Genomic DNA, 144,179 nt, shown 5'->3' on the forward strand with positions numbered 1-144,179 from the left:
TCTTGAAGGATCCCAGGGTGTCAGCTTCAACAACATTACTGGGGAGTTGATTCCAGACCCTCACAATTCTCTGTGTAAAAAAGTGTCTCCTATTTTCTGTTCTGAATGCCCCTTTTTCTAAACTCCATTTGTGACCCCTGGTCCTTGTTTCTTTTTTCAGGCTGAAAAAGTCCCTTGCGTCGACACTGTCAATACCTTTTAGAATTTTGAATGCTTGAATTAGGTCGCCACGTAGTCTTTCTTTGTTCAAGACTGAACAGATTCAATTTTTTTAGCCTGTCTGCATATGACATGCCTTTTAAGCCCGGAATAATTCTGGTCGCTCTTCTTTGCACTCTTTCTAGAGCAGCAATATCTTTTTTTATAGCGAGGTGACCAGAACTGAACACAATATTCAAGATGAGGTCTTACTAGTGCATTGTACAGTTTTAACATTACTTCCCTTGATTTAAATTCAACACTTTTCACAATGTATCCGAGTATCTTGTTAGCCTTTTTTATAGCTTCCCCACATTGCCTAGATGAAGACATTTCTGAGTCAACAAAAACTCCTAGGTCTTTTTCATAGATTCCTTCTCCAATTTCAATATCTCCCATATGATATTTATAATGTACATTTTTATTTCCTGCGTGCAGTACCTTACACTTTTCTCTATTAAATGTCATTTGCCATGTGTCTGCCCAGTTCTGAATCTTGTCTAGATCATTTTGAATGACCTTTGCTGCTGCAACAGTGTTTGCCACTCCTCCTACTTTTGTGTCGTCTGCAAATTTAACAAGTTTGCTTACTATACCAGAATCTAAATCATTAATGTAGATTAGGAATAGCAGAGGACCTAATACTGATCCCTGTGGTACACCGCTGGTTACCACACTCCATTCTGAGGTTTTTCCTCTAATCAGTACTTTCTGTTTTCTACATGTTAACCACTCCCTAATCCATGTACATGTGTTTCCTTGAATCCCAACTGCGTTCAGTTTGAGAATTAATCTTTTGTGCGGGACTTTGTCAAAAGCTTTCTGGAAATCTAAATAAACCATGTCATATGCTTTGCAATTATCCATTATCGATGTTGCATCCTCAAAAAAAATCAAGCAAGTTAGATTTAGACACGATCTCCCTTTCCTAAAACCATGTTGACTGTCTCCCAGGACCCTGTTACCATATAGGTAATTTTCCATTTTGGATCTTATTATAGTTTCCATAAGTTTGCATATAATAGAAGTCAGGCTTACTGGTCTGTAGTTACCTGGTTCAGTTTTGTTTCCCTTTTTGTGGATTGGTATTACGTTTGCAATTTTCCAGTCTGTCGGTACCACCCCTGTGTCAAGAGACTGCTGCATGATCTTGGTTAGCGGTTTGTAAATTACTTCTTTCATTTCTTTGAGTACTACTGGGAGGATCTCATCCGGCCCAGGGGATTTGTTTATTTTAAGAGCTCCTAGTCCCTTTAACACTTCTGCCTCAGTTATGCTAAAGTTATTTAAAACTGGATAGGAACTGGATGACATGTGGGGCATGTTGTCAGTATCTTCCTTTGTAAAAACTTGTGAAAAGTAATCATTTAACATATTTGCTATTTTTTTTTCTTCCTCTACGATTTTGCCATTTGTATCTCTTAAACATTTAATCTCCTCTTTGAATGTTCTCTTGCTGTTGTAATATTGGAAAAACATTTTGGAATTGGTTTTAGCTCCCTTAGCAATGTTCATTTCTATTTCTCTCTTGGCCTTTCTAACTTCCTTTTTGACTTGCATTTGCAGTTCTGTGTACTCTTTCTGTGTACTTTCTTTTTGGTCCTTTTTTAATGCTCTGTAAAGTGCCTTTTTTCGCTGAATATTTTTTTTTTTAATTGATCTATTAAACCATTTTGGCAATTTAGTTTTACATTTAGATTTGTCTACTTTAGGGATATAATTGTTTTGCGCCTCTAGTACTACGTTTTTGAAGAACAACCATCCTTCTTCTGTGGGTTGGTATGTTACTATCCGAGAAGGGATACATTTGTTTTGACATTGCACGTCAGTTGTAATACAATACTCGTGTGGTCACTTGCATCGCAGTTCGTATGATAAGTTCCACAACATTAAAATATATGTCTGATGAAATGTTGTCCTCCGACACGATGATGTAAACATACAGTGACTTGCCCAAGATTTTGATATGGTACTTTCCTAATCAGTACTATACACATGTTGACTTGCACCGCAGTTGGTGTGGTACCCTCCACCTCAATACAATACACGTGTGGCAACTTGCACGAGAGTTGGTATTATAACCTACAACTCAGGACAGTACACCTGCAGAGAACCGCACCAGTATTAGCTTCATAACCTAAGCCTCAGTGCTGTACACGTGAAATGACTTACACAAGCGTTGGTATGTTATCCTCCGAGAACGGATACATTTGTTTTGACATTGTACGTCAGTTGTAATGGCACCCTCCACATCAGTAGTACACCCTTGCGTTAGTTGCAAGTGTACCCTCACAAAAATACTGTGCACTTTCTATGACTACTAACAGATTTAGTTTGTTAACATTAGATTCCGTAGAATACTCGTGTGGTCACTTGCATCGCAGTTCGTATGATTAGTTCCACAACAATAAAATACATATCTGATGAAATGTTGTCCTCCGACACGGTGATGTAACCAGACAGTGACTTGCCCAAGATTTTGTAATGGTACTTTCCTAATCAGTACTATACACATGTGTTGACTTGCACCCCAGTTGCGGTGGTACCCTCCTCCTCAATACGATACACGTGTAGTCACTAACACCAGAGTTGGTATGATAACCTTCAACACAGGACTGTACACCTGCAGCGAACCGCACCAGTATTAGCTGCATAAGCTAAGCCTCAGTGCTGTACACGTGCAATGACTTACACAAGCGTTGGTATGTTACCTTCCGAGAAGGGATACATTTGTTTTGACATTGCACGTCAGTTGTAATACAATACTCGTGTGGTCACTTGCATCGCAGTTCGTATGATAAGTTCCACAACATTAAAATATATGTCTGATGAAATGTTGTCCTCCGACACGATGATGTAAACATACAGTGACTTGCCCAAGATTTCGATATGGTACTTTCCTAATCAGTACTATACACATGTTGACTTGCACCGCAGTTGGTGTGGTACCCTCCTCCTCAATACGATACACGTGTGGTAACTTGCACGAGAGTTGATATTATAAACTTCAACTCAGGACAGTACACCTGCAGAGAACCGCACCAGTATTAGCTTCATAACGTCAGCCTCAGTTCTGTAAACGTGCAATGACTTACACAAGCGTTGGTATGTTACCTTCCGAGAAGGGATACATTTGTTTTGACATTGCACGTCAGTTGTAATACAATACTCGTGTGGTCACTTGCATCGCAGTTCGTATGATAAGTTCCACAACATTAAAATACATATCTGATGAAATGTTGTCCTCCGACACGATGATGTAAACATACAGTGACTTGCCCAAGATTTTGATATGGTACTTTCCTAATCAGTACTATACACATGTTGACTTGCACCGCAGTTGGTGTGGTACCCTCCTCCTCAATACGATACACGTGTGGTAACTTGCACGAGAGTTGGTATTATAACCTTCAACACAGGACAGTACACCTGCAGAGAACCGCACCAGTATTAGCTTCATAACCTAAGCCTCAGTGCTGTACACGTGAAATGACTTACACAAGCGTTGGTATGTTACCTTCCGAGAAGGGATACATTTGTTTTGACATTGCACGTCAGTTGTAATACAATACTCGTGTGGTCACTTGCATCGCAGTTCGTATGATAAGTTCCACAACATTAAAATATATGTCTGATGAAATGTTGTCCTCCGATACGATGATGTAAACATACAGTGACTTGCCCAAGATTTCGATATGGTACTTTCCTAATCAGTACTATACACATGTTGACTTGCACCGCAGTTGGTGTGGAACCCTCCTCCTCAATACGATACACGTGTGGTAACTTGCACGAGAGTTGATATTATAAACTTCAACTCAGGACAGTACACCTGCAGAGAACCGCACCAGTATTAGCTTTAGAACCTAAGCCTCAGTGCTGTACACGTGAAATGACTTACACAAGCGTTGGTATGTTATCCTCCGAGAACGGATACATTTGTTTTGACATTGTACGTCAGTTGTAATACAATACTCGTGTGGTCACTTGCATCGCAGTTCGTATGATAAGTTCCACAACATTAAAATATATGTCTGATGAAATGTTGTCCTCCGACACGATGATGTAAACATACAGTGACTTGCCCAAGATTTGGATATGGTACTTTCCTAATCAGTACTATACACATGTTGACTTGCACCGCAGTTGGTGTGGTACCCTCCTCCTCAATACGATACACGTGTGGTAACTTGCACGAGAGTTGGTATTATAACCTTCAACTCAGGACAGTACACCTGCAGAGAACCGCACCAGTATTAGCTTCATAACCTAAGCCTCAGTGCTGTACACGTGAAATGACTTACACAAGCGTTGGTATGTTATCCTCCGAGAACGGATACATTTGTTTTGACATTGTACGTCAGTTGTAATGGCACCCTCCACATCAGTAGTACACCCTTGCGTTAGTTGCAAGTGTACCCTCACAAAAATACTGTGCACTTTCTATGACTACTAACAGATTTAGTTTGTTAACATTAGATTCCGTAGAATACTCGTGTGGTCACTTGCATCGCAGTTCGTATGATAAGTTCCACAACATTAAAATATATGTCTGATGAAATGTTGTCCTCCGACACGATGATGTAAACATACAGTGACTTGCCCAAGATTTTGATATGGTACTTTCCTAATCAGTACTATACACATGTTGACTTGCACCGCAGTTGGTGTGGAACCCTCCACCTCAATACGATACACGTGTGGTAACTTGCACGAGAGTTGGTATTATAACCTTCAACTCAGCTGCATAAGCGTAAGCCTCAGTGCTGTACACGTGCAATGACTTACACAAGCGTTGGTATTTTACCTTCCGACAGTTGTAATACAATACTCGTGTGGTCACTTGCATCGCAACCGATAAGTTCCACAACAATAAAATACATATCTGATGAAATGTTGTCCTCCGACACGATGATGTAAACATACAGTGACTTGCCCAAGATTTTGATATGGTACTTTCCTAATCAGTACTATACACATGTTGACTTGCACCGCAGTTGGTGTGGTACCCTCCTCCTCAATACGATACACGTGTGGTAACTTGCACGAGAGTTGATATTATAAACTTCAACTCAGGACAGTACACCTGCAGAGAACCGCACCAGTATTAGCTTCATAACCTAAGCCTCAGTGCTGTACACGTGAAATGACTTACACAAGCGTTGGTATGTTATCCTCCGAGAACGGATACATTTGTTTTGACATTGCACGTCAGTTGTAATACAATACTCGTGTGGTCACTTGCATCGCAGTTCGTATGATAAGTTCCACAACATTAAAATATATGTCTGATGAAATGTTGTCCTCCGACACGATGATGTAAACATACAGTGACTTGCCCAAGATTTTGATATGGTACTTTCCTAATCAGTACTATACACATGTTGACTTGCACCGCAGTTGGTGTGGTACCCTCCTCCTCAATACGATACACGTGTGGTAACTTGCACGAGAGTTGGTATTATAACCTTCAACTCAGGACAGTACACCTGCAGAGAACCGCACCAGTATTAGCTTCATAACCTAAGCCTCAGTGCTGTACACGTGAAATGACTTACACAAGCGTTGGTATGTTATCCTCCGAGAACGGATACATTTGTTTTGACATTGTACGTCAGTTGTAATGGCACCCTCCACATCAGTAGTACACCCTTGCGGTAGTTGCAAGTGTACCCTCACAAAAATACTGTGCACTTTCTATGACTACTAACAGATTTAGTTTGTTAACATTAGATTCCGTAGAATACTCGTGTGGTCACTTGCATCGCAGTTCGTATGATAAGTTCCACAACAATAAAATATATGTCTGATGAAATGTTGTCCTCCGACACGATGATGTAAACATACAGTGACTTGCCCAAGATTTTGATATGGTACTTTCCTAATCAGTACTATACACATGTTGACTTGCACCGCAGTTGGTGTGGTACCCTCCACCTCAATACCATACACGTGTGGTAACTTGCACGAGAGTTGGTATTATAACCTTCAACTCAGGACAGTACACCTGCAGAGAACCGCACCAGTATTAGCTTCATAACCTAAGCCTCAGTGCTGTACACGTGAAATGACTTACACAAGCGTTGGTATGTTACCTTCCGAGAAGGGATACATTTGTTTTGACATTGCACGTCAGTTGTAATACAATACTCGTGTGGTCACTTGCATCGCAGTTCGTATGATAAGTTCCACAACATTAAAATATATGTCTGATGAAATGTTGTCCTCCGACACGATGATGTAAACATACAGTGACTTGCCCAAGATTTTGATATGGTACTTTCCTAATCAGTACTATACACATGTTGACTTGCACCGCAGTTGGTGTGGTACCCTCCTCCTCAATACGATACACGTGTGGTAACTTGCACGAGAGTTGGTATTATAACCTTCAACTCAGGACAGTACACCTGCAGAGAACCGCACCAGTATTAGCTTCATAACCTAAGCCTCAGTGCTGTACACGTGAAATGACTTACACAAGCGTTGGTATGTTATCCTCCGAGAACGGATACATTTGTTTTGACATTGTACGTCAGTTGTAATGGCACCCTCCACATCAGTAGTACACCCTTGCGTTAGTTGCAAGTGTACCCTCACAAAAATACTGTGCACTTTCTATGACTACTAACAGATTTAGTTTGTTAACATTAGATTCTGTAGAATACTCGTGTGGTCACTTGCATCGCAGTTCGTATGATAAGTTCCACAACATTAAAATATATGTCTGATGAAATGTTGTCCTCCGACACGATGATGTAAACATACAGTGACTTGCCCAAGATTTTGATATGGTACTTTCCTAATCAGTACTATACACATGTTGACTTGCACCGCAGTTGGTGTGGAACCCTCCTCCTCAATACGATACACGTGTGGTAACTTGCACGAGAGTTGGTATTATAACCTTCAACTCAGGACAGTACACCTGCAGAGAACCGCACCAGTATTAGCTTCATAACCTAAGCCTCAGTGCTGTACACGTGAAATGACTTACACAAGCGTTGGTATGTTATCCTCCGAGAACGGATACATTTGTTTTGACATTGTACGTCAGTTGTAATGGCACAACCTTAAAATATAAGTCTGATGAAATGTTGTCCTCCACATCTTGCGTACTTTCCTAATCAGCACTGTACACATGTTAGTTGCCGTTGGTGTGGTACCCTCCTCCTCAGTACACGTGTGGTAACTTGCACGAGAGTTGGTATTATAAACTTCAACTACCCTCACAAAAAATGACTTACACAAGCGTTGGTATGTTACTTCCGAGAAGATTTACATTTGTTTTGACATTGCACGTCAGTTGTAATACAATACTCGTGTGGTCACTTGCATCGCAGTTCGTATGATAAGTTCCACAACATTAAAATATATGTCTGATGAAATGTTGTCCTCCGACACGATGATGTAAACATACAGTGACTTGCCCAAGATTTTGATATGGTACTTTCCTAATCAGTACTATACACATGTTGACTTGCACCGCAGTTGGTGTGGTACCCTCCTCCTCAATACGATACACGTGTGGTAACTTGCACGAGAGTTGGTATTATAACCTTCAACTCAGGACAGTACACCTGCAGAGAACCGCACCAGTATTAGCTTCATAACCTAAGCCTCAGTGCTGTACACGTGAAATGACTTACACAAGCGTTGGTATGTTACCTTCCGAGAAGGGATACATTTGTTTTGACATTGCACGTCAGTTGTAATACAATACTCGTGTGGTCACTTGCATCGCAGTTCGTATGATAAGTTCCACAACATTAAAATATATGTCTGATGAAATGTTGTCCTCCGACACGATGATGTAAACATACAGTGACTTGCCCAAGATTTCGATATGGTACTTTCCTAATCAGTACTATACACATGTTGACTTGCACCGCAGTTGGTGTGGTACCCTCCTCCTCAATACGATACACGTGTGGTAACTTGCACGAGAGTTGGTATTATAACCTTCAACTCAGGACAGTACACCTGCAGAGAACCGCACCAGTATTAGCTTCATAACCTAAGCCTCAGTGCTGTACACGTGAAATGACTTACACAAGCGTTGGTATGTTATCCTCCGAGAACGGATACATTTGTTTTGACATTGTACGTCAGTTGTAATGGCACCCTCCACATCAGTAGTACACCCTTGCGTTAGTTGCAAGTGTACCCTCACAAAAATACTGTGCACTTTCTATGACTACTAACAGATTTAGTTTGTTAACATTAGATTCCGTAGAATACTCGTGTGGTCACTTGCATCGCAGTTCGTATGATAAGTTCCACAACATTAAAATATATGTCTGATGAAATGTTGTCCTCCGACACGATGATGTAAACATACAGTGACTTGCCCAAGATTTTGATATGGTACTTTCCTAATCAGTACTATACACATGTTGACTTGCACCGCAGTTGGTGTGGTACCCTCCTCCTCAATACGATACACGTGTGGTAACTTGCACGAGAGTTGGTATTATAACCTTCAACTCAGGACAGTACACCTGCAGAGAACCGCACCAGTATTAGCTTCATAACCTAAGCCTCAGTGCTGTACACGTGCAATGACTTACACAAGCGTTGGTATGTTACCTTCCGAGAAGGGATACATTTGTTTTGACATTGCACGTCAGTTGTAATACAATACTCGTGTGGTCACTTGCATCGCAGTTCGTATGATAAGTTCCACAACATTAAAATATATGTCTGATGAAATGTTGTCCTCCGACACGATGATGTAAACATACAGTGACTTGCCCAAGATTTCGATATGGTACTTTCCTAATCAGTACTATACACATGTTGACTTGCACCGCAGTTGGTGTGGTACCCTCCTCCTCAATACGATACACGTGTGGTAACTTGCACGAGAGTTGGTATTATAACCTTCAACTCAGGACAGTACACCTGCAGAGAACCGCACCAGTATTAGCTTCATAACCTAAGCCTCAGTGCTGTACACGTGCAATGACTTACACAAGCGTTGGTATGTTACCTTCCGAGAAGGGATACATTTGTTTTGACATTGCACGTCAGTTGTAATACAATACTCGTGTGGTCACTTGCATCGCAGTTCGTATGATAGTTCCACAACAATAAAATACATATCTGATGAAATGTTGTCCTCCGACACGATGATGTAAACATACAGTGACTTGCCCAAGATTTCGATACGGTACTTTCCTAATCAGTACTATACAATGTTGATACTTGGTGTGGAACCCTCCTCCTCAATACGATTGTTTTGACATTAACACGTACAACTGCAGCTAACCGCACCATTATTAGTTGTAACAATGACTTACACAAGCGTTGGTATGTTATCCTCCGAGAACGGATACATTTGTTTTTACATACTCAGTGTGGTCACATTGCATTGCAGTTCGTATGATAAGTTCCACAACCTTAAAATACATGTCTGATGAAATGTTGTCCTCCGACACGATGATGTAAACATACAGTGACTTGCCCAAGATTTCGATATGGTAATTTCCTAATCAGTACTATACACATGTTTGACTTGCACCGCAGTTGGTGTGGTACCCTCCTCCTCAATACTACACGTGTGGTAACTTGCACGAGAGTTGGTATTATAACCTTCAACTCAGGACAGTACACCTGCAGAGAACCGCACCATTATTAGCTTCATAACCTAAGCCTCAGTGCTGTACACAAATGACTTACACAAGCGTTGGTATTTAATCCTCCGAGAACGGATACATTTGTTTTGACATTGTACGTCAGTTGTAATGGCACCCTCCACATCAGTAGTACACCCTTGCGTTAGTTGCAAGTGTACCCTCACAAAAATACTGTGCACTTTCTATGACTACTAACAGATTTAGTTTGTTAACATTAGATTGTTTGAGTACTCGTTGGGGTCCACTTGCATCGCAGTTGGTATGATTAGTTCCACAACATTAAAATATATATCTGATGAAATGTTGTCCTCCGACACGATGATGTAAACATACAGTGACTTGCCCAAGATTTCGATATGGTACTTTCCTAATCAGTACTATACACATGTTGACTTGCACCGCAGTTGGTGTGGAACCCTCCTCCTCAATACGATACACGTGTGGTAACTTGCACGAGAGTTGGTATTATAACCTTCAACTCAGGACAGTACACCTGCAGAGAACCGCACCAGTATTAGCTTCATAACCTAAGCCTCAGTGCTGTACACGTGAAATGACTTACACAAGCGTTGGTATGTTATCCTCCGAGAACGGATACATTTGTTTTGACATTGTACGTCAGTGGTAATGGCACCCTCCACATCAGTAGTACACACTTGCGTTTTGACACAAAAATGCACGTCAGTTGTTTGTTAACATTAGATTCCGTAAATACTCGTGTGGTCACTTGCATCGCAATTCGTATGATAAGTTCCACAACAATAAAATACATATCTCATGAAATGTTGTCCTCCGACACGATGATGTAAACATACAGTGAATTGCACAAGATTTTAATATGGTACTTTCCTAATCAGTACTATACACATGTTGATTTGCACCGCAGTTGGTGTGGTACCCTCCTCCTCAATACGATACAAGTGTGATAACTTGCACGAGAGTTGATATTATAACCTTCAACACAGGACTCTACACCTGCAGAGAACCGCACCAGTATTAGCTGCATAAGCTAAGCCTCAGTGCTGTACACGTGCAATGACTTACACAAGCGTTGGTATGTTACCTTCCGAGAAGGGATACATTTGTTTTGACATTGCACGTCAGTTGTAATACAATACTCGTGTGGTCACTTGCATCGCAGTTCATATGATAAGTTCCACAACATTAGAATATAAGTTTGATGAAATGTTGTCCTCCGTAGTTCCACAACATTAAAATATATGTCTGATGAAATGTTGTCCTCCGACACGATGATGTAAACATACAGTGACTTGCCCAAGATTTTGATACGGTACTTTCCTAATCAGTACTATACACATGTTGACTTGCACCGCAGTTGGTGTGGTACCCTCCTCCTCAATACGATACACGTGTGGTAACTTGCACGAGAGTTGGTATTATAACCTTCAACTCAGGACAGTACACCTGCAGAGAACCGCACCAGTATTAGCTTCATAACCTAAGCCTCAGTGCTGTACACGTGAAATGACTTACACAAGCGTTGGTATGTTATCCTCCGAGAACGGATACATTTGTTTTGACATTGTACGTCAGTTGTAATGGCACCCTCCACATCAGTAGTACACCCTTGCGTTAGTTGCAAGTGTACCCTCACAAAAATACTGTGCACTTTCTATGACTACTAACAGATTTAGTTTGTTAACATTAGATTCCGTAGAATACTCGTGTGGTCACTTGCATCGCAGTTCGTATGATTAGTTCCACAACAATAAAATATATGTCTGATGAAATGTTGTCCTCCGACACGATGATGTAAACATACAGTGACTTGCCCAAGATTTTGATATGGTACTTTCCTAATCAGTACTATACACATGTTGACTTGCACCGCAGTTGGTGTGGTACCCTCCTCCTCAATACGATACACGTGTGGTAACTTGCACGAGAGTTGATATTATAAACTTCAACTCAGGACAGTACACCTGCAGAGAACCGCACCAGTATTAGCTTCATAACGTCAGCCTCAGTGCTGTACACGTGAAATGACTTACACAAGCGTTGGTATGTTACCTTCCGAGAAGGGATACATTTGTTTTGACATTGCACGTCAGTTGTAATACAATACTCGTGTGGTCACTTGCATCGCAGTTCGTATGATAAGTTCCACAACATTAAAATATATGTCTGATGAAATGTTGTCCTCCGACACGATGATGTAAACATACAGTGACTTGCCCAAGATTTCGATATGGTACTTTCCTAATCAGTACTATACACATGTTGACTTGCACCGCAGTTGGTGTGGTACCCTCCTCCTCAATACGATACACGTGTGGTAACTTGCACGAGAGTTGGTATTATAACCTTCAACTCAGGACAGTACACCTGCAGAGAACCGCACCAGTATTAGCTTCATAACCTAAGCCTCAGTGCTGTACACGTGAAATGACTTACACAAGCGTTGGTATGTTATCCTCCGAGAACGGATACATTTGTTTTGACATTGTACGTCAGTTGTAATGGCACCCTCCACATCAGTAGTACACCCTTGCGTTAGTTGCAAGTGTACCCTCACAAAAATACTGTGCACTTTCTATGACTACTAACAGATTTAGTTTGTTAACATTAGATTCCGTAGAATACTCGTGTGGTCACTTGCATCGCAGTTGGTATGATTAGTTCCACAACAATAAAATACATATCTGATGAAATGTTGTCCTCCGACACGGTGATGTAACCAGACAGTGACTTGCCCAAGATTTTGTAATGGTACTTTCCTAATCAGTACTATACACATGTGTTGACTTGCACCCCAGTTGCGGTGGTACCCTCCTCCTCAATACGATACACGTGTAGTCACTAACACCAGAGTTGGTATGATAACCTTCAACACAGGACTGTACACCTGCAGCGAACCGCACCAGTATTAGCTGCATAAGCTAAGCCTCAGTGCTGTACACGTGCAATGACTTACACAAGCGTTGGTATGTTACCTTCCGAGAAGGGATACATTTGTTTTGACATTGCACGTCAGTTGTAATACAATACTCGTGTGGTCACTTGCATCGCAGTTCGTATGATAAGTTCCACAACATTAAAATATATGTCTGATGAAATGTTGTCCTCCGACACGATGATGTAAACATACAGTGACTTGCCCAAGATTTCGATATGGTACTTTCCTAATCAGTACTATACACATGTTGACTTGCACCGCAGTTGGTGTGGTACCCTCCTCCTCAATACGATACACGTGTGGTAACTTGCACGAGAGTTGGTATTATAACCTTCAACTCAGGACAGTACACCTGCAGAGAACCGCACCAGTATTAGCTTCATAACCTAAGCCTCAGTGCTGTACACGTGAAATGACTTACACAAGCGTTGGTATGTTACCTTCCGAGAAGGGATACATTTGTTTTGACATTGCACGTCAGTTGTAATACAATACTCGTGTGGTCACTTGCATCGCAGTTCGTATGATAAGTTCCACAACATTAAAATATATGTCTGATGAAATGTTGTCCTCCGACACGATGATGTAAACATACAGTGACTTGCCCAAGATTTCGATATGGTACTTTCCTAATCAGTACTATACACATGTTGACTTGCACCGCAGTTGGTGTGGTACCCTCCTCCTCAATACGATACACGTGTGGTAACTTGCACGAGAGTTGGTATTATAACCTTCAACTCAGGACAGTACACCTGCAGAGAACCGCACCAGTATTAGCTTCATAACCTAAGCCTCAGTGCTGTACACGTGAAATGACTTACACAAGCGTTGGTATGTTATCCTCCGAGAACGGATACATTTGTTTTGACATTGTACGTCAGTTGTAATGGCACCCTCCACATCAGTAGTACACCCTTGCGTTAGTTGCAAGTGTACCCTCACAAAAATACTGTGCACTTTCTATGACTACTAACAGATTTAGTTTGTTAACATTAGATTCCGTAGAATACTCGTGTGGTCACTTGCATCGCAGTTCGTATGATAAGTTCCACAACATTAAAATATATGTCTGATGAAATGTTGTCCTCCGACACGATGATGTAAACATACAGTGACTTGCCCAAGATTTTGATATGGTACTTTCCTAATCAGTACTATACACATGTTGACTTGCACCGCAGTTGGTGTGGTACCCTCCTCCTCAATACGATACACGTGTGGTAACTTGCACGAGAGTTGGTATTATAACCTTCAACTCAGGACAGTACACCTGCAGAGAACCGCACCAGTATTAGCTTCATAACCTAAGCCTCAGTGCTGTACACGTGAAATGACTTACACAAGCGTTGGTATGTTACCTTCCGAGAAGGGATACATTTGTTTTGACATTGCACGTCAGTTGTAATACAATACTCGTGTGGTCACTTGCATCGCAGTTCGTATGATAAGTTCCACAACATTAAAATATATGTCTGATGAAATGTTGTCCTCCGACACGATGATGTAAACATACAGTGACTTGCCCAAGATTTTGATATGGTACTTTCCTAATCAGTACTATACACATGTTGACTTGCACCGCAGTTGGTGTGGTACCCTCCTCCTCAATACGATACACGTGTGGTAACTTGCACGAGAGTTGGTATTATAACCTTCAACTCAGGACAGTACACCTGCAGAGAACCGCACCAGTATTAGCTTCATAACCTAAGCCTCAGTGCTGTACACGTGAAATGACTTACACAAGCGTTGGTATGTTACCTTCCGAGAAGGGATACATACATTGTTACCCTCCTCCGAGAAGGGATACATTGACTTTTTTGACATTGCACGTCAGTTGTAATACAATACTCGTGTGGTCACTTGCATCGCAGTTCGTATGATAAGTTCCACAACATTAAAATATATGTCTGATGAAATGTTGTCCTCCGACACGATGATGTAAACATACAGTGACTTGCCCAAGATTTTGATATGGTACTTTCCTAATCAGTACTATACACATGTTGACTTGCACCGCAGTTGGTGTGGTACCCTCCTCCTCAATACGATACACGTGTGGTAACTTGCACGAGAGTTGGTATTATAACCTTCAACTCAGGACAGTACACCTGCAGAGAACCGCACCAGTATTAGCTTCATAACCTAAGCCTCAGTGCTGTACACGTGCAATGACTTACACAAGCGTTGGTATGTTACCTTCCGAGAAGGGATACATTTGTTTTGACATTGCACGTCAGTTGTAATACAATACTCGTGTGGTCACTTGCATCGCAGTTCGTATGATAAGTTCCACAACATTAAAATATATGTCTGATGAAATGTTGTCCTCCGACACGATGATGTAAACATACAGTGACTTGCCCAAGATTTTGATATGGTACTTTCCTAATCAGTACTATACACATGTTGACTTGCACCGCAGTTGGTGTGGTACCCTCCTCCTCAATACGATACACGTGTGGTAACTTGCACGAGAGTTGGTATTATAACCTTCAACTCAGGACAGTACACCTGCAGAGAACCGCACCAGTATTAGCTTCATAACCTAAGCCTCAGTGCTGTACACGTGAAATGACTTACACAAGCGTTGGTATGTTATCCTCCGAGAACGGATACATTTGTTTTGACATTGTACGTCAGTTGTAATGGCACCCTCCACATCAGTAGTACACCCTTGCGTTAGTTGCAAGTGTACCCTCACAAAAATACTGTGCACTTTCTATGACTACTAACAGATTTAGTTTGTTAACATTAGATTCCGTAGAATACTCGTGTGGTCACTTGCATCGCAGTTCGTATGATAAGTTCCACAACATTAAAATATATGTCTGATGAAATGTTGTCCTCCGACACGATGATGTAAACATACAGTGACTTGCCCAAGATTTTGATATGGTACTTTCCTAATCAGTACTATACACATGTTGACTTGCACCGCAGTTGGTGTGGTACCCTCCTCCTCAATACGATACACGTGTGGTAACTTGCACGAGAGTTGGTATTATAACCTTCAACTCAGGACAGTACACCTGCAGAGAACCGCACCAGTATTAGCTTCATAACCTAAGCCTCAGTGCTGTACACGTGAAATGACTTACACAAGCGTTGGTATGTTACCTTCCGAGAAGGGATACATTTGTTTTGACATTGCACGTCAGTTGTAATACAATACTCGTGTGGTCACTTGCATCGCAGTTCGTATGATAAGTTCCACAACATTAAAATATATGTCTGATGAAATGTTGTCCTCCGACACGATGATGTAAACATACAGTGACTTGCCCAAGATTTCGATATGGTACTTTCCTAATCAGTACTATACACATGTTGACTTGCACCGCAGTTGGTGTGGTACCCTCCTCCTCAATACGATACACGTGTGGTAACTTGCACGAGAGTTGGTATTATAACCTTCAACTCAGGACAGTACACCTGCAGAGAACCGCACCAGTATTAGCTTCATAACCTAAGCCTCAGTGCTGTACACGTGAAATGACTTACACAAGCGTTGGTATGTTATCCTCCGAGAACGGATACATTTGTTTTGACATTGTACGTCAGTTGTAATGGCACCCTCCACATCAGTAGTACACCCTTGCGTTAGTTGCAAGTGTACCCTCACAAAAATACTGTGCACTTTCTATGACTACTAACAGATTTAGTTTGTTAACATTAGATTCCGTAGAATACTCGTGTGGTCACTTGCATCGCAGTTCGTATGATAAGTTCCACAACATTAAAATATATGTCTGATGAAATGTTGTCCTCCGACACGATGATGTAAACATACAGTGACTTGCCCAAGATTTCGATATGGTACTTTCCTAATCAGTACTATACACATGTTGACTTGCACCGCAGTTGGTGTGGTACCCTCCTCCTCAATACGATACACGTGTGGTAACTTGCACGAGAGTTAGTATGATATCCTTCAACTCAGGACAGTACACCTGCAGAGAACCGCACCAGTATTAGCTTCATAACCTAAGCCTCAGTGCTGTACACGTGAAATGACTTACACAAGCGTTGGTATGTTATCCTCCGAGAACGGATACATTTGTTTTGACATTGTACGTCAGTTGTAATGGCACCCTCCACATCAGTAGTACACCCTTGCGTTAGTTGCAAGTGTACCCTCACAAAAATACTGTGCACTTTCTATGACTACTAACAGATTTAGTTTGTTAACATTAGATTCCGTAGAATACTCGTGTGGTCACTTGCATCGCAGTTCGTATAAGTTCCACAACATTAAAATACATGTCTGATTAAATGTTCTCCTCCGACTCGCTGCTGTAAACATACAGTGACTTACCCAAGATTTTGATATGGTACCTTCCTAATCATTACTATACACATGTGTTGACTTGCACCCCAGTTGGTGGGTTACTTCCTCCTCAATACAATACACGTGTGGTCACTAGCACGAGATTTGGTATGATAACCTCCAAATCAGGACTGTACACCTGCAGAGAACCGCACCAGTATTAGCTTCATAACCTCAGGCTCAGTGCGGTACACGAGCAATAACTCACACAACAGTTGTTGTTTTACCCTCCGAGAAGGGACTATATTTGTTTTGACATTGCACGTCAGTTGTAATACAATACTCGTGTGGTCACTTGCATCGCAGTTGGTACGATAAGTTCCTCAACAATAAAATATATGTCTGATGAAATTTTGTACTCCGACTCGGTTCGGTAAACATACAGTTACATACACTTGCCCAAGATTTTGATATGGTACTTTCCTAATCAGTACTCTACACATGTGTTGACTTTCACCGGAGTTGTTGTGGTACCCTTCTCCTCAATACTATACATGTGTGGTCACTAGCTATGGGAAGATGCTGTGGATGAGGCATACGAGAGGAAGAAACTTCGGTATGCTCAATTAGCTACTGAAGCCGAACAGTTAGGATGGAGAGTCCGAGTTTACCCAGTGGAGGTGGTTTGTCGAGGATTTGTGGCACACTACAACCTGGATTCTCAGAGACGTCAGGTTCAGTGGCCAAGAGTTGTGTCTCACATTGAAGAACTTATCTGAAGCAGCAGAAAGGAGCAGCAACTGCCTGTGGTTGAGACGGAAATATTCTGGATGCGGATCTCAAGCACAATAGAAAGAAAGCAAATGCTGATGTACAGGTAAGTAGGCTGGGCTGAGCTGAGTGGGGGATGGAGGGGGGTGATGTTAGGACGCCAGAATCACTGTTGAGCCCTCTTGAGGTGTTGTGGGCTAGACAACTAAACACTGAGGATGGAATGTGCCCACTTGAAGACCCCAGAGATGTACCCTACTTAGCTCAATCCAAACGGTTGTCATACTGGTGCACTGGGGAGACTGCACTGGGTTGTGTGGTGGGAAAATTACATCTTATGCAATTTATGTACTAACCTCTGAGTTGTTTGTTCATGTGTTTGTTTAGCCTGTGTGACTTAAAAAGGGATTATACCAATGTAATAAGTTTGAAGTTTATTTCTATTAAGTTTGAGAATTGAGTTATATAGTCTTTAGCAGTCTAGACATTTCTCTTCCCCTTATAGCCTCCACCTGCATGATGTTATTGCTAAGTGAAGAGGGTCTAAGGTGGACCGGAGATGTCCATATATAGTCATGCTTTGAAGATACCGCAAGAAAGCCTACGTGACAAGACAGAGATTGTCATGGTGCCAGGAGAAACAAAACTGCTTGCTGAAAGTTAATTGTAAGTAGTTATGACATTAGTTATATGATGTGTGTTATTGTATAATTTGATAAGACACTCTAATGTTGCTACTGCCATGACTGTTTAGGGTTTCCGTGCTCAGGTTTATAAGATTTAGGTAATAATGTGTTATTATCGGTATTTGTGAAGATACATCCTCTTTCTTTCTGAAGTACAGGTGGCCCTTATAAGGAATGGAAAAGTACTGACATTTAGCTAGAAAGAGGAAGTTCTATTTCTTAGCAACCGCAAGCTGCTTTCGTGGCATTTCACAGAAATGTCACCGATTTACTTTTATTTTAGGGGGTTGCAATTTAAATAAGTTGTTATGATTGGTCTCATCTTAATCTTCCAAGTTGTTGTTATCCGCTTCTGTGATTGTCTCACAATAATTATAGGTTACAAGGTATATATTATGCTTACTGGCTTTGCGTAGCTCAGAACATTATTCGGTTTCCTAACGCCTGCGTGTGTTGAGAGTGTTCTCAGGTTTGCAAACTAGCTAACTAACTATTAAACTTATTTTCTCAATTTTGTTTGTTCTACTGAGTCTCTGTCTTACAGGAGATTAAAGTATAAACTTCCACCACAGTTGATCCCCAGAGCCAGCATCACAGCCGTTGTGTGTGCTGATGAGCTGGGGAGGCAAAATGAGCTGATCCCTGGAGCCAGCATTACACTTCAGCAATCAACACCAGACAGAAGGGTATCTACATCATCTGATGGAAAACAGTGCAAATGGATGGAGATGCAGATAGATCACATTAGTTTACTGCAAAGCTACGTCTTAGTTGGTGCTTATCTTGGCGAGAGCTGAGTTCAAATCAGCATGAAGTTCAACATCTACTCTCATGTAATGGAAATATTAACTAGCTGTGGATTGCTCCTCTGTTCCAAAAGTTTAGACTCCGCCTCTTAAACCCCTCATCGTAGCTCAGTTATCTATGAGAATTCTGACTACCCTAGTCCATGGTAGCCCAGCAGTCCTGAAGATGCTGCAGATGTCTTGATTAGATAAACAACTGTGACAATATTCTGTTATTTCAGCAATCATAACATTCTGCTATTTCAACAAATCATATTCTGTTTCTTCAACAAATCATATTCTGATATTTCAACAAATCACATTCTGTTATTTCAGCATATCATAATCTGTTATTCCAGCAAATCATAATATTCTGTTATTTATATCATAATATTTTGTTTTGTGAAGCTAGATGATCGGTTATTATCTTTTTTTTAAATCAAAGAAACAATCTTGAATATTATTGTCTTTCATGGAAAAGTTGGTTGCTTCATTATTATTATTTATTTATTATCCAGGGAGACTTACAATTGGTACAAAGTATCACATTACAAAATATTGCATTACAGAATATCACATTACAAATAAGAGCAGTTATAAATTACATTAAAATCGTATTCTGAGATGATGCAAGTGCATCTAGGAGGAAATGGCTGAGAGGCAGGTAGATATATGGGAGGAAATGTCGGGAAGGGGGGAAAGGAGAGGAAGATCTGGGCATCATCTGCATAGAAATGATATGAAAAACCATGACAGGAGATGAGGGCACCCAGGGAACGGGTATAGAGAGAAAACAGGAGGGGTCCCATGTCGAAAGAGAGCAAAAGGCAGAGGGTGAGCCATGCCAGGACACCTGATATGTACAATCGGAGAACCAGACAATAGCAGTGCCAGAGGCAAGGAGGACCGAAGAATAGACTGGTCAATTTAGCAAATCTCTTTGCACAACTGCAAACGCCATTTGGTTTTCTCATCGCTATAGGTATGTGGCACCTCCATTATTAGCACTTCAACACCATAACATATGCACATGTACGTCAAATGAAAACCCACTTACGTGCCTACGTAAAGTTTCCCATTCTATTCTATGATTGGTTTCTCAGTTTAGTGTTTCAGGTTTCATTCTCTAAGGCAGTGTTAGTATTGTGGAATGTGCAATGAAAGTCGGGGGAGGGTCAGGTGACATTTGTATCCAATTGCGTGTCATGTAGCAATTCCAATTAGTTTTACTTGTTTAGTTGTAGTCTATATAATTTTTAGTGAAAGCTAAACATGGCAACGTATGAGGTCTTTCTATAATGAGCAACGGGAGTGAAGTTGGTTCGGAGGGTTTCAATACCAGCAACAGTGATGCTGACTTATCACTCAGCGATGATGATGAAGAGGATGTAGAGCCAAGAACAGTACAAAGTGTACAAACAAAAGAGCATGCAGCTACTTTACAGGTAAGCCAGCTGCAAACGGGAAGCTGTTTGGTTTGAAATGGCACTGCTGTGACGAAATACTATCAAAACACAGTACTGGGTACAAGACAATAAAGCAGGTGTCTGTGGCAGCCAGAACCATCACAATGCCTGTGCAAAGTAGCTGTGTACATGCATTTGTGACTATCCCTCCAACCCAAGGGAAGCAGAGACCGTAAAAAGGATGCAGGGTCTGCTACAAAAATGAAAACAAAATAAAAGACACAAGAAAAATGTGCAGTGGTTGCCCCGGGTTCTGTTGTATTGAACATTTCAATAAATAATGGCACATGTTTTGATGTCGTTTGATTTTTATTTGATTACTGTTTACTGATTAATATTGTTATTAGTGTTATTAGCAGCGTTTTAGTTTTCATTGTTTAAAAACAACAATGTGTTTTTATCTCTCTATATTAACATGTACCCATGTAGACACAAAGGGTTAATGAGACAAACATTTAGGTAGCTATTGTCTCTAAAAGTGATAATAATATAATACTGAATAGTAATGAAAATGAAGTTCGCCACTTAGTGGCGCATTATAAAAGTACAAATAAAATGGTTTAACACACCCCTTTTTCACAATTCCCCCCAAATTCTAAGATGGAAAATCATCTATAGGTGGAAAACTCCCACCCATAAGTAAATTACATAAATAAATATCTGGTAACATTTCCAGAAAAACTGTCATTGAAAGACATGTAAAATTGACATATGTTTTAATGTATGTGTACAGCATACACTGTCCTTATGTCTTAGAGCTGGATTGGCAAAAATTGTTGGGCATGAGCTGGAGGCAGATGATTGCTCACTGACACTACAGAGTTAAAAAGCCTTAATTATAGGACAGGAGCAGAGAAACTGCTAGGCTCCTGTAAATACTAGCTTGAAACAAGTGATATGAATCCAAGAAGAGATTCTCTTGGGCTGAATGCTTGGTATTACAGCAGACACCTATTTCAAATGAATTAATTCAGTTTTGGGGAGAGGCAGGGGGAGGTTGGAGGCTTGGTTCTAACAGGGCAGGGAAGGCTTCTGTACTGCATTCACACCCAACCAATAGCAGCGCTGATCCATTTTACAGCTACTGCCTGTGTCATCGCAGGCTGGAAGCAGCACTGACCTCAAGCAAGGCATTTCCAGCATCCCTCCAGACAGACACACAGGTACGTCTGCACACATTGCCATCTGTTTTATTTTTAATGATTGCAATGGTTAGTCTTTGCTTAGTTTAGCTCAAGAAAGAAACAGGGAAATCTATTCCTTATGGGAAAGAAAAGCTCTATCCTTGCTGAATGCACCCTGTTTTATGTCCTGTACTCTACAATATAGATCAGTAGCTTGCTTTACTGTATAAAAAATGTTGTTCTTTAAATTGTATGTGTTTACAGTCTACTTTATGCCTTGTCATCTTACAATCTTATGATGCTTTACTCTAACGGTTAGGTCATTTTTAATTCACTGTTTATTAAAATTCAGAAACATAAAAATCAAAAAAAGCACATGGCTATAAAAATGTAAAATATTTCAATTTAACATTTGAAATGCAAAAAAAAAGAGAAACTGTTTAACATAGCTCCTTCTGCAAATTGACCCAGGCAGGAGGAAATTAGAACAGAGAGCAAAAAGAAAAAAAACACATTATTTGTTACCCTTAAAGCTGTACACGATAATGTTTTTTTTTATATATACTGACAATTTTTATCTTTTTTAGATACAATTTAGCAAATTGTTGGGTTACCATCCATTAATAAAGATTACTGTATGTGTACTAAAATTCAATGATTGCATTGGCAGATGGAAAGAAATGGCCTTCCTTGGCCTAATTTGCTTTAAAACCTTGTCCACCTTTGTTTTGTTTTTTGGGTTTGTTAACTCAAATTCCAGATCCAAAGTTAATATTAACCATATACTGTAGCTCACGAACATGACCAACTGATTGATGCAAGGGGAATGTACTTGTGTAAGCCACAGTACACAAGTATCAAGCTCAGGTGTCTGTTTGGAATAATTGATTAAAGGGGAGCAGATGTCCAACCCTTTTTTGTGTGCTGGTTGTAGACTGTTAGCCAAAATAAATGTTCTTGTACAGCACATAAAGGAGGATCTTTGTGATAATATACATGTAAAAGAGCATCTGAATTAGTAACTTTTTTTTTTTTTTTGTTGGTCTAACTTGTTTCTGTGGTGAAAGTTTATATGATAGGCTGGTAGGGTATGTTAACCTTCAACAGAATAATTACAAAAAAAAATGTCCTTGTGAAGGTTAAGGCCAATTGTTCCTGGAAAGTTTTATATAGTAAGTCACATATTTTTTTACTGTTTATACTTTCATTATTTAACTGCCTGTAGAATTGTTTGTCAGACTGAAGGAACTTTCCTGTCTCTAGTTCTTCATTGATAAAAAACTAAACAAAACCAAATACTGTGGTAACTTTGAGTCAGCCTCATCTCTCACCACTACATTTATAAGATACAGGCACACAAATGGATTTCAGTTATGTTAAGCATATGTTACCATAAAAAATGGCATTTTATGTATGTTAAGTATTTAAGTCATCTAACAGAAAGAGGAAACAGAAAGATAATTTAATACAGATTAAATTATTTTTCTGTTTCCTCCAAAAACATATCTGAGGGATTACATTTCTTTCTGGTTCTCTAGATCAGTACTTCCTATCCAGGTCAGTATTTAGTTGCTATTTCTTCTAAAAAAGGCAATAATTACAAATGATAAAAACAGACAGAGAGAATTGCATTTTTGTTTTACATTTTTGATTATGACATTCAAACCTTTGTGATTCTCTAAAATTAACACAAGAAGCAAAAACACAATCTGTTTTCTTATCTTCTTAAAAATCAATTTCTGAGTTTCAATACCAAATACAGTGATACAGGCTATGAAACAGGAAAAATATGCAGAAAAGTAGTAAACAGGGTGAGAACATTATACCATTATGAGCCATTGGAATCAGGGAGACACATCAGTTTATGATTCCACACAACAGTAATTCAATCTCACTGTTTTTTTTACTTCATTGGTTTGTTGTAGGCTTGAAGCATGTGCAGGGTGTGTGTGTGTGTATTAAGGTTGGGAGTTAGAGGCACCCCTTTGGGAATGCAAAATGTTAGGTTACTTACCGTAATCCTGGTTCCCTGAAAGGGAAGATGACCACCAACATACTTATGGGATATGCCTGCCTTAGGTAGGTATTCACTGAGCTCTTTATATCACAGCTGCCGACATGTAGCTGCCGACCGCCTACTGAGCGATTAGCCTTTTGCAGTCCATTTATTCAGCGCTTGTCAGGCGTGTCAGGTCCAATTTATTTTTACATGCGCTGTTTATTTTACACATGCTGTTTAAAGTTATTTTTTTCGAGTAAAACAGATTTAAAGGGCATTGCAATGCCAAACGACATCAGTACTGCACCTCCAGCCAAGCTCCACTTCGTGTTCGCTGTATTTTTCACATACCTCTTTATAGATATGCATACTGATAAATCCTCTCCTGATCACTCGTTTTATCACCAAACTCCTCAATAATGCGATCCAAGTCATTATTTTATTACTATAACATCACAAAAAGTTCTGAAAATATCTCCACTTGAAGGCGTATAACAACCTAATGGAACCTGCTAGCATTCTACCACTTGCCCATGACCCGAGGCAGAGCTGCAGAACACAAGCGAGACACTGTCAGCCAATGGTGTCTGTCGTACTTCGGACGTAAGTGGAACACATTGAGCCACGCTTGCAGAGGGCGCATGCGGAGTATGCCCAGCTCGATGGCTGATATGGCTGCGGCCATCAGACCCAATAATTTCTGACGCAACCACAAAGTAACCTCCGATCCATGTCGGAACAGGGAGAGGCAACCTCGAATAGCTTCTCACCTGACAGGTATGCGCACATCGTACTGGAGTCCAGCCGGAGCCCCAAGTACACTGTGCTCTGCATCGGTGTAAGCCGGCTCTTTGCATCACTGATGGTGAGGCCCAGCTCTGTCACAATCGCCATGTGGGCCACTGCTCCCTTTCGTTACTGGGAACAAATCAACCAGTTGTCGAAGTAGTTCAGTACTCAGATCCCTTGCAACCGCAACAGGGCCAGGATAGCGTCCACACAGGCTAGGGAGAGGCTGGACGTCAGCACAGAAAATTCATAAACGCTCCCCTGAAAGGCAAAGCAGAGGTACTTCCTGCACGTAATTCCACGGAGGTAAACCAGTCACCTGGCCAGAAGGACTGGAGAATATGACAGTGCGTCAGCATTTGGAACTTCCTTTCCTTCAAAAACTTGTTGAGGAGTCTCAGGTCTAGAGAGCCGCTGCCTTCTTTTGTACCAGGAATTATCTCGGGTAGAACCCCTTTCTGTGGGAGATGGGGTCTAGAAGATGAATGGCTCACTTGCACAGCAAAGCAGACACTTTCTGCTGAAGTACTGAGACCTGGAGAGGGTCTGTCACAGATGTATTCATGACACCTCGCCATGAGGAACTGTAGCATGTAACGAGTGTACATGGTGGAGTTTACCTAGATGTCCGAGCCAATATTTCAGCTGGCATGATGAAAAAAGGATGGGTCTGAAGCTGCAAGCCTTCAGGCCCCTGTTGGGCTACTGAGGTTGGGGCGGAGCATGCTGAGGTGACTGCCTAGAATACTGCTATGTGGACGTACCACACCCTGCATTCCCCCTGCCTTGAGAGAGGGTCCAGTTGTCTGCTGCCACAGTGGCCTGTAGGCATTGCTTCAAGTCACGTAGAAAATTCGTGGGGACTGGAAACATTCTTGTAATGGTGCATACCTGTGGAGGTTGCCAATGGCTCAACCTGCCATGCACCTCACGTTCTCAGTGGCAGTGCTGCATGATCACCTCCACAGATGGCCCAAAGGTTATGCCCCTGGGAATCATGCCTGTGACAGCCATAGCTGTCTGCGAGCTACCATCAGGCTTGCCAGCGTGCCTAAAAGGAGGCGTAATTCGGAAGCCACTGGCTCTGGGAGCAGGGCTTCCCTTAGTATGCCATCCATGTAGACAGTCAGTATACCCGTCGTGTTTGCAAGGCGGGTCACCTGTGCCTCCGCTACATACCCCCTTAGGTGTGTCTCCGTGACCCTGTACTGCGTGTTTGGGCACAAACGATCTTTGGGTAATCCCCCCACTGGGCTGCAATAGTGGAGTCAACTGGGAGAAAAGCTGTGAGGCTTGCTTCAGCACAATTGATGCCAAGGTTGGACGATCCCAAGAGGAGCGCAATTCCTCCATGAAATCAGGGAATGCTAGGAAGGGCTGTGGGCAGGGAGCCATGTTCTGCATAGGGAACATAGACCGGCATGGCTTGGCCGCTGTCATCCAGGAGACCTGCAAAAAGGTTGCAGCACATCCCATCAGGTTAAAACACAGCCCCGGTGGAGAAATTACATGGCTGAGTGACTGTTGTTGTCTGCTTTTTTTAAACTGCACTGTATAAATTTCACAGCATAATGCAGCCAAAGCGGGGTTATGTGACCGGGTCAACACACAGGTGGACAACAGTACATAAAATATATTTTTTTTTATATATTTTGCCCAACTGCACAGACGGCAGCCGGTGGAATCACTCACCGGCAGGGGTACAGCAAAGCCTAGCCCCGGCGAAGAAACTGCATTCTCCCCAAGAGTGCAGGCTTCAAAAGACACACATGTACGCCTTTAAATCAATACTGCACAGGCAGTCACACACATATGACAGACAGTAATAGAGACAGTCTGCAATGAGGTAGGCTGTCAAAGAAAGGATAAAAAAGAAGCAAGGTTTTAGAGCCGCTGATTCCTCAAAAGCGGCAAGCCAGCTTTCAGCACGAATGCAGTTTAGTAACACAGAGGTCTTACCTTATCATCGGTGAGAGGCAGCTCTAATATAAAAAGCTCATTGAATTCCTACCTAAGGCATGCATATCCCATAAGAATAAAAGAACATAAGAAAGTTTACAAACGAGAGAAGGCCATTCGGCCCATCTTGCTCATTTGGTTGTTAGTAGCTTATTGATCCCAGAATCTCATCAAGCAGCAAGGATCCCAGGGTGTCAGCTTCAACAACATTACTGGGGAGTTGATTCCAGACCCTCACAATTCTCTATGTAAAAAAGTGCCTCCTATTTTCTGTTCTGAATGCCCCTTTGTCTAATCTCCATTTGTGACCCCTGGTCCTTGTTTCTTTTTTCAGGTCAAAAAAGTCCCTTGGGTCGACACTGTCATTACCTTTTCGAATTTTGAATGCTTGAATTAGGTCTCCGCGTAGTCTTCTTTGTTCAAGACAGAACAGATTCAATTCTTTTAGCCTGTCTGCATATGACATGCCTTTTAAGCCCGGAATAATTCTGGTCGCTCTTCTTTGCACTCTTTCTAGAGCAGCAATATCTTTTTTATAGCGAGGTGACCAGAACTGCACACAATATTCAAGATGAGGTCTTACTAGTGCATTGTACAGTTTTAACATTACTTCCCTTGATTTAAATTCAACACTTTTCACAATGTATCTGAGCATCTTGTTAGCCTTTTTTATAGCTTCCCCACATTGTCTAGATGAAGACATTTCTGAGTCAACAAAAACTCCTAGGTCTTTTTCATAGATTCCTTCTCCAATTTCAGTATCTCCCATATGATATTTATAATGTACATTTTTATTTCCTGCGTGCAGTACCTTACACTTTTCTCTATTAAATGTCATTTGCCATGTGTCTGCCCGGTTCTGAATCTTGTCTAGATCATTTTGAATGACCTTTGCTGCTGCAACAGTGTTTGCCACTCCTCCTATTTTTGTGTCCTCTGCAGACTTAACAAGTTTGCTTACTATACCAGAATCTAAATCATTAATGTAGATTAGGAATAGCAGAGGACCTAACACTGATCCCTGTGGTACACCGCTGGTTACCACACTCCATTTTGAGGTTTTTCCTCTAATCAGTACTTGCGTTTGCAGTTCCATGTACTCTTTTTCTGCGTACTTTCTTTTTGGTCCTTTTTTAATGCTCTTAAAGTGCCTTTTTTCGCTGAATATTTTTTTTAATTGATCTATTAAACCATTTTGGCAATTTAGTTTTACATTTAGATTTGTCTACTTTAGGGATGTAATTGTTTTGCGCCTCTGTCATTTCCACCATTTCTATTTTATCCTTCGTGCTACCCACCGGGTTTTCCCATTTTATTTGGGGGAAGTTGAAATCCCCCATTAGTATGGCTTCTCCTTTGCTACATGCATTTCTAATGTCATTGTATAACAGATTATTTTGCTCACTGTCTGAATCTGGCGGTCTATAGCATGCTCCTATTATTATGCCATTTGAATTTTTGTCCGTTATTCTGATCCATATTGATTCGGCTTTATTTTCTTTATCCAGGTTTAACACCTGGGCTTCAAGACTGTTTCGTATGTATAGCGCTTCCCCTCCTCCTCTTCTGTCCTGCCTGTCTTTCCTATACAGTGTATACCCACAAATATTATATTCGTCCCCATCACTCTCAGACAACCAAGTTTCTGTAACACCTATCACATCATAGTTACCTGTTCAGTGCAGTAGCTTCAAGTTCTAGAATTTTGTTTCTGATACTTCTAGCATTTAGGTAAATACATTTAATGGTTGTCTTACCTGAGTTGTTGTTCTTATTTTTATGCGGTCTCCCTTCTGTTTTTTTGTTGATTTCTTCCCCCTTCCTTTCTAATTTAAATGCTTCTGAACCTGCTCGAGGATCTTATCTCCAAGTAGACTGGTTCCCTTGTTATTTAAGTGCAGTCCGTCCCGTCTATACAGATAGTCCTTGTTGTAGAATGTGGTCCAATGATCAAGATAGGTGAAGCCTTCCCGTGTGCACCTTATCTTCAGCCATGCGTTTTGATTAATTATTTCCAGCTGTCCATATGGTCCTTTGCAAGGTGCCGGTAGTATACCAGAAAATACCACAGTTTTGGTTTTTTTTTTTAATTTTCTTTCCTAGCTCTCTGAATTTGTTTTGCAGGGATTTTGGTCTGTCTCTTCCAATGTTGTTTGTACCGATGTGGACGACTACTACCGGGTCGTCTCCTGTTCGTTCTAGGAGCCTGTCCACGTTCTCAGTGATATCTGAGAGTGATGGGGACGAATATAATATTTGTGGGTATACACTGTATAGGAAAGACAGGCAGGACAGAAGAGGAGGAGGGGAAGCGCTATACATACGAAACAGTCTTGAAGCCCAGGTGTTAAACCTGGATAAAGAAAATAAAGCCGAATCAATATGGATCAGAATAACGGACAAAAATTCAAATGGCATAATAATAGGAGCATGCTATAGACCGCCAGATTCAGACAGTGAGCAAAATAATCTGTTATACAATGACATTAGAAATGCATGTAGCAAAGGAGAAGCCATACTAATGGGGGATTTCAACTTCCCCCAAATAAAATGGGAAAACCCGGTGGGTAGCGCGAAGGATGAAATAGAAATGGTGGAAATGACAAATGACTGCTTCCTAACACAATTTGTGAAGGCACCCACTAGAGGGGAGGCATGCCTTGATTTAGTCTTTTCAAATAACGAAGATAGAATAACTAAAACAGAGGTCAGAGAACCACTGGCAAACTCAGACCACAACATGGTCTCATTTGAAGTGTTTTTTAAATCCCCAAAAGTAAAGACTAAAGTTAAGGTTTACAATTTTAGAAAAGCAAACTATGAAGGCATGAAACAGAGACTAACAGAAGTAGATTGGAGTAAAATAGAGAAAACACCCACAGAAGAAGGATGGTTGTTCTTCAAAAATGTAGTACTAGAGGCGCAAAACAATTATATCCCTAAAGTAGACAAATGTAAAACTAAATTGCCAAAATGGTTTAATAGATCAATTTAAAAAAATATTCACTTTACAGAGCATTAAAAAAGGACCAAAAAGAAAGTACGCAGAAAGAGTACACAGAACTGCAAACGCAAGTCAAAAAGGAAGTTAGAAAGGCCAAGAGAGAAATAGAAATGAACATTGCTAAGGGAGCTAAAACCAATTCCAAAATGTTTTTCCAATATTACAACAGCAAGAGAACATTCAAAGAGGAGATTAAATGTTTAAGAGATACAAATGGCAAAATCGTAGAGGAAGAAAAAAAAATAGCAAATATGTTAAATGATTACTTTTCACAAGTTTTTACAAAGGAAGATACTGACAACATGCCCCACATGTCATCCAGTTCCTATCCAGTTTTAAATAACTTTAGCATAACTGAGGCAGAAGTGTTAAAGGGACTAGGAGCTCTTAAAATAAACAAATCCCCTGGGCCGGATGAGATCCTCCCAGTAGTACTCAAAGAAATGAAAGAAGTAATTTACAAACCGCTAACCAAGATCATGCAGCAGTCTCTTGACACAGGGGTGGTACCGACAGACTGGAAAATTGCAAACGTAATACCGATCCACAAAAAGGGAAACAAAACTGAACCAGGTAACTACAGACCAGTAAGCCTGACTTCTATTATATGCAAACTTATGGAAACTATAATAAGATCCAAAATGGAAAATTACCTATATGGTAACAGGGTACTGGGAGACAGTCAACATGGTTTTAGGAAAGGGAGATCGTGCCTAACTAACTTGCTTGATTTTTTTGAGGATGCAACATCGATAATGGATAATTGCAAAGCATATGACATGGTTTATTTAGATTTCCAGAAAGCTTTTGACAAAGTCCCGCACAAAAGATTAATTCTCAAACTGAACGCAGTTGGGATTCAAGGAAACACATGTACATGGATTAGGGAGTGGTTAACATGTAGAAAACAGAAAGTACTGATTAGAGGAAAAAACCTCAGAATGGAGTGTGGTAACCAGCGGTGTACCACAGGGATCAGTATTAGGTCCTCTGCTATTCCTAATCTACATTAATGATTTAGATTCTGGTATAGTAAGCAAACTTGTTAAATTTGCAGACGACACAAAAGTAGGAGGAGTGGCAAACACTGTTGCAGCAGCAAAGGTCATTCAAAATGATCTAGACAAGATTCAGAACTGGGCAGACACATGGCAAATGACATTTAATAGAGAAAAGTGTAAGGTACTGCACGCAGGAAATAAAAATGTACATTATAAATATCATATGGGAGATATTGAAATTGGAGAAGGAATCTATGAAAAAGACCTAGGAGTTTTTGTTGACTCAGAAATGTCTTCATCTAGGCAATGTGGGGAAGCTATAAAAAAGGCTAACAAGATGCTCGGATACATTGTGAAAAGTGTTGAATTTAAATCAAGGGAAGTAATGTTAAAACTGTACAATGCACTTGTAAGACCTCATCTTGAATATTGTGTTCAGTTCTGGTCACCTCGCTATAAAAAAGATATTGCTGCTCTAGAAAGAGTGCAAAGAAGAGCGACCAGAATTATTCCGGGCTTAAAAGGCATGTCATATGCAGGCAGGCTAAAAGAATTGAATCTGTTCAGTCTTGAACAAAGAAGACTACGTGGCGACCTAATTCAAGCATTCAAAATTCTAAAAGGTATTGACAGTGTCGACCCAAGGGACTTTTTCAGCCTGAAAAAAGAAACAAGGACCAGGGGTCACAAATGGAGTTTAGAAAAAGGGGCATTCAGAACAGAAAATAGGAGACACTTTTTTACACAGAGAATTGTGAGGGTCTGGAATCAACTCCCCAGTAATGTTGTTGAAGCTGACACCCTGGGATCCTTCAAGAAGCTGCTTGATGAGATTTTGGGATCAATAAGCTACTAACAACCAAACGAGCAAGATGGGCCGAATGGCCTCCTCTCGTTTGTAAACTTTCTTATGTTCTTATGTTCTTATGTGCTTGACCGAGGCTCCCGGAAGGCAGCACACTGTTGTAGAAGGGGGTCCAAACTGCGAATTGAACTTGCTGTGTTTCTCAATATGGAGTCCCCAACAATCATGACCTCCCTTCTTTTTGTTGTCTGGTCACCACTGTCAATGGGGTCCTGGATGTTGTTCCTTTCATTCTCTTGTTGTTGGTTCTGCTCATCAAAATTCTGAGGTGACTCAAATTTGTTGGTTGTTTTGATTTCTGGTGATTGTGTTTGACGAAGTTTCTTTTTTTCCCCGCTTCTGCCTACCTGAACCCAGCTGTTCTGACCTTCTATCTCCCTGGTGGCTTTCAGTCTGTTAGGGGTGATGCAGACTTCCATGAATTGTGGGTGTGCCTGTTCCTCAAGATCTGTTGCTGTCTCACTTCTTCCAGCTCCATTTCTAGCATATTTACTAGTTTATGCAAGTCCTGGATCGCGCGGCACTTTACGCACACTTGGTTTAGCTCCCTGGGTTTTCTCGGATTTCCCACATCAAGCAGGTGTCACAGATTATTGGCTTGAAGACCATGTTGAGGTTTTTTTTTTTTTTTTTTTTTGAAGTTTAGTTTCTTCTGCAGCCGTCAACCTGCTTTCAAACTGCTTCGAAACTGCTCTGTACTTTTCCACGCCTGTACGTCTCCCACGCTGTCGCTGGGAAGACTGCCTCGTTTAACTGTGTTGTCCTGCTGTGCTGTTGGCTCCTTCCCTCGCCCGTGTCTCAGAACGGCGCTGAATTTGAATCAGCTGCTCCGAGTTTCAGCTTGTTTGTTATCAGAAAAACACACGCGGCTGTTTGACTTTGAGCTGCTGCTGTGTTCCCCCAAAATCCTGTTTTCTGATTAAAGTAATTCAAGATGCAATTTCTCCTTACTGCTTCTAAACTGCTCTGTACTTTTCCAGGCCTGTTCTTCTCCCACTTGCTGTTGCTGGGAGGACTCGTAAGTATGTTGGTGGTTGTCTTCAAATTGAAGGAAAATGTAATTTTGATGAATAGTATTTATTGACCTTGTTAGGCTTTCTATATGGCTGGAACAGCACCACAATAGTAAAAAGGTATATGATTGAACAAAATGTTCAGTAACAATAACATGCATTGGTCTTATATAATCAATTTTAGTAATAGCAAAATGAAAAAAAAAAAAAATCTCAGTGCACACCTTCCTCCAAGTCTACACTGTCATATAACTTAAGATGATATTTCAACAAGTACTATATTGATCAGAATCTGAATCTTCCACTGATATACAGGTGATGTAACTGTCAGATTTGCTGCCCATCATTCAAAAAGAAATGTTTCACATCCTCCATTTTGTTCTTTTTTCACATAGATGCCAGTTTTTGACCTTCACAGGATTACAAAATAACCCAGCAATGGCAGCCCTCAATTCCAGCCAGTTCAGGCACCACCTTTTCCGGGACATCTCCTTGCAGGTGCAGCAGGTGTACCCCTTCCATGATGGATGGAACACGGCTTGCTTTGTTATCCTGCTCCTCTTCATCCTCACTGTGGTCTCACTGGCAGTACTGGCCTTCCTCTACGAGCTGCTGGACTGTGGCTGCTGTGCAAAGGACAAAACTGCCAAGGACCTGCGTGAACAGCCGGGTCCCCTGCGTTCCATGATGGACAGTGTCAGGAAACGTAGGGTGGAGGTGGTGTAGCCCTAAACCCACAACCTCTCTGCCACTAATCACTTCTAACTTTGTATGTACTTGTAAAATAAGGGCAAAGCAACAGTGGGGAAAAGAGCTTAAACCTGGCTAGGCAATTCTACTACAAGACCATCCCGGCCCACACAAAAACAATCATCACTGCAAGAAGTAAATACAGTTGCCTGCATTAAAATTACCATTGTAGTTTGTGTCTGAGAGTGAAATACTACATTTACTAACTACCTACCACCCCATGTTTAATTCAGAGTTATGGTCCCTCTTCCAAATTGTGTACAATCTGCTTGGTAACACCTTTCGCCACATTTGGCCATGCAAAACTTGTTTTTGCCATTAAATTATGCATTTTATAACAACAAATTTGTACAGCTTTATATTGTATATGTAAGCAATCAGGGTGGTGGTGATATTAGAGTATATCCCACACGCTAAAATGCTTTATTGCTCTATAAAATGGGTCAATTACATAAAAACATGTTTTAATTTTCAAAAAAGTCATTTTCATTAAATATCCATCCGCCTCTGCCTGACATAAGAAAAAACAGTCCCTTAAAAGTAAAAATAAATAAAAACAAAAATGCATTCAATAAAAAATAAATTTGATAAACATTGAACTGATTAAAAACAAGAAGCACTATTTATAGATGTTAAATTGAACACTGCCATGGAATTGCAGTTTTCAAAATTTAGAGGCCCTTTTTTAGATTTTCATTCAGAACAGTAGGTGGAGCTGCAGCAAGCGATTTCGAGCAACATGGTGTTTGATCATTGCTGTCCTTGTTGTTGTTCAAGGAAGTGCGTGACAGATAATTTATTCCCGTGGGCTCCCTTGAATACCACACTGTTTTAGAATCTATGTAAGTTTGTTCTTGATGTCCAGGATGTAAGTTTGTTCTTGATGTCCAGGATGTAAATGTCCAGGGATTTTACTAATGCATTTTTTCAAACTTAGTATGAGACAGAGCGAATTTCCGGGGATGGAGAAAATGAAACCTTTAAATTAAAGTTTTTCTTTATTTGATTTATTATAATTCTTGTGATTCCTGGTTTGTGGACATTTCCATCATAGCAAAGCACAAACGAGTCTGCTTTTAAATCACTGGCCATATTTAATTGCACATCAAACCTCTCACACAGTGCTGGGAAGGTTTTTATTTTTTTTTAAAATTGTACTTTGTGATATGGGGGTAGTGACAGGACATATCCATGCTAGATTTGCAGTACCATTTCACAGTGGCAACAAAGATGTTGTTTGCATTTTGAAATACTCTGTCACTTATCAAATTCACTTTGAGATTTATTGCTGGACTGTTTGAAAACCAGTTAAGACCGGTGTGGCAGGCTGGCGAGTGGATAGAGGCCCAGAGACAGACTGCAGTTCAAAAAAATAACTATTTTATTATAAATAAACAAAAATAAAGTGCACAAGGGCAAAATAACAGATACTCAAACACAAATAAAGCAAAAACAAAACTCACAAAAATAAAGTTTCCAGGCTGGGCAATGCCTTCACTGGATTTAGAAAATTCAAAAACCACAAAACAAACACCAACCTGCTTCCTCAGCTCCCTTCTCCCAAATGAGAAGCTGAGGCCTCCTTTTATATCAGGTGGCTGGGCGCTGATTGATCGTTAATCAACCTAATCAACTAATCAACCCCAGCCACCTGAACATAATAAACCCAGGCAGGCAGGGGAAGTTAACCCCATCCCTGCCAATTTAAAGGGCAGAGCTTTGCTCTGCCACAACCGGCTTGTAGGGTCACATAGTTTGTGACTGAATACTCCCGTCCCTCTCAGCTACGGGCAGTGGCATCAAGCTCCAATCCACGGGGATATGCTGTCATGTTCACAACTCCATTGACATGTTTTGACTAATCAGGTCAGAGTAATTAAAAGACCCATTTTATAATATATATTTATTTTATAATTTACCATAAAATGATTTATATTGATCAAATTTAGATTATGTACTGTATATACTGTACTGAGGTGTTTATCTTAGAACATCCAAATCTAGTGTAGAACAACATCTGTTTACTTTAACCATTTTATTATAATGAATGACCATCAGCGTCACTTGGGACTGGAAAACTATGCCGGATTAAACAGTGTGCTGAATCATTACTGTAAAAATCTAACACTGTACCTAAAAAAGGTAAAATGACAAAACTTATTGAACGCTTTAAAAAAAAAAAAAAAACATTATTACTGTACATTCACAGATAATAAACACAACAATGTCTCAACAAACTCTTAACCTGTTATTAGCACAGCCTGTTTAAACTATTCTCAGAGAATAATGTTCACTTTTTGGACTGTAGTTACGTGTGGGAGAAGTTACACAACAAGTAGTGGAAGGGTTGAAGAGCATAGACAGCAGCGCTTTACCAGGCAAACTCTGGCGCTTTCAGTTTGGTCTACTGCCAAGACTGCTGTGGCCACTGACTGTGTACGAGATTTCCTTGACAACAGTTGAGAAGCTGGAAGCTTTAATCAGTTCATACGTCAGGAAATGGTTGGGAATTCCACACTGCCCTTCGAATTGGAGATATTATGGGGCAAGTTCAGCATGGAAAAGGAGGTCTTGGTCTCAGTTCAGCTTCTCCTACATGGCACAAGGCAACCCTGGCTCAACGGAAGAAGCTGGGAGTCAAAGAGATGCAAAAGCAGGAGGAGAGGATCATTTCTGTTTCCCAGGCCAAGAAGGGAGAATGGATGAGATGGGAGATTGTGGAACAATGCAAGATCGGCTGGCAAGACCTATGGACAATGGAACAGAGCAGGATCAGTTTCCTCATCAGATTAACATATGATGTTCTCCCATCACCACAGAACCTAAACCTCTGGGTGGGTGAGGATCCCTCATGTCCTTTGTGTTCATGACCTGCAACATTAAGGCACATTTTGACAGGATGTAAGGTGGGTCTTAGCCAAGGACGGTTTACTTGGTGCCATGACCAGGTGCTGTGATGTTTGGAAGACAAGCGTAACCTGACAAATAAGTTGCCACCAGTTCCATCAAAGCATTACACACAAAAGACAATATTCTTCCGTCCAGAAGAGCAACCACCAAGAAAATGTGTTAAAATCAAGCCTTGCTCAGGACAACTGGAAGCTGCTATACTGGAAGATGTTGGTCAACGGCTTATTTTTCCACTTGAGATTGCCACCACTAACCTTCAACCAGACATTGTCTTGTGGTCTGGTCGAAGGTTATCTTGTGGTCTTCAGCAATGAACACCAGACAGAAGGATATCTACACCATCAGATGGAAAACAACTCAAATGGATGGAGATGCAGATGGATCACATTAGTTTACTGCAAAGCTATGTCTTAGTTGGTGCTTATCTTGGCGAGAGCCAAGTTCAAATCAGCATTCTACGCTTATGTAATGGAAATCATACGAGATTCAGGCAGTTATTGCTGGCAATTGGGTTTTCTCATAGTTTCTTTTAATAAGTATCTTTTCTTTTCCGAATGTCTGAAACAGTCTGCCTTGCAATTTTTTGTTTTTCACTTAATTCTTTTTGTGTTGGTTTTGGTAAACATTCAGTTTTTTGAGAAGCGCCCATTTTCTTTCAAGAGATAATTTTCAGATATAGCCGTGCACCAATGCAAAATGCATTCCACCCACCTTTTGTCATTCATGTACTGAATTTGTTGTATTGCACCTTATGGATAATGCACACTGTTTTAACGACCTGTGTATCGGTTTTTAACACTGCAATCCTCTGTATCCTTCACACAGCAACATGCAGAAAAACAGATCAAGTTCAAAGTCTGAAACACACTATGGGACAAAATATGTTTGAAGAAAATTTAGTTTAAAATAAACACCCCTTTGTAATTAATAGTAGGGCTAGATTTTAAAATACGACACCACCCTCCCTTTGTCATCTTTCTCCATGCACAACTTCAGGTAAGATTAAATGAGACTTCTGGTTGACCGTATAATTTTTTTGTCAATTTTGTATTTAGTATTTCATTAAAAATATAAATCTGGTTAAGTGAAGCTTTATACTGACCATTTTGTTATTGGATTTGAAACTGAGTAAAATACAATATATTCGGAACGGGATAATAAATTGCTATGGTACTGGTAGTATGTTGATACAGTATGTTGCCGAATTCAAAACATAAACACGTTGGATCATACTTTTCACATCACATAGCTGTTCTCAAAGACTTTTTCTAACATTGCTAGTAAAAAAGCATTAACATTTTTTTTATTATTTCATTCAGATTGCCCAATGTATTGGATTTTACATTAAGATGAGGTTACAAAACTCAGATATTTCTAATCATTTAATTTTCAAGAAACCATTATATTGTAACGTTCCTGGGTTCCAAGATGAATGGAGTCAGATAAGGTAGGTATTTTTAAGACCTGAGGCTGTATTTATATAAACAACAAAATAAATATAAGCCAGGGAAGGGTTCTGGGAGCAAACACAAAATAAAGAGGTGATTCAAGTATTATTTTTCTTAGTTTTTTTCCTCTTTACTTTTTCACTCTCCATTCTCACTCTCTATCCTGTCACTTCTAGCTTTTGTGCCGAGAGCAGGGGTTGAGGCAATGCACCCCCTATTTATGCACTTGCTCAACACGCATGTTCCCCTCAGATCACTTGCATCTATGCCTCCCTACACCCCGCCTCCCGCTCCTAACATGTACTCACAGTCACTCACCCCCAACCACGTTCTGGATGGTGGCGCTGGCTGGCAAGCATTGCGGCCTGGGGGTGGTGGTCCAACAGGCATTGGGCACCCCAAGCTTATCATTGCAATATTTAAATAACTATCAAACTTTTTTTCTTTAGTAGGCCTGTTGTTTTATTATTTTTATTCAGGCTTTTAAAATATGTTGCAACAATCAGTCACGTTTACACAGCTGTGTGCATTCATATGAGTTAGGGATGGGTCAATATAAATGATAGTTGCAAAAAATAAAAACAAATACCTTGTTAATATCGTGGTATACAGTCCATCAGGGATTTCCGAGTGGGCTGTTGGAGCAACGATATATATGATATAACGATGTATTTTTATATATACAGGGTGATTAGAAAGTAAGTTTACCACAAAAACTCTAAACACCAAACTAAGGAAGGTAAAAGAAGATTTAAATGAAAAAAGAACAATTTAGATTATGTTTATTTACAGTGTTACAGGCTTTAAAATTATCTTAATATGTCATTTTTCTTAAGAAGTGTTAATAATGGGTCACAGTGCCTAAGGAACCCCTGCAGTGCATCATGCAAGTTATAAAATGAAGGCCTACAAAAAATCTTGAAATAATTTCTATTTAGTTCATGGGTTTTTTTTTCAGTTCACCAATACATTTTGTGAGCTTGGGGCTCTGTTTTGGGGTGATAACAACGTGGGAGACTAGACAGGAGGCAGTAATGAAGTCAAAGTGAGTGTTTATTTACAAATGCAAATGGAAAAATAACCACATGGGTTAAATAAAGAAAATAAAACCTAGCCCACTCCCAGGCCCTAGCTCACTTCTTCTAGCCCTGACTAAGAGTTTGGGCAGGGCTAGTCCCAGCCCATACTAAAGCAATATATGACAACCACCAGGAGAATCACAGGTAAGGGAACTGTTTGTTTAACTTGTTCAGGTAATGTATTCCAATTACTGGTCTGGTAATGTTGCCTTCTTTCTTTCACACGTGATGCAGGTAAGTATAGACTAACAGAAGTAGATTGGAGTAAAATAGAGAAAACATCCACAGAAAAAGGATGGCTGTTCCTCAAAAATGTAGTACTAGGGGCGCAAAACAATTACATTGCTAAAGTAGACAAATTTAAATGTAAAACTAAATTGCCAAAAAGGCTTAATAGATCAATTAAAAAAAAATATTCAGCGAAAAAAGACTCTTTACAGAGCGTTAAAAAGGGACCAAAAAGAAAGTACACAGAAAGAGTACATGGAACTGCAAACGCAAGTCAAAAAGGAAGTTAGAAAGGCCAAGAGAGAAATAGATATGAACATTGCTAAGGGAGCTAAAACCAATTCCAAAATGTTTTTCCAATATTACAACAGCAAGAGAACATTCAAAGAGGAGATTAAATGTTTAAGAGGTACAAATGGCAAAATCGTAGATGAAGACAAAAAAATTGCAAATATATTAAATGATTACTTTTCACAAGTTTTTACAAAGGAGGATACAGACAACATGCCTCACATGTCATCCAGTTCCTATCCAGTTTTAAATAACTTTAGCATAACCGAGGCAGAAGTGTTAAAGGGACTAGGAGCTCATAAAATAAACAAATCCCCTGGGCCGGATGAGATCTTCCCAATAGTACTCAAAGAAATGAAAGAAGTTATTTACTAACCGCTAACCAAGATCATGCAACAGTCTCTTGACACAGGGGTTGTACCTACAGACTGGAAAATTGCAAACGTAATACCAATCCACAAAAAGGGAAACAAAACTGAACCAGGTAACTAACAGACCAGTAAGCCTGACTTCTATTATATGCAAACTTATGGAAACTATAATAAGATCCAAAATGGAAAATTACCTATATGGTAACAGGGTACTGGGAGACAGTCAACATGGTTTTAGGAAAGGGAGATCGTGTCTAACTAACTTGCTTGATTTTGTTGAGGATGCAACATCGATAATGGATAATTGATAATGGATAATGGATAATGCATATGACATGGTTTATTTAGATTTCCAGAAAGCTTTTGACAAAGTCCCGCACAAAAGATTAATTCTCAAACTGAACGCAGTAGGGATTCAAGGAAACACATGTACATGAATTAGGGAGTGGTTAACATGTAGAAAACAGAAAGTACTGATTAGAGGAGAAACCTCAGAATGGAGTGTGGTAACCAGTGGAGTACCACAGGGATCAGTATTAGGTCCTCTGCTATTCCTAATCTACATTAATGATTTAGATTCTGGTATAGTAAGCAAACTTGTTAAGTCTGCAGAGGACACAAAAATAGGAGGAGTGGCAAACACTGTTGCAGCAGCAAAGGTCATTCAAAATGATCTAGACAAGATTCAGAACCGGGCAGACACATGGCAAATGACATTTAATAGAGAAAAGTGTAAGGTAGTGCACGCAGGAAATAAAAATGTATATTATAAATATCATATGGGAGATACTGAAATTGGAGAAGGAATCTATGAAAAAGACCTAGGAGTTTTTGTTGACTCAGAAATGTCTTCATCTAGACAATGTGGGGAAGCTATAAAAAAGCTAACAAGATGCTCAGATACATTGTGAAAAGTGTTGAATTTAAATCAAGGGAAGTAATGTTAAAACTGTACAATGCATTAGTAAGACCTCATCTTGAATATTGTGTGCAGTTCTGGTCACCTCGCTATAAAAAAGATATTGCTGCTCTAGAAAGAGTGCAAAGAAGAGCAACCAGAATTATGCTGGGTTTAAAAGGCATGTCATATGCAGACAGGCTAAAAGAACTGAATCTGTTCAGTCTTGAACAAAGAAGACTACGCGGCGACCTAATTCAAGCATTCAAAATACTAAAAGGTATTGACAATGTCAACCCAAGGGACTTTTTCGACCTGAAAAAAGAAACAAGGACCAGGCGTCACAAATGAAGATTAGACAGAGGGGCATTCAGAACAGAAAATAGGAGACACTTTTTTACACAGAGAATCGTGAGGGTCTGGAATCAACTCCCCAGTAACGTTGTTGAAGCTGACACCCTGGGATCCTTCAACAAGCTGCTTGATGAGATTCTGGGATCAATAAGCTACTAACAACAAAACGAGCAAGATGGGCCGAATGGCCTCCTCTCGTTTGTAAACTTTCTTATGTTCTTATGAGGACAGAGTTCTTTGGACGGGCTGGCCTGACAGTTCTTTCCCCAGGTCGGGAAGTCAGTCAATCTGGAAGAAGGCAAGACTCCGTTGCAAGAATGTATTGACCTGGAAGGGAAACAACATATCAGCCAGATTGTAAAGGCAGCCTCACTTGTTTACCAAGGGGACATGAGTGACAGCATATAAGGGGGATGGAGAATCGTAATCCGTTCCTTCGCTATGGTTATGAAATATAACCCTGAAGGACCCGTGCAGTATTTGTGAGAGTATCATGACTGTTTGTTTGTCTTGCCTGTTAATTATGTTTTCATAGATGGATAACACGTTCCGGCGCTGTCGCTAAAGGCCAGCATAAAATCCGGAACAGCACTACACTATTGTCACACATTAAACTGTATCACCCACCACAAGCACTACAGCATGCACCCAGGACTGGTGATCGTGTTTGTATATTGTGGGAGAGATACCTGTGTTTGTTGTTTGGGACTGCAAACCCATTATTATTTATCCTGTGCATTACGCATTGATGTGTATTGCCGGGAATCATTGTTTTGTTCATCAGACCTGGTTTATAAAATAAAGAAATAACTTTTCCATACTGGATTACAATCTCTGTTTTATTCCTGCACTGCATCATGTCTGCACCTGTACACAATAAACCACTTTGCCACACGTGGTGTCAGAAAACAGGATCATGGACTGCAACGCACTGGCAGAGCTGTTGGAAGCACTGGATAGTAGATGGGAGAGAGGAGAGAAAGAGGGAGCAGTGCTACACTGAGCTCATTGAACAGATAGGGCTGACTTTTTTCACAGCACCAGCTCCTACAGGAACATCAGCAATGTAGGCACCAAAGGCTCGGCGATGAAGATGACGGTGGAGGATGATCCAGAGACGTATCTGGTCACGTTTGAGCGGATAGCCACCACCGCACCATGGCCGCAGGAGTTCTGGGTGAGCCAGCTGGCACCCTGTCTGATCGGGGAGGCTCAGGAAGCCTACCAGGCTATGAGCGACCTCAATGCCACCAGTTACGACTTGGTCAAGCTGGCCATTCTCTGTCACCTCAACATTACGGCAGAGACTCACTTGGTATGGTTCAGGGAGTACAGAAGATCCCTGGAGACACCCCAGGGTGGTTGCGGAGCGTTTGTGTGACCACATGGTACACTGGCTGACCCCCGAGAAGAAAACCAACCTGCAAATGGGGGAAGCAGTAGTTGTGAAGCAATTCTGCCATGTGGGCGACACTGATACGGTGCCACAACCCCCACACCCTGGAAGATGCCATGAAACTAGCCGAGGATTATGAGGACTCCCTGTTCTCCGCCCGGACAGTGATACTGTCAGTGCCTGCCCTTCGGTGCAGCCAAGCCCCTCCTCTCTCTCCTCAGCCACCACAATTACCCTCAACACTGGGATCCAGACCTCCGGCACCTATGGTGAGATGTTATAGTAATAAAATAATGACTTGGACCGCATTATTAAGGAGTCTTTTGATAAAATGAGTGATCAGGAGAGGATTTATCAGTATGCACTGTAAAGAGGTATGTTAAAAATACAGCAAACAAGGGGTGAAGCTTGGCTGGAGATACAGTACAGAGTGCTATTTATTGGTAGGACCGACAAAACACGACCTAGTCGTTCGGGTGGTGGAAAGGTACCACAGCCAATAATTCTAGGTCGAGACTGGCCAAATTATGAAAATTAGTTAAATTAATGTTAGTCTCAATTACATACAATTACGCAGGTGCTAAGCCCGCCCCTCTCAATATATCAGACATGTGGTACTCAAGCGCAGACATAGTGTGGGACCAACATAATGACCCGTCACTAGTGCACTCTTGGGGGCAGGTCTGGTCTAGGTAAGGATGTTGATGGCGCTTGGGTGCTACTCTATCCATACTTTAGTATCAAGGGGCAATTACTATATAGGGTAAAACTAGCTGCGGGCAAAGGACAGCCTGTAAAAAATTGATTGGTTTCCCTGTCTTGATGGACTGAGATCATGAGGCTGCCACATGATATCCCTTTTAGAACATAAGAAGAACATAAGAAAGTTTACAAATGAGATGAGGCCATTCGGCACATCTTGCTCATTTGGTTGTTAGTAGCTTATTGATCCCAGAATCTCATCAAGCAGCTTCTTGAAGGATCCCAGGGTGTCAGCTTCAACAACATTACTGGGGAGTTGATTCCAGATCCTCACGATTCTCTGTGTAAAAAAGTGCCTCCTCTTTTCTGTTCTGAATGCCCCTTTGTCTAATATCCATTTGTGACCCCTGGTCCTTGTTTCTTTTTTTTCAGGTCGAAAAAGTTCCTTGGGTCGACATTGTCAAAACCTTTTAGAATTTTGAATGCTTGAATTAGGTCGTTGCGTAGTCTTCTTTGTTTAAGACTGAATAGATTCAATTCTTTTAGCCTGTCTGCATATGACATGCCATTTAAACCCAGAAAAATTCTGGTCGCTCTTCTTTGCACTCTTTCTAGAGCAGCAATATCCTTTTTGTAGCGAGATGACCAGAACTGAACACAATATTCAAGATGAGATCTTACTAATGCATTGTGCAGTTTTAACATTACTTCCCTTGATTTAAATTCAACACTTTCACAATGTATCCGAGCATCTTGTTAGCCTTTTTTTATAGCTTCCCCACATTGTCTAGATGAAGATATTTCTGAGTCAACAAAAACTCCTAGGTCTTTTTCATAGATTCCTTCTCCAATTTCAGTATCTCCTATATGATATTTATAATGCACATTTTTATTTCCTACGTGCAGTACCTTACACTGTTCTCTATTAAATGTCATTTGCCATGTGTCTGCCCAGTTCTGAATCTTGTCTAGATCATTTTGAATGACCTTTGCTGCTGCAACCGTGTTTGCTACTCCTCCTATTTTTGTGTCATCTGCAGATTTAACAAGTTTGCTTACTATACCAGAATCTAAATCATTAATGTAGACCTAATACGACCTAATACTGATCCCTGTGGTACTCCATTGGTTACCACACTCCATTCTGAGGTTTCTCCTCTAATCAGTACTTTCTGTTTGTGAACCACTCCCTAATCCATGTACATGTGTTTCCTTGAATCCCTACTGCGTTCAGTTTGAGAATTAATCTTTTGTGCGGGACTTTGTCAAAAGCTTTCTGGAAATCTAAATAAACCATGTCATATGCTTTGCAATTATCCATTATTGATGTTGCATCCTCAAAAAAATCAAGCAAGTTAGTTAGACATGATCTCCCTTTCCTAAAACTATGTTGACTGTCTCCCAGTACCCTGTTACCATATAGGTAATTTTCCATTTTGGATCTTATTATAGTTTCCATAAGTTTGCATATAATAGAAGTCAGGCTTACTGGTCATATTTACCTGGTTCAGTTTTGTTTCCCTTTTTGTGGATCGGTATTACGTTTGCAATTTTCCAGTCTGTCGGTACCATCCCTGTGTCAAGAGACTGCTGCATGATCTTGGTTAGGGGTTTGTAAATAACTTCTTTCATTTCTTTGAGTACTATTGGGAGGATCTCATCTGGCCCAGGGGATTTGTTTATTTTAAGAGCTCCTAGTCCCTTTAACACTTCTGCCTCGGTTATGATAAAGTTGTTTAAAACTGGATAGGAACTGGATGACATGTGGGGCATGTTGTCTGTATCCTCCTTTGTAAAAACTTGTGAAAAGTGATCATTTAATATATTTGCTATTTTTTTTTCTTCATCTACGATTTTACCATTTGTACCTCTTAGACATTTAACCTCCTCTTTGAATGTTCTCTTGCTGTTGTAATATTGGAAAAAACATTTTGGAATTGGTTTTAACCCCCTTAGCAATTTTCATTTCTATTTCTCTCTTGGCCTTTCTAACTTCCTTTTTGACTTGCGTTTGCAGTTCCATGTACTCTTTCTGTGTACTTTCTTCTAGGAGCCTGTCCACGTTCTCAGTGATGTGCTTGACCGAGGCTCCCGGGAGGCAGCACACTGTTGTAGTAAGGGGGTCCAAACTGCGAATTGAACTTGCTGTGTTTCTCAATATGGAGTCCCCAACAATCATGACCTCCCTTCTTTTTTGCTTTCTGGTCACCACTGTCAATAGGGTCCTGTATGTTGTTCCTTTCGTTCTCTTGTTGTTGGTTTTGCTCATCAGAATTTTGAAGTGACTCAAATTTGTTGGTTATTTTGATTTCTGGTGGTTGTGTCTGACAAAGTTTCTTTTTTTCCCTGCTTCTGCCTATCTGAACACAGCTGTTCTGACCTTTTATATCTCCCTGGTGGCTTTCATTCTGTTAGGGGTGATGCAGACTTCCATGAATTGTGGGTGTGCCAGCTCCTCAAGATCATGTTGCTGTCTCATTTCTTCCAGATTAATTTCTAGCATACTTACTAGTTTATGCAAGTACCGGATTGCGCGGCACTTTACGCACAATTGGTTTAGTTCTGCTGGGTTTTCTCGGATTTCCCACATAATGCATGTGTCACAGATTACTGGCTTGAAGACCATGTTGATAGTTTTTCCTTTTTTTTTGAAGTTTAGTTGCTTCTGCAGACGTCAACCTGTTTTCAAACTGCTCTGCACTTTTCCACGCCTGTACTTCTCCCACGCTGTCACTTCCGCTTGCTGTCGCTGGGGAGACTGCCTTGATTATAGCTGCGTTGTTCTGCTGTGCTGTTGGCTCCTCCCCTCGCCCGTGTCTCAGAACGGCGCTGAATTTGAATCAGCTGCTCCGAGTTTCAGCTTGTTTGTTATCAGAAAAACACACACGGCTGTTTGACTTTGAGCTGCAGTGTTTCCCCAATGTCCTGTGTTTTCTGATTAAAGCAATTAAAGATGTAATTTCTCCTTACTGCTTCTAAACTGCTCTGCACTTTTCCACACCTGTACTTCTCCCATGCTGTCACTTCCACTCGCTGTCGCTGGGAAGACTACGCGCTGTCCCCAGTTATGTGAATGCACATAGTCTAGGCTAGACACCGCTGTCCAGCCACTATGCTGTGTTACTCTTTTTCTGTGTAACAGCCTGCATCGTTTTGAAATTGCAGCCTACTTAAACCTCACAACGCTCGTTGTTTGATGTTTCCTCTGCTGTTGAAGTTTAAAAGAAAGAAACGCGTGATCCTCCATCGGAGCCCCGCTCTGCCGTGCTCTGCTGCAGTTGACTGCTGGTCTGCCTCGGCCGCCTATTCGGCACTCTGTTTTTAATTGGATGTGTATATATGTGTTTTCTTTACTGCCTTGCAGTTTAAAGAGAAAATGTTGTATGGTTTCTATCAGGATCCAGCTCTGCTCCACCCATTGTTGTGTTGCATATGCCGGCTTGGTCAGCCCGCCTGTATGTATGTGTATTCGTTTCTTCCTGCCGTGCAGTTAGAAATAAGTAATAATAAGTTGGATTCCTCCACAGGAACCCAGCTCTGCTGTGTCACGCTGTTGATTTGAATCCGCCAGCTTGTGTCAGCCAACCATGGTGACTGTGATTTTACACTCACAATTGCTGTTGTGTATATATGTTTTTACTGCCTTGCAGTTTAAAGAAAAGGTAGCGGCGTGACGACTCTACTGAGACCCAGCTTTGCTATGATCCCGCTCTTGATTTGAATCCGCCAGCTTGTTCAGCCTGCCTACTCGGCGCATGGTTTATAAAACAAAACATGCGCTGCCATGGTGACTGTTATTTTACACTCACATTTGTTGTTGTGTATGTGTTTTTCTTTACTGCCGTGCAGTTGGAAAGAAAAAGTAGCAGCGTGACTCCGCTGCTGAGTTCCCATTGTTGAGTTGAATCCGCCAGCTTGTTCAAGCCCGTCCACTTGGCACGCTACCGTGATGACTGTTACTTTACCCTCACAATTGCTATTGTTTGTATGTTTTTCTTTACTGCCTTGCAGTTTTGAAAAGAAAAAGTAGTAGCACCGTGTTCCTTGCCCTCCAGTACTCCCTACCCAGCTCTGCAGGGTCCCGCTGTTGAGTTGAATGAGCAGGTTTATTTTAGCCCACCTATTGGCGTGCTTTGTCACCCACATGGCATGGGGAATGTGTCACTTTGTTCCTGCATAACACGCTGCAGCTTCTTGAGCCTGTGCTCCACTCTGGCATGCGCTATGTGCTGCCACGTGGTGTGATTGCATGCTGCCCAGGACCAGGTTAACGCTGCCCTGCACCATTGTGCAGCACCAAGCGCTCCCCTGTACTGCTCTCCTGATTGCATACTGCAGTCACTCGAGCAATGTATCCACCCCTGTGTGTGCTAGGCGCTACCCGGGTTGTGTTGACTTCACGTTCATGCCTCGGTGCTTTGCGCCACAGCATGTTAAAAACCCTCTGTGTCCCCAGTGCTTGGTGCACCAGTAGTGTATTCTACCTCACTTAGTACCCTTGGTGCGTCTGCACCCTTGGGGCCTAAGTGCTTCAATACACAGCTGAGCCGTATGGTGGCTCCTTGCCGCTGCATGTTTCAAGTACATGGATGCCACACTCGCTCCCTTGTGGCAGCAAGTGATCACGTTGATGGATTGCCTGTATGACTGGTTGATGTGCCCAGTCGCAGGAAGGAGCGATGGCCTCAGCTATTTGTGATGAAGCATATGGTTGAGACTAGGTCTCCCTTTAGCGATGCTAGAGCCTTTTACTAGTAAGCTCACCTGTCGGACGACAGAGTAGTAGCTGTCCAGCACCAACTCTCCCTGTTTCGACATGGATCGATGGTGCCCCATGTCTTGTACCGTAGCAATATCAGCATCAGGATGGGTTTACTGTGCATGAGCCCACTGCAGGTGTGGCTCAATGCGTTCAGGTTGCATCCCAAATGCTACAGGCACCGTCGACTGACAGTGTGTCTCGTGTGTATGGCGACCCTGCGCTGGTGGAGGATTCCACAGGGTAGTGATGACAGACGCCTCCAACTCAGATTGGGGCACAGACTGCGAAGGCAGAGGAGTCAGCTGACCCTGGTCGGGCCGCAGAACGTCCCTGCATATCAACATGTTGGAGCGACAACCGATGTTCCTTGCTCTCCAGTACTTCCTACCCATGGTGCAGAACAGACAATACATCAGCGGTGGCAAATGTCAACCACCAGGGTGGTCTTTGGTCCCCGGGGTTGCACCACCTAGCCTTCAGGCTGCTGATTTGGGCCCAACAGAACTTGCTGTCCCTTCGGGCGACGCATGTTCCAGGCAAAGAGAATCGAGCTGCGGACCTCCTCTTGAGGGAGGACCGACACCCCTTGGAGTGGCGGCTCCACCCTCAGGTGGTGGAGCACAATTGGAGAAAATCTTGCGAAGGTGCAGGTCGATCTCTTCACTGCGGCGGTCCACTCGGCGTCGACACCCTAGCCCACGTATGGCCCAGAGCGCTCCTTTATGTGTTCTCGTGTTTGTAAACTTTCTTATGCTCTTATGTTAGACCTATAGTTCCAAAATGTTTTTTTTAAACCAACAAAACTGTAAGTGGATAATCTGGATGTAGTATTCTTTTGTAATTGCTAAACTAACCATAAAAGTAAAAAAAAACACTGAAAAATACATTTTGTTAAAATGTTTTAATTGAATTTCATATAAATGTGTTACTTATGTTATTACATTACAGTAATGAATGCAAAGAGTTCCCTGTTATTCACCAACAGTTTTTTGTTCTTGTTCTGGTCACCAGGGCACTAAGCTTTCTACTCCACACAGTGTCACATAAAGATCTAGGAGTCTGGATTTCTGGGATGTCAAAAGTGCAAAGTTGAGGCCTGGTTTGGTGTCATCATTGATATTCAGGCCACAGGAAATCAGGAGGTCCTTTCCCAGTACCAGTCCGTCCCCTGTCAGTTCATTGGTCCAGTCCTGCTCCAATGTACAAGTACTGTACAACCCCGGGTCCAAAATGCTCTCCACCTTTAAAATTATAAACAAACATGCACACAAATACATAAAGTTAGATTCCAATGTCTTCAGATTTTATCATAAAAACAAAATTTGTTCACAATATGCAATAACCACAATCCATCACAAGGTGACACTAGTTCCACAAAAAACAGAGACCCAAACCAAAGTATATAAAATTCATTCAATTAGATGATTACCATTAAGAAAATTAGGCACTCATAATGGGATGTGCTTTTGGTACATTTTACTGAGCATTTAAATGCTATGCAACTGTCAGGGGTTAACCCATCTCTACATACATACACATTCTGATGTATACTGATGTATACAGCCCTAATTAGTATTTTCTAAGTAAAGAAACCCTAAAGAAGCAAATAACGTTTTAATATTGCAAACACGTACACGCAGGTAGATTCATCCGTGCATATATTTTTAAATAAAGGTAATGGTTGTTCTGCATATATTACAAAAAAAATCAATAGTTAAAAAAAACAAAACAAAAAGAAAACAAACAATGGGAATTTGGTCTATTTAAAAGCATTTGTATCGTAGAAAATGTCTCTCTTTGTATTTGTACTGCACTATCGAGGCGTACCTGTGCTGGCTCTGTGGGCAAAAAAAACCACACAGCTTACATGTTACTGAATTTATCAAATGCAGATTCCAATACATTGTTATATTAACACTGCTGTTCAGGGATCGGTGACACAAATGTGAAATCCTTTTTCTTTTTTTTTTTTTTTTAAATATCCTCTTCTGTTGAGAAATTACATAGACTGCGTAAAAGTGTACTAGTAAAATAAAGCCTATACATTATTTATTTACACTCATGAGTTGTCTGAATTAATATTGAAAAAAATCAAACTTCCTTTTAAAATCATCGTTCTACGTATTCACAGGGATGGAAGGGCTAAATAAATGTCAGTCGCTATCTAGAGCTTTCTGTTTATATTATGGATGTTTGCTTTTTACTGCCATCAGTAGCTCCATCCACAGTAATTTCTGGATGCTTTCATTTCAAATGATGAAGCATTGAGCTTGTGTTTTTGTGGTACAACAATTTTGTTCGGCGTAATTATTTACATACCACGGTTTTCTCATCTGGTTCCTCAAAATACTTCCAAACATGGCTTCGCCTCATTCCTTTGTTTAAAGATGCCATTTTATTAAAAATATATAACCAAGTCAGAAAAAATGCTTGTTATTAACTTTGTTACACCATGGTCTGGATCCGCCTACTACAGCAGGAACACAAAGTCCAACAATTAAGCGCCAGACTGACTGAGAATAAAACCCATCCCAGAGTCAATCTTTCTGTTGCAGCAATTCGAAAAACTACTTGGAGGCAATTGCCAAAACCCTTCGTTTTTATAATGTCCGACCTTAATTTGGCACCACAGCAGTTGGATACGCGACAGACTACTGAATATGATGATAAATTACTAAAATCAATAGATTAAAAAAGATGCGTTTGGTGAAATTTTTTGGGTCTGTTTTTCCTCTAATGGCACAGGAATTTTTGTTCCAATACATAGTAAAATTGATTCCATAGCATACTAAAAAATATTGGCCAATCATCTGAAACCCTCCACTACAAAATTTGGTTTAAATTGAAACTGGACGTTTTAACACAACAACAATCCAAAGCACACATGAAAATCTACTTCAGAATGGTTAAAGAAGAATAAAATCCAAGGTTCTGGAATGGCCTAGTCAAACTCCGATTTGGTATGAGCTGAAGAAAGCTGTGTACAAGAGAAATTATCAGAATTTGAATGAACTGGAACAATTTTGCATTGAAGATTGGTCAAAAATCACTAAAGAATCGTGCCAAAAGCTCACTGACAAATATCCTAAGAGTTTAAAAGAGGTTATTATTGCTAAAGGTGCCTCAACTAGCTGTTAATTTAATTTTCCTTGTCAGGGTATGAATACTTTAGAATTGTACTTTTGCAAAAATTGTTGAAATAAATAATTGTAACTTTTTACTCATCCACAAAATCAAAAAATATTTTTTTCTATAATTATGTTTTTGAGAAATTTCTAGAAATTACAGATTTCCACTGGGGTATGTAAACTTTTGATTACAACAGTATAAATATCCTTCTGAGGAACAGTTTCCCAAAAACCGAGACATACTGTACCTAGGGACTGAAGCACTGGGTCTGCTCTGCAGGAGAGTCACGTAACAATATTGTTCAATTCCACTGAAACCACATATTTTCCCATTACTCACCAATTGAAGCTGCTGTTTGTGAACTTCCTCGTCAAGAGTGCAGATCTTAGTCACAGTTTGCTCATCCAAAGCTGTCAGAAAAAAAGTGCCTGTGTTTTTGTGGGATTACATTTCAGCAGTTTATATAGATATCTTCAAGTGAAATAATGTTACATGAGTATTGCACTATATGCTGTATACCTATGCATGGTGAGCAGTCATAGAAGACAATGTCAGGTACACTTGTCAATTTGTATGTATAATTTTGGCATTATAGAAACAATAACACTGGCTATTGAGATGCATACGCATAAACCCTGTGGTTTGGTAGCACTTATAGCACTTGTATCACTTAATACAAAATAATAACTAAAACACAAAACAAACAGGGCACAAGGGCCAAAACAAAGTTTAACAAAAAATTAATATATACACACACACACACACGCTATAACGTGGGTCTAGGGGGACACACAATATGAGCATTATAACTGAAGAGTGAGGGTGTGGGGGGGCACCTCGGGACACATAACCACTCACATCTGATTAAAATACTAAATAAAATAACTCCCTCTATAAAGCACATATAGTGAAGCAAAAATTAAACTTTCTGTTTATTAGCTATGCATAAAGCACCATATAATCAACGCTATATTTTTTATATTTTAATTAGCTGTTTTTAAACTATAAATAGCCTGGCTAAACGGCAGACCGGGAGTTCAGTTCGAAGTGACAGATAAGCAAACCAAGTGCGAGAAGGAGAGCAGGTCGGGCAAGAGGAAGAGGGAATGGGCTCGCCCCAGGTTCGGCTGCCGGAGCGGGGCTGAAGCAAAGCAGCAGCAGAAAAGTAAATACACTAGGAAAGATAACCATGTAATAGGCCTAATATTTATTTAGTTATAAAACAAATGCTGAGTAAGTGTTATAATGTGCCAGCGCAGCTGTTCTTCAGTTCAGATACTGTATCAAAAGGGAGAGACAGAAACACAAGTTAGACTGAGAAGTTGTTTACAGTTTGAACACCATACTGTATTCACTGTAAAAATATTGCATGAATCACTAGCATAGGGAATTGGGGGGCATGCTGTATGGGTGTTATATCCGAGGCGCGTTATAATCGACAGCCTTATAGTGAGGGAGCACTGTACCTTCACCATTAACACCAACATTTAACTTTCAAAACTAATTCTAAATTAACACCCGTGATCACCCTTTTCACACACCTGTGGCTGGAGCCTAATTGATCATGAATCATTTATTCAATTTACAGCTCCAACCACATTCCCATATGGTTTGACAGGGAGGAATTTAACCCCCGCCCTGCCAACCCAATATTCCCCACACATGTGCCCCGACAGGGCTTTCACCCTGCCACACTCCCCCTATGGCTCTCTGTAAGCACACCTTAATTCTGACCTGTGGTCCCACCACAGAAATTCCCCTCAAGCAGAGGCTGGAGAACTGTGTTTTTGTAATGGAGACAAATGTTCACTGGGGGCTAACCAACACTAATGGGGGAAAAGGGTTTTGTTAGACACCCTGAGGTGATTGCTTTAACATCTCCCAGCTCACCTTTTACACTACTTTTAAGAAACAGGTAATATTGTTCCTTTCAGGGCCTGATCCTTGCCATCAAAGCACAATACAATACCGATCTGACGTCGGTATGATTTCAAAATGAAATACAGTATGTTATTGCCCTACTTGCAGTGTTTACTTTTGAAGGGGGATAAAACAGTGGATGTATTCCTTTTTTGCCTCATTGTAACAGAAATGTAATAATAAATGCATGTTTGCAGATGATAAAATACATATTTTATCTGTTAACATCCTTGTTGGTTAAAATAAAGCTCACATAGCAGTTTCACTAACTCCAGATTTAAATATGATTAGCCGTTGTGTATAGATAAAGCCCAGGTGTGTCAGATTAAACTCATAGTAAAATCAGGAATTGATCAAACTGCTATTCAATGGCAGTCTTACATCCCCGCAGATCCTTATAAAGACTGTATTCTAGGGACTTTCAGTTAATGAATGCCACAGTTCCAAAATAGATGCTTTTACAAGGAACTAAACTGAAAAGAGTCTTTTAAGGCCATTCCATTTTTTTTTTCAGAAATATACCCATCAACAGTCTGAGAGTATGGCATTGAAACTGTTCTTTTACATAGATTAAATAAAAAATAAATACATGAATAAAACTAATGCTGAAACTGAAGTACTAAAGTAATAAAATGTAAAATCTGTCTCAAAGGATTTTAAAATTCCACTACGTTTTACAAACCGATATATATATATATATATATATATAATATATATATATATATATATATATATATAGCGTCTACCCCTTCAAGTCACTTGCGTCCTTCCAGCCTTAAGGTAGATCCAAATGACGACATGCAGTTACGAATGCTCTGACTTATGGCCCTTCTCATTTTCAGGTTGCGTTTACATTTGTCTATCTTTATTTAATTCAAGTGCACAGACGGTACTGTCTCCACATCTACAGAATTATTTTAACCACACAGGAACATGTAAGAATAAAAGTTGAAAAAACATACTTGAAACAATTACAAATATACTTGCAAAGAACAACAACCACAACCAACTAGAGCAGGAAGTGTAAACTACATACAAAAATGCCACGACTGACATATTACAGTAACAAAGTGCATGTTCCACGGCCCCGCACTGCTCCAACCTAAATGAACTACTTCAAACAAACAAACTTAAATAGCATGATACTGTGATAGTCATCACAAACAGGCTTTTGTGTCTCAAAGCTGGAGCACTAGCACACCTTACTAGAGGCACAGTATTACAATCCTGTAAATAGCCAGCAGCAAGATATTTAATTATACTCAGTTTAAACTTAAACATGACTTAGTGAGTTGGGTAAAAAGTATAAAAAGGATTTTATTGTAAAAGACATGAAAACAAGTTTCCTCTTAAACATGTTATTTATAATAAATAACTATAATAGCAGTATATCATAATATTATTATTATTTATTTATCTATTTATTTAGCAGACACCTTTATCCAAAACAACTTACAGATGCTAAGCTGTGAACTATCACTTATTTTTTACTTAATTAAATAATGAATAAAGCAAGGGAAATATATTCGAGAATGTGTACGGTTAACAGACAGACAAACAAGACAAGAGAGTAAAAAGTAGCGTAATATAAGAGAAATGAGAAAATATTTTAAATTAAAATAATGGCAGAAGGGACTTTTGTAGAGTACTGAAAGTGTAAACATTGTATTCTTTTAGTTGCAAATGTACATTACATACATACTGGGAACTGCTCTCGGACAATGTAGACTCTGTCCATGATTTCAAAATTTGAGCGTAAACGTTGTTAAACTTGATGGTTATGGTTTTAACCATACTTCTGTATTTCAGATAGTAGGAAACAGCTTGAAGCCTCCCTATTGCCCCATTGATGGGACCAGTGGCAATGTCAATGTTCTTGCGAAGCACCAGTTTGCAGCCTATTTTAACTTGTATGGTAGTTTCCAGTCCAGCTGTATGACTTAGTCAGCACATTTCCCTTGAAGTTACAAGGGCAGTCCACAGTCCATAAAATGAATGTCATCTCCAGGCATACAATCAAGCACGGCAGTCTGGATCTGGTTACAGGCATCTACAGTAGGCATGATACAGGTTGAGCTTGCATCTTTGTAATCAAACTCTTTCATGTGTTTGATAATTTGTTTTTTGTAGCAGGAAATATCTCCTCTTTCCATAGGTATCAAGCATAAAGTCAACAATCTGCGATCAGCTTGGTTGGTGGCTCCGAGTCGGGCACAGTTAAGGAGGTTACCAAAAGTTCTGTCCTGTTTCTGGCATATATTAAGTGTGAGTTGATCATACGCAAACAAATTCCACAGATCCACAGATCTCATGGAAATTGGCAGGGATGGGGTTAATTTCCCCTACCTGCCTGGGTTTATTATGTTCAGGTGGCTGGGGTTGATTAGTTAATTAAGTTAATCATTTAATCAACTAATCAACCCCAGCCACCTGAACATAATAAACCCAGGCAGGTAGGGGAAATTAACCCCATCCCTGCCAATTTAAAAAGGGCAGAGCTTTGCTCTGCCACATGGAGTCAGTCAGTTTGTGCAATTTCTCTTGAGCAACCGCAGTTTTCTCCAGAGCAGGAGGGAGAGCTGCACCAGTCCCCTGCAGGGGAGGGAGAGCCGCACCAGTCCCCTGTAATAAGGGTAGACTACACGTCGCTCCCACCTCCGCCGCCAGGAGACTACACACCGCTCCCACCTTCGCCACCTCCATCGGCAGGAGCAAAGCAGCAGGACCTGCCTCTATGTCCACCACCTCCACCAGGAGAGGGTGAATGCCTGCTGGGTCCCTTTCCATCAGCAGAGGACGAATGCCTGCTGGTATCACTTCCCCCCACCAGCAGAGAATGAATGCCTGCTGGTATCACTTCCCCCACCATCATGAGGAGAGGAGCTGGTGCTTCCTCTGCCTCCATCACCATCAGGAGGAGAGGAGCAGGAGCTGCCTCTCCCTGCTCCCTGCTTAGCATCTAGCGGTCCTCAGTAGCCTTCCATAGGCTGCTGAGGGAAGCACGGGGAAGAACCGCCTGGCCGCAGTGGCCGAGAAGAGGGCCATGGGTGTTAGGCACGAGGATTGCACAGCACTTCACGTGCAAGTAAAAAGTAATAATATATGAGCACGGGGAACTGCACTTTATTAATTCATGTGCAGCTGTACCGCGACTCCAACTGAATGATTGATTAGCAATTGAGTCTCGGTACAGCTACATAAAAGCTGCGTGTTTTCACTCACTTGGGGTTGTGTGTCGATGAGTAGAGAACGGGACTGGAGACGGAGGTAATAACAATAATAGTAATAATAAGTAAAATATCAGCTCACCATGTTTGTTTAGTGTTAGTCCGTTTTGTCTGTCTGTTTATTTTGGCTAGCAGTGCTGTGTCCTGTGTTTATGTTGTCTTTGCAACCTTTTATTTTCTGTCTGTGCACTATTTAAAGCTGAGGGAGACCATTCACTCAGCTCCACCAAACTCCACCTCTCGTTTATTTCCCGGTTCCTGTTTCTGGTCTGACGGCCCATACTCTGGCCGTCTTTGTGACTGGGATGTATTGTGCAATTGTGGTAAATGACAGCCTCTTCATTCGGTTGAACCTTACGTAGCAAAGGTTCTTTGGGGTGAGGTTGTTCTTTGGTTGTTTTCTCCACAGTGATTTCATCGTCATCTTCTTCATTGTCAGAATGACATTGAAATGCGTTCGAGATTTGATTAGTAAGCAAGTTGACAGAGTTTTGTGGCAAGATGATGTCTTTTTAGAAAGGACTGACTTCCTTCAACTTCCATAAAGCATTATACACTTTGACATCCACAATGTCTTCCCAAACAGTTTTGGACTTTGTTGGTGCACTGCAGAGCAGGATGTGGAGTTCCAAGTCACCTGGCAAGGCTTGTTTTGGCAGGGGCAGTTTGCTCAGTGTTTCCTGAAGAGCTAGCTGTTTGTGAATAAATGACATGTAATTTTCCTGTTGTTGAGTTTGTTTGTTTAGCTGTTGGTCCCAATGATGTTGTTTCTGCTGCTGTTGGGGTCTGGCCTGTGGCTCACTGTGATGCTGATTCTGCTGGTTTGTGTTACAGACAGCTGTATATTGGTATTCCTCAATGGGTGGATTTCATTCTGAATATTTTGCAAATCCAGCAAAACAATCCAGGCATTGCAGGTCACAGTGTTAGCAAGAATATTTTTCTCAAGGCCAAATGAGATACACTGATTCCTTTGGGGTCATGACTAATTAAAACAAATATATTACCACCAAGATATACACTGTATAGGTCTATTTTCAAAACACCACAGACAAATATTTAAAAGTTAATATTCAAATTATCTAGGCTACTATTACTATTACATATTCGGGCACGTCATATGCAGACAGGCTAAAAGAATTGAATCTGTTCAGTCTTGAACAAAGAAGACTACGTGGCGACCTAATTCAAGCATTCAAAATTCTAAAAGGTATTGACAGTGTCGACGCAAGGGACTTTTTCAGCCTGAAAAAAGAAACAAGGACCAGGGGTCACAAATGGAGTTTAGAAAAAGGGGCATTCAGAACAGAAAATAGGAGACACTTTTTTACACAGAGAATTGTGAGGGTCTGGAATCAACTCCCCAGTAATGTTGTTGAAGCTGACACCCTGGGATCCTTCAAGAAGCTGCTTGATGAGATTTTGGGATCAGTAAGCTACTAACAACCAAACGAGCAAGATGGGCCGAATGGCCTCCTCTCGTTTGTAAACTTTCTTATGGTTCTTATGTTCTTATTTATTTATATTTTTATCAAAAAAAGCCACCTTCACAATATTAGGAATCTATCATCTACCTAACATAGCCTACCCTATAAAACAAATGTGTCCGTTTGTGGCAAAGTGCCCGCCCCTGTGTGTATTTTATGTTGTGTGTTAATGTTGGTGTATAGTTATTGGTATATGGGATATAAACGTGTCTGTGTTTAAAATGTATATTTGTATTTAGGCATGAGGATTGCACATCACTTCACATGCAAGTAAAAAATAATAATATGTGAGCATGGGGAATTGCACTTTATTAATTCACGTGCAGTTGTACCGCGACTCCAATTGAATGATTGATCAGCAATCAAGTCTTGGTACAGCTGCATGTTTTCACTCACTCTGGGTTGTGTGTTCGGTGAGTGGACAACGGGATTGGAGATGGAGGTATTAATAAGAAGAGTAATAATAATAGTAGTTAAAAATATCTGCTCACCGTGTTTTGTCTGTATAGTCCGTTTTGTTTGTCTTTTTGTTTTGGCGAAAGTGCAGTGTCCTGTGTTTTGTTTGTCTTGCAACCTTTTACTGTCTGTCTGTGCATTATTAAATGCTGAGCGAGACCATTCATTCAGCTCCACCAAACTCCACCTCTGTCGTTTATTTCCTGGTTCCTGTTTCTGGTCTGATGTCCCCCACTCCGGCCGTCTTTGTGACACTTTGTTTCATTAATTTTTTTAACCAACGATCGACAATGCATTGCTGAGTTTGTTGCGATCATGTATCAGGTGGTGTCTGGAATGATCCAAATGCAATTAAAACAGCGGGAGGAGGCGTGAAATAAATATATTTATAACTTCTCTTATGCAATTATTTAAATAGCGATTAATAAAATCAGTCATACCTGGTGCCTTACAGAAAAGCGAAAGAGCAGCACGCTGCACCGGCTTGGTGTACTGTAATAGAATCAGAGATGAAAAGTTCTGCTAGGAGAGAATAGTAGTGAGGAGCTGCTGAGCGCAGCGACCAGGGAATTTTTTTTCAAGGCGAGTGAAACGAGGTGGGAATTATTTAAGGCGAGCAAAGCTGCTGACATCAATAAATTAAAAGTAAATCAGCTAATTTTTGCTGTTTAATCTACTATTTGTTATTGTAAACAAGTAAAACCAGTGGTGTAGCGGTAAATAAAAAAAACTGGGTAAGCGCCCGTTTAGTGGAGTTGAACAAATAGATTGAACAGATAAACATGAACAGACACATTGTTATTGTCTCTCAGCCAACAAGGGCCCCTCCATACAGTTATTTCCATTCTCAGGTGCTGTTCACAAGAAAAATCACAGACCTGACGGTGCGCTATATGGGAACAATTCTGTGAGCGTCCTTTTGCGGGCTACGATGAAGGCTACTAGCACCGTCATGCAGTGCCTAAAACGAACATTAACGGAACATAAACAACCAATCACAGAACATACACAAACAACTCGCTGTCCAGTGGCCACGCCCCCCTGCTCGCACCAGTTCTGACTGAGGTCTCAGCTGTCAATCTCACGCGCAGGAACACCCAGAGTGTGAGCGGAGCAAGCCAATTGCATATGGAGCAGGTTAGCGGAGCGGTGTAATTCCTAGAGCGGATGTTTCCGACCCGCTCCTTTACAGCACTGAGAAGAACCGAGCACAGTTTTATTTTTCTTAAATATATGTTCGGCCATGGATTTTGGACAAACGTTATTAAAAAAAGGTGACAAATACAGATGCATTCACTTTATGGTATTTTCCATCATGTCTGTGCATGGTAATCACTCATTTTCTAATTTCAAACCACAATTAAGCACATATGTTTTGCAGACTTGAGAATTGCATTTTTAAAAAAAGCTTTTATTTTTCTTTTATATTCAATGTGATTGACATGGCACTTTATTAATTATAATATATATGAAGAGTTTAAATGCAAAACCAGATATAGGCCTATCCATTTTTCCTATTTTTGGTAAATGATCATTTTTTATTGTGCTTTTCTGAATAAATAAATTGATTCCACATTAGGTGTTTTTCAAGAAATAAGAATTTAAAATAAAACAAAATCAATTTATTATATTATCAAATAATATAACTCTGGAGACATAACATTTTTTTTTTTTAAATAAATTTCAAGTTTTCTGCTTTTACATGGTATAGTGATACCTACATGAACAAACTCTTGAAAGAAAAGTCAGTGATTTTCAGTATTACAGAGGTACACTGACCAGTCATCTGTTTGTACCTCATTACTGAGCAAATACTGTCCTGCGTGTTTTGAAACTGACACTGACAGCATCTGACAGGTGCTCACCTTGCCGGCCATGAAGCTCTGCCTGAAATTGACACCGATGACACAAATTAAATGTTTATTGTGCATTACATGTGTTGCTGTTTACAATAACAGTGGCTGACTGACTGAATTACTATCTACAGTATTTAATGTACTCACGTACACATGTGGTCTTCACTAAAGTCCTAATTTAAAGACAATATGTTTCACTGTAGCCCTTGGGATTAAATTGTTAGCTAGGTGGCTATTTTTTAAAAGTTAGGAGTAGGAGAAAGTACAGTAGCAAGTATAGTAGAATCTGCCAGAACTGATGGAAGCTGTATCTACTATAGATACTAATGAGAGCAAAACAAATACAAAATAAAAACAAGGGAAATGCAGATCTTTTCTAGAAAGCTGGGAGACTTTGTATAAATGGATTTTAAACACTGCAATAACAATTCTGCTTATAAAGCATCCACACTATAATGTGACAGAACAGGCAACTTATTTGCACCGTGCCAGACCTTATTTTCCCCCATTGGTGCTTGAGCCCCGCAGCACTCACAGAATCACCGCCTGTGCACCTATTATCAGTGATTAATGCCTGGTTTTCAAACATTCACCAATACTGCATTTGGTATAAGAAAAGTTTTTAAAAAAAGTAATTTCAGCTTTCAATCACTTAAAATATGCTGCATATAATGTAAACAACACCAAGCTACAGACAGGGAGTTGCAAGGTTTAAACGTGTTACTGTTTATAAATAAGAACTTAACTTTACTATAAATATTGTGTTATTATGTTTTAAGCAACATACTATGATGGTGTTCATTATGGTAATTGTTTGTTTATTAGTTTTAAAATGTTTACTAAAAACATGACTCTGACAAAGTGTCCACCCCTGTGTATATTATCTGTTATGTTGCGTGTGGTGTGTTAAATGTTGGTGTATAGTCATTGGTACACGGGATATAAACGGGTCTGTAACACGAGTGTTTAAAATGTATATTTGTATTTAGGCACGAGGATTGCACAGCACTTCACGTGCAAGTAAAAAGTAATAATATGTGAGCACAGGGAATTGCACTTTATTAATTCACGTGCAGTTGTACCGAGACTCCAGCTGAATGATTGATTAGCAATTGAGTCTTGGTATAGCTGCATAAAAACAGCATGTTTTCACCCACTCGCGGTTGGGTGTTCGGTGAGTGGAGAACGGGATAGGAGACGGAGGTAATAGTGAATAATTGTTCGAATAATATTTAATATATCTACTCACCGTGTTTTGTTTGTTAGTCCATTGTTTGTTTGGTTTAAGTCCGTTTTGTTTGTCTGTTTATTTTGGCGAATGTGCCGTGTCCTGTTTTTGTATTGTTACTGCCGTTTATTTTCTGTTCTGTTTATTAAATGCTGAGCGAAAACATTCGCTCAGCTCCACCAAACACCTCTCTCTTTGTTTATTTTCCTGCTTCTGGTATGACGCCACCCACTCCGGCCGTCTTTGTGACAGTGACCTATTGTTTAACCTTAGTACAACCAGCCCCCTTTGCTAATGACATCTTCAGTCAGGATCGTAACCAAGTATAAATCTCCACATTTTTGTAAAATGACTTTACACTTACTTCTAAAGATGCAGTGCGTTTCTGTAAATTCAAACGATAAACTTCACATCCCGTGCAGAGGGAGAACACAAACAGAAAACACCATTAAGTGGAGTTGGCATTGCAAGGGAGATGATGGGAGGTTTCACAGTTCTGATGGAGTGACTGGTGTATTCTAAGCATTATTTGTTAATTCTTATTCACCATTGCTACACCATGTTAGAAAATCCACTTCCCTGCATATTTTTTAAATTATTCATAATTTAAATCACAAAATCACAATTTATAAGATTAAATACGCTACTATACTCCTCCTGGGAGCTGACATAATAACCCGACTGCGATACTGCACACGATTGGCTCAGTGGATATGTCGGATTTTGCTAAATTAGAAGCCTGGCGTACTGCGAGTTATAGAAAGAAACGATCATTTGTATTTAACATGGTGTATATGGTGTTTTGAGGACAAAGACACTGAACATCAGAAAGTAGGCACTGTGAGATGAATGATCCTGATTTTAGCTCAGTTTTGGTGCAAACAGCGTATATCGTGTTTTGCACCTAAACTCTTCATATATATATTTTTTCCTCAATTGTGGAGCTGCATTTGTGCCATATAAAAATGTGAGAAACGTCATCCGTGTGTGTGTGTGTGTGTCCATCTGCCTGCAGTTACTGTTCTTATACAGTTCTACGGTTATGCACCATACAGTGTGCGAACACGGTTTATATTTTCTGCACTCTTAAATTAAGGTTAGTTCATACACTAGTACAGGGTGGGCTATTCCCTCTTTGACAAACCTCGCCTCACTGGCAGAGGAGGGGGCACGACTGTCATTGCTAATTCTGTGCTTGCTTCCTCATTTCTTTGCCTGCCTTTTGTTCATTTGAACATCTCGCCAACAAGCTCCCCTCATCCTTGCTGTTATCTACCGTCCACCTAAGAATAACTCTGCTTTTATTGCAGAGTTCTCAGAATTCCTCTCCCTCGTCTGCACTTCTACTGACAAACTCCTACTCCTAAGTGACTTCAATATTGATTTTGACTTGCTTCCCCCACCAGTGACCAACTTCAACATGCTTCTGGACTGTTGGACTTTCTCATTCTGTCAACATCAGAGGACACACCATGGATCTGCTGATCACCGGGGGCCTTTATGTCTCCAATCTCTCTGTCTCAGATGTCTCTCTCTCTGACCATTTCTTAATCACTGCTAATATTAATCTCCCTGCCCCTTCCTCTGCTACTTCAGAGAGCTAGGAAGGAAATTAAAAGAGAAAACCAAAACTGTGGTATTTTCTGGTATACTACCCGCACCTTGCAAAGGACCATATGGACAGCTGGAAATAATAAATCAAAACGAATGGTTGAAGACGTGGTGCACACGGGAAGGCTTCACCTATCTTGATCATTGGACCACTTTCTACAACGAGGACTATCTGTATAGACGGGATGGACTGCATTTAAATAACAAGGGAACTAGTCTACTTGGAGAAAAGATCCTCGAGCAGGTTCGCAAGCATTTAAACTAGAAAGGAAGGGGGGAGAAATCAACAAAAAAACAGAAGGGAGACCGCATCAAAACAAGAACATCAACTCAGGTAAGACAACCATTAAATGTATTTATCTAAATGCTAGAAGTATCAGAAACAAAATTCTAGAACTTGAAGCTACTGCACTAACAGGTAACTATGATGTGATAGGTGTTACAGAAATGTGGTTATCTGAGAGTGATGGGGACGAATATAATATTTGTGGGTATACACTGTATAGGAAAGACAGGCAGGACAGACGAGGAGGAGGGGTAGCGCTATACATAAGAAACAGTCTTGAAGCCCAGGTGTTAAACCTGGACAAAGAAAATAAAACCGAATCAATATGGGTCAGAATAACAGACAAAAATTCAAAAGGCATAATAATAGGAGCATGCTATAGACCGCCAGATTCAGACGGTGAGCAAAATAATCTGTTATACAATGACATTAGAAATGTGTGTAGCAAAGGAGAAGCCATACTAATGGGGGATTTCAACTTCCCCCAAATAAAATGGGAAAACCCGGTGGGTAGCGCGAAGGATGAAATAGAAATGGTGGAAATGACAAATGACTGCTTCCTAACACAATTTGTGAAGGCACCCACTAGAGGGGAGGCATGCCTTGATTTAGTCTTTTCAAATAACGAAGATAGAATAACTAAAACAGAGGTCAGAGAACCACTGGCAAACTCAGACCACAACATGGTCTCATTTGAAGTGTTTTTTAAATCCTCAAAAGTAAAGACTAAAGCTAAGGTTTACAATTTTAGAAAAGCAAACTATGAAGGCATGAAACAGAGACTAACAGAAGTAGATTGGAGTAAAATAGAGAAAACACCCACAGAAGAAGGATGGTTGTTCTTCAAAAACGTAGTACTAGAGGCGCAAAACAATTATATCCCTAAAGTAGACAAATCTAAATGTAAAACTAAATTGCCAAAATGGTTTAATAGATCAATTAAAAAAAATATTCAGCGAAAAAAAGGCACTTTACAGAGCATTAAAAAAGGACCAAAAAGAAAGTACACAGAAAGAGTACACAGAACTGCAAATGCAAGTCAAAAAGGAAGTTAGAAAGGCCAAGAGAGAAATAGAAATGAACATTGCTAAGGGAGCTAAAACCAATTCCAAAATGTTTTTCCAATATTACAACAGCAAGAGAACATTCAAAGAGGAGATTAAATGTTTAAGAGATACAAATGGCAAAATCATAGAGGAAGAAAAAAAAATAGCAAATATGTTAAATGATTACTTTTCACAAGTTTTTACAAAGGAAGATACTGACAACATGCCCCACATGTCATCCAGTTCCTATCCAGTTTTAAATAACTTTAGCATAACTGAGGCAGAAGTGTTAAAGGGACTAGGAGCTCTTAAAATAAACAAATCCCCTGGGCCGGATGAGATCCTCCCAATAGTACTCAAAGAAATGAAAGAAGTAATTTACAAACCGCTAACCAAGATCATGCAGCAGTCTCTTGACACAGGGGTGGTACCGACAGACTGGAAAATTGCAAACGTAATACCGATCCACAAAAAGGGAAACAAAACTGAACCAGGTAACTACAGACCAGTAAGCCTGACTTCTATTATATGCAAACTTATGGAAACTATAATAAGATCCAAAATGGAAAATTACCTATATGGTAACAGGGTACTGGGAGACAGTCAACATGGTTTTAGGAAAGGGAGATCGTGCCTAACTAACTTGCTTGATTTTTTTGAGGATGCAACATCGATAATGGATAATTGCAAAGCATATGACATGGTTTATTTAGATTTCCAGAAAGCTTTTGACAAAGTCCCGCACAAAAGATTAATTCTCAAACTGAACGCAGTTGGGATTCAAGGAAACACATGTACATGGATTAGGGAGTGGTTAACATGTAGAAAACAGAAAGTACTGATTAGAGGAAAGACCTCAGAATGGAGTGTGGTAACCAGCGGTGTACCACAGGGATCAGTATTAGGTCCTCTGCTACTACTGATACTGTTAGAACATAAGAACATAAGAACATAAGAAAGTTTACAAACGAGAGGAGGCCATTCGGCCCATCTTGCTCGTTTGGTTGTTAGTAGCTTATTGATCCCAAAATCTCATCAAGCAGCTTCTTGAAGGATCCCAGGGTGTCAGCTTCAACAACATTACTGGGGAGTTGATTCCAGACCCTCACAATTCTCTGTGTAAAAAAGTGTCTCCTATTTTCTGTTCTGAATGCCCCTTTTTCTAAACTCCATTTGTGACCCCTGGTCCTTGTTTCTTTTTTTCAGGCTGAAAAAGTCCCTTGGGTCGACACTGTCAATACCTTTTAGAATTTTGAATGCTTGAATTAGGTCGCCACGTAGTCTTCTTTGTTCAAGACTGAACAGATTCAATTCTTTTAGCCTGTCTGCATATGACATGCCTTTTAAGCCCGGAATAATTCTGGTCGCTCTTCTTTGCACTCTTTCTAGAGCAGCAATATCTTTTTTATAGCGAGGTGACCAGAACTGCACACAATATTCAAGATGAGGTCTTACAAGTGCATTGTACAGTTTTAACATTACTTCCCTTGATTTAAATTCAACACTTTTCACAATGTATCCGAGTATCTTGTTAGCCTTTTTTATAGCTTCCCCACATTGTCTAGATGAAGACATTTCTGAGTCAACAAAAACTCCTAGGTCTTTTTCATAGATTCCTTCTCCAATTTCAATATCTCCCATATGATATTTATAATGTACATTTTTATTTCCTGCGTGCAGTACCTTACACTTTTCTCTATTAAATGTCATTTGCCATGTGTCTGCCCAGTTCTGAATCTTGTCTAGATCATTTTGAATGACCTTTGCTGCTGCAACAGTGTTTGCCACTCCTCCTACTTTTGTGTCGTCTGCAAATTTAACAAGTTTGCTTACTATACCAGAATCTAAATCATTAATGTAGATTAGGAATAGCAGAGGACCTAATACTGATCCCTGTGGTACACCGCTGGTTACCACACTCCATTCTGAGGTTTTTCCTCTAATCAGTACTTTCTGTTTTCTACATGTTAACCACTCCCTAATCCATGTACATGTGTTTCCTTGAATCCCAACTGCGTTCAGTTTGAGAATTAATCTTTTGTGCGGGACTTTGTCAAAAGCTTTCTGGAAATCTAAATAAACCATGTCATATGCTTTGCAATTATCCATTATCGATGTTGCATCCTCAAAAAAATCAAGCAAGTTAGTTAGGCACGATCTCCCTTTCCTAAAACCATGTTGACTGTCTCCCAGTACCCTGTTACCATATAGGTAATTTTCCATTTTGGATCTTATTATAGTTTCCATAAGTTTGCATATAATAGAAGTCAGGCTTACTGGTCTGTAGTGACCTGGTTCAGTTTTGTTTCCCTTTTTGTGGATCGGTATTACGTTTGCAATTTTCCAGTCTGTCGGTACCACCCCTGTGTCAAGAGACTGCTGCATGATCTTGGTTAGCGGTTTGTAAATTACTTCTTTCATTTCTTTGAGTACTACTGGGAGGATCTCATCCGGCCCATGGGATTTTTTATTTTAAGCGCTCCTAGTCTCCTTCCATCACAAGAATCTGCTGAAACTGCTCTGAAACTCTCAGAATGTGTCTCTGCATCCCCTCTAACTGGTACTCTCCTGTCCTCAGTTGATGATGCTGTGACTCTCTACAACGCCACCCTTCTAGTATCATTGACACTGTTGCCTCTCTTACAACCAGAACCGTCAAGAAGATCGAAACTGCCCATGGTACACCCTCGAACTTCGACTGCAAGTGGAGGTCATCTGGACTAATGGTTCACATCTGGACAGACCACCTTGCAAACTACAGGGGTGCGCTTCCTGCGGCCAGGGTGAAATACTTCTCTGAAATCATAACTATGGGGCACGGTAAAACCAAATCCTACATCCAGTCACTGACCGATCCAACTCCCATCCATCTTCCTCTCTTACTTGTCAAACGGTCAACGACACAGAATACACGTTTCAATTGCTGCGTTCTGTTACCTAGAGCTTGCTGCACCGGCTGCTCTTCACTGCTGTCTTTCTGACTTCACACGCAGCTTTTAGTTTTTTTTTAGTTTTAGTTTTCAACGTGCTGTATTTACATTTACCTGGATTATCAACAGTCAGTTTAATGTAATTGATTAACATTATCTTTATTGTAAAATTATACATCACTTACATGTATTTAGTACTTTGTTTGTTTAAATAATGGATTTATTTAATATAGCGTGGACAAGCCTGTTCACGGCTTCATTGTATAATGATAAAATGTCGTTCGCCTCCACTAACAAGGTGGCAGCAGTAATTTTAGTGGTTATTTGCATTACGATTATCAGGTCACTTGTGATCTTTGCAATGTCCCTTTGGTTCACAGCCGCAGCCAGCCTCCTGCAATAACGTTTCAAAGCTGCGCTGGGCTATGTAGAATCTGCACAGATTTCTGTGGGTGTTGAGTGACGTCTACAGCGCATTTACACGATTCTGTGCAGCACTGTGCAGAGCTGAGGAAATCTGCGCTATAAGAATACGACCAATGTATCAAACAAAACTAGCACAAATCCAAGACTGCAGCAGGATAGCCTACTTATTATCAACGTAGTTTTGTTTAAACTAGTTGTAAAAGTATTCCCATTTTCTTAGGTAAGTCAAGAAATCTTGCACACAGATGGACTCCACTCAACTAATTATGTGACTTCTAAAAACAATTGGTTGCATCAGAGCTTATTTAAGTGTGTCATAGCAAAGGGAGTGAATACTTCTGCAATCAATTATTTTCTGTTTTATACTTGTAATGCATTTAGAACAATGTGTAGATTTTACTTTTCACTTTGACATTATGGACTTTTTTTTGTGTTGATCAGTGGCAAAAACTCCTAATTAAATCCATTTTGATTTCATATTGTAACACGTAAAAAGTCCAAGGGGGGTGAATACTTTTGAGAGCCACTGTACATTTTTGACGAACACCCATCCTTTTTCTGTGGATGTTTTCTCTATTTTACTCAAATCTACTTCTGCTAGTCTGTTTCATACCTTCATAGTTTGCTTTTCTAAAATTGTAAACCTTAGCTTTAGTCATTACTTTTGTGGTTTTAAAAAGCACTTCAAATTAGAACATGTTGTGGTCTGAGTTTGCTAGTGGTTCTCTGCCCTCTGTTTTAGTTATTCTGTCTTTGTTATTTGAAAAGACTAAATCATGCCTAAAGGCATGCCTCCTCTCTAGTTGGTGCCTTGACAAATTTTGTTAGGAAGCAGTCATTTGTCATTTCCACCATTTCAATTTCATCCGTCGTGCTCCCCACCAGGTTTTCCCATTTTATATGTGCGAAGTTGAAATCCCCCATTAGTATGGCTTCTCCTTTGCTACACGCATTTCTAATGTCATTGTATAATAGATTATTTTGCTTACCATCTGAATCTGGCGGTCTATAGCATGCTCCTATTATTATGACCTTTGAATTTGTGTCTGTTATTCTGACCAATATTGATTCGGCTTTGTTTTCTTTGTCCAGGTTTAACACCTGGGCTTCAAGACTGTTTATGTATAGTACTACCCCTCCACCTCTTCTGTCCTGCCTGTCTTTCCTATACAGTGTATACCCACAAATACTATATTCGTCCCCATCACTCTCAGACAACCAAGTTTCTGTAACACCTATCACATCATAGTTACTTGTTAGTGCAGTAGCTTCAAGTTCTAAAATGTTGTTTCTGATACTTCTAGCATTTAGATAAATACATTTAATGGTTGTCTTACCTGAGTTGTTATCCTTGTTTTGATGCGGTCTCCCTTCTGTTTTTTTGTTGATTTCTCCCCCCTTCCTTTCTAGTTTAAATGCTTCTGAACCTGCTCGAGGATCTTTTCTCCAAGTAGACTGGTTCCCTTTTTATTTAAGTGCAGTCCGTCCCGTCTATACAGATAGTCCTTGTTGTAGAATGTGGTCCAATGATCAAGATAGGTGAAGCCTTCCCGTGTGCGCCATGTCTTCAGCCATGCGTTTAGATTAATTATTTCACCTGTCCATATGATCCTTTGCAAGGTGCCAGCAGTATCCCAAAAAATACCACAATTTTGGTCTTGTCTTTTAGTTTCCTTCCTAGCTCTCTGAATTTATTTTGCAGAGATCTTGGTCTGTCTCTTCCAATGTTGTTTGTACCAATGTGGACGACTACTACCGGGTCATCTCCTGTTCGTTCTAGGGGCCTGTCCACATTCTCAGTGATGTGCGTGACAGAGGCTCCTGGAAGGTAGCACACTATTGTAATAAGGGGGTCCAAACTGCGAACTGAACTTGCTGTGTTTCTCAATACGGAGTCCCCAACAATCATGACCTCCCTTCTTTTTGCTGTCTGACCACCACTGTTAATAGGGTCCTGGATGTTGTTCTTTTCGTTCTCTTGATGTTGGTTTTGCTCAACAAAATTCTGAAGTGGCTCAAATTTGTTGGATGTTTTGATTTCTGGTGGCTGTGTTTGACAAAGTTTCTTTTTTTCCCTGCTTCTGCCTACCTGAACCCAGCTGTTTTTGACCTTCTGTCTTCCTGGTAGCTTTCAGTCTGTTTGGGGTGGTGCAGACTTCCAATAATTGTGGGTGTGCTAGCTCCTCAAGATCCTGTTGTTGTCTCATTTCTTCCAGCTCCATTTCTAGCACATTTGCTAGTTTATGCACGTCCTGGATCGTGCGGCACTTTACGCACACTTGGTTTAGCTCTGCTGGGTTTTCTCAGATTTCCCATATCATGCAGGTGTCACAGATTACTGGCTTGAAGACCATGTTAATGTTTTTTTTTTTTTTTTTTTTTTTAAGTTTAGTTTTTCTTCTGCAGCTGTCAACCTGTTTTCAAACTGCTTCTAACTGCTCTGTACTTTTCCATGCCTGTACTTCTCCCACGCTGTCGCTTCCACTCGCTGTCGCTAGGAAGATGGCCTCGTTTTTAGCTGTGTTGTTCTGTTGTGCTACTGGCTCCTCCCCTCCCCCCGTGTCTCAGAACGGCACTGAATTTGAATCAGCTGCTCCGAGTTTCAGTTTGTTTGTTATCAGAAAAACACACACAGCTGTTAGACTTTGAACTGCAGTGTTTTCCCAATTTCCTGTGTTTTCTGATTAAAGCAATTAAGATGTAATTTGTCCTTACTGCTTCTAACTGCTCTGTACTTTACCACGCCTGTACTTCTCCCACGCTGTCACTTCCACTCGCTGTCGCTGGGAAAACCATGGTGGCCCTTTTGATCAATGGCATAAGTGCCGCTGTTACAGGGTGAGCTTAACCGCAGGGGATTCGCCATCTGACTCCACTTCCTCATATGGGAACAGCAGCTCCTAGATATGCAGAGCGCCTTGGAGAAATGCGCACAAAACTCATAGAAAAGTGGTTTTATAAAGACAACAACTGGGCTTTCAACAAGGCCTGCTTGGTATCAGACAGGCAGACTGGCCTTGCATGTGTCACAGGGATAACCCCTAGCAGTATGCAAATAGCAAGCAATGTACAGTAAGAGTGTACATTTGCTGCCTCAGCTTGTGTTTGGTACCAATTCCTTGTAGTACCTGGTAGGTGCATTAGTGCTCAATGGGGGTTACACATCCCCTACACCCCTCTGCCATTCTAGGCAATGCTCCAGCCAAGGCTGGACGCGTCTACTTAAGCAGCAACAGCGCTGTGTAACTGCAGCTCCTGTATGAGTAAGTACTGTAACAGGGCTGGTGCGGTGTACAGACAACACAAGCTGCAACGCCACTGTCAGTTTGTTACAGGCAAGAAGAGCGACCAGTATTATTCCGGGCTTAAAAGGCATGTCATATGCAGACAGGGTAAAAGAATTGAATCTGTTCAGTCTTGAACAAAGAAGACTACGTGGCGACCTAATTCAAGCATTCAAAATTCTAAAAGGTATTGACAGTGTCAACCCAACGGACTTTTTCAGCCTGAAAAAAGAAACAAGGACCAGGGGTCACAAATGGAGATTAGACAAAGGGGCATTCAGAACAGAAAATAGGAGGCACTTTTTTACACAGAGAATTGTGAGGGTCTGGAATCAACTCCCCAGTAATGTTGTTGAAGCCGACACCCTGGGATCCTTCAAGAAGTTGCTTGATGAGATTCTGGGATCAATAAGCTACTAACAACCAAACGAGCAAGATGGGCCGAATGGCCTCCTCTCGTTTGTAAACTTTCTTATGTTCTTTCTTATGTTCAAAAGTACTGTAAAACAGATAAAAACAACACAAGTCCAGACTGCAACTGGTCCACTGGTCCTGGACCTGGGATGATATCACTGTTTTGAACAACAATACCACCTTTGAACCAAGGCTGAACTGAGCAGACAGTAAAATGAACCGTGATGAACAGACTGGTTCACAGACGCACGGTGCCTGAGCACTAGAGCTGTGCTTTACTGTACAGTAAATTGCAAGTCAGTGGGTGGTACCTTCAGTGCGGTCCGGTTTGGTGGTACTCGTACATTGGTACGGTTCGGTTGTACCCCGGGTAGTGGTACCTTCGGTACGATCTGGTATGGTAATACATTCGGTATGGTACAATTTGTGCACCCCAGTGTAGTAACCTCGTTCGGTACGTATACCGGATCGGGTACAGTGCAGGTCTGTGACCAACAGTTACTGCTGAAGCAATATATAGGGATGCCTACCCTACATAGTTTCAGGCAAACCAACAAAACCTTAAGCCTGCTCTCAGAGCCGTAGCGGCCTTTGCATTGGTACTGCAAGCAGAGAATAAGGCGGCACGAAACACTGCAGGAAAGATTGCAAGCAATCAGACCCGTTGCAGAGCTAGCCTAGCAACTGCTAGTGAACCGGAATGATAACCTGAAGCACGCGTCTCAGTCCAAAATGTTCGTATTTCTGTGAAAAAAACCCAGAAAAATACACACAAAGAAACAATTCTCACACATAACAGTAAACACTAAATACCGTTAATTATGTATAATTTTCATAATAAAAAAATATATATTTTCACTTCAAACGAAGCTAGCAGCCTGAGAGACAACTTAACGTTGTTGAAAACCACAGCTGAGTGCAAAATGTGTAAATAGCAATTACTACAAATCATGTAAATACAAATCACATTAACAGGTGTAATTACACAAGTGAATAAGCACACAAAAGTATATTCAATGCTTATATGTTCATAGTCTCTCTCGTCTCCAGTAGGATGAAAGGAAAAATGACATTGAGATCTGTGTGTGCAGTTTATTTGTGTGTCACAGGCTCTGGCGAGCAGTCTTTGTTATTTCTATTCAGGTTACAGGGTTTTTAAGGATAACTACCCATGAGGTAATGGTTACATTTTCTACTTGAGTAGGGATACCCACGTATATAGCTTTTAGAAAACCAACACAGCCCTAAGACTGGGGAAAGCCTGCTGAGAGAGCTGTCAGCCTTCACAGTGGTACTGCATTTAGTGAACCAGTCAAGCTACAAGGCTAGATCAGCCTCTGTTAATCACTAATTGATTGACTGTGTTCATTGTTAAATAAAACCCAAATAAGGTGTAAAAAATGAAATGGATAAAGTCAGGATCCACAAGAACCACAAGACATAAGTGACCTAAGGAATTCAAATTAAATTACCCACAAATAATTATTAAACTGAAGAATACCCAGGAACTTATTCTTGATGCTGGAGCCAACTACGCATGCTTAACTTTTGAGTTAGCAAAAATAAACCATGCTTGTGAAAAAATATTAAAATAACAAAAAAATGCACTCCTAGTCAAGATGATGATATGGTGTTTAAACAAGCAGCCAATTTTTTGTTATTTTAGCTCAAAAAAAAAAAAACACCTCTATGAAAAACTATGACTAATTTGTGAACTAATTATTTTGTGATTCTGTAACTTAAAAACTACTGCACGGATTTTCACGAAACTTGGACAAACAAATTGTCCATCACACGGACGCGAAGTGTATGAAATGTCGTCCGGTCCGTTTCTGGTTATACAATACCTTCTGTAATACTTCCAATATGTTTTTTTTATTAATTGGAAATCCAATTGGGACTTTATTTTTTTTTACTTAAGACACGGGTATATTCTTGGTGGACAAGCTTGAACCAATATTATTTGATAAATACAACTGGCAAGTCAAAGAAATACACTAATACACTTCAAATTACATTCAAGGTTCCCATGCCAGAAGGATGGGGGTTGACAATGGAAGACAACCACTGGCGGCCTGAATGGATGACTCTTCCTAAAGCAGCTAAAGCTTGCAGTGAACTGATCAAATTTGGCTGCAAGTCTGAACGAGGCTGTCGAAACTGCAAGTGCTCCAAAGCCGGATTGCACTGAACTTCGCAGTTGCTACTGTCAGAAATATTTAGTTGTCAAAGCTTGAGCTGAGCAAATACCATAACCACATTGTTATCTTTAAATTATCTTTGTAGAAATAACTTTGTTACTAGAAACCTTGTGAAGGAACGTTTTTTCTGTTTATCACTTTCTCAGCTCTTTCAGAGGTAATCCCCTCGTTAAAATGACGTTATGACATCATTGTGATTGCGCCTTAATTTTTTTCCACAACTTATTCACAGATCAACTATATCAATAGTCACAACATTCAATTCTAACCTGTAAATGCCAGTATGGCATTTTAAATAACATTTATTTATGCCTTTGTCTGTCGTGTACCTGTCATTTCACTAAAGCCAACAACTAATAAACATCATCATTTAGACATTTTAGTTAACATCATGTAATCAAAGAAACGACAAAATGATACTGCAAGTGTCTATCGGAAACCATAACAGTTGTACAGTATTTCATATTATATTTCGAAATGTCACATTTTCAGTTTTTAATTGCACGGAAAACTACAAAGTGGTATGTAATTAAATGTTAAAGGGTGATGCAACACTTTTGGTCATAGCTAGTCCAGAGTTCATTGAGTTCATAGTTTAGAAGCACAGCTTGAAAAAGGCACAAGCTCCCTTACTAGACCATTTTAGACCTTGCAGGTAGGTAAGCAGTAGAACTTTGATGTCAACCTTCTGACTTCTGAAAAAGCTAAAGCCTACTTTACTGACCTGTAGGTAACTCTCAGTAGTCCATATGTGCCATAAAACAAAACAATGAACATGCCTCATAGCACCAGCATAGGCCAGGAACCATCTAATTTTGGGAAATTAATTCAAATAAAAAATAAATTGCCTTTACCATTCAATGCACTGACAAATAGACTGATGGATTTGACAAGCTTGCATCTGTCGTCTGCATCATTGCTTGGGATCCCCAAAAACTCCAGAAGTTTCTGGATGGGCTGTTTCTCCTTATCGCCTAGAGAGTCTAGAGGTGAGGGCTCCCCGTCACTGCTGTCTTCCAGCTGATAAAATAAACAAAGGTTTAACAATACAGAAGGAATCCATATTTCCACCTGTTCGGTTTCCTGGTATACAAGCATATTTCTTTAGAAGGGGAGTAAATCAAACTACCCTTTTCTCTCTCCATAAAGAACACTCATCTCGGACAAATTTGGTTCAACTGATGAGGAAAAATGTCCAATTAATGTACACTGTATCCCTAAATTTTTCAATCAAACACAACCACAATATGATGAAACTAGTATATTCAAAAAGTAAACCAACAACCTTTAAAACAGGGATTTACAACTTTAGAAAGGCAGAATTTGAAGGAATGGCACTAAACTTGCAAAATGAGTCCATGGAGGGAGGACAGACATAGAAAGTTCAGGGATATATCCTAAAGGGTAAAAGTCTAACCTAAATGAATAGCAGAGCTCAAAAAACATTTTTTATTATTCAGATGTGTGCTGATAGCTTTGCAGAGTGCACAAATGAGCACATATTCAATGGGCGACTGTGAACAGGCTGGTTGTAGGGGTGACGTCAGGACAGAAAGGAGCAGACAGACAGGCAGTACTGGTAGGTGAAACTGAGATGCTGTGGCGCTCAGGGCGTTTAATAAACAAACAAAAGAGTTTAAACAAAAAAAACAGCGCATGGCACTTTGAGCAAAATAAACTGACAAACAAAACGGACTAAAATCAAACAAACACAGTGAGTCAAAGCAATTGTTATATTTACTTTTTCTTTCTTTTAGTTTTTAATTCTCTCCTAGCCACACCCGTTCTGCACTCACCGAACACACAACCCCCAGTGAGTTAAATGTGCATCTATATATACTGTTGAGCAAGGATTCAATTACTAATTCATTATTCACTTAAATCCCAGCACATGAACTAATTTGTGCAACCCCATGCTCACATACTATTAAATAATTTAAATGCACATGAAGTGGAGTGTAATCCCTGTGCCTAAATACAACTATATATTTTAAATCACTTGTTCTACACAGACCTATTTATATCCCGTGCACCAATACCCACATGCAACACAACACAAAATACACACAGGGGCAGAGCACACTGCCACAGGGATCTTCAATTGTTTCAATTGGGACTGCAAATAAGCTAAGTCCACACCTTGATACTGCTTTCTGTGGAGAGTTTAATCTAAATAATCAAATAGAATTCTTCAACTTACAAACAATCTACACGCTATGCTAGATGCTTTCAATGAAAATAAAACAGAACTGTAAAATTTGCATCGACAGAAAGCTTGAGGTAATGATCGACACATATGCAGTGGATGCAGAAATGGTTAGAAACATGACAAATTAAATTAAATGTTGGGAAACTCACTATATGTTCAAGCACAGCCAGGGCCTCTCGATGGAGCAGCAGCTCAGACAGACGTGTCCAGATCTGAACCCTGGCAATCTTGTCCAGGTTATCAAACTCATTGAACTGCTTTTTAATATAGGCCTTCAGGCTTCCAAAATCTACACAAGAAAAAACAGCCCATCTTATTCTGGTCTTATTAAAAAAAAAATACATGTTTATTTTAACTTATCAAGTACAACACATTTATTGGAGGAAACAGCTTACCTGAAAATTCAGCCTTAATGTCCGCCATTCCTGAAAACAAAATTAAAAGCAATCATATTCATTCTCACTGGCATTATCAAAATTAAACACATACTACACTTAACCAAAATATTTCATTCTCTCTCCATTATTGCAATTAAAACAGTCTCCAGTACAAACTCCAGTATGCCATACAACATAGTATCTCTAGACAGGCCCGGTAGGTTATGATAGTGGAATTCATAAAACACCACGGGCCCGAAATTCGAAAAGTTTGCGCACCGCGCAGAAGGATATGCACGTCGCAAATGGCCGTTGTGCTGAAATTGTGTCAAATTGCCATATTCGAGATGTCCTTTTGCGCATCACAATCCAATCTGCCCTGTGCAGAAATATAATGTATGCATCATGCAATATGGGAGGAGTGACCAACAACATGCGTGATTCTGGTATATTCAAAGGTACGCACCAAGCACAAAACCAGGTTTGTGACATGCAGAATAAGGATTGTAAAAGGACTGCGTTAACTCTGCACACACTACTATTCCAGCACTGACTACACACAGATAACAGTAGGAAACGTGGGTAGCCTGCAGCGTGTCAGTCGACATGTGGATGTGAATGAGGCAAAGCACACCCAGCAACAGCAACCCCTACATAGGCAAAGATATGCTGAAAGAGTGTACCGTCTTCGGCACACATAAGAACATAAGTACATAACATACAGTGGGGATCACCCAGTCAGCCGTGTCTGCCACCTCGACCGGTTCATGACCGCATTGCTGCGTGGTGCTGAGGGAAAGATTAAATTCCCCAGTACCAGAGCAAACAGTGAGGAGATAATGCAGGGTTTTTATGAGGTCGCGCACCTGCTGCGCGTGGTAAGTGCAATTGACTGCACCCATACTGCTATCTGAGTACCTGTTCCAGTTGTCCTGTTCTATCAGGATTCCAGTTTTATTCGGAATAGTAGGAAATTCAAATAGATATTCCATGCCATGTAAACAGGAATGAATCCGTCCATATTCTGGATACCAGTATTCTGAATACGTGATACCTAATACCCACTTAGTATTAGGATACTATCGGAATACTAGCCCTTCTAGACACCTTATTCAGAAAAACAGCTTTTTTCTAGACACACGAGTCGTCGTTTTATAACACTATGTAACACAATTTTTGTTCCTGGGTAGAAAGTGTTATTTCCTAATTGCTTATGCCTCAAAAGTACAGTATAATCGTAAATCTCGAAAAACTACTCACTTCTAACTCTTTTGTAGTCATTTTTGTATTACTTTAGTATAAACACATGTTAATTTGGATTCATATGTTGTTTTTTTCTGACTTTATGTGAACGAAAAGACATTTGCCTGTTTTCTCATTGGAAATAGTGATATTTTGAAATTTACATGTCCTGGTCACAAAAGCAAAGTGTGTGGGGAATAATAGCCATCTTCTATACTTTTGAGGCATAAGCAATTAGGAAATAACACTTACTACCCTGGTAGCAGCAAGTCAATCGAACAACAAGAACAATACACAATAAAATACAATTAAGACACAGGCAAATCACATTTAAAACAGTAATAAAAATACACAAAAGTAGTCAACTATTTAAAACAACTACAACTCTCAGTCATCAAATCATGCAGTTTACTCTTAAATTGCAATAAAGATATCTGGGTCTGCAGCTTTAGTTTGGACTGGAACTCATTCCAGGACCATGGAGCATAATAAGCAAAGGACCCTTTACCAGCCTCAGTATGCATATCTGGGATTTTAAAATGCAAAAAAGAATGAGATCTGAGGCTATAGTTACTATGGGAAGCTATAAGGTATTCATTTAAATAGGTATATTCATATAATTTACATTGAATAGCCTTATATACCAGAATATACCAGTGCTTCAAACTGCATAAAGCCAAAGAAGTCCAGCCGACCAAAAATAAAATAATTATATAATATACAATGAGTATTAAATCTTGTATTTGTATTGTACCTCAATGCTGCATGATATAGCAAGTCCAGTTTACCTAAAGTTGATGGTAATGGAAACCTATATACTGCATCACCAGAGTCAATTTGCAGCAAAAACATACAAGCAATAAGCCTCTTTTTTGGTTTCCATAACATATATAAAATGTTGTGACAGAAATATGAGTTCTGGTGATAAATCTTCCTCCCGACCTGTGAGGGCGCTAAAGAACGAGAGGAGAAGTATCTGGAAGGGCTGGCCTGACACTTCTATTCCAGGACAGGGAAGTGGGTCAGCCTGGAAAGAAGCGAGACTCTGTTGTAAGACCGTGTTGATTTGAAAGGTAAACGAGAGGCAGCTGCAAGTAATAAGGCAGCTGCAACTGTTTACCTAGATATCATGCGGGATTACATATAGGGGCCAGGGTAACGCTGATATTTTTCCTCGTTTGGGTTAAACGCTTGGAGGGGGACTGAGAGAGGAGCTCTCAGAGTGGATTGTGTTCGTGTTTTGTATTGTTCTGTCTGTCCGTGTAACTGTCTGTTTTTGTATTCAGCACTAGACAGTTACTAGTTACTAGTTCAGCACTTGTGTTTTTGTTCGGGACTGTGCCCAGTTTTTGTTAATCCCGCACTTTACACATTGTTGTGTATAGCCGGGGATTTATTATTTAACAGTCACCAGACCTGGATTAACAATTAAAGCACCTTGTTCACTGAAATACCATTGTCTGTCAGTCACTCCTGCACCGCATCACCGCTACACCTGTTCCCCTTACCAGCCACTTTGCCACACATGTGCATATCATAATGACATTTACAGCGTATACCCATGCCCAACAGATGAGTGTGGAAACATGCACTCACCTCTGTCCAGCACACTGCCTTCCTTCTGTTCCTTTAATACGGTCCTATTAGCATATGGTAATGCATCGGTAATAGAAACGTGATGCAAAATTCTAGGTGGACATTCAATATGCACACAGCGCAATCAAATTTGGACTGGGCGAAAGCCCTAATTTGTCTGAATGTACCAATATCTGTGCGATAATTGCGATGTGCTAGTTCCAATAACTGCGCACCGCTAGTTCCAATAACTGTGCACCACTGGCTCAAATAGTGTCAGAGTAACAGTCCACTCTGGAGTTGGGTACAATAGTACAAACGTACAATAGTACAGAACCCCAACCTCCCCCCCTATCCGCACACACCGGATGGGCAGATCAGTTATATGTTATCACTGTATTGATATGATGGACAGTGGGAGTGTGTTTACAGATACAGTTATATGTGTTCTTCACTGCTCAGCAGGCATATCGGCATCCAACGTGTACCATCAAAGTATGGAAATGTAGATTGAGAGAAGGATGAAAAGGGGAGGGGGGGTCCTGCCTGTTCTCTTTCAATTCGAAAATAGCCATCAACTGATGCGTATCACCATCAGGTGATAGGATTATGTTGAGCTTAATATAAAAGCTGCCTTTAGGCCTCCGTAGCTCTGACGTCAGCATCCCACCCCTCGGGTGCTGCATGACTAGGTAGCCCAGCCAGAGCGTAGGAAGCTCTGATTATTAAAAAATAAAATTCAGTGTTTGTACCCTCCACTGCCTTAACTGTGCATGGGAAGCTGGCGGTTGCCCCTTGCCCGGGTTTCTCTCACTGAAAACCTAGTTACGTTCACTCAGCACGGACCGCAATTCACCGGGCTCGTTGAATTTTGAGGCCGCTTTTAGCTCTCATATTCAGGATGCCGGCTGGCACTGCCCCTTAAGAGCTCGGCTGAGTCGCTTATTCGAGCATTCTCGCTCTTTTCAGCTTGCTGACTCTAAGTCTGTCTCACTTACTATTATTATTTATTACTTTGAGAGTTTATTGTTATTACCTGTATTTATTACTTGTACTAACATTTGTTTTTCTTTCTTTTAGAGAGAAACACGAGGTGTGTGTGTGTGTTGGCCCTGGGCCAGACGGAACACTACAGCAGCGATCTTTTAGATCACAGCCTGCTACACACTCAGCAGCGGTCTTTATTAGACCATAGCCCACTCCAGACACTAGCTGCACATGGAGTTTTTTCCCTGTGTGTTGGCTTAGATCTCCCGATCTAAACTTTAATCCCCAAGTGTGTCTCAACGCACCCTCGCAGCAACACAAGCACCCGTGCACCCTATGCATATAAGGCACATCCGTGCCGTGCACCCCATGCACACCTGTGCTCTGCACACACCCGTGCCTGTGCTCCCCGTGCACCTCCGGGTAGCCGCGCACGTCCGTGCCCGTGCACCCCCTGCACACCTCTGCCCCGTGCACAACTGTGCCCGCGTACATCCGTGCCCGTGCGCTTCCATGCCCATGCACACCCATGCCGGTACATCTATCTGCGCACCTGTGGCTTGTGCGCTCTCCGTGCACATCGGTGCCGGTGCGCCCACACATTCGTGCACCCTGTGCAATCATCAGTGCACATCTGTTCTGTGCCAGTGTGCTTATCGTCATCCCGTGTGCATACCCGCTCATGTGCCCTGTGCACATTTGTACCCACCGTGCAACCCGGACAAGTGCTGTGCGCTATGCCGGGTTTCCATGAATGTGGCTCTTGTAGCCGAAAAATGTCCCCAGAGGACCCGCATGAATTCTGTGTTCCATGCCTGCGTCCAGAACATGCTGCTTTGGCTCTGTCCAACACAGGATTCTGCATTATCTCCTGGAACTTCCAGAAGCGGGTCCTAAAGGCTACAGCCAACAGGGCAGTGGGGCTGGGATCTCCTTCTGAGTCTATTCCCCCTTCAGGTACAACATCATCAGGCAACGCTCTCGCTCACCTACCAGGAACGTGGGGCAGCTTTGGCTCTCTCCTCCTAAGGAGCGTTCACCTCCCGTGTGGAAGCGTGCGCGCCCCAGGTCCCCTAGGGACAAACAGCCTAGCGGGATCTTGGCCCTCACGTACCAGACTGGTCATTTTATGGAGGTGGTGATGGGACAACAGTCACTCATGACGAGTATGCCGGTTCCCCAGCCGTCCGTTCCAACTGTTGAGCCTGATCCTGAGCCTGAGGCCATCTCAGACTATGAAGAGGACATCCTCTCTCTACAGGCGTCTGGTGACCACGAGCTTGTGCAGGAGGGACCTTCTTGCAATTCGGTGCTCAAGCTGCAACAGGAACCAGAGGTAACTTCCAGGGCCAGCATTTGAGGCTTTGCTTGAACGAGCGACTCAAAGTCTACGGGTGGAATGGCCCAGAGACAAGGAGCCCCAGGGCTCCTGGTTCTCTTCGATTAAGCCAGTACAGGACAGGACACTGCCCCTTTCCCCGACTTTGTCAGGGAGATCCAGTCTTCCTGGTCCAACCCAGCGTCAGCAACTAGCACGGTGGTTGGAGCTCGGGTTTTTTCTTCCATGCAGGGAGCGGTGGGTGCTGGCTTGGCAGCCTTTCCCCCCGGTGGACTCCGCCATTGCGGCCCTCGTATGGGCACCGGGCATTGGACCGGCTAAGGACCTACAATGTCCTAACAGACAGTGTCTGACAACAGAGATGCACCTCAAGAAGGCGTATGCTGCTTGCTCCCAAACTGCCCAGCTTTCCAATGTGTCAAGCATGCTCTCTGTCTATCAGTTCATCCTTATTAAGGAGCTCCCTGATATGGTCACAGTGGCTCACAGACAAGAGCTGAACCAGGTCTCTGAGGCAGTCACCAGACTGGCCCAAGTCATAGCCAGAGCGGAGGGCCGATGCCTTGCGGCGCTGGTGGTCACCAGACGGCAACTCTGGCTTTCCCAGGCTAGAGTTCAGGAGCAGGACAAGTCCTCTCTCCTGGACGCCCCTATCACTCCTGGCCATAGGTTTGGCCCCGCAGCGGAGGAGATGCTTCAGAGGACTCTGAAGACCATGGAGGCATCAAGGCAGTATGCCCACGGCTGGAGCACAGTATGAAAGGTGTGGGGACTCGGGGAGTGTGGACGGGGCCTTGGGCCACAGTTCACATCAATGTCCCAGAACTCAGGGCAGATCTCGCCCTACAGCACTTTCTTCCAGTGGTCCGGAACAAACACGTGCTGGTGCAGGTCCCCTGGCCTCGGAATAGATCCTCCACCCTAAGGCGGTGGAACTCATCTGGGAGTGGTTCGGCAGAACAGATGTAGATCTCTTCGCCTCTTGGGAGTCTACGTACTGCCCTCTTTTGTTCTTGATGAAAGACCTCAACAGTCCCTTAGGAGTCGATGCCCTGGCCCACAAGTGACCCGCTTGTCTCCTTTATGCCTTCCCACTGATACCACTGCTCCCCGCCTTCCTAGAGAAGGTCAGGGTAGAGAAAACTACAGTGCTTCTGGTAGCTCCTCAGTGACCCTGAAGGACCTGGTTTTCGACCCTGGTGCAACTCCTGCACAGCCTGCCGAGGCAGATCTCCCTGCGGGTGGATCTCCTCTCTCAGGCCCAGGGCGATCTGTGGCACCCAAACCCCCAGCTGATGTAGCTATGGGTTTGGCCCCTGAACAGGAACACCTGTCAACTCTAGGGCTGTCATCAGCAGTTATTGCCACTATTCAGAGAGCGAGAGCTCCCTCTACCAGGTCACAGTATGTGTATAAGTGGCTGTTATTTCACGACTGGTGTTTGGCCCAGGGCCAAGATCCAGTCAGCTGCCCCATGTCAGTTATCTTACGGTTTCTACAGAAACTATTAGATGACGGTAGGTCCCCTTCCACATTGAAGGTGTACTTGGCAGCCATATCTGCTTGTCACACACGCATAGATGGGTTATAGCCTGGAAACCATTTCTGGCGTTACAATTTTTTAAGGGTGCGAGGAGGCTGCGTCCTCAGAGGACATCTAGCCTCCCCTCGTGGCGCATTTATGTGGTACTGAAAACCCTTAAAAAAGCCCCATTTGAGCCACTCCACACTGTAGATCTGAAGCTCATATCCTTAAAGACTGCGTTTTTGCTGGCTACTGCTTCAGCAAAACAGGTGAGTGAGCTGCATGCACTTTAAGTGCACCCTTTTTGCACTCGCTTCGCTGGAGACGGGTAGAGTCTCCATACGACCAAACTCGGCATTTTTGCCAAAAGTAATATCCCCGTTCCACGTGAACCAATCTGTGGAGTTGATGGCATTCCATCCTCCTCCCTTCTCTTCTCTGGAGGACCAACAGTTGCACATGCTCTGCCTGGTGCGGGCATTCAGATGCTATACTGACCGTACAAGGGGTGTCAGACACACTGAACAGTTGTTTGTGTGCTATGGTTCTAGGACGCTGGGTCAGGCATTGTCTAAACAGCGTTCCACTGGATTGTGGACGCCATTCCTATGGCTTATGAATCTGCTGGCCTTTCCCCTCCGGGGCAATTGAAAGCGCACTCTACCAGGGGTATGGCGATGTCCTGGGCCCGCTTTCGAGGTGTCCCAGTGTCTGAAACATGTGCTACAGCTAGCTGGGCTACGCCAAACACTTTCATGAGGTTCTACAGACTGAAATGTGCTGGATTCCTCTACTCCACTTCGTGGAGCTTTGGTTTTGGACTCTATTACACCAGTGGAAGAGACCACTTAGTTTTAGTCTGGATTAGACTGCTGTACTCTTTGAATACATTCTCCAGCGTTTTCGAATTGAAAGAGAATGTAAGGTTGCGGATGCAACCCCGGTTCTCTGAAAGAGAAAATAGCCATCAAGCAGCGAGGTCGCTTCAGTAGCCCTTGCGGCCTGAAGCAAAAGAGGCTGGGCTTCCTACGCTCTGCATAGTCATTCAGCACCCGAGGGGTGGGGCGCTGACGTCAGAGCTACAGAGGCCTAAAGGCAACTTTTGTATTAAGCTCATCATAATCCTATCACCTGACGGCGATACTCATTAGCTGATGGCTATTTTCTCTTTCAGAGAACTGGGGTTGCATCCGAACCTTACGTTATTTTTGCTGTGTGACGCTACACATCTGTAAATTTATGGTATAAATACGTCATACACCCATCTTGTGGCCCATTGCTTTATTTGACTATTCCTCAAGTTGCTGTGCATTACGTGTCAGGGGTGGGCAGCTGCAGTTAACGTTTTCCTAAAATCAGACCAGTGATACGATCAACCAAAGAACTGTATTTTCTCTGCAGCAGTCCAATCATAAGTTAGCTGAGCTGACATGCAGTTCTTTTAACTGTAATTTCTGGGCATTTTTATGCAGCTGTCCAGTTTGCTAAATGTCAGTGTTGCTAATTCTACATAGACTGTTAATTTATTGAGAAATCATAGTAGGCTACAATTAACATTTTAGGAGCGCATTTAGAATTAATTATGATTCTTACAAAAAAATGGCATAACGAAAAAAATCCATTCCGGTGACACTCAAAACCTTACAAACTGGGCTTATTCATGATGTTCAAATGGGTGAGTAGAATGAATAACATAACGCATTTCTGAGTACTACGTATATAAAAATGCTTGATTGATGTTTACTTTGCAGGTCAATGACCTTATTATTTACAAATCAGACAGTGCGCTACCACAGTTAGACTTTGTCACGGCACGACTTATATAAAAATAAAAAAGATAGTATCTAAAGCCTTTTTTTTTACTTAAAAAACATACAGCTTGTCAGATCAGCTGGCCTTTAAAGAACCTATATAGTATTTCCTCGTGATACAATACTGTCCATATTAGTATGTTAATTTGAAAACTCAGCACTTACCTATGGAGCCAATTGTGTATTTGAATGGTCCGTCTGTATGTGTGCACAATATATTGCGTGGTCTTGTCTGCTGTCATATCGGTACATACTGTGGCGACACCAATGATAGCAGTTGGTCAGGGGTAATGTCATTACTAATGGCGAGTGTCCACTTGGCTGTTGTGTGCAGTTGCTATATTGGTAGTGAATGCACAGATGGTTTTGTGAGGCACAAACAAATTTGCGAATTGCTCAAAAAACTGCTATATTCCAATGCCTTGCAACTGCTTTGTGCCATTTTGCAATATCTCTCATTTTGTGCCAAAGCACAATTTTTTTGAGAGGCACAAATTTAGCGAGGGGATTGCGCGAACACTGAAGATCTGGCCCCATATGAAGCCTTGAAGGTGGATTTCTAATTTATTTTCTTTAACTGTTTTGATCTGAACATCTACAAAAGATGTCTAAATATAACTGCCCTGAACCTTGGAAACTGTCTGCTGCTGCCTTCCCCCACAGTACAAAACCTTGGTTTACTTCTTGACAGCAACCTCTCCTTTTATGCCCACATCTGCTCCATGGTCAAATCTTCCTCCATCTTCCAAACATCTCCAAAGTCCGTTCCTACCTTACCCTCCCGGATGCGGAGATACTTTGTCATGCATTGGTCTCCTCTCGACTCGAATACTTCAACTCTCTATATGGTGCTCTCCCGGCACTCACCATAAACCGACTGCAGCTAGTTCAGAACACCGCTGCCAGGATCCTCACCACATGTAAAAACACAACTTGATCACATCACCCCCGATCTTGCCCAGCTGCATAGCTACCTGTAAAGTTCAGGATTATTTTCAAAACTCTCCTGCTCACCTACAATGCCCTTCATCACACAGGTCCCAAGTACCTCCTCAACCTGCTTACCCACTATGTCCCTGCCCGCAAGCTGAGGTTCTCCGACTCTAGCCTGCTTGTTATCCCCATGCAGAAGTGCACCACACTTGGAAAACACTCCTTTAGCTTCATGGCACCGACTCTTTGGAACTCTCTCCCAGCTTTGGTGCATGATGCTCCCATCGTCGTTCGCTTTAAATTAACTCTTTAGACCCACCTGTTCTCGCTTGCTTTCCATGCTCTTTCAGCCTGATATCGGCTATTTCATGTATTATGCTACTATCATGTATTATGTACTTTCCACTGTATTTAATGTATTATGCATTGTTTTACTGTATATCATGTATTATGCAATTCTCTGTATTTAAAGTATTATGGATTTTCTTGATGCTACTGCATCTTGTAAAGTGCTTTGTGATGGTGGTCCACTATGAAAGGCACTATATAAAAAAGAATGATTGATTGATTGAAAAGATGGAAATGTTGCGATTTTGTAGGGGTGGAATATAAACCCATTATTCAGAGCAAAAGCACCAGAAACTGATAAACCTTACGTTAACTGGAAATTACACACAAGTACATTTATACCAGAAAACTACCTGTATAGTAAATTATTTATCAAATATAAATGAATATTTCTAAAACATCTGCTCTGTTTATTTCACATTTAAGCTAAAATGTTAATTAAATTGGATAAAATAAAAACATTCATCACTGAATGAAAAGGAAAACAGTACCGTCGTGTTCAATAAAAGGCCATTTCTTCTTTGTTGGTGTTGCAGCACCACCTGCCATGAGACAAAAGACAAATCTCAATTCATCCACCTTTCTAAATAATGACTGCTTCACCAACTTAAAATGATTTAGATTCTGGTATAGTAAGCAAACTTGTTAAATTTGCAGACGACACAAAAGTAGGAGGAGTGGCAAACACTGTTGCAGCAGCAAAGGTCATTCAAAATGATCTAGACAAGATTCAGAACTGGGCAGACACATGGCAAATGACATTTAATAGAGAAAAGTGTAAGGTACTGCACGCAGGAAATAAAAATGTACATTATAAATATCATATGGGAGATATTGAAATTGGAGAAGGAATCTATGAAAAAGACCTAGGAGTTTTTGTTGACTCAGAAATGTCTTCATCTAGGCAATGTGGGGAAGCTATAAAAAAGGCTAACAAGATGCTCGGATACATTGTGAAAAGTGTTGAATTTAAATCAAGGGAAGTAATGTGAAAACTGTACAATGCACTAGTAAGACCTCATCTTGAATATTGTGTTCAGTTCTGGTCACCTCGCTATAAAAAAGATATTGCTGCTCTAGAAAGAGTGCAAAGAAGAGCGACCAGAATTATTCCGGGCTTAAAAGGCATGTCATATGCAGACAGGCTAAAAGAATTGAATCTGTTCAGTCTTGAACAAAGAAGACTACGTGGCGACCTAATTCAAGCATTCAAAATTCTAAAAGGTATTGACAGTGTCGACCCAAGGGACTTTTTCAGCCTGAAAAAAGAAACAAGGACCAGGGGTCACAAATGGAGTTTAGAAAAAGGGGCATTCAGAACAGAAAATAGGAGACACTTTTTTACACAGAGAATTGTGAGGGTCTGGAATCAACTCCCCAGTAATGTTGTTGAAGCTGACACCGTGGGATCCTTCAAGAAGCTGCTTGATGAGATTTTGAGATCAATAAGCTACTAACAACCAAACGAGCAAGATGGGCCGAATGGCCTCCTCTCGTTTGTAAACTTTCTTATGTTCTTATGTATCCTGTAAAGATCATGCCAATACTTACACAGTCTGCCATCTTCAGAGATGCAGAGCTCATACACTTTAAATGCCAGGATTGTACCCTCATCCACCATGATTTCTCGTGTGCCACTTATGTTGGTCCCCATCTAAATGTGACATACACATGTTGGATTTAACACATTGAGCATAATAACACATCTGCTTTATAAAAGTTACAGTAATTCCACAGCTAACATGCTAGCCTTAATAAATGTTGTTTTATTCACAAACTGTATATTTCATTTTGTGGCCTTGGAGCAGGGAGATAAGCAGTGTGGCCTTGTGATTAAAGCTGAAGGAATGCAGAAAGGCAGTGTGGCTTAGTGGTTACTGCTGAAGAACTAGGAAGCAGACTATGAATGAGAGGTAGACTAGCCTTGCAGTTAAAGCTGAAGGCCTGGTTGTACCTTGACAGTGGTCTGTGCACGGAATTTCATTGACCCATCTGCAGACTGTGTCTCTTGTAGCTTTAACTGGTTCTTGGCCCGGATGGATTCAATCACCAGACACAACCCATCTACCTTCTGTTTACGTAGCTTCTTAATCAACCAGTGAGACATGTCAAACCTCCTGCAAAAGCACAATAAAATAAACAAAACTGTTTACAAAATTTACAAATGGAAATGTTCACGTAATGACACTAAATAAATCTGGTAAAATAAGTCAACTTTCAGTGATATAAAATGAAAGTAATTCAGCAACATGAGTAGTCTGATCAATAAATGACCTATGTCATTAGTTCTGGTGGTCTCAGCAAGCTCTGAATAGAAAACATATTACAGAAAAAGAGTATTGGCATCCTTTGTGTCTATTTACTTACTTTCTGTGTAAACTGTTCATCAGTTCATCCAGACTGACCTCCAACTTTTCTATGCAGACGGAGGCCATTGATCTATTGATGCTAATACCTGCTTTGCCATCAGTCTCTACAGTATATGCAACGACCTTCCCTTCGATTTCAGCATGTCTGGATGATGCTGAGCTTATTGTCCCTACTGAATGACTGATCTGCCCTGCAGAGAGAAAAAACAAGTCACTGACTGCCAAAAAAAAAAAAAACTAGTTATTCAATTGCAACCCTTTGACATTCCAACTGAAGTGCTTATAAGAAAATAATTTCATAACTATAACCTGCCATGAGCACCTCCATTCATGATACACTGCCGGTTCAAATATGCAGTTTGCAGAGAAACACGTTACATCAAACACGCATTTTCATTTTAATAAAATTACTTCCATTTAGTAAAAAGGGGAACACAACAGTTTTTTGTTCTTTTAAAATTATTTTAATTATTATTAGCTATAACCACTTTAAGATATATTCCTAGAAGAAATAATAAATAACTGGTTATCGGGTATTTATTCTGCCCTGCATAAAGTCTAATATATAAATGTGTTTTGATTATAAAAACAAAAACAGAAAAAAAAATAGCTTGTGAAATAGCTTGTATAAAAATGGATATGTGAAAATGTTGGGTTATTATCATAACCCTGGTTCCCTGAAATAGAAATGTAACCATTACCTGAATAGAACACCAAAGCTGCGCGCAAGTGCCTGTGATGTAGCCGTGCTCACCCCCGAGAGTATAAAAGGGCTACAGATACAGGTACTACTATCATTTTTCCTTGAATCGCTGTAGGAACAATTCACTAATTCATAATTCAATGTTTATCTGGGTTGATTAGTTCTCTTATTAATAATATTTAATTGATGTGTTACAACAGTAGTAGTTTATTAAGTACATAAATAATAAACAGAAATCAGAAAAATCAAAAAGTAAATTTCTTGGTCTCTAAGCACAAAACACAATTCAAAAACTCTCACTGCCTTAACTTGACTAGCAGGCAACTGAAATATGACACCGCCTGTCTCCTCACACACCAGCAGCACTCCAGCAAGCTGTGACATAGTAGCTTGCTCACACACACACATACACACACACCCCTACAATCACAGTCTTAACTGAGATGATGCAGACAATTCTAGAACATATCATATTAAGCCTATTAATGGTACACAGGCTAAGTATATGGCAAGTTTACTTTTAAAGAAATTCTTCATACAACAATATGAGGTTGATTACTTATAGTTACTTCAAGTTTCACTAAAAGTTATTTCATGCGCAGTGTGCAAACTAAACTAGAATTGAAGTTTCTGAAGCCTCCGGCTCCACACAGTGCACAAGACTGTTATGGGAAGTAACAAGCAACAGGCTGTGTGCAAAAATGAAGTGTAATTAGTAAACTAAAAACGTTTCAAAAATAATTATCGTGTTAGTAGCGAAATATATGCAGATAAAACTAACCAGTACTTATCTGTATGCTCTCCCTTCAGGATTTGAATGGAAAATTATACCCGTGTCTGTAGCCCTCTTATGCTCTCGGGGGCGAGCATGGCTACATCGTGGGCGCTTGCACACAGCTTTGGTATTCTATTCAGGTTCTGGGATCTTTACAGGTAAACATCCATTTGGTAAAGGTTACATTTCGTACTTGAAAGGAAAATATCTGTATCGTTAGTCAGTGTATGACTATTAATTATACAAACATCTGTATAGTTGGTACACAAGTATTAGAACACAAGAGCGTGTTACAGCTTGTAGCGTTAGATAGGGAGAGAAGAGCAGATGATTCTGCTCGGGACATACTGGAGCATACGTCTGCTTATAAAATATTCATCAAACATAGTTTAATTCTGGAATATTAGCAGCTTTATTTTACTTTTACAAATTGTACTGGATGCGGTTCCAGATTCTCTCGCATTGCTTTAACAGTTTTGTGGTTTCATTAAACCTTGCCCTGAAGAAAAAGTATGCTACTATGTCAATTATTCTCTCAGGTTAAACAACATTAAATAAAAGAAAATAAACAGAAAATCCTCACCTATATCGACAGTGTCTCCCTTCACCAGAACCTGTTCCAACTTCACACCAGTTGGCAGGTATTTGACTGGTTTCCATGGCCACAGAGACACAGCCTTTTTAACCAGATAAAGCAGCTCAAACTTGAAGGAATCACTGGCCCCTGGGACAGGCACCAACATACCATAGGGGTCCAGCTCACTGGCAATGTCTTTTGAAGCCTGCTTAAACATCACTTTACCTCCGTCAACCTGAATTGAAAGTGCAAGTTACTATAAGTTACCTGATGCTGGTTTCTGGTATCCTTATTTCAGCATTAAAAATTTAATCACATTTTTTTCTTTTTTCTTTCTTTTCTTTCTACAAATACAAACACACACTACAATTATAAATCACAACCAAGTAATGGGATAATAACAAACTCAAAATACCCAAAAACTAAAATGTTGCCGTTACAGAACCAATATAGCCATACTGGTAAACCTCCTGTGAAATGCAAACTCATCTATACTTCTCTCATTCATTTATAGCTATGGCCAAACATTTTACATCGCTCTACATTATTAACTAACGTGTATATATATATATATATATATTAGGGATGAAACAATTTTTCGATAGTATGATATATCGTGATTATGAATATTTGTGATAATCGTATTGTGGACATTTTTTAATTATTCTATAATCGTAGAAAACAATAGTCACATAGACCCCGTTCACACTTGCGGTTTAGGCCGGCCCAGGACAGCCTTACCTGAAGTGTGAACGCTCAAAAAATGAAATGGCGGCCCTGGGCCGGGGGGAAATTTAGACCAGCTTTTTGATGCAGCCTAAAGTACCAATGCTGCCTCAGGGCTGGCCTATCAGTATGTGTGAACCCAACACAGGCTGGCCTTAACACGTCAACACGGCGACGTAGCTCAAACCATTCCCCTACCAGATAACACAAAAGACACCCACCTGCACTGCATAAGGATGGACATTTACACAATGCATTTGTGTGCTATCTGACAACATAGTCCTAAAACACTGAAGAACACAGAACATACTGGAATAACGGCACAATGTATACAGTCCAACTGTGACGGTGAGGCCATCCCTCCCATTAAACTGTATTCTGTTGCTTATCCAGTAGGACACTGAAAAGCTCTTGGTTGATCCGTGTTGTTGGTGTTGCCCTCTCAAACTGATATGACACAGCACATTCCACTCGCCCATTTGTGACCCCTGGTCCTTGTTTCTTTTTTCAGCTCAAAAAAGTCCCTTGGGTCAACAATGTCAATACCTTTTAGAATTTTGAATGTTTGAATTAGGTCGCCGCATAGTCTTCTTTGTTCAAGTTCTATGTTCTAATCGAGTTTTGGCACAGCTGCATAAAAGCTGCATGTTTTCACCCACTCTGGGTTGTGTGTTCGGTTAGTGGAGAATGGGATTGGAGACAGAGGTAAAGATAATAATCTCTAAAAACAAGTTTTTGTCTGTATAGTCCGTTTTGTTTGTCTGTTCATTTTGGCTACCAGTGCCGTGTCCTGTGTTTTTGTTTGTCTTACAACCGTTTATTTTCTGGCTGTCTGTTCATTTATTAAATGCTGAGCGAAAACATTCGCTCAGCTCCCCCAAACTCCACCTCTCGTTGTTTATTTCCTGTTTCTGGTCTGACGTCACCCACTCCGGCCGTCTTTGTGACACATGGTGTTAGCAGTGGGATTAACAGCGCCCCCTAGACGCAAACCAGAGCAGGAACCGCAATTTCTTGTTAAAAAAAAAAACAAAAACAAAAAAAAAACAACAAAAATGTCAGAAGATGCCGTCAGGCTGAGGGACTGGATCTGGGACAATGCTGGACTGCAGGCACAATCCATGCCCATAGCCATCCGGGTCCTGTGGCTGATGGACAGGGAGCGATGGGAGGCGTATGAGAGGGAACACATCCCAAACTCCCTGGAGGAAGGTGTGGAGTTGGTCCTCTGCTACCTGGAGGCAACTATAAATAGAACAGCAGCCCAGGTAGCAGGGTCTCCAGCGCCCAGGCGGGGGTACCGCGAGAGTTCAGCGCCCAGACGGGGGGACCACGAGAGTCCAGCGCCCAGATGGGGGGACAGCAGTGATCCAAAGCCCGAGAGGGAGCTGTTCCCATCTCCACCAGCAGAGGGTGAGTGCCTGCTGGTATCACTTCCCCTACCGTCACCATCTGGAGGAGAGGAGCAGGTGCTTCCTCTGCCTCCATCACCTTCCCCTGTAAGTGAGGGAGAGCCGCACCAGTCCCCTGTAATAAGGGCAGACTACACGCCGCTCCCACCTCCGCCGCCAGGAGACTACACGCCGCTCCCACCTCCGCCGCCAGGAGACTACACACCTCCGCCGCCAGGAGACTACACGCCTCCGCCACCTCCGCCGCCTCCGCCGCCAGGAGACTACATGCCTCCGCCACCTCCATCGGCAGAAGCACAACAGCAGGAGCTGCCTAGGACTTCGCCACCTTCACCGGCAGGAACAGAGCAGCAGGAGTTGCCTCTGCCTCCGCCAACCTCCAGGAGCAGAGCAGCAGGAGCTGCCTCTGCCTCCGCCACCTCCACCGCCAGGAGCAGAGCAGCAGGAGCTGCCTCTGCCTCCTCCACCTCCACCAGCAGAGGCTGAATGCCTGCTGGGTCCCTGTCCAGCAGCAGAGGGTGAATGCCTGCTGGGTCCCTGTCCAGCAGCAGAGGGTGAATGCCTGCTGGGTCCCTGTCCACCAGCAGAGGGTGAATGCCTGCTGGGTCCCTGTCCAACAGCAGAGGGTGAATGCCTGCTGGGTCCCTGTCCAACAGCAGAGGGTGAATGCCTGCTGGTATCACTTCCCCCACCAGCAGAGGGTGAATGCCTGCTGGTATCACTTCCCCCACCAGCAGAGGATGAATGCCTGCTGGTATCACTTCCCCCACCGTCACGAGGAGCTGCTTCTGCCTCCATCACATCAGGGGGAGTGGAGCAGGAGTTGCCTCTCCCTTCACCACAAGGACGAGGACTAGATGCTGGCGGTCCTCAGCAGCCTGTGCACAGGCTGCTGAGGGAAGCACAGGGAAGAACTACCCGGCTGCAATGGTCGAGAAGAGGGCCAACACCCACACCCCAGCTTGTCCTGACTCCCTGCCTCGCTTCGCCCAAGGATGCCTGCCTCGCTTCGCCCAAGGATGCCTGCCTGGCATCGCCTGGGGTCGCTGGAACTGCTTCGCCAGGGGTTGCAGTCAGCCCTGCTTGGCTACAGGGGTCAGTGTGGCCGGAGCCCCACCAGAGGGAGCTGCCGGCTATGAAAAAGGGGGAAGAGGTCAGGAGACTACCTTTCCCCACAGCAATTTCGCTGCAGAAGTTCTGGGGGCTGGAGTCCCCCCAGAGGGAGCTGCCGGCTATAGAGGGGGGAGAGGTCAGGAGACCACCTTCCCCTGCAGCAGTTTCACTGCCAGAGATGTTGGAGGAGGTCTGGAGACCACCAACCCCAGCAGCTTTTCCGCTGCTGGACTTGCCCCGGCTGAAGGAGTCAGTCTGCCAGCGGTACAGCGGGAGGAGAGATTCACCCAACTGTCAGCACGTCTGCTGACAGCATGGCCAGTAGCAGCCTGGCTACTGGCAAGTAGACCAAGAAAGACCTAGGAGTTTTTGTTGACTCAGAAATGTCTTCATCTAGACAAATGTGGGGAAGCTATAAAAAAGGCTAACAAGATGCTTGGATACATTGTGAAAAGTGTTGAATTTAAATCAAGGGAAGTAATGTTAAAACTGTACAATGCACTAGTAAGACCTCATCTTGAATATTGTGTGCAGTTCTGGTCACCTCGCTATAAAAGATATTGCTGCTCTAGAAAGAGTGCACAGAAGAGCGACAAGAATTATTCTGGGCTTAAAAGGCATGTCATTTGCAGACAGGCTAAAAAAATTGAATCTGTTCAGTCTTGAACAAAGAAGACTACGTGGCGATCTAATTCAAGCATTCAAAATTCTAAAAGGTACTGACAATGTCGACCCAAAGGACTTTTTCAGCCTGAAAAAAGAAACAAGGACCAGGGGTCACAAATGGAGATTAGACAAAAGGGGCATTCAGAACAAAAAATAGGAGGCACATTTTTACACAGATAATTGTGAAGGTCTGGAATCAACTCCCCAGTAATGTTGTTGAAGCTGACACCCTGGGATCCTTCAAGAAGCTGCTTGATGAGATTCTGGGATAAATAAGCTACTAACAACCAAACGAGCAAGATGGGCCGAATGGCCTCCTCTCGTTTGTAAACTTTCTTATGTTCTTATGTTCTTATGTTCTAACATTGCCGCCCATCAACCCCTTAAAGTCCCTGTTCTTGGCACAGGACTTTAAGTGAGACATTTGGGATTTTAGTGGGGAAGTGGCCATTGAGGCCATGTGTGCTTTGCACAAGGTGGGGGGGGGGGGGGGGTATATGTGGCAAAGTTCCCGCCCCTGTGTGTATTCTGTGTTGTGTGTTACTGTTGGTGTATAGTCATTGGCACACGGGATATAAACGGGTCTGTGTAACACAAGTGCTTAAAATGTATATTTGTATTTAGGCACTAGGATTGCACAGCACTTCACGTGCAAGTAAAAAGTAACAATAAGTGAGCATGGGGAATTGCACTTTATGAATTCACATGCAGTTGTACCACGACTCCAACTGAATGACTGACTACTAATCGAGTCTCGGTACAGCTGCATAAAAGCTGCATGTTTTCACCTACTCCGGGTTGTGTGTTCGGTTAGTGGAGAATGGGATTGGAGACAGAGGTAAAGATAATAATAAGAAGAAGAATCGCTAAAAACATGCTCACCGTGTTTTGTCTGTATAGTCCGTTTTGTTTGTCTGTTTATTTTGGCTACCAGTGCCGTGTCTTGCGTTTTTGTTTGTCTTACAACCGTTTATTTTCTGGCTGTCTGTTCATTTATTAAATACTGAGTGAAAACATTCGCTCAGCTCCCCCAAACTCCACCTCTCTTGTTGTTTATTTCCTGTTTCTGGTCTGACGTCACCCACTCCAGCCGTCTTTGTGACACTCCCATATGATATTTATAATGCACATTTTTATATCCTGTGTGCAGTACCTTACACTTTTCTGTATTAAATGTCATTTGCCATGTGTCTGCCCAGTTCTGAATCTTGTCTAGATCATTTTGAATGACCTTTTCTGCTGCAACAGTGTTTGCCACTCCTCCTATTTTGTGTCGTCTGCGAATTTAACATGTTTGCTTACTATACCAGAGCCTAAATCAATAGATCAGTCCCAGATATCACCCATATTAATAACACATCATCAATATATATTTTCCAAAACACAACATGGATTAGAGGCAATGTCATTAATACATAGTTTTTCTCAATGCCCCTTTGTGAAAGAGAGAGAATGAATCTTGGTTATAAATCTACCTCCCGAGCTGTGATGTTGCTGTGCAAAGGGAACACTTATACTTGTTTGTTATTATTAGGACGGCTAACACAAAACAGGAGCTGTCGCTTGTAAGGCAGCACCAACCCGGACAACACTTTACCATTGTACACCGATAAATTGTATTTCACAACTTGCATGTAAACCACTCACTCTGGACATGTGATTGTGTGTGTCTTTGGTGTGTTAATACTTGTATTATTATTATTATTATTATTATTATTATTATTATTATTATTATTATTATTATTATTATTATTTCAGGACTACAACCAGTTGTTTAGAAACAGTGCAATACAAAATTTACTAAATTAAATTTACTAAATAAAACCTGTTTGGATCGTGAACTTTGTCGTCTGTCGTCTGTCGTCTGTTTCATAATCACATCACCTATTTGCTACCCATATATAAATATGCATAGTTTGGAACAAAAGCAGAGCAAATTGCTGTGCCTTGAATTTGTAAATAAACTGTATCTTTAAATAAAAAATAATTTCATTCCAATACAAATTTGGTTAGTTCCTGGAGGAAATCTATGAGTAGATCATTTTGCTTTACTTTAAAATAATTACAGTGCCTCTAAACCACCCTCATGTGGTGTGTTAGTATATAGACTTTCCACATCGAAAGAAAAATGTCTACTGGAAAAGCAACTTGATTACATCACACGTATCAGATAAATAAGATGGCGGATCTTTTGCAATATCTTGAATGAAAAGATCAATAAATTGACTTAACGTTCAATTGAACCATAACAGAAATTAAACCACTCCCTGATACTATATGCCTTCCTGGTGGTTTTGTAGGATTCTTATGTATTTTTGTAGTGTAAACCAAACAGGTGTTCTATGGAATGCAGTTTTCAATAAATCACATTGGCTCCATGTGATCAAATCATTTTCCGTAGCCCAAAATCACATCTTTTGTTTTAATCGCAATATTGGATCACTAGGCAGAGGCTCATAAAAAATTATTATTTTATTATTTAGTTGTCTTAAAACTTCAGCTACATAATAGTGTTCCGCAGTATATCGATACCCTCGGTATATCATGATACCAAAATCCTACCATACCTAATATCAGGGTAAAATAAAAATACAGTTTTCCAATACCGTGTATGTTTTTGCTTTTAAAACAAAACTCTAATTGCGAGCTTTAAAAACAATATGAACTGAGCTTACTCATTTCCGCTAGCGGAAATGAAACAACTACCCTGCACGCTCTAGGGAAATTAAATTTGAATATAGTTTCTTCTGTTCTTTTAGTTTAAGTGAATTCCAGTGCATATTACTTACAAAAAGTCATAGCAAAGATAACACATAAAACAGGAATGCGCTAAAAGTGGATCAAAAGGGAGTTCACTGATGCTTGTTTACTTCTTAATTACAGTGCATTTGCTATAAAGTGCACAAATAAAATTTGCCTGCATGTGTCATTAAAACGCTACCCCATGTAAAATGTTAGCAATGTTTTTATATTCTTTGGATTTTGTGTTAATCCATATTTTATGTGCATATAATGCAACAGCTGTCAAAATCCTGTGTTTTGAATTGCATGCATGAGTGGCGAAAACCAGAAAGAATAAAGTTCATTGCTAGCATGTCAGTTTCCTTTAAAAAGAATTATGTTCCAATAGCATGTAAGAGGACATTAGTGGCCCATTTGTTTTGTTTTGGAAATGTAGCATTTAAATATAATGCTTAACGTTTAATTTTTCACTGCTGAATTACGTATTGTAGCGAACTAGGTTAACACAGGCAGATGCATCACACAGGGTGAGGCAGTATACACACAGGCGGACGGAGGGCGCGAACCCGGGACCTCTCGCACTAAAGCATAGCACCGATACCGCTGTACAAAAAAGCTGGCTCCTTTGCAATGAGCATATATCGGGCTTATGTCTTTCTATGTGATTATGTCACCTATCAGCGCTGCTGCTGCCTTCCCCCATGCACGACACACTCTCCCCTGCCAGCCGCAAGTCTGCCCCGGACTTGCTCACCAGGCTAGTCTGACGACTGCATGCCGGGGTACCTGCATCCCACTACTAACACCAATGTAGCGAACTATGTTAACGCAGACTGATGCATCACACAGGGCGAGGCAATCCACACATAGGTGGAGGGCGGGCGTGGACCCGGGACTTCTCACTAAAGCATAGAGCAGATACTTCCCTTGATATCGGCGCTATGCTTTACTGCAAGAAGTCCCGGGTTCGCGCCATTCCTACGCCTATGTATGGATTGCCTCGCCCTGTGTGATGCGCCTGCCTGCGCAAACCGAGATCGCTACAGTATGTTAGCAGCGTTTTTAGTAATGCAGTTCACCAGAATTTTTTTTTTTTTTTATCCTGCTGAACTAATTTTATTAAATTATTTTTAAGCGGTGATTTTCAAAATACCTAACACTATAAAATTGTAAAACGAATGCAGTGTATAAAATGATTTCCTAATGCAACACATTACTGTGCTTGTTTAAAATGAAATGTTTTACAGTGTACATGAATCAATCAGGCTAGTCTAGTTTTAGTTCTAGTTATTTTGTTATCTATAAGAGTTAAGAGACTCCATGTAACTGGAGTATTGGAAGCTAGCCGAAATGCCAGTTCTTTTATATGTAAGAAATAAAGAAAATGGTGTCTTTTACACCAAATGTTGCGCTTTATTACCATTTTTATTTGAATGGTATATCGGTAGCAATGACCACTAACTGTGTATAAGCCTCTTATGCACTTTGCACTTGCAAAAAAAAGAATCTGACAGCCAATTAAATTGTAATGGACATAAAATCTGAAGTATCGCGAAGCGAATATCATACTGTGCATAGTATCGTATCGATACTCCCTAAATTAGGTATCGCAGAACACTGGTATGTACTAACAATTGATTCTAAAACCATGTTCAGTTGGTGAAAATTGTCATCGTTAAGTTTAAATGTTTCTCATTTAATTTCCATTTATAAAGCTGTTTTTAATTGGCAATCACTGCAACACTTGATGAAGACACACTGTGTCAAAACACATTGTGTTTCACGTTTTGTTTTAATAAATAATACATTTTTAAACAAAATGCAAGAGGAATCTGATGCATATAATTATTAGTGGTCAAGTCTAAATATACATGGCCTATATGTCATAGCTGTTAACTGTTTTTTAAGACATTAATATAGTTTAAAAAATTAACAAATTCCCCACAAAAATATATTATATATTTTGTACTATGCCTCGATCTTAAAATTCTAGGTGATACAAAACATTTTGCCATATCTGCACTTTATACACAATCTCTTAAGCCCCTTTCATACTGGCACTTCTACCCAGGTCTGGACCCGGGTCACAATCCCGCATAGTTTGAAACGACGTACCTGGGTCATACCCAGCGACCCACCTCAGGAGGTGAGTCCACATGCTTTGACCCAGGTTGAGCGAGACAAAATGCATGACGGTTGTTCGTGCACGGACACAATAACAAACAGCCACGCTTGCGTGAAGGTTTCACTTCTGCAAGGAATATTTCTGTTTATTCTGTGTAGTCATTTTGTTGTTGATTGAGACACAGCATGAGCCACATTGCAGCAGGATGTAGAAACATTTGCTCTAACATTTGGGCCGATGATTCATCCAGAGAAACTTGGATGGAAGCGTCAGTAACAAGCTGCTTCCGGGGCATTGATCCACGCATTGTGCACTTGCGTCTGCCACCCAGGTCAACCTGCTTATCAAACGCAGTTTGAAATCACATACCTGACCCGCTTGACACCAGGTCCTGACCCGAGTAGAGCATGTGAAGGAGGCTTTAGTATTTAAGCATTAATGTGAAAGAGGTTTTAGTATTAAAGTATATATGGTTTTCCATTGAATCCGTACATTAATTCACAAATAAATAAAAAAGTCCACCCACTACACAGTTTTGTATGTATACAATTTATGTTAACTGGAAAAACAAACTTGTATTTAACCACAAGATACTTAACAAGAATAAAAGCACTCATAACTTTGTAATGTAGTGTTACTTGATACTCTACATTAGATTAACCATGACATAAAATCACTAGTTTTCAATACCCTAAAAACCTCTTCACCACGTGTAACTAATATTTAAGAATCAGATGTTATGGTGCACACTTGCATATTGTTATGGTGCACACTTGCATACAACTTTGTGGAACTATTCTGAAAGTATACAGTCATTTATTTTGTAATGGGATGCTGAAAACTAACATAATAGCAGTAGAAGTTTAGTTGTAACAAAATACCAGTTATATAAGATGCATATATTTGAGACAATTAGACATTCAGTCCAATTAACATAAATAGTATCTATACCAACAGGGAGCAAATTAATTCTCTTTTAAAAAAAAAAAAAAAAAAAAAAAAAAAAAAACATCTAACACATTCTACTACAGTAAATGTAGTATTACATATATTGTAATTTTATTTATATTATTTTTTTTATCATATTTTTTTTATCATAGATATAACTGCATACACCATGTCACCCCCCCCCCCCCCCCCCCCCCCCCCAAAAAAAAAAAAAAAAAAAAAAGCTACCAACCAGCACTGGTTAAATTGCAACTGTTTGTAAAACAACAAAATAGAAGAACAGCTAACATTTTATTTTTTAATTGGGATTTGAGTGCATGTACGTGTATTTGTGTGTTTAATTATCGAAGTTTATTAGTGTAAGTTTACTTATTTAAGTTACCGTTAGGTCCTGATTTAGTAGCGAAATACATTTGTGTAATTAAACTATCATGTAGTGTGTGTGTGTTAATGCTGATCGTGCTGTTTGTTCAGTAACTTGATTACAGTGCCAATTCATCAAGTTTATTCAAAGCCTGCTTCCTGGTTTTGGTTTTACTGTGATATGCAGAAATAACGTTGCTGAAAGTAATCAGACTCGTCCAGTTGTTTGGTTTCTTCAACTCATCATTCAAACCAATGACTAGTTGCTATTGTGGTTATTGTACTGCCGCTGATAACAAACACTATTCGCTATTTATTTATTTTTTGTTTTACTTGATTTGCTATAATAAATTTAAATAGACAACGAGGAAGCAGAATTAGTCTAAAATGACACAACATTCAGAGGGCGTGTACAGGTTTTCTTTCATCAAGCAAAAAAAAGGCAAAAAACACAAATACTGTACTTTCCTATTTTTGAGCGCATTGCTTTGTAACAGTGATCAAACATAGTTTAAAAACATAACATTTGAGGTCCTTTACCAAAGATTAACGACCTCATATTTACCAATCAAGTTAAAGGAAAGGCTTAATCAATTTTCAAATTCTGTGTAGTAACCACTTTCACCAGTTCTACTTGCCTGTATAGAAACCAATTCCCCAGATCTACTTGCCTGTATGAAAACACTTTCCACAATTCTGACCGCTTGCTTCTCACTTACGTTTGGTCCAAGTCTACAGTAAACACGAACACTTCTCTTTCTGAAGTGATGTTGGGTGCCTGGCCTCTCTGCCACAGGATGTGGTTGAATGGTGACATAAACTTTGCAATAAGCAACCCACCCTGCCAGCCTTCTAGACAGTTCTGTGTGACTGGAGGCTACACAGCATCGGTCACATGACCTCTGGCTGCTTCCTTTTTTTCTTCGGAAAAAATGTGGTTAGGTAGAAAAATAGCGTTTAGAGGCATTTTACTGAAGCTACAGACCTCAGTTTTTAGATCTATAATGATCTGAAATTTCACTTGCAGGCCACTGTGGGGTTCTCCTTTTTCTTTGCTTTCCAGACTTTAGAAACCACGACGGAAGAAGAGTCAAACTTTCTAGGTCAATTTTAACGAACGTGCAGTTAGTGTGAAGGTGCTTACTTAGTTACGTACTTTTTAATACGGTTCTATTTCCGGACAGTGGCGTAACTTTGGTTTCAAGGGGAACGGGGGACGGGGGGTGCTGTTTCTGTAGCTAATGCATGCATAAAGATTTTTCTATCTGAAATAATGAAAAAGTGAGGGGGTGCCCTCTCTGTAAATCACGTGACCATATGCTTCATTAAACAACAGAGCATGATATGCTGCATCCCCTTCCTTTATCAACGGAATGGTGAAAACAAAACTTGTCGTATTTTAAAATCAAAATATCTCAATATCGTATTATGTACTATTAACATATTAAATAGTAATTCACCCCTTTATTTTGATGCTATGCATGTCCTGATCTGACACAAGAATAAATAGAATATGATTACGGTGAGTGCACACCTTTCCGCTGTTGATGTTTAACGGTTGTATTTCTGTGATAATGATAATGATTTTTCCATTTCAGCATGCATAAAAAATAAACATGTGCATTGTATGTGTACATGTAGTACTTAATAGACTTCATAAGTGAGTCTGTGTAAAGTAATATTTATGTAAAGTGCATATTCAAGGTAGGCAACTATGAGGAAAGGGCCTCGGTAAAATCACAGAAATAATTATGGATTTAGGCGCTCTACACGTTGCTTTGCTGCAAAATAAAATGCATTTTATTTATAGTTATTTGCATACATGAATTCCCATGTCCCGCTGACATCTATAGCCTCTATACTCAGAAGTGTTGGTATTTTAATGTTGTGGTAAACATTTTTCCGAACATTTTTTTTGCACTTTGTCGGACAATTGAAGCGATAAAATAAGTCAATTAGGTGAACACACATTCCCCCTTATATCTTTTGGTACAATCGAGTAATTTAGGTTTCAATTAGTGACAATAAAATGTATATTAACAGGTAGATTGCCTTCCTCCCAGGAAAACAAATCAGCAAAAGCGATGAACTACAATTCAACTGTTTCCAAAGGGTACGTATTACTGGGATAGCCCTTGTTTTCACAGGAACCGACTGAAAATGAGCTCTTCTTGGTTTGGATACATTTATTTAAAAAACGAAATTGTAAATTGGCTTCTAAATATTGGAATTGCTAATTCCTGTCATTCCATGTTATGCATTACACACCTTTCCCCCACCTTGTTATAAGTTCTGGTCACCTCGCTATAAAGTTCTGGTCACCTCGCTATAAAAAAAGATATTGCTGCTCTAGAAAGAGTGCAAAGAAGAGCGACAAGAATTATTCCGGGCTTAAAAGGCATGTCATATGCAGACAGGCTAAAAGAATTGAATCTGTTCAGTCTTGAACAAAGAAGACTACGTGGTGACCTAATTCAAGCATTCAAAATTCTAAAAGGTATTGACAATGTCAACCCAAGGGACTTTTTCGACCTGAAAAAAGAAACAAGGACCAGGGGTCACAAATGGAGATTAGACAAAGGGGCATTCAGAACAGAAAATAGGAGGCACTTTTTTACACAGAGAATTGTGAAGGTCTGGAATCAAGTCCCCAGTAATGTTGTTGAAGCTGACACCCTGGGATCCTTCAAGAAGCTGCTTGATGAGATTCTGGGATCAATAAGCTACTAACAACCAAACAAGCAAGATGGGCCGAATGGCCTCCTCTCGTTTGTAAACTTTCTTATCTCAGCCAGTAGGTCCGTCCAGACAGTTTTTTTTTTTTTTTTAATCTTAAAAGTTTAATAAGAAGCACGCACGTCGATGCTCCGTAATGTTATACAAACATTTATATATTAGAAGAGGTTGAACACAGTGAACACGAACGAAAGTTGATAAAATAAAAAAAATGCAAAACATCCAGAAAATAAAATCGATGTTTTAATAATTTAAAACCCACATCAGCTTTTTACAAATATGTTTATGCTATAACCTATATATTGAAAGGAAAGGTAGTTCTTCGTACAAGTTAGAAAAACTTGCTTGAAACTACTGAGTCTCTATACAGCTCCAAGAGTTTAGCTGTTTTCACTATGTTGCAGCGGCAAAACTAAATCACTTGGAATTACCATCTATACCAGTACCACAAATCTGAAACTTTCTTACATCGTGAAAAAAAAAACAAAAAACGTAAATACCTCTTATATGCAATGAGATATAAGTTGTCAAACGAAGGGAAAATTGTTATTCTTCCATTTACTTTTTAAAGTGTGTAGCAACTTTTCAAACAGAAAAGCTAAATAACTAGACATGTTGGTCAACGTCAAAATAAACCAGGGATCGCAAGCAGTTTGATATCCACAACATTTATGTTTTAAAATAGCACATATCGCAGAAAAAAATAAAATAAATTAAGGTGGTTTGAACTTGCAACTGCGCAGTTGTTGAAGTGCGTTAATGTTTTAACCTTACATCCATGTCTGACCAGCTTTTGCTAAAAAACTGAAGGTTATGCTCAATTCTAGAAATGATCTATTTCCTGTTTGGTAGATACCATAGAATGGAATTGTACACAAGTGGCATGTAGCTTCCTTGTCTAAATCTTTGATTTCTGATAAAATTGGGTCATGACTATTAGTCCGGCACCAGTTCTGCAAGGTACCCGCAACCACGTCCAACAGCCCTAAGGCTGACCAGCGGTCCCTTTGAGGGGCCAGACCCACAGCCGGAGCCTGCCTACATACAGAAAAAAACTACAAAAATACAACAAACAGTAAGAAGAGTACAGTTATTAAAAACAGAAGTAACAATAAAATTCAGAATAAAACATAAAAATGTTATGGAAAAGCTATATTAAAAAGGTATGTTTTTAATCGTTATTTGAAGATTGCAATTGAAGATGAATCTCTGATAAAAGGGGGTAAGGAGTTCTAGAGTGTGGGGGCATTAGAACTGAAGCCTTCTCTGACTGGACCTTTTCGAAAAGGCTGGGAGTAATGGCAGAGGCAGGAACGCCGAGAGGACCGCCTAAGCGGTGGAGGGAGTACCACAGGGGGCAATGTGTCATTTCCGCTGAGGCAAAGAGATCGACCTGCACCTTCCCAAACCGTTCCCAAATGCTTTCCGCCACCTGAGGGTGGAGCCATCACTCCGACAGGTTCGTACCCTCCCTTGAGAGGAGGTCCGCCTCCCAATTGTCCACACCTGGGACACGCATTGCCCGAAGGGACAGCAATCGTTTGGGCCCAAGTCAAAAGCCTGAAGGCAAGGCGATACAGCCCCGGGGACCGAAGGCCACCCTGGTGGTTGACATATACCACCAATGATGTTGTCCGTGCGGATCAACACATGTTTGTTGTGCAAAACTGGTAGGAAGCGCTGGAGAGCAAGGAGAACCACCTGCAGCTCCAGCATATTGATATGCAGGGACATCCAGCAGCCCGACCGGGACCTGCTGACTCCTCTGCCTTCACAGACCACACCCCAACCCAAGTTGGAGGCATCCGTCGTCACTACCCGGGGGTTGAAAACCACTCCCATTCGGACCCCCTGGCGCAGGTGAGAGGTCGTCCTCCACCAGCACAGGGTCGCCGAGCATGCAAGACACGCTTCTATCGTGCTTGGGATTCAGGTGAAACGCATTGAGCCATGCTTGCAGCGAGTGCATGCTCTGTAAGTCCAGCTCCATGGCTTATATTGCTGCGGCCATCAGACCCAGTAGTTTCTGGCACAAGACAAGGGGCACCCTCGAGCCATGTCGAAACAGGGAGAATTGGTGCTGAAGATCTGCTACTCTGTCGTCCGACAGGTATGCTCGCATCTTAATGGAGTCCAGCTGGAGCCCCACATAAGTTGCTCACTGCACAGGCGTCAGCCGACTCTTGGTATCTTAATGGTGAGGCCCAGCCTCACCAGATGCACTGTCACAAGCGCTGTGTGGGCCACCACTCCCTCTGCCGACTGGGAACAGATCAACCAGTCGTTGAGGTAGTTCATCAACAGCAGCAAGGGTCCAGAATAGCGTCTGCGCGCTTTGAGAATGTACGGGGAGCCAGGGAGAAGCCAAACAGCAGCACGGAAAACGTGTAAACGCTGCCTTCAAAGGCAAAGCAGAGGTATTTCCTGTACTCTGGACTAATGGTGACGTGAAAATATGCTTGCCCAGCAAGGCTGCCACTTCAGTCTGGAGCACCGAGGCCTGGAGCGGATCTGTCATGAACGTAGTTGTGACGCCACGAAAAGGAGGAGGTCCTAAGCAAAACTGAAGCGTGTAACCGTCCTGTATGGTTGTAAGGACCCGAGTGTCTGAGGTGCAAATGCGCCAGTAGTGCAGCTGTGCCGTGAACTGGGTTTGAGGCTGCAAGCCTTCAGGGGCCCTGCTGGGGCTGCTGAGGCTGCCTAGGGTGATAGCCCTAGAAACGCCTTCTAGGGCACTGCTGCGTGGACTGGTCACAGCCTGCGTGCCCTCCGCGTTGCGGGAGAGCCCAGTGTCTTGCTTGTGGTGCGGCCTGTAGGCGGTGACTAAGGTCACCCAGTGGGTGACTGTCTGCGCCAGAGGTGCGTGCCAGCGGCTCAACCTACCGGAATGGGGAGAGGGAGCAACGCGGCCACCTACCAAGACGCCTCACGTTCATGGTGAGTTCCCCTGCTGGACCAAAAGTGTGTCCTGGCAATATAGGTGCGTCCAAAAACACAGCCTTAACAGCATCAGGCACCCACGCCTGCAACAGCCACAGCTGTCTGCATACGACCACCAGGCTAGCCAGGTTCCGGCCCAGGGTATGCCACTGCAGGCCGAAGATCTGGAGCAATGTGCTAGAGAGCAGGCGCAACTCAGTGACCACCGGCTCTGGGAGCGGGGTTTCATGTAGAATGCCGTTCATGTATGCCACCAGCATACTCGACATGTTTTTGAGGCGGATACTCTGTGCCCCTGCTACGTAAGCCCTAGGGACATGTGTCTCCATTATCCTGCATTGCGGGTTCGGGCATATAGGGTCCTTGGGCAGACCTCCCATCGGTGAAGCCTTCACCAAGGCCGCAATGGTGGAGTCTACGGAGAAGGGCTGTGGCCAAGGAGCCATGTCATGTGGCCAAAAAACGGAGCGGCGTGGCCCTGCCGCTGCTGCCCAATGGATCTGCAGGTATGTTGCCATGCGCCCCATGAGCGCGGACACTGACCCTGACAGCACCCCTGACTCCCCCCAGAGGCCTTGATGGAAAGCACGTCCCCGTCGGAGCACAGCGCCTGTTCTTCCTGCATGCCCTGGAGGCCAGGGGGGTGGTACAGCGACCCTCAGTGGTGCGGGATGAGCCTCAAGCTGGGCCGCGGCCGGAGCCGCCGGCATCTGCTGCCTCTCCAGAAGCTCCATAATGCGAGTAATCTGGGCCTTCATGTCTATAATGTCCTGTGCCTGCCGAGACTTCTTCTCCACCCGTTTCACCTTTGGCAACAGGGAGCGGTTGCGGGTGGACACGGACGCCTGTGCATAAGGAACCCCACCACAGGAGCCATGTGACAGCATCAAGGGGTGTGGCTGGGAAGGACTTGCTACAGGGGATGCAGAATGGCCCTGTGCAACTCTCTCCAAGCAACTCACCCAGAGCACAGATGCTGCAGGAGACCCCTCCTTGTAGGGCTGAAGTGGTACCGTGCGTACCATGTACCGCATGCACCAAGTATCATGTGCACTAAGCACAGAGCAAAGGGTACTGAGCGTACCACATGCACCAAGTACCGTGCAACGTCGCTCACTACCTGTACCAGGTACAGTGTGTCAATGAGTACCATGCGCACCGTGGTACTGAAGTAGCACGGGCTGAGCTTGCACCGTGGTATTTAAAAAACACCGGGGGTAGCTATGCAACGGTTCCTACCCTAACTGCGTGGTCACACACCTGAGCAGTGGGTAGCGTACAACAGGGGGACGATTGACAGCAATACCGTTAAAACAGTATAGTTGGGGGAGAGCAAACTGTCTGTTTGATTGTAAGGCCCAACTCACATGGTGGTTTTCAACTCGGCCCTGGTGAGGAAATGTACGGCTGGTTTAGGCTGTAAGCAGCTAGGCTGAAGCTAATCTTCTGTGCAACCCAGAGCAAGGACCCGACCGGCGGCACAGACGGTGGCTGGTTACCTGACTCGACAACGGGGACAAGGCAAGCCTAGCCCCAGAGGAGTAATAGCGCTCTCCCAAGTAAAAAGTGTGAAAAAACACACTTTTTAAAATCAATACTGTACAGGCAGTCAACAGACAGTAAAGGCAAAGCAGCCTGCAACACAAGCGAGCAGGCTGCTGAAGGACAGTTTAATAGAAAAAGAAAAAAAGGCTACGACTTAGGAGCTACTGATTTCGTGAAAGCGTCAAGCCAGCTTTCAGCAGAAAGTGCAAGGGAACTAACAGCAGACTCAGCGCAGCACTTTTAAGTAAACAAAGAGGGCTCAATGCAACACAGATGGTCTTACCTTACCAACTTGAGAAGCAAAAAGAGATCAGAGCATTCCCTGCGTGATGGTTTGATCCCCTCGGTAGGTGGGACTGAGGAAGTGTAGGACATATTCCCTGAATATAATAATACATGAACATGTATTAATGATATAACTGGACTAATTCATGAAACTGCTGTGTCTTAGGAAAAAGAACAAACAGCTGTATCTCAAGAACAAGGGCCCCTTGGTTCCTGGCAGGAATACTGAACTGATGATGACCAGGGCTAGGAGGAGGGCATCTGGATGGTGAGGCTGAAAGGACAGTGAAGAGACTGCGAAACTGCAAACACAAGTGATTTGGTGCAAGGAAGACAAATTATAGATGTCAACCAGTCCCAACTGCAACAACAAGCTGCTGAACGAAAGGAAGCAGATAAAGGACGAATCTCCAAGGTTCGTGAGTTGAAAAGGCAAGATACACAAATGATCTCATGAATGTGGCTACTCAGCAGAGTGTAAGGACTATAAAAATCAAAGCGATATTGAACATTTTGCGCTCCAAATCGAATGCTGAACAAGGTGCTGTCACTTTGCCTAAAAACGGAGTCAAGACAGGACTCTGTCTGGAACGGACCCAAGACGAGGAAACAAGCTGCAAACGAGTCAATGAACACAAGCAACGAGACTGAGGCCCGGCAAAAAGACGGCTGTAAAACTTACAGCGACTGTTATCAGACAAACCAGTCTAGGTCTTCTGTACATCTCAAACCCCAGAGTATCCAAAAGAAACTGTGCCTTGCTACCTGCTAGTAAAAGACTCAACAAAGAGGATAGAGCGGAATGGCACTGTTGTGGATCCTATACTGAGGACTGAAGACTTTGTTGCAGTTGTTTGTTGTTTCTTTTGAGAATTGAAACTTTGTTGCAGAGTTTGATCCAAAAGTGGGCTTGAAGACTTTGTTGCTGAGAGGAGAGTTTGTACTGGACACTTCAACAGATTGAGTTTCCAAACCAGCGGACCAAAAGTCTAAGCTCCAAGGAACTGTTGAGTATAATTCCAGTTGCATTTTCCTTTCATTGAACTAAATGAATTAGCTGTAACACATTCATACAGAATTGAACTGTTAATTATTTAGTTTGCACAGCTTGTGTGTGAAATAACTTTTAGTGAAACTTGATGAAGTAACTATATCTACCTCATATTGTTATATGAAGAATTTCTTTAAAAGTAAACTTGCCATATACTTAATCTGTATACCATTAATAAGCTTAATGTGATATATTCTTAAGATCGTCTGCATTATCTCAGATGTACTCTGTGTGGATGTAGACATGTGTGTGTGTTTGCAAGGGACTAGCTATGTCACAGCCTGCTTGCTTGCTCACAGCAGCTGTGTGGAGACAGGTGGTGTCATATTTCAGTTGCCTGCTAGTCAAGGATGAATATAGTGAGGTTTTTGAATTGTGTTTTGTGCTTAGAGACTAAGAGATGTACTTTCTAACTTTTCAGATTTGTTTATTATTTGTGTACTTAATAAAACACTACTATTGATTAACCACGTCTTGGGTCTGTGCGTGAATGTGTGTTCATAGTGTTCGTTCCACTGTCATTGGGCCAACATTGGTTTATTATGTTTGGTTCAATGTTGATCCACTGTCATTGGGCCAACGCTGGTTTATTATGTTGGACCAACTTTGTAATAGTGTTTAAATGTTTCTGTCTAAATCATCACTTAATACTTAAAATTCCCCTCTTCATTCCCATTTAATGATGTCTTAATGCTGTCTTCATTATGCTGTTGACATTCAAACCTAAAAATATTATATTTTGATAATATTATATTTACTGATTCTACCCTTCCCAGACCACTTTGCCAAAATCTAGTAGGATTGGGTCCACAAATCCATTATTGCCAGGTAGATTTGGTTGGTGTCCCTAGTATAACAGCTAGTGATAGCTCAGCAATAACACCAATAACCTCGTGGCAAAAACAATTAGCAAAATAACAATGCAAACCCTCAACATGGTCTTCAAGCTAGTAATCTGTGACACCTGCTTGATGTGGGAAATCCGAGAAAACCCAGCGGAGCTAAACCAAGTGTGCGTAAAGTGCCGCGCGATCCAGGACTTGCATAAACTAGTAAATATGCTAGAAATGGAGCTGGAAGAAGTCTGCATCACCCCTAACAGACTGAAAGCCACCAGGGAGATGGAAGGTCAGAACAGCTGGGTTCAGGTAGGCAGAAGCAGGGAAAAAAAGAAACTTTGTCAAACACAACCACCAGAAATCAAAACAACCAACAAATTTGAGTCACTTCAAAATTCTGATGAGCAAAACCAACAACAAGAGAATGAAAGTAACAACATCCAGGACCCTATTGACAGTGGTGACCAGACAGCAAAAAGAAGGGAGGTCATGATTGTTGGGGACTCCATATTGAGAAATACAGCAAGTTCAATTCGCAGTTTGGACCCCCTGCCTACAAAAGTGTGCTGCCTTCCGGGAGCCTCAGTCAAGCACATCACTGAGAACATGGACAGGCTCCTAGAACGAACAGGAGATAACACGGTAGTAGTCGTCCACATCGGTACAAACAACATTGGAAGAGACAGACCAAAATCCCTGCAAAACAAATTCAGAGAGCTAGGAAAGAAAATTAAAAGAGAAAACCAAAACTGTGGTATTTTCTGGTATACTACTGGCACCTAGCAAAGGACCATATGGACAGCTGGAAATAATTCATCAAAACGCATGGCTGAAGATAAGGTGCACACGGGAAGGCTTCACCTATCTTGATCATTGGACCACATTCTACAACGAGGACTATCTGTATAGACGGGACGGACTGCACTTAAATAATAAGGGAACCAGTCTACTTGGAGAAAAGATCCTCGAGCAGGTTCAGAAGCATTTAAACTAGAATGGAAGGGGGATGAAATCACAAAAAAACAGAAGGGAGACCGCATCAAAACAAGAACAACAACTCAGGTAAGACAACCATTAAATGTATTTATCTAAATGCTAGAAGTATCAGAAACAAAATTCTAGAACTTGAAGCTACTGCACTAACAAGTAACTATGATGTGATAGGTGTTACTGAAACTTGGTTGTCTGAGAGTGATGGGGACGAATATAATATTTGTGGGTATACACTGTATAGGAAAGACAGGCAGGACAGAAGAGGAGGAGGGGTAGCGCTATACATAAGAAACAGTCTTGAAGCCCAGGTGTTAAACCTGGACAAAGAAAATAAAGCCGAATCAATATGGGTCAGAATTCAAAGGGCATAATAATAGCAGCATGCTATAGACCGCCAGATTCAGACGGTGAGCAAAATAATCTGTTATACAATGACATTAGAAATGCATGTAGCAAAGGAGAAGCCATACTAATGGGGGATTTCAACTTCCCCCAAATAAAATGAGAAAACCCGGTGGGTAGCACGAAGGATGAAATTGAAATGGTGGAAATGACAAATGACTGCTTCCTAACACAATTTGTCAAGGCACCGACTAGAGGGGAGGCATGCCATGATTTAGTCTTTTCAAATAACGAAGACAGAATAACTAAAACAGAGGTCAGATGGTCTCATTTGAAGCGTTTTTTAAAACCCCAAAAGTAATGACTAAAGCTAAGGTTTACAATTTTAGAAAAGCAAACTATGAAGGTATGAAACAGAGACTTACAGAAGTAGATTGGAGTTTAATAGAGAAAACACCCACAGAAGAAGGATGGTTGTTCTTCAAAAATGGAGTACTACAGGGGCAAAACAATTACATCCCTAAAGTAGACAAATCTAAATGTAAAACTAAATTGCCAAAATGGTTTAATAGATCAATTTAAAAAAATATTCAGTGAAAAAAGGCACTTTACAGAGCATTAAAAAAAGACCAAAAAGAAAGTACGCAGAAAGAGTACACAGAACTGCAAACGCAAGTCAAAAAGGAAGTTAGAAAGGCCAAGAGAGAAATAGAAATGAACATTGCTAAGGGAGCTAAAACCAATTCCAAAATGTTTTTCCAATATTACAACAGCAAGAGAACATTCAAAGAGGAGGTTAAATGTTTAAGAGATACAAATGGCAAAATCGTAGATGAAGAAAAAAAAATAGCAAATATATTAAATGATTACTTTTCACAAGTTTTTACAAAGGAAGATACTGACAACATGCCCCACATGTCATCCAGTTCCTATCCAGTTTTAAATAACTTTAGCATAAGAAAGTTTACAAACGAGAGGAGGCCATTCGGCCCATCTTGCTCGTTTGGTTGTTAGTAGCTTATTGATCCCAAAATCTCATCAAGCAGCTTCTTGAAGGATCCCAGGGTGTCAGCTTCAACAACATTACTGGGGAGTTGATTCCAGACCCTCACAATTCTCTGTGTAAAAAAGTGCCTCCTATTTTCTGTTCTGAATGCCCCTTTTTCTAAACTCCATTTGTGACCCCTGGTCCTTGTTTCTTTTTTCAGGCTGAAAAAGTCCCTTGGGTCGGCACTGTCAATACCTTTTAGAACTTTGAATGCTTGAATTAGGTCGCCACGTAGTCTTCTTTGTTCAAGACTGAACAGATTCAATTCTTTTAGCCTGTCTGCATATGACATGCCTTTTAAGCCCGGAATAATTCTGGTCGCTCTTCTTTGCACTCTTTCTAGAGCAGCAATATCTTTTTTTATAGTGAGGTGACCAGAACTGAACACAATATTCAAGATGAGGTCTTACTAATGCATTGTACAGTTTTAACATTACTTCCCTTGATTTAAATTCAACACTTTTCACAATGTATCCGAGCATCTTGTTAGCCTTTTTTTATAGCTTCCCCACATTGTCTAGATGAAGACATTTGAGTCAACAAAAACTCCTAGGTCTTTTTCATAGATTCCTTCTCCAATTTCAGTATCTCCCATATGATATTTATAATGTACATTTTTATTTCCTGCGTGCAGTACCTTACACTTTTCTCTATTAAATGTCATTTGCCATGTGTCTGCCCAGTTCTGAATCTTGTCTAGATCATTTTGAATGACCTTTGCTGCTGCAACAGTGTTTGCCACTCCTACTTTTTGTGTCGTCTGCAAATTTAACAAGTTTGCTTACTAAACCAGAATCTAAATCATTAATGTAGATTAGGAATAGCAGAGGACCTAATACTGATCCCTGTGGTACACCGCTGGTTACCACACTCCATTCTGAGGTTTTTCCTCTAATCAGTACTTTCTGTTTTCTACATGTTAACCACTCCCTAATCCATGTACATGTGTTTCCTTGAATCCCAACTGCATTCAGTTTGAGAATTAATCTTTTGTGCAGGACTTTGTCAAAAGCTTTCTGGAAATCTAAATAAACCATGTCATATGCTTTGCAATTATCCATTATCGATGTTGCATCCTCAAAAAAATCAAGCAAGTTAGTTAGACACGATCTCCCTTTCCTAAAACCATGTTGACTGTCTCCCAGTACCCTGTTACCATATAGGTAATTTTCCATTTTGGATCTTATTATAGTTTCCATAAGTTTGCATATAATAGAAGTCAGGCTTACTGGTCTGTAGTTACCTGGTTCAGTTTTGTTTCCCTTTTTGTGGATCGGTATTACGTTTGCAATTTTCCAGTCTGTCGGTACCACCCCTGTGTCAAGAGACTGCTGCATGATCTTGGTTAGCGGTTTGTAAATTACTTCTTTCATTTCTTTGAGTACTACTGGGAGGATCTCATCCGGCCCAGGGGATTTGTTTATTTTAAGAGCTCCTAGTCCCTTTAACACTTCTGCCTCAGTTATGCTAAAGTTATTTAAAACTGGATAGGAACTGGATGACATGTGGGGCATGTTGTCAGTATCTTCCTTTGTAAAAACTTGTGAAAAGTAATCATTTAACATATTTGCTATTTTTTTTTTTCTTCCTCTACGATTTTGCCATTTGTATCTCTTAAACATTTAATCTCCTCTTTGAATGTTCTCTTGCTGTTGTAATATTGGAAAAACATTTTGGAATTTGTTTTAGCTCCCTTAGCAATGTTCATTTCTATTTCTCTCTTGGCCTTTCTAACTTCCTTTTTGACTTGCATTTGCAGTTCTGTGTACTCTTTCTGTGTACTTTCTTTTTGGTCCTTTTTTAATGCTCTGTAAAGTGCCTTTTTTCGCTGAATATTTTTTTAAATTGATCTATTAAACCATTTTGGCAATTTAGTTTTACATTTAGATTTGTCTACTTTAGGGATATAATTGTTTTGCGCCTCTAGTACTACGTTTTTGAAGAACAACCATCCTTCTTCTGTGGGTGTTTTCTCTATTTTACTCCAATCTACTTCTGTTAGTCTCTGTTTCATGCCTTCATAGTTTGCTTTTCTAAAATTGTAAACCTTAGCTTTAGTCTTTACTTTTGAGGATTTAAAAAACACTTCAAATGAGACCATGTTGTGGTCTGAGTTTGCCAGTGGTTCTCTGACCTCTGTTTTAGTTATTCTATCTTCGTTATTTGAAAAGACTAAATCAAGGCATGCCTCCCCTCTAGTGGGTGCCTTGACAAATTGTGTTAGGAAGCAGTCATTTGTCATTTCCACCATTTCTATTTCATCCTTCGCGCTACCCACCGGGTTTTCCCATTTTATATGGGGAAAGTTGAAATCCCTCATTAGTATGGCTTCTCATTTGCTACATGCATCTCTAATGTCATTGTATAACAGATTATTTCCTTTCCTTTCCTTTCCTTTCCTTTCCTGTGTTAGTGGTTGTTTTAGACTTTTAGAATACCGTCTTTGTCCTGATTATTCCAACTGTAATGGTGTATATGTTTACAATATATATTTATAAGCGGCCTGTTAACTCTTGATTACACCCTTGCACTTTTATCAACCTTTTTATTAACTAAAATAGCAGCTATTGGAGTGTTTATGCATTTTTATGTTGCATGAAGCTTTCTGTTGTTCTTTTTATATGAAAATAACTGTCTACTACTAGTTTTTAAAGTGTGTTATTTACGTGTTTGATATTTTACTGTTTGGAATTGTGCTTGTGGAAATCACTACACGTTTTGAAGGGTGTGTGGCAGGCTGGCGAGTGGATAGAGGCCCAGAGACAGACTGCAGTTCAAAAAAATAACTATTTTATTATAAATAAACAAAAATAAAGTGCACACGGGCAAAATAACAAATACTCAAACACAAATAAAGCAAAAACAAAACTCACAAAAATAACAGTTTCCAGGCTGGGCAATGCCTTCACTGGATTCTAGTTTTCTACACAACCAAAAAAACCAACCTGCTTCCTCAGCTCCCTCTCCCCAAATGAGAAGCTGAGGCCTCCTTTTATATCAGGTGGCTGGGCGCTGATTGATCGTTAATCAACCTAATCAACTAATCAACCCCAGCCACCTGAACATAATAAACCCAGGCAGGCAGGGGAAGTTAACCCCATCCCTGCCAATTTAAAAGGGCAGAGCTTTGCTCTGCCACACACCTCCCCCCATGTACAACGTACACCGGCCGCAATCGGCCAACTCCCCCCCCCCCCCCCCCCCCCCCCACCCCCTCCCCCCCCCAGAGTCCAATTATGTCCCTTGGGTGGGCTGTTATGGTGGGTGGTGGTGGGCGGGGTTGATGTCGGAGCCCCCAAGCCTTCTTTGGTTGAGGGGGCCCCGAATCTCCAAGGTAGCATAGCGACGGCGGCCCGGCTCCCTCTGGTGGCGGAGGCGGCGGCGGCGGCCCGGCTCCCTCTGGTGGCGGAGGCGGCGGCGGCGGCCCGGCTCCCTCTGGTGGCGGAGGCGGCGGCGGCGGCCCGGCTCCCTCGGGTGCCGGAGGCGGCGGCGGCGGCCCGGCTCCCTCTGGTGGCGGAGGCGGCGGCGGCGGCCCGGCTCCCTCTGGTGGCGGAGGCGGCGGCGGCGGCCCGGCTCCCTCTGGTGGCGGAGGCGGCGGCGGCGGCCCGGCTCCCTCTGGTGGCGGAGGCGGCGGCGGCGGCCCGGCTCCCTCTGGTGGCGGAGGCGGCGGCCCGGCTCCCTCTGGCTCTGAGAGCGGCGGCGGCTCCTCCTCCCTCTCTGGCTCTGGGAGCGACGGCAGCTCCTCCTCCCTCTCTGGCTCTGGGAGTGACGGCAGGCTCCTCCTCCCTCTCTGGCTCTGGGAGCGACGGCAGATCCTCCTCCCTCTCTGGCTCTGGGAGCGACGGCAGCTCCTCCTCCCTCTCTGGCTCTGGGAGTGACAGCAGATCCTCCTCCCTCTCTGGCTCTGGGAGTGACAGCAGATCCTCCTCCCTCTCTGGCTCTGGGAGCGACAGCAGATCCTCCTCCCTCTCTGGCTCTGGGAGCGACAGCAGATCCTCCTCCCTCTCTGGCTCTGGGAGCGACAGCAGCTCCTCCTCCCTCTCTGGCTCTGGGAGCGACGGCAGCTCCTCACTCCTCTCTGGCTCTGGGAGTGACGGAGGCTCCTCCTCCCTCTCTGGCTCTGGGAGCGACAGCAGATCCTCCTCCCTCTCTGGCTCTGGGAGCGACAGCAGCTCCTCACCCCTCTCTGGCTCTGGGAGCGACGGCAGCTCCTCACCCCTCTCTGGCTCTGGGGACGACGGCAGCTCCTCACCCCCTCTCTGGCTCTGGGAGCGACGGCAGCTCCTCACCCCTCTCTGGCTCTGGGAGCGACGGAGGCTCCTCCTCCCTCTCTGGCTCTGGGAGCGACGGCAGGCTCCTCACCCCTCTCTGGCTCTGGGGACGACGGCAGCTCCTCACCCCTCTCTGGCTCTGGGAGCGACGGCAGCTCCTCCTCCCTCTCTGGCTCTGGGAGCGACGGCAGCTCCTCACCCCTCTCTGGCTCTGGGGACGACGGCAGCTCCTCACCCCTCTCTGGCTCTGGGAGCGACGGCAGCTCCTCACCCCTCTCTGGCTCTGGGAGCGACGGCAGATCCTCCTCCCTCTCTGGCTCTGGGAGCGACGGAGGCTCCTCGCCCCTCTCTGGCTCTGGGGACGACGGCAGCTCCTCACCCCTCTCTGGCTCTGGGGACGACGGCGGCTCCTCACCCCTCTCTGGCTCTGGGGACGACGGAGGCTCCTCACCCCTCTCTGGCTCTGGGGACGACGGCGGCTCCTCACCCCTCTCTGGCTCTGGGAGCGACGGCGGCTCCTCACCCCTCTCTGGCTCTGGGACGACGGCAGCTCCTCACCCCTCTCTGGCTCTGGGAGCGACGGCAGCTCCTCGCCCCTCTCTGGCTCTGGGGAAGGCGGCTCACCCCTCTCTGGCTCTCGGGAAGGCGGCTCACCTCTCTTTATTGGAGTGACCGGTGGATCTCCCATGTCTACCGCCAGGTAATTAACCACCATGAGGGCAATCTCTGGGAAGGAGGCCGGGTGGTGTTGTTCCTCCCACTGTTCCCACCTCTCCCCATCTCGACGCCACAGCGTGTTGATAACTATGGGGAGATCGTGGACGAGGTCTGCCTCAGGGTGCATCAACCAGTCCCAGATCTCCTGGGACGGTGGTGAAGGTGGTGGTGCTGGAGGTAGTGGGGTGGCCCCTGATGCCCGGGGTGAACAAGGCACCTCTTCCTGGGCCTGGTTGTAGGGGCATCCTGCCCAGTTGTGGCCGTCCTCCTCACACCGGCCACACCAGTTTGCCGGTGGCACGTCTGGGCAGGACCGCCAACGATGGTCCTCCTTACCGCACCAGGAACACCAGGGGAAGAGGCTGGCCGGGTCCTCCAGCGGTGGCTGCAGCAGCTTACATTTCTTCAGCTGCTGCTTGTCCTGCCTTTGCCGCTGTCTGCTCTTCTTTCCCATTTTTTTTTTTCCAAAAAAAAAAAAAAAAAAATAAATAAATACTGCTCTGAGCCTCTAGGTGGCGCTATCCCTCTTCTGACACCAAATGTGGCAGGCTGGCGAGTGGATAGAGGCCCAGAGACAGACTGCAGTTCAAAAAAATAACTATTTTATTATAAATAAACAAAAATAAAGTGCACACGGGCAAAATAACAAATACTCAAACACAAATAAAGCAAAAACAAAACTCACAAAAATAACAGTTTCCAGGCTGGGCAATGCCTTCACTGGATTCAAGTTTTCTACACAACCAAAAAAAACCAACCTGCTTCCTCAGCTCCCTCTCCCCAAATGAGAAGCTGAGGCCTCCTTTTATATCAGGTGGCTGGGCGCTGATTGATCGTTAATCAACCTAATCAACTAATCAACCCCAGCCACCTGAACATAATAAACCCAGGCAGGCAGGGGAAGTTAACCCCATCCCTGCCAATTTAAAAGGGCAGAGCTTTGCTCTGCCACAGGGTGTTTAAGATTTTACTTTTGGAATTGTGCTGTGAAAATCATCTTTTTCTTACTTAGAAGTGTTGGTGTGATGTTATGTACCTTAAAGTATCCTAATACTTGGGGTCTGATGGGATCGCTCTTGGTTAGAAACCTGCTGTTGTAATTAAAGGTTCTGCTATAGATAAAAGCTGTAACATTTTGTCTAATAAAATCTTTGTTGTTTTTTAGCTTGTTGTCCTCACTTTACACACTGAGCTTTCTTGATTTTTAAAGAACGTGTTATTTATTTGGATATATTAGCTCCAAATTGGCATAGTCGTGAACTACTTAATTGGTCATTCAAAATAGCCAATATAATTATAGTGATAGCCGAGGGGGTTTCTGGTATATGTTGGGTGTTTTTTTTTTTTTTTTTTTTTTTTTTTTTGGGGGGGGGGGGGGGGGGGGGGGGGGGGGGTGGGGTGGGTACAAAGGTCACATTTTACTAAACATTTTAAAATGATTAAACAAACCTTACCATAACAAACACTATCGTACTATGTTACTTAAAATATAAGGGCACAATATTCATAATAAAGCTTGGGACTCAAAGTCTGTAGTTTGATCTTTACATTATCAATCATGATATTTTAAGTGATTGAAAGCTGAAATTACTACTTTTACCAATACAGTATTGGTGAACGATAATCAGTTTGTTTGAAACCTTTAATCTCTAATAGGTGCACAGGTGGTGATTTCGTGAATGATGCAGGGCTCAAGCACCAATGGGGAAAATAAGGTTCTGCACAGTGCAAATAAATCACCTGTTCTGTCAAATTAGTGTGGATGCTTCACAAGCGTTTTAAAAAATATTAAATCCTTACAGAAAGTCTCCCAGCTTTCTTGAAGATCTGTGGTTCCCTTGATTTCTTTTGTATTTGTTTTGCTCTCATTAGTCTATATAGATACATCAATCATATATCTATATATCATAATTAATGTGCCACGTCAATCATATTGAATGTAAAGTTTTTATATAAAGTTTTTAATGCAATTCTCAAGTCTGCAAAAACATAAGTGCCTTACTGTGGTTTGAAATTAGTTGTTACCTTGCACAGACATGATGGGAAATACTGTACAGTGACTGCATCTGTATTTGTCACTTTTTTAAAATAATTCTTAAATTCATAAATGGCAGCCAGAAAAAAGTCATTAATTGATTTGACGGATGCTTTTATCTAGAGCAATTGACATTTGTACACCTATACCTAAAAAGTTTTAATCAACCTATCAATGTGTCTTTAATGCTTTTCTTTGACCTGTACTGTGCAGTAGGGGGTGGCGCAAAAGTTGGTGCTGAATTGTTTTCATTTAGGCTGCTACAGTGACTCTCAAAAGTATTCACCCCCCCCCCCTTGCCCTTTTCCACATTTTATTGTGTTACAAAAATCTCAACAACTGTGCTCTATGCGTCCAGTTAGATTTGCTTTGTTTAACACACACTCTCTAAATAACAAAGCACTACTTCTAAACAACTTTATTAATGACAAGGATCTTGACTTGAAACCTGGCACAAACAAAATGACAATTTTTTGCTTAATCAAATTGTACCCCATGGCTTTGGGCTGCTAGAAAAATGCTTATTTTAGTTTTATAAGCTAGAATTTAGCTGAGCCCTATTATTGCTCCAAACTACACTTCATTCGAGTGCCTGGTTCTAAAAGTATCTGCTCCCCAGCCCTTGGTTGTTATTACTGTCTACAGACCTCATGAACACAATGCTGCCTTTCTAGGTGCATTTTCTGATTTGTTATCTTTGTTGTGCTTTAAGTTTGAGAAGATAGTAATTCTAGGTGATTTTAATATTCACAATGACTCTGATCACTGTTACCTAGCATGGGATTTTCTAGCCCTCTTGGACTGTTTTGGCCTTTAAGCAGACAGTCCATGCTCCAACTCACAACAAAGGCCACATACTGGATTTAATTATCACTAACTGTCCTTCGGCCTCTTTCATGAGTAACTTAGACTTAAGAATATCTGATCATCTGGCCGTTTTATTTGAATTAGAATTCACTGTCCCTCTTTCTACTCCAAAACGTACAGTCAACTTTCGAAACTGGCGCTCTGTTGATCATGTTAAGTTCTCTGAATCTGTTCGTTCTTCACTCTGTCTCTCCTATTCCTATTGGATGAGAAGGTGCAGTCTTTCAACAGCTCCTTAGTTAATACCTTAGACTCCCTGGCCCCAGTCAAGTCTAGATATGTCTCCTACACCTGCCATGCGCCATAATATATGCTCTCAAGGCTGGCTCGTAAAATTGACATAGATGGCGGATTACACTCCTGGAAGGAATCTCTGGTTGAATACAGGGCTGCTGCTATTTTTCAAATATTTCTAAATCAAGATAATCCTAGACACTTGTTCTCTACTAGTGATAGATTGTTAAAGCCTAACTGTCCCTCCACATTACCTGCTTCACATCAGCTATATAATAGTTTCTTAGAGTTTTTTAAGTCGAAGATTGACCATATCCACCTACACATTAATACCCCTTCTCAGACTCCTCCTGCACAGTCTCTCGCTCTGTCTAGCTTTGCGGGGTCCTCTGTATCCTGTTTTACACCCCTCACTCTTAATTCTCTTACAGATCTGGCCCTTCGTATGAAAGCCACCAGTTGTCTGTTGGATCCTATCCCCTCTGTTCTTTTCCAGTCCTGTTTTGAGGTGCTCTGCCCTTTGGTGTTATTATAAATGAATTCCTGAGTTCTGGTGTGGTTCCAGTTGCTTTTAAAACTGCTGCAGTAACGCCTGTGCCTAAAAAAACTCATATGGCCTTGGATAATCGTAGTAAGTTTCACCCTATTTAAATTTTTTTAGCTTTTAGATTTTTCACCTTTCTAGCTAAGCTTCTAGAACGAGCTGTTACTAGGCAATTAAACCAGCATCTCATTGCTAACAATCTTTTTGAACTCTTTCAATCTGGCTTCCGGCATCTTTATAGCACTGAGACTGCCCTGGTCAAAGTCACTAATGATCTGTTAATGGCTGCTGACTCGGGTGCTTTATCAATTTTAATCCTCTTGGATCTCAGTGCAGCATTTGACACTGTAAATCACAAGATCCTACTTGATAGATTAGAGAGTTTATTTGGTCTCTTTGGCACTGCCCTTAGCTGGTTTAGATCATCTCTAACAGGATGTCAACAATTTTTTATCTCACTGGGTGAGTTTAGTTCTGAGGTTGGGCCAGCTAAGTAAAACCAGTACTTTTAAATCTGTCTGATGGAACCATGCTTGAATTCATGATTTTCATTACAAGAGAGAAGATATTAAACTTCATGCTGATTTGAACTCTGCTCTCACCAAAATAAGCACCAACTAAGACGGAGCTTTGCAGTAAACTAATGTGATCCATCTGCATCTTCATCCATTTGATGTAGATATCCTTCTGTCTGGTGTTGATTGCTGAAGTCTAATGCTGGCTTTAGGGATCAGCTCATTTTGCCTCCCAGGCACATCAGCACACACAAGGGCTGTGATGCTGGCTCCAGGGATCAACCCAGTGCGGTCTCCCAAGCGCATCAGCATGACAACTGTCTGGATTGAGCTAAGTAGTGGCGTCCCAGCATCACTCCCTGCTCAGCCCAGCTTACTTACCTGGATGTCAGCGTTGCTTTCTTCAGAGTCTTTCCGTCTCAACCACTGCCAGTTGTTGCTGCTTCAGATAAGTTCATGTTGTGTTACAACATGGAATCAAAATGGATTTAATTAGTTTTTGCCACTGATCAACATAGTCCATAATGTCAAAGTGAAAAATAAAATCTACAAATTGTTCTAAATGAATTAGAAATATAAAACAGAAAATAATTGATTGCATAAGTATTCACCCCTTTGCTATGACACCTAAATAAGCTCTGGTGCAACCAATTGTCTTTAGAAGTAACATAATTAGTTGAATGGAGTCCACCTGTGTGCAATTAAGGTGTTTCACATGATGTCAGGTTAAATACACCTGTCTGAGAGGTCCCACAGTTGGTTAATACATTTCCTAACAAAAACTACATGATGAAGATGAAGGAACATTTGAAACAAACCCAGAACAAGGTTCTTCAAAAGCACCAAAAAAACTGCTTGCTGAAGCTATAATAAGTTAATTATAAGTAGTTATGATATTATTTATATGATGTGTTGTTATTGTATAATTTGATAAGCCACTCTAATGTTGCTACTGCTGTGACTGTTTAGGGTTTCCATGCTCAGGTTTATAAGATTTAGGTAATAATGTGTTATTATCGGTAGTTGTTTGTGAAGATACATCCTCTTTCTTTCTGAGACAGGTGGCCCTTATAAGGAATGGAAAAGTACTGACATTTAGCTAGAATGAGGAAGTTCTATTTCTTTAGCAACCACAAACTGCTTCCGTGGCATTTCACAGAAATGTTGTAACAAAGTTGACTAATAATAGCGGTCAATTATCACAGCAAAAATAATTATGAATAGGGGGCCAAACAGAGGCTACCAAAAATACATTTATTGCTGGACACAAGTTGTCTGAATAACATCCAATAGCACAGTTTTGGATGGCAATAAATATCACCAGTAGTAAAAAATAAAGAAAGCACAGTAACAGTCCCGAACAAACAAAACAATAAAGGCAATTGTGGCAGAGCAGAGGTCTGCCCTTTATAAATTGGCAGTTATGGGGTTAAATTCCCCTACCTGCCTGGGTTTATTGTGTTCAGGTGGCTGGGGTTGATTAGCGTAATTAACGATCAGTCAGCACCCAGCCACCTGACATTAAAGGAGGCCTCAGCTTCCCATTAGAAAGAGGAGGGAGCTGAGAAAGCAAGCTGGTGTTTGTGCTTGCTGGGTTTTTTAGTTTACTGTTTTGTGTTTTTTTTTTTTTTTTTCTGTTCCAGTGAAGGCATCGCCCAGCCTGGAAACCTGGGGGGGGGAGGGTGGTGGTACAAAGGTCACGTTTTACTAAACATTTTAAAATGAATAAACAAACCTTACCATAACGAAGACTATCGTACTATGTTACTTAAAATATAATGGCACAATATTCATAATAAAGCTTGGGACTCGAAGTCTGTAGTTTGGTGTTTACATTATCGATCATGATATTTTAAGTGATTGAAAGCTGAAATTACTACTTTTACCAATACAGTATTGGTGAACGATAATCAGTTTGTTTGAAAACCAGGCTTTAATCACTGAATAGGTGCACAGGCGGTGATTTCGTGAATGATGCGGGGCTCAAGCACCAATGGGGAAAATAAGATTCTGCACAGTGCAAATAAATCACCTGTTCTGTCAAATTAGTGTGGATGCTTCACAAGCAGAACTGTTATTGCAGCATTTTAAAAAATATTAAATCCATTTACAGAAAGTCTCCCAGCTTTCTTGAAGATCTGTGGTTCCCTTGATTTCTTTTGTATTTGTTTTGCTCTCATTAGTCTATATAGATACATCAATCATATATCTATATATCATAATTAATGAAGTGCCACGTCAACCATATGGAATATAAAGTTTTTATATAAAGTTTTTAATGCAATTCTCAAGTCTGCAAAAACATAAGTGCCTTACTGTGGTTTGAAATTAGTTGTTACCTTGCACAGACATGATGGGAAATACTGTACAGTGACTGCATCTGTATTTGTCACTTTTTTAAAATAATTCTTAAATTCATAAATGGTAGCCAGAAAAAAGTCATTAATTGATTTGATGGCTGCTTTTATCTAGAGCAATTGACATTTGTATACCTATACCTAAAAAGTTTTAATCAGCCTATCAATGTGTCTTTAATGCTTTTCTTTGACCTGTACTGTGCAGTAGGGGGTGGCGCAAAAGTTGGTGCTGAATTATTTTCATTTAGGCTGCTACAGTGACTCTCAAAAGTATTCACCCCCCCCCCCCCCCCCCCCCCCTTCCCCCCCCCCCCCCCCCCCTTGGACTTTTCCACATTTTATTACGTTACAAAAATCTCAACAACTGTGCTCTATGCGTCCAGTTAGATTTGCTTTGTTTAACACACACTCTCTAAATAACAAAGCACTACTTCTAAACAACTTTATTAATGACAAGGATCTTGACTTGAAACCTGGCACAAACAAAATGACAATTTTTTCCTTAATCAAATTGTACCCCATGGCTCTGGGCTGCTAGAAAAATGCTTATTTTAGTTTTATAAGTGTAGCTCCCAACTACACTTCATTCGAGTGCCTGGTTCTAAAAGTCTCTGCTCCCCAGCCCTTGGTTGTTATTACTGTCTACAGACCTCATGAACACAATGCTGCCTTTCTAGGTGCATTTTCTGATTTGTTATCTTTGTTGTGCTTTAAGTTTGAGAAGATAGTGATTCTAGGTGATTTTAATATTCACAATGACTCTGATCACTGTTACCTAGCATGGGATTTTCTAGCCCTCTTGGACTGTTTTGGCCTTTAAGCAGACAGTCCATGCTCCAACTCACAACAAAGGCCACATACTGGATTTAAGTATCACTAACTGTCCTTCGGCCTCTTTCATGAGTAACTTAGACTTAAGAATATCTGATCATCTGGCCGTTTTATTTGAATTAGAATTCACTGTCCCTCTTTCTACTCCAAAACGTACAGTCAACTTTCGAAACTGGCGCTCTGTTGATCATGTTAAGTTCTCTGAATCTGTTCGTTCTTCACTCTGTCTCTTCTATTCCTATTGGATGAGAAGGTGCAGTCTTTCAACAGCTCCTTAGTTAATACCTTAGACTCCCTGGCCCCAGTCAAGTCTAGATATGTCTCCTACACCCGCCATGCGCCATAATATATGCTCTCAAGGCTGGCTCGTAAAATTGACGTAGATGGCGAATTACACTCCTGGAAGGAACCTCTGGTTGAATACAGGGCTGCTTTGGCAGCTGCCAGATCAAGCTATTTTTCAAATATTTCTAAATCAAGATAATCCTAGACACTTGTTCTCTACTAGTGATAGATTGTTAAAGCCTAACTGTCCCTCCACATTACCTGCTTCACATCAGTTATGCAATAGTTTCTTAGAGTTTTTTAAGTCGAAGATTGTCCATATCCACCTACACATTAATACCCCTTCTCAGACTCCTCCTGCACAGTCTCTCGCTCTGTCTAGCTTTGCGGGGTCCTCTGTATCCTGTTTTACACCCCTCACTCTTAATTCTCTTACAGAGCTGGCCCTTCGTATGAAAGCCACCAGTTGTCTGTTGGATCCTATCCCCTCTGTTCTTTTTCAGTCCTGTTTTGAGGTGCTCTGCCCTTTGGTGTTATTATAAATGAATTCCTGAGTTCTGGTGTGGTTCCAGTTGCTTTTAAAACTGTTGCAGTAACGCCTGTGCCTAAAAAAACTCATATGGCCTTGGATAATCGTAGTAAGTTTCACCCTATTTAAAAAATTTTAGCTTTTAGATTTTTCACCTTTCTAGCTAAGCTTCTAGAACGAGCTGTCACTAGACAATTAAACCAGCATCTCATTGCTAACAATCTTTTTGAACTCTTTCAATCTGGCTTCCGGCATCTTTATAGCACTGAGACTGCCCTGGTCAAAGTCACTAATGATCTGTTAATGGCTGCTGACGGGTGCTTTATCAATTTTAATCCTCTTGGATCTTAGTGCGGCATTTGACACTGTAAATCACAAGATCCTACTTGATAGATTAGAGAGTTTATTTGGTCTCTTTGGCACTGCCCTTAGCTGGTTTAGATCATCTCTAACAGGATGTCAACAATTTTTTATCTCACTGGGTGAGTTTAGTTCTGAGGTTGGGCCAGCTAAGTAAAACCAGTACTTTTAAATCTGTCTGATGGAACCATGCTTGAATTCATGATTTTCATTACAAGAGAGAAGATATTGAACTTCATGCTGATTTGAACTCTGCTCTCACCAAGATAAGCACCAACTAAGACGGAGCTTTGCAGTAAACTAATGTGATCCATCTGCATCTTCATCCATTTGACGTAGATATCCTTCTGTCTGGTGTTGATTGCTGAAGTCTAATGCTGGCTTTAGGGATCAGCTCATTTTGCCTCCCAGGCACATCAGCACACACAAGGGCTGTGATGCTGGCTCCGGGGATCAACCACAGTGCGGTCTCCCCAGCGCATCAGCATGACAACCATCTGGATTGAGCTAAGTAGTGGCGTCCCAGCATCACTCCCTGCTCAGCCCAGCTTACTTACCTGGATGTCAGCGTTGCTTTCTTCAGAGTCTTTCCGTCTCAACCACTGCCAGTTGCTGCTGCTTCAGATAAGTTCATGTTGTGTTACAACATGGAATCAAAATGGATTTAATTAGTTTTTGCCACTGATCAACATAGTCCATAATGTCAAAGTGAAAAATAAAATCTACAAATTGTTCTAAATGAATTAGAAATATAAAACAGAAAATAATTGATTGCATAAGTATTCACCCCTTTGCTATGACACCTAAATAAGCTCTGGTGCAACCAATTGTCTTTAGAAGTAACATAATTAGTTGAATGGAGTCCACCTGTGTGCAATTAAGGTGTTTCACATGATGTCAGGTTAAATACACCTGTCTGAGAGGTCCCACAGTTGGTTAGTACATTTCCTAACAAAAACTACATGATGAAGATGAAGGAACATTTGAAGCAAACCCAGAACAAGGTTCTTCAAAAGCACCAAAAAAACTGCTTGCTGAAGCTATAATAAGTTAATTATAAGTAGTTATGATATTATTTATATGATGTGTTGTTATTGTATAATTTGATAAGCCACTCTAATGTTGCTACTGCTGTGACTGTTTAGGGTTTCCATGCTCAGGTTTATAAGATTTAGGTAATAATGTGTTATTATCGGTAGTTGTTTGTGAAGATACATCCTCTTTCTTTCTGAAGACAGGTGGAAAAGTACTAACATTTAGCTAGAATGAGGAAGTTCTATTTCTTTAGCAACCACAAACTGCTTCCGTGGCATTTCACAGAAATGTTGTAACAAAGTTGACTAATAATAGCGGTCAATTATCACAGCAAAAATAATTATGAATAGGGGGCCAAACAGAGGCTACCAAAAATACATTTATTGCTGGACACAAGTTGTCTGAATAACATCCAATAGCACAGTTTTGGATGGCAATAAATATCACCAGTAGTAAAAAATAAAGAAAGCACAGTAACAGTCCCGAACAAACAAAACAATAAAGGCAATTGTGGCATAGCAAAGGTCTGCCCATTATAAATTGGCAGTTATGGGGTTAAATTCCCCTACCTGCCTGGGTTTATTGTGTTCAGGTGGCTGGGGTTGATTAGCGTAATTAACGATCAGTCAGCACCCAGCCACCTGACATTAAAGGAGGCCTCAGCTTCCCATTAGAGAGAGGAGGGAGCTGAGAAAGCAAGCTGGTGTTTGTGCTTGCTGGGTTTTTGAGTTTACTGTTTTGTGTTTTTTTTTTTTTTTTTTTTTTTTTTGTTTGTCTGATCCAGTGAAGGCATCGCCCAGCCTGGAAACTTTTATTTTTGTAAGTCTTGTTTGTCTTTTTATTTTGTGCTTATTTATAATAAAAGTAGTATTTTTTTGAACTGCAGTCTGTCTCTGGGCCTCTATCCACTCGCCAGCCTGTCACAGCAATATATAAAATCACCCAAAAAAACAACGTCCCAATAAAATCCCATGCAAACATCCGAAAAATAAATCATATGAATGGCCATTCAGAAAAAAGACTGTAATCCAATAGATAAACAATTGCAAACAATCTCCCCCTGGCTGCTCTTGACCCGGCGCTGGGTCTGTGAATCTGCAATGCAGTTGCTGTAAATCCTTCAACAAAAAAACTGGCAAAAACAAACAGAATCCCAAACAAAAAAAAGACATGCAGGGAAAAACTGGTGGTCAAGAAAATGCAACCTGCGCTGTTAAGATAGTTGACAAGAGAAAAACAAAAACTATATTTTGCTAAATAGAAAAAACAAAAAAAAGCATAGTAATACAACAAAAAATCCTAACAAACAAAGGTGAGCAACAACCACACACCCCTAGAAACAGGAAACAGGAACTCAAGGCCTTCTCCCCATCCATGTCTTAATATATGTCTGAATTCAGTGAAATCTGGCTTGAGAAGAACGGTTATAGTCGAGTTATAAAATACAAAGAAAATACATATTGAAAAAAAAAATAAATAAATACTTGGCCCGAAATTGAAATACAAGTGGTTAAATGTAAATTGTTTAAATTAAGTGTAGGTCTTGGCCCATATGGTCAAAACTTGTTTGTCTTACAGGAGGTTAAAGTATAAACTTCCACCACACTGGGCGAGAAGGGCACTACACAGGGAGGCCACCAAAAGGCCTATGGCAACTCTAAGGAGTTAGTCATCCACAACTGAGCTGGGACACATATGGCAACAATAGCCTGGGTGCTTAACAAAACTGGCCTTTATGGGAGTGGCAAAAAGAAATCCACTGTTGAAAAAAACTCACATCAAATCTCGGCTAGAGTTTGCCAGAAGGCATGTAGGAGACTCTTAGACCAAGTGGAAGAAGATTCTATGGTCTGAGACCAAAATAGAGCTTTTTGGCCTCATAGCTAAGCTCTCTGTTTGGTGGAAGCCTAACATCGCACATCATCCTGAGAACACCATCCCTACCATGAAACATAGTGGTGGCAGCATCATGCTATGGGGATACTTCTCGCGTGGCTGCGCAAGATCATGATGAATGAGGAGATTCGCGCGCTGGGGCCTGGACTTGTGAACACTATATCTCCGTTTTACACACGTAGTTTCAAAGTCTACTGTTAAAGGAAAACCTGCTGAAGTCTGCAAGAGACCTGAGACTTGGAAGAAGATTCAGCAGGACAATAACCCCAAACATACAGCCAAAGCCACACTGGAGTGGCTTAAAAATAAAAAGGGCAATGTCCTTGAGTGGCCCAGTCAAAACCCGGACCTCAATCCAATTGAGAATATGTGGAAAGAGTTGAAAATTGCTGTTCAAAGGTCCCCATCCAACTTGACGGAGCTTGAGCAATTTTGCAAAGAAGAATGGGCAAAAATTGCAGTGTCCAGATGTGCAAAGCTGGCAGAGACATCAAAATAGACTCATGGCTGTAATTGCTACCAAATGTGCCTCTACCTAATATTGACTCAAGGGGTGAATATTTATGCAATCAATTATTTTGTTTTATATTTGTAATTAATTTAGAACAATTTGTATATTTTTATTTTTCACTTTGACATTATGGACTTTTGTGTTGATCAGTGGCAAAAACTCCTAATTTAAAATCCATTTTGATTCCATGGTGTAACACAATAAAATGTAGAAAAATCCAAGGTGGGTGAATACTTTTGAGAGCCACTGTTGGCTCTAGGATTACCACAGTTATCGAAGTAACGTTGGAGCGATCAAAAGAGACAGAACTGATTTAATGAGCCTTTTGCAGTTTCACTGTACATCCAGTGTGCACTTAGACCTGAATGGCTTAATCTTTGAGACAAACTTATGCTATCATGGGATATTTAACAAATAATATGAAAAACATGTTACTATAACGCTATGTTTCTGATGTTTATCACATATACTGTAGCTTTAATAAAGATCCTGACAACATTAAGAGAAACAATTTACTAGACACCTGGAAACATCACAATAACAGTCTGTTCTGAATAAAAGTTCAGACAGAAAGTCGACGTCTTAACCTTGCCTGTAAGCTCTAAGATTCGTGCATGCATAGAAAGGCTCAAAAGTTAGCTTTTGCCTTTATTTCCCAGCTAACTTATTTCCTGTGACAACGGCACAACAGTGTGTGTGTATATAGATGCATGCACATTTTACTCGCTCGGGGTAGGGTGTTTAAGTAGAGAAGGAGAGTAACAGTAAATAACAATTGCTGTTTCACCCCAGTACTGCCTGTCTGCTTGTGATTTTTTCTGGCCTGACGTTGCCCCTACAGCCAGTCTGTTCACAATGATATATATAACTATTGCAAACAATAGGTACTGCAGCTCATGCTGTACCTTAAACTACTGGTATGTCATTGTAGATTATATCATGCACATATTTTTACTTTCATGAATACGGTTTATACCTATTCTGCTGGAATGTGTATCAATTGTTGATTTATGACATCGCTGTTAAAATTCAAGTTTGATAGATTAGGATTTAAAACTAAGCATAATCTTGTTGAGAAGAGGGCCAGTGGAAAAACATTAAAACAAAGGACTGAGTTTTTAAAAAAAGGCAAGATATACAAATGATCTCATGAAAGTGGCTATTAGGCAGAGTGAAAGAGACTATAAATATCCAAGCAAAACTAAACATTTTAATGCTAAACAAGGTGCTGTCACTCTGCTAAACAAAGCTGCAACTCCAGGACTCTGCCTGAAAACGGACCCAAGAAGAGGAAGCAAGCTGCAAGCGAGTCACGACCACAAGCAACGAGACTGAGGCCCGGCTGGAGGACATCTGTAAAACTTACAGTGACTGTTATCAGACAAACAAATCTGGGTCTGCTGTACTTAAACACAGTATCCAAAAGAAACTGTGCCCTGCTACTGGCACTGGCATAAAGATTCAGTGAAGAGAACAGAATGGACCGGCACTGTTGTGGATCCTATATCGAGGACTGACTAGTTTTATGAGATTTCCAGTCAAGTTTTTTTGTGTGTGTGTCAGCAATCTACCAGCTGCATCGCAGCTGGCTTGAGCTGCTGCTTGTGTGAGGAGACAAGTGGTGGTAAGACCTTCTGTGTTGCATTTTGAACCCTTTTTTATTACTTAAAAAACACTGCATTGAGCTTGCTTCTAGTTCCCTTGCACTTCATGCTGAAAGTTTGAGTTTTCCCATGCTGTGATTCGGCCTCTCCTTAACCCCGCACATCTTCAAAGTGCATGGATGCCATCCTCGCTTCTTTGCGGCTGCAAGTGATCAGAGCGATGAATTACCTGGATGACTGGTTGATCTGCCAAGTCGCAGGAGGGAGCAGTGACCCACGTAGTTATTTGTGATGAAGCATCTGTTTGAGGCTGGGTCTCACACTCAACGATGCCAGAGCCAATTAATAGCAAGATTACCTGTCGGATGACAGAGTAGCAGCTCTCCAGCACCAACTCTCCCTGTTTCAACATGGATCTAGGGTGCCCCTTGTCTTGTGCCACAGCAATATAAGCCATCGAGCTGGGTTTGCTGCGCATGCGGCCTCTGTAAGCGTGGCTCAATGCGTTTCATCTGCATCCCAAGTGCAACAGACACTGTGTCTTGCGTGCTCAGTGGCCCTACGCTGATGGAGGACTACCTCTCACCTGCGCCAAGGGGTCTGAATAGGAGTAGTTTCTATCCGCAAGGTAGTGACAACAGATGCCTCCAATAGGTTGGGCCACTGGATGTTCCTGCATATCAATATGCTGGAGCTGCAGGCGGCTTTCCTTGCCCTACAGTGCTTCCTACCCATGGTGCGCAACAAGCATGTGTTGAGCTGCACGGACAACACATCAGTGGTGGCGTATGTCAACCACCAGGGTGGCCTCCGGTCCCCGGGGATGCATTGCCTCGCCTTTTAGGCTTTTGACTTGGGCCCAACCGAACCTGCTGTCCCTTCGGGCGATGCATTTCCTGGGCGTGGACAATCTGGTGGCGGACCTCCTCTCAAGGGAGGGTTCGCATCCATCGGAGTGGTGACTCCACCCTCAGGTGGTGGAGCATATTTGGGAACAGTTCGAGAAGGTGCAGGTCGATCTTTTTGCCTTGGTGGAAACGACACATTGCCCGCTGTGTTACTCCCTCCACAGCTTAGGCAGTCCACTCGGTGTCTACGCCCTAGCCCACGTATGGCCCAGAGTGCACCTTTACACTTTCCTGCTTCTGCCATTCCTCCCGGCCTTTCTCGAAAGTCCGGTTAGAGAAGGCATCAGTTCTCCTAGTGGCCCAGGAGAATCTGGTTCTCAACCCTGTGCCAGCTATTGAACGGACCACCTTGGGAGAGCCCACTTAGCCTGGATCTCCTCAGTCAGACAAGAGGCACTCTTTGGTACCCTGAACCGGGCAAGCTCCAGCTATGGGTTTGTCCCCTGAAAGGGACTGCTGGACAGCCTTTGGGCTGTTGGACACAATTGTGGGTACCTTGCAAAATGCTAGGGCACATTCCACTAAGTCGCTGTACGCCTATAAGTGGAAATATTTCCAGAATTGGTGCCATACTAACGGTCATGACCCAATCTCTTGTCCCATGCCTGTCACTTGCAGTTTCTGCAAGATCTGCTTGAGGCTGGTAGATCACCTTCCACACTAAAGGTATACATAGCGGCTAGAAGGTATACCATGCCCCCGTGGACTCTGTGTCCCCAGGCACGCATTTTTTGGCTACCCGGTTTCTCCGAGGCGCTCGACGGTTGTGCCCTCCTAGGAGGGCTACTCTCAGAATATTCTGAAAAGCTGCCTCGCCGAGTGTTAGGTGGGCACATATAGTATGTGATAGGTGAAACCTACATTATGCATGTATGTATGTAAGGTGGATAATGTAGTCCTTGCTTTCCTCTCTGCTCTTGAAGTGCGTATAGCAGAGCACAGCACCCCAGGAAACATGTTTTTTTTTTTTTGTTTGTTTTTTTAATTTTGGTTTTTCATGACAAACGTTGAAAAACAGAAACCAAGCCATTTTCCAATTAATTGAAATAATAATAATTTTTTACAAAATAAATAGGACGTCTCGATTCACATTGGGTTTGATACAACCCAATGATTTTCGCATTCTTTTTCAACAGATGTGCTTATTGTGGACGTCTGCTGTCTCTGTGCTTGGCTAATGTTTTTTATGTATTCATTTAGCAGACGCTGTTATCCAGCACGAAAATCATTGGATCATCATAGCACCAGGAGGATAAATCCAATACGAATCGAAGGCTTTTTTTTCTCGTGCAATTTGATTGGTCAAATCGTGGGGACAAAACACACCCCCCTGAAGTGATTGACAATGTTTAGGAATTCTTCATTTACCAAATTAAATTTAGAATTAAATATGTAATTTTGACCCTTAACGATCCATAACTCAACCCAGATAAACATTCAATTTATAAATTATCATATTGTTCAATTTCTATTGCATTTCATATTTAGTTTTATATTGAATTAGAATGTTGCAAAGAAAAAGCTGCTATTTGCCACACCGGTCCTGCAAATATAGAACCTCAGGTACTGAATTCTACAGTAGTGTTCAGAAGAAAAAAAAAACTTCACTAAACTTCATGTCCTCATATTGTTTCTTCCATTATAAAAACTTCAGTGGCTGGCTACTGCCTTGGTGTTCTTATGCTTGTGAACAATGTTTTTTATAGTTATACTTCAGAAACATGAATGTCTTCTGGTGTGATGAAGGAGAAGATGGACATCTATTGGAACACTAAGATTGAGCACAACGCAGTGGATTTTATTAGAAGCACCCGTATCTGTGTCTCATCATCCCTCCTCTTCTCACTTCAAACCTTCACAGCAACCTAACAGCAGACAATGCAAGTGTGCAACAATAAAATAGACTGCTAACGTAGTAGTGATGATTGAAAAATGTATCACCAAAACAAGTTGGAGTGCAGCTTGCTTCATTGTTTGAATGTATTTATTTCATATTTGTTGTGACACCTTTTCTGAGGGGTGCAGTATCTCATAGCTATTAAAATATATTTTCTGAGAGGCGGCAATATCTCATATTTTTCGGGGGGGCAGTATCTCATCATGCTGTCCTTACCAAGGTATCACCAAATATTCCTGACAGGACACCTTACTTTGATTGGTTATGATATTGTTAACAAAACAATGAGTAATCCTCACCCAACACCGAAACCCTAAACCTAAGATCAGTATCTTATAATGCAGCCATTACAAAAAAGACAGGAGATGCTGACTTCCTCAGTTGTCCTGACAGGAACATTTCATGGCAACTTTGTAGGCACTGCATCTCTTATAGCTATTAAGCAGGTTGGAGAGAGTTCAGCTGTGTGAGTTGTCAGCACATCGTAACCAATGTGTAGTTTAGAGGGTTGTAGCGCAAACTTTTCGGCTGACCAGTCTATTTGATTGGCTGTGTTATGATATGTATTTTATTTCTAGTAATGTGATCCGCTGCGAGGCTTGTTGCAAACCGCACAGCCCTGAACTTGACAAAACCCTAACTCAACTTCTTCTGAATACCCCAGAATGGATATTTAAGGTTTTCTGTCTGAGCACTCCGCTTGCCTTTAATGTTATAATTAGCACCATAAACCATCTCAGTTTCAAAACTTAATCATGGATTATATTCATTTTATTTTGCGGCAAAGCAACATGTAAAGAGCCTAGATAAATAATTATTACTATGATTTTTTACCAAGGCCCATGCCTCGTGTGCCATAGCTGGCTATGGCCTTGAACACTCACTTTAAATATTACACTGACTCGCATGGGCTTGTCCCTAAAATTGAACTCGACACCTTATGTGTATTATATGTACACATAAATTCACATTTTTATTTGTTATGCATGCTGAAATAATTTTAGCATTTTCACACATATAATCATTAAACATCAACAGCGGAAAGGTGTGCACTCGTCGTACTCATGTACCATATCCCAATTTCCTTTTGTGTCAGATCAGGACATGCATAGTATCAAAATAAAGGAGATGAATTACTATTTGATACATTAATAGATATATTTTTATTTTCAACAAAGTTTTTTGTCTCCACTTTTCTGTTGATAAAGGAAGGAGAGTATATCATACTCTGTTTTCAATGACGCGTTTGGTCACGTGACTGTACAGGCCCACACTATCTCACGGGGTGCAGTTTCTCATGCTACACCTGCATTGGCCTGGTGTCTTGTTGCATCTCGGCCAGGTGGCCTGTATGTATTGGCTCAAATGCGACAACCAGTTTAGAGTTCTATGAAGTGCATTTGGCCCACTCTCTGTTCTAATCTGACACATACAGGGTGCAACTGGCCCACTGCTGGCCCAGTTTTAGAAAATTAACAATTATATCCGTAAAATTGTAGCTCTCCACTGGTCCCATTATGACATGGCTGGGGTTTGAACAGGTCCACCCAAAAAAATAAATAAATAAATAAACATTACAGTACATTACAAACAGAACACAAAATAGGATGGTCTTTTATGGAAGATTTATGGAAGATTATTGTCATCACAATGTAAATATGTATTGCTTTGGTGACTTTTTGAAAGCGTATACATCTGTCATAATGTCAGTTCAATAGTCTTCTGCATTACTCTCCAAGAAAATGTATTATGTTCTGTCATGAATATGTATTTATTTAATAATTTTAACCCTCTTTTAGCCCTAACCCTAACCCTAACCCTAACCCTAACCCGTACCCTACGGCAGGGGTTCCTCTTCCTCTGGACCAAGCTGGTCCGCGGCCAAAGGTGACACAGTCCCTGGTTGGCTGCGGGAGCAATTACAGTCTATGTATATTTTTCTATTAATGGTGAAAAGCAGGCACTGGTGTTAAGGCTAATAAAATAAATCAATAAAAAAAAACTTTTTGATTGATTGAAATTTCGCTGCAGATGGATTTATTTTCATAGGTTTTCTTTTGGTTAAGTGATGCAGCTGAGCTTTTTTATTTATTTACTTATTTTTTTGGCAGGAGGTGGATGTTGCAAGCCAGCTGAGTGTGATTTTGCAAGTTGTATTTGGTTGCACAGAGTAGTTGTGAAAACAGTAACTTCTGCAAGGTTCATTTTTCCCTCTGTATTGTGCTCATTCGTCTTTTTTTGTTATGACAGTTCATAACAAAAACAGGACGTTTTAGTTACTGTTCAGAAATTAAGATTTATGTTATGTTTTTGTGCTGGTTTTACTGAAGTAGTTCCTGTTCAGGTATTTATGAATGGGAATAATGAGAGACCTGCACTTCTAGGTTTATTTATAATGTTACAAGCTTAAACAAATGTTTTTAATTTGACATTTTCCAAAGGCGTGCTAATAGCCTAATGCAGCTGAACAGGTGGGCCTCGGGTAAAAAAAACTTGGGAACCCCTGCCCTACAGGATAATGTAGAACTCTAAACTAGTTTTGAACTCTCCAATAATAGCAAATACAGGTTTTATGTGTTCAATAAAACAAGTAAGTCAAATTCTTAACCATAATGCTCTTTATTGATAGTATACATAAATTATATATATATATATATATATATATATATGACGCATACATTTAAATAACCACCAACCACACCGATGCAAGAACATAAACAGACAGGGCAGGTACACAAAGGGGCATAATACAAAAAAATTAACCCCAAATAAACAGCCCTCCCAGGGACTTGGCTATGTAAATTGACGCTATATACATTGTTGTCAATATCCACTCTGTTCCGTCAATTAAAGGAAATGTTGTTTAATGTTAGGCTGTTTTGCCTAAAGAGAAAAGAAAACAAAGAGTATGTTAGCATTTTTTACACATTCAATGTTATTAAAAGTCTTATTTCAAGATTGTCCTTTTATGTGTTGTAACTATTTTTTCAGATTTGTTATAATGAGAGCTGTCAGTAAAGTGTATCCTGCAAAAACAGGCAGAGATTGTTTGAGGTCATACAGTATATGAGAGCAATATTCAATCAGCAGAGGAATGCTACAGCATTGACTGTGCACAGCTAACTAACCACTGTCTAGACTAGAGCAGTGGTCCTCCACTCCAGACCCTCAACTGAATTACCAGTTTGCCTAATCAGAGCTTTTTAATTATTGAAAGTTGGAGATTTCAAGTTCCATATAGAATTGTATAAGGAAATTGAAATCTCCAACTTTTTATAAGCTAAACAATTTAAAGAGTCTAAATAAGCACATTGTTGGTTCAATTGAGTAATTGCAAGCTCACAGAACAAAATCCAGCAGACACAGGGGGTCCCCAGGACTAGGGTTGAGAACCACTGGTCTAGATCACATAGCAAAAATTGAGAGACAGAGAGAAAGAAGGGGGAACATAATATATGGGGAAAAAAACAGTTTCCAACTGTGTATGATTTGGGGAAAAGGGCACAATCACAATTAAGTGTTGATCAGTGTTTATATATGGTTGGTTACTGTATTTAGTCATGTCACCTTTCGGGCGCTGATGAAGAATTTTCAGTGACTGTATGAAGCACAGACTATTTTTATATTTTTTCTTCATTAAAAATTGAGCTCCAACATGTGAGAAAGCAAAATAATGCAACAGGATCTTAATACTAACAAGGACACTGAGTGGTTAGCATTTAAATTGTGAGAATCCGTTCAGAATCCCTTGAAAGAGCAACTAGTGGGGTTCTGAAAAATGCAGCACTAAAGTGAAAATACATCTTCATAATTTTCTAAAAACCTTAGTCGGGGGCGTCATTTGGGGGGAAGGGCGACAGTTGCAGCCCCAAATGACAGTTTCTTTGAGAAGTTAAAATACTTAAAGGAAAGTGTTCATGCTTCGGGACATCAAAAGTGCAGCGACTAGCGTGAGAATATAACGTTGTTGAATGAAACATTTCTCTTCTGTTGCCAAAAGCTGCAATGGTACCAAGTACTGTGTTTTAAAATTGTTCTGCCTAAAAAAAAAGTCACAGCTACAGCCTTGCACAGGTTAGCTCGATAATTTGTATTTGTTGAAATTCAAAATTAATTCGAACTGTTTAAGATGTGTTCTGGGAAATTTGTCAGTAAAAGTGCTTAGCCTATAACATCTGTCTTGACACAGCAACAAAGTAAATAGGTTTAAGCAAACTTAAAACTTATTTACGAACTTTCATGACCAATCCTCGTCAGTGATCTGCTTCTACTGGCAACTGAAAAATCATTGGTAAAAAAAAAAAAAAAATTGATTTTGATGTCCTGGTTGATTTCTTTGCAGAAATTAAGCCTACACAATATCCGCTGCTTCACTAGGTTTATTCATGCAATGCCAGAACGTTTTTTTTTTTGTTTTTTTTTGTTGTTTTTGTTAAGTTTGTTGCAGAGTTTTATTATGGAGAGGGCACCCCCCCCCCCCCCCCCCCCCCAAGCTTTTTGTGAAAAACACTTTTGACGCCCCTGCTTATAGTAATCACAATTAGTTGTTGTTTTAATCATATTCACTGTCCTCTGCTGTATTTCTAGAATGGGATGGGCCACTCTGGATGCAGCCTCTCTGCAATTTAATCTCCCTGGCCTGCCAACCTCCACCTCTGTCTGAAAGATTGAACCATCTTACTATAAATCGTTCCATTTCTTTGTCAGTGGCTTTTGCTTGCAAGGGATTTCTTCTTACTGTGCCTGTAGTATACTTAAAACTGTCTTCTGCTTCAATAGTCACCCACAAACTAGTAATACATTAGTGAGAGTAAAAATATATGTTTTTGTTTACATTCACTGTTTACAGACCCAGACAACATTACATCATCCTCACATGTTTCACTTTATTATTTCGCAATTCTTTGTACCAGTATAAAAGTAATATTTGTATTTTCTGTAAGTCTAGTTGCTTGTTATAACACTTTCAGCTATATACATCATTAATATTGTAGTTCTGATTATTATTATTTTAGATTGGTCAAGTACTAAGTCAAATGTATTGATATTAGTCAAGCTACTTACGTAAAATAATTGATTTAATTGGTGGGTTCCTGTTTTCATTCACTCCCTTCCAATTGATTTTTTTAAAATGTAAAAATGCCATTCTGTATTTATTAAAGTGTCTGGTACTGGTATTGCATTCTGCACTATTTGCTAAAGTGTTTGGTACTGTTACTGATGCTGTTCATGGAAGCCATAAACGTATTACGCCAAAATTTTAAAATGTCTGTAAAATCAACACTTTACATTTGAGTGTCTCTCACAGCTGATCTGAGGCGGTGATATCTGGCGACAGCATCGCTTGTTTTATAGAATATCCATTTCAGTAGTTAAAATACTAACACTATAAACCATGTAACTTAATTTAATATATGTATCAACTATTACTAAATTGTAATTCTGCATATTCAAGTAAGGGGTTGACCAATACGAGTGAGATTGAAAGTGATTAATTTAGTATTTTTTTATGTATTTTAATGCATGCAATGTACCATGTATTGTTTGTTTTGTCTTTAAAATGAATTGAAACAGTCATTTTTAAAGCACTGAATGTTCTATACAGACTGATAACAAGTTGTATATATTGAGCCTTCTATAATATGACAGCAAACAGTGGTCTTTTCCTTTTTTTTCAACCTATGTGAACGCATTTTTTCCTGAAAAACTATTTTAAACTGAGATGTGCGATTTTTCTGGAGTATCATGCAAGCTTTATCCTGTGTATGGAGCAAAGACGGGAGGATAATTACCCGGCAATGGTAAGTAATTGCTTTAGATCTACCGTGTTCTCACTGGTTTGGTGACTCTGTTTGTTTGACATTTTAAAGTACATTTATTTCTGTCTACTTAAAACATTTTAAAGTGGTTGGGAGTGTTCCGCCTATAGACAGTTTTCCGTCTTAAATATTTTGGGAACTAAAAAATGAGTGTTTGAAATATGTACTGTAGGCTGGCATTGGCAAAAAAAAAAAAAAAAAAAGTTGCGTTCAGCTTCTTGCAATTTACCATGAAAAAATAGGGATTTTATTTTACTTACAGTATTTCACACTGAATTCATACTTTAATCCAGCGCAGTTTATTTGGTTACTATGGCAACGTGGTCAAACAAACACCGACTTCATAACTGGTGTTCGAGTCATACTATTGTACAATCCCCTAGCGAGTCAGTGATATGTATGATGTTACAATTTATTAATAATTTGAAGGTATCTGTGGTTCTAAAACTTCATTATTTCTAAGTAGTAAAGCAATACAAAAACTTGTGTGTTGTCTTTAAGGTTTGCTGTTAACTTTTCTCCTGCGTATAAGATTTATTGAAATTGCTTTATTTGCGTGCCAACATGATTTTAAAAGATTTACAAAACTTGTAAAAAATGTTGCTGAATGTGTCACTCAAGGCTGTTTTAAAAAAAAATCTATTTTTTTCTGCTTGTTACGTTTTTCTTTGCAGCCAACGCAATATCTTTGTTTAGCGATACCTGTGAAAACGAAAGCAGCCATGTTCAGCTGGAAACGAGGTATTCTCCGCACAGCTAAGAATTTAGTTTTGGTTGGAAGGCAGCAGGATCTTAGCCTGATTTTTTATTTTTGCTTGTCAGATACCCTTATTAGGACAAGTTTAATAGAGGTAACAAGGCTAAGGAAAAAAAAAAGCAATACAGCTTTTTGTTTGGGGATTTTTTTAGTTTCTGTTTGAGCTTTTTTGTCAAATGAAACGATTTTTGCAGTTATTGCGCAGTGTTTGTTTCTCTAGATTGTATGCATATGTCCTTTGTGGCAAAGTGGCTGGTAAGGGGAACAGGTGTAGCGGTGATGCAGGAGTGACAGGGAGACAACAGTAATCCAGTGAAAAGTGTTTTATTTCGTTTCCAAGACTGGTGATAACAAAAACAGGGCACAGTCCCGAACAAACAAACAGACGGTCACCAGTCCTGGGTGAGCGCAGTCGTGATGGTGGTCAGTGCAAACACATGTATTGTGGTGTGCAGTGCTGACCCTTGGTGACAGCTCCAGAGTAGTGCTTTAACTGTCTGGTGGTAAAAAACACACTTTCCAGGCTGACCGACTTCCCGGTCCCAAACGAACTGTCAGGCCAGCTCTTCCAGATACTTCTTCTCTCGTTCTTTAGCGCCCTCACAGTCATGGAGGAAGATTTATTACCAGAACTCGTTGTATTTCTGCATTGTAGTGTATACGTGCAATTACTGTTATAAACTGCAAAAACTGTTCGTCTTGCTTCACTCGGCACCATACATTCTCAGTCTTGGCTACTTTGCTCTGCTCAAACCCCAGGGAGATATTTGATATATTCAGAGTTTTAATTGATTTAAATCGTGTTTGTAATGTAAACTATTTCACCTTGGAGCTGACAAGGGAACAGATATTGGTTCATATGAATTTTCTATTGAGTGAGTCTTGCTGAAGAAGAGATTAGCAAACTACTGTGGTAAACAAATTGTTTTTTCGTTTGCAGTATGAATCAAGTAAACCAGAGCTTGTGTATAGTAGTGCTGTGTCTTTGGAAGATGTCATTAACATAGCTTCCAGGTTGCATTCAGAGCAACAGTTTGAAGAGGAAAAACCCTTGCCTACTGCTGAAAATAAACATAAATATTCAAACACATCTGTTTCATGCTGCACAATTCCTCCGTGAACTCAAAATGTGTGAGGGACTGGATATCAATCCAATAGAAAATTCCTCTATAAATTTAGAACAAGCATTAGACATGATTCCTGACAATATGTATCTATTCTGAAAAGGGTATTCCAAGGGGATGATGAACCTGTTGAAGATGGCAGTCCTTTAGTAACAGCCACCAACAGGACCCTCCACAGACATAATTCCATCAGACATACAGTATGGTGAGTTTGTACCATTTGCTGCAGACAATAACGATATAAATGAGGAAACGTTAGATGGAAAGTACACAACCCATGCCACAACTATGGTAGTATGTCAGCATCAGACTCCAACAATTCCAGAAGGTAGATTTTGCACAGTGGGAGCTCAGGCTAAAAAAAAAGAAAATAGCACCTTGAAAACGATTACTTGAGCAAGCCATTCCGCAGTGCAATCACCTCGGTAAACGCCCTACACCAAATCTTGTGGAGGGGAAAAATAAAAAGTAACTTTTATACTGATGTTGAGGGTTGCAGACAAGCTGCTAACCTTGATCTACAGTTGCTAATTTTAAGATGCTGCCCAAGCAAGCTCTTTTGAGGTTGATTTTGAAAAGGTGAATGCTCAGCAAATACCAGAAGGGACAGCTTTTAATGTAATGATTTCATCTACCATACCACACCTAACATTTATTGGTTACCGTCCAATGCTGCCACCATCACCCATTGAATGGAGTACAGTTTTCACTGTAATGAGGAATGTCTGCAAGATGTTTAGGATACTTGGTCAAGATTATAGTGTCTTGATATTTGATGAGGCTATATAAAAGATCCTCGAGCAGGTTCGGAAGCATTTAAACTAGAAAGGAAGGGGGGAGAAATCAACAAAAAAACAGAAGGGAGACCGCATCAAAACAAGAACAACAACTCAGGTAAGACAACCATTAAATGTATTTATCTAAATGCTAGAAGTATCAGAAACAAAATTCTAGAACTTGAAGCTACTGCACTAACAGGTAACTATGATGTGATAGGTGTTACAGAAACGTGGTTATCTGAGAGTGATGGGGACGAATATAATATTTGTGGGTATACACTGTATAGGAAAGACAGGCAGGACAGAAGAGGAGGAGGGGTAGCGCTATACATAAGAAACAGTCTTGAAGCCCAGGTGTTAAACCTGGACAAAGAAAATAAAACCGAATCAATATGGGTCAGAATAACAGACAAAAATTCAAAAGGCATAATAATAGGAGCATGCTATAGACCGCCAGATTCAGACGGTGAGTACAATAATCTGTTATACAATGACATTAGAAATGTGTGTAGCAAAGGAGAAGCCATACTAATGGGGGATTTCAACTTCCCCCAAATAAAATGGGAAAACCCGGTGGGTAGCGCGAAGGATGAAATAGAAATGGTGGAAATGACAAATGACTGCTTCCTAACACAATTTGTGAAGGCACCCACTAGAGGGGAGGCATGCCTTGATTTAGTCTTTTCAAATAACGAAGATAGAATAACTAAAACAGAGGTCAGAGAACCACTGGCAAACTCAGACCACAACATGGTCTCATTTGAAGTGTTTTTTAAATCCCCAAAAGTAAAGACTAAAGCTAAGGTTTACAATTTTAGAAAAGCAAACTATGAAGGTATGAAACAGAGACTAACAGAAGTAGATTGGAGTAAAATAGAGAAAACACCCACAGAAGAAGGATGGTTGTTCTTCAAAAATGTAGTACTAGAGGCGCAAAACAATTATATCCCTAAAGTAGACAAATCTAAATGTAAAACTAAATTGCCAAAATGGTTTAATAGATCAATTAAAAAAAATATTCAGCGAAAAAAGGCACTTTACAGAGCATTAAAAAAGGACCAAAAAGAAAGTACACAGAAAGAGTACACAGAACTGCAAATGCAAGTCAAAAAGGAAGTTAGAAAGGCCAAGAGAGAAATAGAAATGAACATTGCTAAGGGAGCTAAAACCAATTCCAAAATGTTTTTCCAATATTACAACAGCAAGAGAACATTCAAAGAGGAGATTAAATGTTTAAGAGATACAAATGGCAAAATCGTAGAGGAAGAAAAAAAAATAGCAAATATGTTAAATGATTACTTTTCACAAGTTTTTACAAAGGAAGATACTGACAACATGCCCCACATGTCATCCAGTTCCTATCCAGTTTTAAATAACTTTAGCATAACTGAGGCAGAAGTGTTAAAGGGACTAGGAGCTCTTAAAATAAACAAATCCCCTGGGCCGGATGAGATCCTCCCAGTAGTACTCAAAGAAATGAAAGAAGTAATTTACAAACCGCTAACCAAGATCATGCAGCAGTCTCTTGACACAGGGGTGGTACCGACAGACTGGAAAATTGCAAACGTAATACTGATCCACAAAAAGGGAAACAAAACTGAACCAGGTAACTACAGACCAGTAAGCCTGACTTCTATTATATGCAAACTTATGGAAACTATAATAAGATCCAAAATGGAAAATTACCTATATGGTAACAGGGTACTGGGAGACAGTCAACATGGTTTTAGGAAAGGGAGATCGTGTCTAACTAACTTGCTTGATTTTTTTGAGGATGCAACATCGATAATGGATAATTGCAAAGCATATGACATGGTTTATTTAGATTTCCAGAAAGCTTTTGACAAAGTCCCGCACAAAAGATTAATTCTCAAACTGAACGCAGTTGGGATTCAAGGAAACACATGTACATGGATTAGGGAGTGGTTAACATGTAGAAAACAGAAAGTACTGATTAGAGGAAAAACCTCAGAATGGAGTGTGGTAACCAGCGGTGTACCACAGGGATCAGTATTAGGTCCTCTGCTATTCCTAATCTACATTAATGATTTAGATTCTGGTATAGTAAGCAAACTTGTTAAATTTGCAGACGACACAAAAGTAGGAGGAGTGGCAAACACTGTTGCAGCAGCAAAGGTCATTCAAAATGATCTAGACAAGATTCAGAACTGGGCAGACACATGGCAAATGACATTTAATAGAGAAAAGTGTAAGGTACTGCACGCAGGAAATAAAAATGTACATTATAAATATCATATGGGAGATATTGAAATTGGAGAAGGAATCTATGAAAAAGACCTAGGAGTTTTTGTTGACTCAGAAATGTCTTCATCTAGGCAATGTGGGGAAGCTATAAAAAAGGCTAACAAGATGCTCGGATACATTGTGAAAAGTGTTGAATTTAAATCAAGGGAAGTAATGTGAAAACTGTACAATGCACTAGTAAGACCTCATCTTGAATATTGTGTGCAGTTCTGGTCAC

At 41.1% G+C, this 144,179-nt stretch overlaps 2 protein-coding genes across 4 annotated transcripts; one reads left to right on the forward strand and one right to left on the reverse strand.

Annotated features, from left to right (window-relative positions):
* Positions 1-21,835: 21,835 nt before the first annotated feature.
* smim18 (small integral membrane protein 18) lies at positions 21,836-33,579 on the forward strand. Its single transcript, XM_041272752.1, has 3 exons — positions 21,836-21,897; positions 32,456-32,493; positions 32,884-33,579. Exon 3 carries the CDS (start codon positions 32,927-32,929, stop codon positions 33,212-33,214), a length of 288 nt encoding a protein of 95 aa, XP_041128686.1. The 5' UTR covers positions 21,836-21,897; positions 32,456-32,493; positions 32,884-32,926; the 3' UTR covers positions 33,215-33,579.
* A 14,984-nt stretch (positions 33,580-48,563) lies between these two features.
* On the reverse strand, positions 48,564-100,893 carry LOC121298896. 3 transcript variants are annotated; one of them, XM_041226204.1, is made up of 11 exons: positions 100,763-100,893; positions 89,955-90,183; positions 87,892-88,084; positions 87,479-87,641; positions 87,076-87,178; positions 86,016-86,066; positions 75,783-75,812; positions 75,537-75,676; positions 74,033-74,198; positions 51,146-51,216; positions 48,564-48,918 (listed from the first exon to the last, which is right to left on the reverse strand). In XM_041226204.1, exons 2-11 carry the CDS (start codon positions 90,163-90,165, stop codon positions 48,682-48,684), a joined length of 1,365 nt encoding a protein of 454 aa, XP_041082138.1. In that variant the 5' UTR covers positions 90,166-90,183; positions 100,763-100,893; the 3' UTR covers positions 48,564-48,681. The 3 variants fall into 3 exon arrangements, with proteins under 3 accessions (XP_041082138.1, XP_041082129.1, XP_041082146.1); XM_041226195.1 differs by having other exon boundaries at positions 100,715-100,893; XM_041226212.1 differs by lacking the exons at positions 89,955-90,183; positions 100,763-100,893 and adding an exon at positions 90,216-90,266.
* Positions 100,894-144,179: the final 43,286 nt, after the last annotated feature.

This window comes from Polyodon spathula, chromosome 2 (genome assembly GCF_017654505.1).
Source record: "Polyodon spathula isolate WHYD16114869_AA chromosome 2, ASM1765450v1, whole genome shotgun sequence".
Classification (NCBI taxonomy): Eukaryota; Metazoa; Chordata; class Actinopteri; order Acipenseriformes; family Polyodontidae; genus Polyodon; species Polyodon spathula.

Excerpts from the sequence above, each read along its gene's own strand:
- smim18 (XM_041272752.1), top strand. The coding sequence starts at position 32,927 with ATGGCAGCCCTCAATTCCAGCCAGTTCAGGCACCACCTTTTCCGGGAC.
- LOC121298896 (XM_041226204.1), bottom strand. The coding sequence starts at position 90,165 with ATGTTTAAGCAGGCTTCAAAAGACATTGCCAGTGAGCTGGACCCCTAT. Across the intron at positions 87,642-87,891 it reads ATGAACAGTTTACACAGAAA|GAGGTTTGACATGTCTCACT; the intron begins GTAAGTAAATAG and ends GTGCTTTTGCAG. Across the intron at positions 87,179-87,478 it reads GTGCACAGACCACTGTCAAG|ATGGGGACCAACATAAGTGG; the intron begins GTACAACCAGGC and ends TGTCACATTTAG.